Here is a 126,581-nt window from a genome sequence, read left to right on the forward strand (position 1 = left end):
ATGCATAAGTTTTCTTTTTACTAAAATGGTGGAGGAAAATTAGAAATGTAATAAGAAAAAAAATGACAATTGGTTTGTGTCGCCATATTCTCAGACATTGTAACATTTTGATTTTGAAAAAAATTTAATTTTGGTAGTTCCATTTTTTTCTCATTTCAGTATTTACTGTTTGGGATAATTATTTTTCTATTTTTGTATAGTGGACTTATACTAATGGAGTGATCCTAGTTATGCTCATTTTTATTATTATTATTAACTGGGAAGGATAAGTAATTCAAATTAAATTTTTGAATTAAAAAAAAAAAACAAAAAAACTTTTTTTATTTATTTCATTTTTTAGTCTCTTCAGAAGATTTGACCCTGAGATTTTCTGATCTCTTATAAAGGGACTGTATCACTGTATATAGCTTTAGTTACGTTTTCATATGAAATTAAGCCAGGCTGGTCTTAACATTTGGATGAAAATAAAAGATAGGACCCATATAGACATTACAACCGATAAACCCCTTGCAATTGTGTCCTGAGGGGACTAATGGGTGCTGATGCGCACAAATCGGCATTTACTTAATTTAAGTAACACTCTTAGCAATGAAACATGGATTTTTGTGAGTACTCACCGTAAAATCCTTTTCTCCGAGACGCTCATTGGGGGACACAGAGACTGTGGGTGTGTGCTACTGCCGTCTGGAGGCTGACACTAGGCATACAAAAAACAAGTTAGCTCCTCCTCCACCGCATACACCCTCGCCCCTATAGCGGGCGGAAACCAGTTTAGTGCAAAAGCAGTAGGAGGACATACAAAAATTAGCCTTAATGCAATAAATCATATGTCTGAAAAAAGGGATCACCCTGTCTTAAACAAGAAAATATGTTAAATAATAAGTATGAGCCAACCGGCTATCAGGGTGGGTGCTGTGTCCCCCAATGAGCGTCTCGGAGAAAAGGATTTTACGGTGAGTACTCACAAAAATCCATGTTTCTCCTTCGTCTCATTGGGGGACACAGAGACTGTGGGACGTCCTAAAGCAGTCCCTGGGTGGGATAACACTCACCGATCCAAGCCGCATGCTTTCCTGTTTAAAGGTGTGCCACTGCTGCTTGGAGAATTCTTCTGCCCAGGCTCGCATCTGACGAAGCCTGAGTATGCACACTGTAATGTTTACAAAAAGTGTGCAGGCTGGCCCAGGTTGCTGCCTTGCATACCTGTTCTGCCGAAGCCTGGTGCTGAAGCACCCACGAGGCACCCACTGCCCGAGTAGAGTGCGCCCTTACTACAGCTGGAACTGGCGTGCCTCTAATACGGTAAGCCTCCTGAATGGTTAGGCGAATCCATCTGGCTATGGTTGACCGTGAGGCTGCGAGGCCCTTCCTGCGCCCTTCGGGGATCACAAACAACGAATCCGTCTGGCGGAAAGGTGCTGTCCTCGACACGTATCTCCTGAGAGCTCTTACCAGATCCAATGTGTGGAGCGCCTTTTCCACCCTGTGAACTGGCGCTGGACAGAAAGAAGGCAGCACAATGTCCTCATTAATATGGAACGAGGACACCACCTTTGGTAAAAAAAGGTGGCGGAGGCCTAAGGACTACCTTGTCCTTAAAAAAGGTCAGGAAAGGGGCTCTACAAGATAACGCCCCCAACTCCGATACTCGCCTAATGGATGTTATGGCTACCAGGAACACAACCTTTCTGGATAGATATGCCAATGAAACATCCTGTAGTGGCTCAAACGGAGCCTCCTGTAGTACAGACAGGACCAGATTAAGATCCCAGGCCTCCAATGGTGCTCTGAAGGGAGGTACTAAATGAACGACCCCCTGCAGGAACGTTTTGACCTGCAAATTGGTAGCGATCTTTCGCTGAAACAGGGCCGATATCTGTCTTCTAAGGGAACTTGGCGCCAAACCTGCGTCTAGGCCAGACTGAAGGAAAGCCAGTATGTTGGGCACAGAGAAGGACAATGGCGGAACCCCGTGTTCCCGACACCACTGGAAGAAAACCTTCCAAGTGCTATAATAGATCCTTGCCGAGGCTGGCTTTCGGGCCCTTACCATTGTCGCGACTACCTCGCGCCCAAATCCCGCCTGGGTCAGCACCCAAGATTCAATGGCCACGCCGTCAAACGCAGGGCCCCTAAGTTCGGGTGGCAGATCGGTCCCTGGGACAGTAAATCTGGTCGTTCCGGTAGCCGCCATGGTACGTCTGCGATGAGCTGTACCAGATCCGCGTACCATGCCCGTCGGGGCCAATCCGGGGCCAGCAGAATTGCCGGAACCCCCTCTGTCTTGATCTTCCTGATATCCCTGGGGAGAAGTGGCAGCGGCGGGAACAAGTATGGGAGCCGAAATTGGTTCCAGGGTATCACCAATGCGTCCGCTGCGACTGCTTGCGGATCCTGAGACCGGGCGACAAACACGCCCACTTTGGCGTTCTTCCTGGAGGCCATCAAGTCCACGTCTGGTGTTCCCCAGCGCTGGCAAATCTGCTGGAACACCTCGGGATGTAGTGACCACTCCCCGGCCGTGATGTCCTGGCGGCTTAGGAAATCCGCTGCCCAATTCTCGACGCCTGGAATGTAAACCGCTGAGATCATCGAGTGGCTCCTCTCGGCCCAGCGGAGCACATGTCCCACCTCGCGCATGGCTGCCCTGCTGCTTGTGCCCCCCTGGTGATTCACGTACGCCACTGCTGTGGCGTTGTCCGACTGAATCCGAATCGGGTATCCTGCTAGCACGTGTTGGAACTGCTGCAAGGCCAACCGTATTGCTCGAATCTCCAACAGATTGATAGGGAGACGAGCTTCCTGAGGCGACCACTGCCCCTGTGCCGTGTGGTGGCGGAAGATTGCCCCCCAACCGGAGAGACTCGCATCGGTCGTGATCACTAACCAATGATCCGGAGGAAAGGGCTTTCCCTGCAGAAGCGACCGATCGCGTGTCCACCATTGAAGAGTCTGTCGGACCTGAGAGGACAACCTGCACGGGTGATCGAGTGAGAATGGGCTCCTGTCCCAAGCCGCTAACAGGGCATGCTGCAGGGGGCGGAGATGAAACTGAGCAAACGGGATTGCTTCCATCGCTGCCACCATCCTGCCCAGGACCCCCATCCCGAATCGGATAGTATGGAGGCCTGGCTGTTGAAGTCTTCGAGCTCCCTGTCGGAGTGCCCGAGCCTTGTCCTGAGGGAGAATTACCAATCCCTGGGAGGTATCGAATATCATCCCTAGGAAAACAATCCTCTGGGCCGGCGTGAGGAATGATTTCTTCCTGTTGATCATCCATCCTAGACGAGACAAGGTATCTAGTGTGATGGTGACACTCTCCTCGCACGCTGGACGGGACGGGCCCTTTACCAGAAGGTCGTCCAGGTATGGCATCACCACAATGCCCCGGGAATGAAGAGTGGCCATGGCGACCGCCATCACCTTCGTGAATATTCTGGGGGCCGTGGCCAAACCGAAAGGCAGCGCCACAAACTGGAAGTGCCGTCCCTCGACCGCAAACCGTAGGAATCTCTGATGCGGGGGGAAAAATAGGGATGTGTAAATAAGCATCCTGAACATCGATTGAGGCCAGGTATTCTCCCTTCTCCATGGAGGATATAACCGACCGGAGGGACTCCATGCAAAAATGCCTGACCCTGATGAACCTGTTTAGTAGCTTTAGGTCGAGAACCGGCCTTACGCTCCATCCTTTTTGGGCACTGCGAACAGGTTGGAATAAAACCCTTGGGTTCTTTCGCTCCTTGGCACCGGAACGATGACCCCTTTGTGCTGCAGCACTTCGATGGCCCCCCGTAATGCCTCTGCCCGAGACCTTGACTTGGGAAGCCGGGAGGGAAAAAATCGTGTTGGCGGACGTTTTATAAACTCTATCTTGTACCCGGAAGATATCAGCTCCGTCACCCATGCGTCGCGTGCCACCGCAGCCCATATGTGACAGAACCGGCGCAGACGACCGCCAATCCTGCTGTCCTCAGGTACCGCACTTCTCGAGTCATTTTGTAGAGGGCCTCTGGGACCTGGCCCCCCTTGATCTGGGCGGACGCCCTCGCATCCTACCCAGCGGGTAGGTGACCTGACGCTCTTTGTCATGGTTATAGCGCGCAGGAGCGGGGGTACTGGCCGTTGCCGTCCACGCGGGGGCGCGAAATGCCCGAAAACGCCCCTGAGGCTGACGAAATGGCGTCCTTGTTTTCTGTTGTGGGAGAAAACTACTTTTACCCCCTGTTGCGTCCGAAATGAGTCTATCCAATTCTTCCCCAAATAGTCGGTTACCCTGAAAGGGCAGGGAAGTCAAGGATTTTTTAGACACCGAATCAGCCCGCCACAGCCTTAACCACAAGGCTCTCCTAATGGCGATTGCGTTTGCTGCTGCAAGTGTTGCGCTATTAGCTGCATCCAAGGATGCATTAATTAGATAGTCACCCGCCATTGCGATCTGACTTGTTATCTCGGCCACCTCTGCTGGCAACTCCCTATCCTGCAGGATCTCATTTAAAGAGTCCGACCAGGACATCATGGCTTTGGCTACCCATGTTGCCGCAAAGGAAGGGAAGAGCGCTGATCTTGATGCTTCGTACACCGAGCGCGCTAATCCCTCTATGAGCCGATCCGTGGGGTCCTTGATGGCCGAACCACTAGGCACTGATAACAGGGATCTTGAGGCCAGGCGGGATACCGGGGGATCCACCGCTGGAGACTCTGCCCATTTTTTACAGAGCTCTGGAGCAAATGGATATCTTGATCTTAGCGTCTTCTGTCCCGAAAAACGCTTGTCTGGCCGTTCCCGGTGCCGCTGCACTATATCCTCGAACTCAGGATGAGTGCTGACCACTCTCCGCGGCTTCCGGGCCTTTTTAAAAGACACCTTATGCCCTGCGGTTAGGGTGACCTCATCATCAATACCCAGAGTCTGGTTGACAGCCTCAATGAGACTGTCCACCGTCTCCCAGCACCCTGGGGTGTCCAGGTCCAAGGATTCTTCCACATCCTCTACTGAGCTCTGCTCGCTCCCTGAAAGGGGTGACGGCGAGCATGATGCCACACTCGCAGATGTTGAAGCACCGGAGGGGCCTGGCGACACAGTATGGGTTCTCTTCCTATGTGCCTGCCTAGAGAGAGTGCGGCCCCTGCAGGCCGGCGGCTCATGTGAGGAGGCAGAACCCTCCCAACCAGGCGAGCCGTCATCTCTACCCCTATCCGGGGCCTGAAGGGTCTCAATTGCCTTGGTTAATTATACCATAGACCGAGAGAGGCATACTGCCCACTCTGGGGGTTCCGGACCCCTGGGCTCTGCTGCGGGGGAGGGCTCCTGGGCGCGTTCGGTGTCATAGGTTTCACATAATTTACTGGTCTGCGCTCGTGGGAATCTAACCCCACAGGAAACGCATGCGGCATAGAAGGATGTGTGCGCTTTACCTTTTCCAGACATACTGCTGGAAAAGGCCAGAAAAATAAATAGATAAATAGATTCTCCTATATATATATATATATATCTATATATATATATATAGATATATATATGTATCTATATCTATATATATTTTAAGGAGGGCGAATGCGGAGGAGAGGGGAGCCATATATGCCCTAGCGTGGCCTTCAGGCCGGGGGTCACACTTACCCCTCTGCAAGTCCTTTCCCAGCTCCTGCCGTGGGAGGCCCCTCCAGCTGCGTTGGTGGCGGTCTCCGGGGACTGCCGCGCTTTGTGCGGTAAGCTGTGCTTCCTGTGGCCTACCCCGGACTGCCGTCGGGGACTCCATTTTATCCGGCGCCCGCCCTGCCAGGAGGGGGGCGGCGCCGGAAGTGACGCCGACGGACGCCGCGCTGAGGGCGGGACTTCCGCCCGCGGACCAGGCCGGAGCCGAGGCCTAAATTGCGATACCCCCGCCCCGGATCCTACGCCGATACCGGGGACGGGGGGTGCCGAAGCGACGCCGCCTAAGACGCGGCCGGAGCGCTGCCGCCCACTTCCGCCCGCGGCCTAGGCCGAAGCCGCGGGCTAAATTAATGGCGCTACCCACCTGGGGTCCAAACGCCGGGCCCCAGCGACGTCCTCTCCTCCACCTCCTGTGCAGCCACTGCCCGCTCTGCCCCAGGTATTGGGGGTTTGGGGGGGGGGTTTGGGGGGGGTGACCTCTGCTGGCCTACGTCCTCTCCTCCCCCAGGGCCCTCCGCACCTGCTAGTCTCCTTCTTGGACGGTGCAGGCGCCCTAACTCCGTCTGCCCTGTAGGGCGAGGAGAGGGACCGTCCGCCGCCATGCAGCACCGCCGTCAAGCGTTGGTGGAGCAGTGGGGGCGCACAGACTAGTCTTGTGCCCGTGTGCAAGCCCATGGTTTCCATACCTAGGGGTGGACAGGGCTAAGTCTGGCATAGTGTCCCACGTCGCGGGAGAGGAGACGTGGAGGGACTCTCGCACGTAGTCGCCCGTTGCTGGTTTGGGGAAACCGGATCCTTTCTATAGGATGCGTTGCCCCTTCTCGTCTTCAAAAAATAACAAACACGAAAAATAGATGTCTGGGGAAAAGTCCCAGAGGTGTCCCTCGGTGCGGGAAAGGATACGCGGAGCGATGTTCAACGCGTGCTCGCCCGTTGATGGTTTGGGGAGATCGGACCCTTTCTATAGGGTCCGTCGCCCCTATCTCCTCTTCATAGTGAGAACCGAAAAAAGAAACCTAGTCTGGAGAAACCAGACTGCGTGTGCCTCCAAAGACACTAAGCAAAAAACTGGTTTCCGCCCGCTATAGGGGCGAGGGTGTATGCGGTGGAGGAGGAGCTAACTTGTTTTTTGTATGCCTAGTGTCAGCCTCCAGACGGCAGTAGCACACACCCACAGTCTCTGTGTCCCCCAATGAGACGAAGGAGAAATAGTAAAACTGAAGCAATCGGAGTGTTCTCCAGTCACTGCAGTTATAGGCAGGTGGCAGCTATGTAATACAGCTGGTGTTAGCCTGGTAAAATGCATGCTCAGCGCCTGAGCCCGCATTTAAAGGGAATCTGTCACCCCTTTTTTGAGATATCATACAATGATATCATTCAATTGTGTGTCACATAAGGATTCTCTTAGTACTTTTGCTTCCCCCTGACCCCGCACCTTTCATGCATAAATACCTTTTTTTATATCGGTTCAGATGTATGTAAACTGTTGCTGTCCGGTCCGCTGGGCGGGGCTTATTCAACTGCTCCTCCCTTCCCTGTCTTGCTCTACGCGTTTCTTCTTGTGTAGAGCCAGACAGGGAGGGGACAGGTGAATAAGCCCTGCCCAGCGGACCGGACAGCAACAGTTTACATACATCTGAACCGATATAAAAAAGGTATTTATGCATGAAAGGTGCGGGGTCAGGGGGAAGCAAAAGTACTAAGAGAATCCTTATGTGACACACAATTGAATGATATCATTGTATGATATCTCAAAAAAGGGGTGACAGATTCCCTTTAATGGAAAGTGTATTTCCATTATTTGTTCTCAAAGAGATTAACAAATCTTATATTATCTCAGCAGGTGCAAACGTTATGATGCCCTCTGGCATAGCAGATGTGAAAGCAGAAGACCTTGGTGATGCCAGATCCCCTATTTTACCTGTGAGAGAACTGGTTAAAATAGAAAATCCTATTGACCTTTACAGCCTTGTTATACTCATTGATATTGGAAGAGGAAGCTACGGAAAGGTAAGAATTTATACTACTCCGTGCTCCCCAATGTATTCTTCACCAGATACACAGGATGGTACAAATATTCATTACAGGATCTTCATATGTAATGATAATTGGGATACACCAGTGATCCATTACACAGATCCCTAGAATAGATGAGAGTTTGCTCTGATCTCCTGTGAATTTTCTCCAGGTCGTCTTGGCATCAGATCCAGTCAGCAACGAATTGCTAGCCCTTAAGATCATGGAAAAGAGTTGTTGTGATGAGGAAACATTCTCTACAGAGTTAAAGGTCCTAAGTATTGGCGCCGACTGCCGCTTTATAACATCTCTGCGGGGCTTTGTAGAAACACCACAAGATTATAAAATAGCTATGGAGGCAATGGCCGGAGGAGATCTGTTTAGCCAAATGTTAGAATCGATGAAGTTCGATATAGAGACCACAAGGTAAATATCTTAGGCTGAATCATAATAATCTGCTGCCCGTTCATTATGGTCCTAAAGTGTGTGTAACCACTGATCCATCCTCTACTTTCTTCTCCACAGGCGCTTTGCTGCAGAAATGGTTTGCGGAATCCAGTTCCTCCATGAACACGGCGTGATACATCGGTAATCAGTTCATCTTCATAAATCTATGTTGTCACCTTACATATCTAATGTAGAAAGTTCTTTTCATGAATTATCCTCACCATCAGTGTCTGCTCCTTTTCCCTGCAGTGACCTGAAGCCTCATAACGTCCTCATTGATGGCACTGGACACATAAAAATCTGTGACTTTGGCACTTCAGCCGTGAATGTGGGCAAGGATGACCTCTTGGAAGAACTTGTTGGCACGAAGGGTTACATCGCGCCTGAGTTAAGAACATCCCTGAGTGATTGATGCCGATAGTAGGATTGAGTACTAATCTGAGTATCCTGCTCATATCTCATCACAGACCGATCCTCATAGGCTGTGTGTGTAAATCCCCTCCCCGGTATATTCAGCTCATCTCCTATCTTATGTTCCTACAGGTATTGGATAGAGAAGGCTACAATCATCTGGCAGATTCCTTTTCATTTGGTGTCATCCTGTACATGATGATTGTGGGGACGTCTCCATTCTATAACAGTGGCGATATGGACGACTACCATGAGTCTTTGGACAACGTCCTATATTTCCCACCCTGCATCTCCATTGATGAGCTTGACATCCTAGAAGGGGTAAGTAGGATTAGGTGAGGAAGAATGATGGTAGATTATAAGGAAGGATAGAGGACATGATGCTGACAGTCCATAGACATTGTGTAATAACATATCAGTAATAATACATAATATAACGATCAATGGTCTCTCTCATCTTCCAGCTTCTCTGCAAAACTCCATCTGCTCGGTATGCCATAACATCGTTCATTAGAGAACGCCCATTCTTCCGCTCCATAAACTGGAGCGACGTGGAGTCCGGCAGAGCCGAACCACCGTTCCATTACGAAAATGTAAGTATAGCACATAGGGACATCCATAGTGTTACCTCTGCCCAGTAGCACACATACCCACCACACCTCATCATTATATCCCCCAGTATACAGTATATATGTGAGGCGCCAGTTCTAAGAAATGTACATTTGTCTTCTTAAAAAGGAGAAAAGCAGCGCTCACCTTTAAAAATCACTTTCTTAATAACATCCTTTAAGACATATCATCAGTAGAGAGAGAAGTATCAGGTGCGACTGTTCACAGAGTCCAGCCGATATGTTCTACAGGTCATTAATAAAGGAGTATTTTTATACGGCGAGTGACGCTTTTCTTCATTTTTGGCCTGTAATTGTTTCCCCAGTTTGGTGTCTATTAAACTGAGCTCCCCCGTGGTTCACGGACCCTTTTTTAAATGTGCAACCTGTGATATTGTGATCTCCGCCCAGACTTTATGATGGTGTCGAGTCGCTTCCATTTCTTTATTTTGAATATATTTCTTTTCTCACAGGAGTAATAGGCTGATATAAATCAGCCCCATTCCAGCAACATCGAGGAATGAAGCTTTAATTAATCGGATGAGACAATTACCTGGACTTTCTAATTTACCGGACTGTGACAAATACTACAGAGCTTCCACCACATTAACAGCCACGTAGATTCGAGCACCAAACATCCAGGGATGTATTCCGATCGCCATATTTGGAGTCAGGAAGGAATTTTTTTCCCCTGAGGATATTCCAACAACAAGTCCTCGGGGTTATTTTTCGCCTTCCTCTGGATCGAAATGGCAAGTAAACAAAGGCTGAAATTGAAGGACTTCTTTCAGCCGAACTTGCCATTTGGTTGACTCATTTACACTGTGGTGGTAAGGACAAGACTACTGGATATGGACAGAGAAGGCAGCGGCTGCTCCTTCTCCACCGGATATGGCCAAAAAGAAGGCAGCGGCTGCTCCTTCTCATACTTGGCCATAGGCCGGGGTCACCCTTGCGAGAAACTCGCACGAGTCTCGCGTCTCAATACCCGGCACTGCCACCGGCACTTGGACCTTAGCGCTCAGCTGCATAGAAACAAACTCCGGTCTTGAGTGACAGCGGCAATTGTGACCCCGGCCATACAGACACTACCGGGTCATGGACAGAATGAAGAAGCGGCTGCTCCTTCATCTACCTGTCCATGGCCAGACAGAAGGCCATATGGTTGATCGTGGTGCTGTAAGAATCCAAGAAAACTCCATCTACACAGATCACACGTTACACATTCCTGCTCTTCTCCTCTCCATTGTGTGTGATCCAGACCTGGATGTGCAAAAACAGCACAAGTACAACCAATGGCCCAAGGAGCGGAATCATCAACATCTGCTCCTTTCTATAGAAAGTTACTGTATCTACAGATTTTCTTATTTCTTCTTTGCATATTAGTAACCACTTTTATGCAAAAATAAATATATTGAACATCAATGCTGCTTCTAGAACAATTCTTCTGACAGAACTGCTGTTTGGTACTTTTACTAATATCCCGATGACCTAATGTAATTGTGGAAGGGGCTGAATATCTCATAAGGATTTCTGCATACAGTAAAATATTTAAGTTCTAAAAAAAGATGAGAGAATTTAATCTACTCAGACTTTACAAGTATCCTCATTTACTGCTCTCCCTGTAGCATAACTTCTGGAGAAGCAGAGGTTGAAGTCGCCCCAAGCCCCTCACTCAGACGGGCCCTCCCAAAGCTTAACTTATCGGTGAGGGCAGCCAGATGATACAGAAAGACTTGATACAGAATGGCAGGGGGGCACACTAGACGAGCCCTGGGCAGAGATAAGGGGATAGAGCGACATGATGAAGTCTGTGACTTTGAAGTATAAGGTGCTCAGTGCTCAGAGACATGGCCGAGGTGAGGAAGGCTGAACCTGACCACCACTGAGCAAGACACAGAAGTACAAGGTGTTCAGTGCTCAGAGACATGGCCGAGGTAAGGAAGGCTGAACCTTACCGAGCAAGACACAGAAGGTGAAACATCAAAACTGAACCAAGAAATATCTGAAGACAGATTTTTTAAAGGTTTTATGGACTGATGAGATTAGAGCGACTCTTGATGGACCAGTTGGCAATGGCTGAAGAAGTAATTGGTACAAACATCTATTTTGACACCAGCAAGGTGAAGGTGAGGAATAGCTATGGGTTGGGATTATTAATGATGAGCTTGATGGACCTTTTCAGGTGGCAGATGAACTTAAAATCAAGTCCCAAAACTATTACCAGGGTTTAGGAGACTCTTCCTTCATACAGTGTTACAGGAATAGATCTGTATATTTCAAGAAGATTATGATTGTTCTGCAGGACAATGCTCCATTGCAGCATCAATGTCTCCACTGCTCGGCTGCCAGTAAAGATTAAAGAATAATGATACAACCCCTTCCTCGCCGGACCTAAACCATTATGATTAATTGTGGGACCTTCTTAAATGGGAGATTTACGGTGAAGAAAAACAGACACATTTCTGTACAGTATAACACACAAAAATGAACTGTAACCTTTAATTCAAAAAAGGGGTCCAGTTCTGAGAAAAGATCCACGATAAAATTATTTTTAATAGTGATTGGCGAGCATTAAAATGCTCGTTGTTCGGGTCGAGCAAATTGTAATACTCGGGTACTCGGACAGATCAATGAGCCCAATGTAAGTCTATGGGAGACCAGAACATTTTTACCGCAATCTCCCCCGGGGGTCCTTTTAAAGTCTAAAAACTTCAAAAAATGATGGAAACACTGCTCAAATGACACGGGGACATCATGGGGATCGATCCTGACTCCTAGTTCACAGCTTTAAACAATGTTTTCAGAGTTTCATGCCATTTTTACCGATGCACCAAAAAACATACCAAAACGGATTTTGCTGGGAAATATGTTAGGGTACATCCTTTCCAGGTTAATGACTTGTATATAATGCAATATAAATAACCCTGTACCAATATGTTCCTCCCCCACTTGGGCTATGCTCAGAAGCAGCGTTTTTGAAGCTTTTTTCAACTTTAACATTGCTTTCAACCAAAAGAAATGCATTCACTGGGAAATGTCACTGTAACATTTACCAACCCCAGCTGGTCCTTTTGTGTGTGACACATAAGCAGACCCATCTTGTTTCATTTATGAAGGAGGGATTCTTAAAGTCACAGAGCCTATTTTTACAGGGGCATCAGGCAGTATTAAGCTGCTTAAAGGGCCATTATTAAACAGTGGGTCTCGTAAACTTTTATAGCCTTCTAGCTATTGAACCCGTTCTATGCCCGGGTGGTGAGCATTTTTATTGGTATATGGTCTCCCATCCTGGTATGTGCTGCCCCCCTCCTATCCTGGTATGCATGGCACCCCTCATCCCTATAATGGTATGCATGGCCCCCTCATCCCTATAACGGTATGCATGGCCTCCTCATCCCTATTCTGGTATGTATGGTCCCCTCACCCCCCCAATCCTGGTATGCATGGCACCCCATTCCTCATCCTCGTATGCATGGTTCCCTCACCCCCAATCCTGGTATGCATGGTCCTCTCATCCCCCAATCCTGGTATGCATGGCCCTCTCATCCCCCAATCCTGGTAGGCATGGTCCCCTAATCCCCAATCCTGATATGCATGGTCCCCTCACCCCCCAATCCTGATATGCATGGTCCCCTCACCCCCCAATCCTGGCATGCATGGTCCCCTCACCCCTTATCCTGGCATGCATGGTCCCCTCACCCCCCAATCCTGATATGCATGGTCCCCTCACCCCCCCAATCCTGATATGCATGGTCCCCTCACCCCCAATCCTGGTATGCATGGTCCCCTCATCCCCCAATCCTGATATGCATGGTCCCCTCACCCCCCAATCCTGGTATGCATGGTCCCCTCACCCCTCGCTATATTGCTGAAGACACACTGCAAATGTGTCTTCAGTAAAATGGCACCAAATAGCGCTATGCGCATGCGCGATTGCGACGCCGAACTCCTGCCCGGTCTCCAGCGAGAAGAGAAGCACCACGGCATCACTCCTCCCGGTCAGGTAAGTATGTAAGTATGGCGCCGGAGATCGTGGTATGCATTCAGTGTCTACGCGTACCACGATCTCCGGCGCCAGGCTCGGACTGGCCTATAGGGTAACAGGGGAATTCCCCGGTGGGCCCCTGTGCAGATCTGGGCCCCCAATCCCATTGTGTGGGCAGAACTTGGCATAATTCACTCTATACAGAAAAAAGCAGCATCTCATCATTCATTAACCAAACTACCCAGTTTATTATTATATACTGCTATAGGTAAATTTGTGAGCAAGGGTAGTGTAATATTTGTGTGCAGGTAAAAAGGGGGCCCCCCAAAGTCAATTTTACTGGTGGGCCCTTGGCACCCCAGTCCGACACTGCATAGATGATCGCTGTCGAACTTCAAATGGGCCTGGACATGTGCTGAGTGAGCAGGTGGACTTTGAGTGTCCTGCAGGATTTTAATCCATGACGGCGTAGTGTGTTACTAATGGTAATGTTTGAAACTGTAGACTCAGCTCTCTTCAGGTCATTGGTCAGGTCCTCCCGTGTAGTTCTGAACTGATTCCTTTCCTTTCTCAGAATCATCCTTATTCCCACGTTGCGAGATATTGAATGGAGCCCCAGACTGAGGAAGATTGACAGTGATCTTGTGTTTCTTCCATTTTCTAATATTTGCTCCAACAGTTGTTGCTTTCTCCACCAAGCCGCTTGCCTATTGTCTTGTAGTCCATCACAGCCTTGTGCAGGTCTACAATTTTGTCCCTGGTGTCCTGAGACAGCTCTTTGGTCTTGGCCATGGTGGAGTGGTTGGAGTGTGATTGAGTGTGTGGACAGGTGTCTTTTGCACAGGTAACGAGTACAAACAAGTGCAATTAATACAAGTAATGAGTGCAGAGTAGGAGGCTTCCTAAAGAAAAACTAACAGGTCTGTGAGAACCAGAACTCTTGCTTGTTAGTAGGTGATGAAATACTTTTTTCAAAATGCAAATTAATTATGTAAAAATCATACAATGTGATTTTCTGGATTTTATTTTTAGATTCTGCCTCTCACAGGTGAGGTGTAGGTGGGAAAACTTGCAAAATCGGTAGTGTATCAAATATTTATTTTCCCCACTGTATATAAATAGTATATATCAAAAAGATTAATTTAGACTAAAAACATTTACATAGAGTGATATTTACTTACTGAGTTTAGTGTTCACTTGTAAATCAATGGAGGAAAAGATTTCAAAGTCAATAGAATGTGCAACCTGAACACTAAAAATTAAATATAAGACGAAACATTACTAACATTTATATTTTGAAAATAATGCCAAATAAAATATATTATATTACATCTTAGACCACAGAGATATGTTCACTTTTAAACACTATTTCACAGGTTAGGTATAATCTACAGTATACAGAGCTAAAACACCACCTTGCCGTACAAATGTGGTGGTCAAGCTCAGCTCCCATTGAGATAAATGGGATCTGAGCTGCAGTACCGAGAATGGCCACTATGCAATCTACAGAGCTGCGATATTTTGGCTCCATACATTGTGCACTTTTCGTGACCACTGCACCAGGTATCAGTTGACCCGTGATGGTGTCAGGTTCTGCTCCCCATAATCTAATATTTTATATATTAAACATACTCTCTCTATCATTTCTATGTATATATTTATTTATGGAATATATTTTATAATTGTCATGTCCACTTACAACCAGGTCCCATATCCGTAGTTCAGAGTTCCTTTGAAAGATGCGCTGACGTTTTTGATCATGATCTCCACAGCGTCATCCTCCTTCAGATCTACTTCACTGCTTTCTATCGATAGATTACTGATCTGAATACTGAAGCAGAGGCACCTTAGTTAGTATCCGTATTATTAACCCTAAATGAGTGGCTACATCGGTCAGCAGGCTATGTCGCCCCGTTGCAAAGACAGCAAATTTGTGCAAAGGTACATTCTTCTAATAGCCAAAATAACGTGTGGTTTGTCCAATAGGAGCAATCAAATATACGGCGCATTGTTAGGAGTATAGTGCATTCATGAAGAGAGCGCTCCTCACACCTACTCACTGGCTACTCTTGATGCACAGAAGCCAGGAGTCCGTCACCGCAGAGTGGGGGTGAGCGCACCCCATCATTAATATATCAGGCTTATAACTACGAGATCAGACCTATCTCCATGTATAAGGCAGGTCTGCTATATTGCAAGCACTAGGATTTGTGATTTGCTAGTAGTGGACTTTTGTGACTATAAATCTGTATGGACTGTGTACTATATTTACTATTATTTTTTATTATTATTTATTATTATTATCATTATTATTATCGTGATTATTATTATGGCTATTTGTATTATTATTATTGTTGTTATTATTATTATTATTATTATTATTATTATTGTTGTCATTATTATTATTATTCAGGCCCTTGGGCAACTTAGTCGCAGTGTTCATTATCGCTTTTTGCACCTCACTTTCCTAAGTCTATAACACTTTTTTGTTTGGGTCGATATGAGCTGAATTTTTATTACTACCATATTTTGAGCTCCATGTGACTTTTATTTATCTCTTTTTTTTTTTTTTTTAACTAGCCAAAAATCAATGACTCTACCATTTCAGATAGATACTTACTAAACAGTATGAAGTGGTTATTCGGGCGGATGCCCCGATTCAAAATGTTATTTTTTTTAAATTTAATTTATGATTTGGAAAAAGGAGGGTAGATCTTAACCTGCCGTATATATATACATATAGCCTAAGAAGGTCCTACAAGTTCATGGGAGTATAAATAAATCATATAGCCAAAAAGGATACTGACTTGAATAAAAAGATACATTTTATTAACATATAATTCAGACAAAAACCATAAAAACAATTAAAAAGGGAATCTACTGCAAAAGTCAGGTCACTGGTAAATGTAAATTAATAAACTGAATTATTTATGAAGTGATCATTGGATGGTGTTTAGAACACTAATTAGCGTATGAATCTATATGAAGAAATTGTGCTCAATTTTCAAAATTTTTTTTACATGTATTAAAGAAAGTCCGTATAAATCAACAGTCCACAATGTCTCTATCTAGTGGAGTCAGTTAAAATGGAGGCATATGGGAATATAATAGCAGCCACAGAGGAATAAATATAAAGTACATTAAATTCAACCTTTAAAGAAGGGAGACACCTTCAGGTATTCAAGAGTGGAGGAACACCATAAACATTTCAGATCATGAATAAATACTTCATATTTACCAGGACTTGAACCCCCCTAACGCGTTTCGCTTTCTGCTTCTTCAGAGAAGCTTCTCGGTGTCCCTTAGTGTATTGTACCCGTTTCATAAAATTCAACAATGCGGTCATTCTTACTTTGTTAAACCATATGTGACTTTCCCCAGAAATCCGACAGCTTTTTCACCCGTGATGTTAGGAAAAGAGGCATGTCTGAAAGCGGCCTGGATAACCTCGGAAGTCTTCTCATTCACTGGAAAAGCACAAGAAGAAGTCAAACCATTTATAATGGCACACAGAAAAGTTTTAACACTTTAAGAAAAAAATGGATGGTTAGGTGGATGGATGGTAGTGGCATGATGGTGAGCGTGTGTAGGAACAGTTTGTAGGTGTATTGTGGTATTATTGGCACTATTTGGCTTTGAAAAAAGCGTGTTCTGTTCCATAGAAGTTTGGTAACATTAATCATTAATTATGTAGTGGAAAAGTCTTAGTTACTCACCGGTTAACGGTATTTTTCGGAGTCCATGACAGCACCACCTGACAGCACCACCTGAGAGAGGGGATCCGCCCTTTAGGAACAGGAAACCTACAGATACAAAAAGGGTGGCACCTCTCCCACGCATCAGTTGGATTACAGAGCACAAGAGGACTTCCAAGGTTAATGCATGATTTATGTACAGTATTCTTTATAATTATAAACTTTTATCACCAGTGAGCATACAAGAAATAGACGTGCACACCCCAATTAAATTTAAGGGAGGGAATATACGGGTGCTGTCATGGACTCCGAAAAATACCGTTAACCGGTGAGTAACTAAGACTTTATTCGGTCGTCCATGACAGCACCACCTGAGAGAATTACAGAGAGTAATCACTACTTTAGGGGGGGACTACAGCCTGCAAAACCCTGATACCGAAGGAGAGGTCTGCAGAAGCACCCAAGTCTAGCCTATAATGACTATAAAAAGTGCTCGGAGAGGACCAAGTGGCCGCCTTACAAATCTGGTCGATGGAGACTTCCGATCTCTCGGCCCACGAGGTCGCCATGGCTCTGGTGGAATGCGCCTTCAATTTCTCCGGAGCTACTCTACCTTTTGAGGTATAAGCTAACGAGATTGCTTCTCTAATCCATCTGGCTAGAGTACTTTTGGACACCCTAAGACCTTTCCTAGGGCCTTGGTAGGAGACAAAGAGGGCATTGTCCTTCTTCCAGGGATCGGTAGCCGCTAGATACTCTAAGAGGCATCTCCTAACATCTAAAGTGTGTAGCTTCTCCTCCTTCTCATTAGTTGGCTTAGGGAGGAAGGATGGGAGGACTATTTCCTGCGACCTATGAAAGCTGGAGGCTACTTTTGGTAAATACGCTGGGTCAGGTCTAAGTATTACCCTATCCTCTTTTACCTGAAGAAAAGGTGGGCGCCTAGACAATGCCTGAATGTCGCTTACCCTACGGGCTGACGTTATGGCTATCAGGAAAGCTATCTTGAGGGACAGGCTCCTAATAGAGGCTGACGAGATGGGCTCAAATGGCGCTTCTGTCATAGCTGTGAGGACTAGGTTCAAATCCCATGGTGTGAGTCTATTCTTTACTATTGGTCTGGACCTACTTGCTGCTTTGATAAACCTATTGACCCAGTAATTAGCAGCGATGTTGCAGCTAAAGAGGGCCCCTAAAGCAGATACCTGTACTTTAAGGGTACTGGTGGAGAGACCCAGGTCCAGCCCTTTTTGTAAAAATTCCAAGATCTGGCCTATAGGGACGGAATCATCATTATTTATATTTGAGCTTTGGAGGAATCTTTTCCAAATTCTGACGTAGATCTTAGTTGTCACCACTTTCCTTCTTTTTAGTAGAGTGTCAATTAGGTCTGGGGAGAAACCTTTACCCCTTAGGAGTGACCGCTCAAATTCCACGCCGTGAGATGTAGGCCAGCCACCTGCGGGTGGAAGACCGGGCCCTGGGACAGAAGGTCCGGGATGTCCGGGAGAACCCAAGGATCGTCTATCGACATGATCCTGAGGTTCGAGAACCATGCTCTCCTGGGCCAGAACGGGGCAATGACTATGACTCTTGCCTTGTCCTTCCTGATCTTCCTCAACACCAGAGGAAGTAGAGATAGGGGAGGAAAGGCATAGGCTAGCCTGAAGTCCCATTTTATCAGTAGCGCATCTACTGCCAGAGGAATCTCCCTGGGGTTTAGGGAGCAAAATTGTCTCGTTTTTGAGTTCTCTTTGGTGGCGAATAGATCCACCTCTGGTTGACCCCATCTCTGTACGATCTGAACAAAAATGGAGGTGTTTAAGGTCCACTCTCCCTGTTTTAACAGATTGCGGCTTAGGAAATCTGCCGCGACATTTTCTTTCCCTCTTATGTGAAGAGCCGTGAGAGATAAAAAATGCCGCTCCGCTAGCTGGAACAACTGTCCTGCCACATTCATCAGAGTTTTGGATCGAGTTCCGCCTTGGTGATTGATATAGGCCACGGCCACTCGATTGTCCGAGAGAACTCGTACGTGATGGCCCTGTAGATACATAAGGAGCTCTTTAGCTGCGTGTGCTACCGCTGTCAATTCTTTTAAATTAGAAGACATTTGTATTTGATCCTGTTCCCATAGGCCCTGGACCAGAATTCCCTCCATATGCGCCCCCCAACCGGAAGGACTTGCATCCGTGGTGACCACACGGGTAATGTTATACTCCCAAGGGACCCCTCTAGACAAGTTATTTCTTTCTAGCCACCATTCCAGGGACTCTATTGTGTTTCTGGATAAGGTCAGTTGACCTTCTAAGTTATCCCCAAGAATCCTCTGATACCCCAAAACTTCGCCCTGTAGAGTTCTCGAATGAACTTGGGCCCACTGGACCGTGGGAATGCAGGACGAGAGGGAACCCAACAGGGACATGGCTTTCCTGAGGGACATGGAGGGGTTGTTGAAAGCGTTCAGGACCCGGCCATGTAGGTGCAGCAGCTTCTCTGGGGGCAGACGGCATTCCTGTTTTTTAAAATCTAGGGTTAGGCCTAAAATTTGTTGAATTTTTAATGGCTGCAAACGGGATTTTTTGATATTAAGTAACCATCCCAACCGCTCTAGAGCCGCTGTTGTTTTCTGTAACTGTTCTAAACATTGCTCGGCTGAACTGCCTATTATAAGGAGGTCATCTAGATAGGGAACGACTAGAATATTTAATTCGCGCAGATGGGCCATCACCTGTGCCATCACTTTGGTGAATACTCGGGGTGCAACTGCACCCCGAAGGGTAAGGCCGCGTACTGGAAGTGCTGGATTGACCCCTCCAACTGAACCGCCAGTCTAAGGAAAGGTTGGTGAGCTAGACATATGGGTATATGGTAGTACGCGTCTTTCAGATCTAGGACCACCATGAAGCAGTTTTGAAACAGCATTTTTATTGCGGTGTTAATTGTTTCCATTTTAAATGGTCGAACTACCAGAAATTTATTGAGGGCTTTGAGATTAAATATAGCCCTAAATGAGTCATCCGGTTTACGGACCAAGAACAGGGGGGAATAGAAGCCTTTCCCCCTCTCTTCCTCTGGAACTCTCGTCAGGACTTTTTTGTCCAGTAGCTCGAGGACCTCGGTCTCCAGGGCAGCTTGTTCTAGCGGGGAAGATTTGAGCGGAGTTACCTTGAACCGGTCTTGGGGAACGCAGGAGAACTCTAGGTGCAGTCCTGTAGCTATTACCCCCAGTATCCAGCTGCTATTTGAGATTCTGGCCCAGGCCGGGTAGAAGGCAGATAATCTTCCTCCTACCGGAGCCACTAGTCATTGGGGCGGTTTCTTATTATCCCGTGATGGACCTTCTTGGCGCCCCCCTCCTCCGAACATGAAGCCCGTACCTCTGGTTTTCTTGTTGTCCCATCTGTTCTGATCTCTGGCCTGCCTCCTGCGGGAATACCCTTTCCTAGAAAAGGGACGTCTCCAGGATATAATCGGCAGACTCGGAAATTTCTTTTTCTCGTCCCCGGCTTTCTCTAACAGTTCGTCTAGGACGGGGCCGAACAAGTATTCACCCTCACAGGGGATAGAACAGAGACGGGACCTGGCTTGGATATCTCCCGGCCAGCATTTCAACCAGAGGGCTCTTCGGGCCGAATTAGACAAGCTTGCAGACCTGGCCGCCATTCTTACAGAGTCTGCCGAGGCATCTGCCAGAAAGGCAGCAGCATTTTGGATAATTGGAAGAGACTTACGGATGGAAGCTCGCGAGGTCCCATCCTTTAGCTGGGAGTCCAATTGATCCAGCCAGACCATCATGGATCTGGCTGCGCACGTGGCTGCTATTGCTGGCCTTAGGGCGCCTGCTGACATCTCCCAAGTGCCCCTTAAAAAGGAATCTGCCTTTTTATCTAGGGGGTCTTTAAGGGAGGCCATATCGTCGAAGGGTATAGATGACTTTTTGGAGGCCTTAGCTACCGCGGCATCCAGCTTGGGGGCCTTATCCCATCGACTTACTATTGGGTCCTCAAAGGGGTACCTCCGCTTGAAAGCAGGCGGCATAGAACCCCTTTTTTCCGTTTTTTTCCACTCCCTGTCTATCAGGTTCTGGACTTTTTCGTTTAACGGAAAGGTCCTTTGCTTTCTGGGGTCTAGACCCCCGAACATAATGTCCTGAGCAGACAGTTCTGTCTTTTTTTCTTCTACCCCCATGGTTGACCTTATGGTTTTAATTAATTTATCCATATGGTCCAAGGGAAAACAGAACCGGCTGGAATCTTCTTCGGAGGAAGAAGAGGAGGCCGAGGACTCTGAGGAGATATCTTCCTTCCTAGGGCCGACTGAAGAGTCTGAGCCTGAAACAGTAGCCCGTTCTCTTTTTGAAGAATCTTCTTTTGATAGGGCTTTTATTTCTGTCCTGATTAATTGCCTCAGGTCCGTAGCGAAGCTTGGAGCTTCTTCCGCTACCTGCATAAATAGGGAAGAGTGTAAGAGTCTGATACTCCACTCACGTTCTACCCCTCATCTCCGTCCCTACCGTCTGTCTCACGCAAGACTGACATAATCTCTTAGGGTGACCATCTGGTAAGGGGCAACTACAGAGGGCACATTCCTTGTGCTTCTGTTTCCCTGTGGCCTTCTTCCCCTGAGAATCAAAAAAATATAAAGGGACACTGCATCAGGGTACATTCTCGCAGATCTCTTACCCTTGCAGATGAGGATAGGTACCGGATCACGGGGGGCTGCAGGAGGATCCTTTGGCCTAGAGGAGCTACTGTGGCTCCCTTCCTTCCGCCTCTTAGGCTGGTCACTGGGGTGCTTTGCCACGGGCTGCACCTCTTGTGGGTCCATGGGGGCTTCTGTTGTGTCCATCGCTGGGCCTCCAGAAGCACCTCCGCAGCAATGCCTTCTGCATTAAGAAGGCTTCCCCTCCGGATCAGCAGGCACCGCGTCCGGTGTTCGGGCCCCCCATTGGACCGCTCTGCGATCCTCCCCCTCCCCTTCAGGCCCGCCAGGCGGCGGGCGCGCATCGGCGCGTGTCCTCAACAACCGGAAGTCGCCGGCATCCGACTTCCAGTTTCGGCGCTAGGCCCCGCCCCCTCCGCCGCGTCACTTCCGCCGAGCGACAGAGGCCGCGGTGACACGCGGCAAGGGGCTAGCACTGCGCCGCCGGCTCGGAACCGTCCGCTCCTTTGTGGGACACCGCCGGCGGCGCCCGCCCGAACGGACCGCTCCGGGGAAGGAGACACAGGGGGACCCCACTTATCACCGGTCCCATGGAGAAGGCATCCGCCGGACCCTGTCTCCACCTGCTCTTACCACTGCCGTGGAAATCCTACCCGGACCCACCGTGGCGCATCCAGGGCTCCCAGCGAGACCGAGGTAAGAGAACCCCCCGCTACCTGAGCAGGTCCGCTGGCCTGGGTCTTCAGTTATCCATGACGGACGATCTGTAGGGAGTTCTGTCCTTGTTAGGAACAGGAAACCAACTGATGCGTGGGAGAGGTGCCACCCTTTTTGTATCTGTAGGTTTCCTGTTCCTAAAGGGCGGATCCCCTCTCTCTCTCAGGTGGTGCTGTCAGGTGGTGCTGTCATGGACGACCGAATAATGGTTTTGGTTATGGTTTAGCGGTTTTATTTTGGATTAGTATAGAGGTATCATTGGAAATGATGGCTTTATACAGTGTGTTTTGTTTTGTAGTCGTATGGTAATAGTATTCATTCATTAAAAAGTGGAAATGGTTGCTACCATCGTGTAACAGTATTACTTCAGCCACGTATAGTAGTATTATTGGCAATAATTGGCTTTGCACAGTATAGGTATTTTAATACTATTCATTATGGTGTAGAAATGTTTGTGGTTATGGTGTGACGGCATCATTTAAACTGAGTATAGAAGTATTATTGTAATATTAGTTTTTGTACAGTGTAAAAGTACAGTAATAATAGTTGTTGTCTATGTGGGGATATGGCTGTGGTTATGGTGTGGCGGTATTATTTCATCCTAGTATAGAGGTATTGTTGGTAATAGTAGTCTTTGTGCAGCTTGTAATGTTTTGTAGAAGAAAGGTAATATTCATTTTATATGTAGTGGACACAGTTTTGGTTAGGGTTTGGCGGTATTAGCTTGGCCTAGTATATGGTATTATTGGTCGTTAAACTTGTGCTTTGTTCTGTAGTATTGGTAATATATATGTAGTGGGAATAGTTATGGTCACAGTGTGGCAATATTATTGAGAATGTTTTTTTTTTGTACTGTATGCGTTTGTGCTCTAGAAGTAATGGTAATATATATGTAGCGGGAATAGTTATGGTCACAGTGTGGCAATATTATTGAGAATATGTTTTTTTTTGTACTGTATGCGTTTCTGCTCTAGAAGTATTGGTAATATATATGTAGTGGGAATAGTTATGGTCACAGTGTGGCAATATTATTGAGAATGATTTTTTTTTGTACTGTATGCGTTTGTGCTCTAGAAGTATTGGTAATATATATGTAGCGGGAATAGTTATGGTCACAGTGTGGTAATATTATTGAGAATTTTTTTTTGTACTGTTTGCGTTTGTGCTCTAGAAGTATTGGTAATATATATGTAGTGGGAATAGTTATGGTCACAGTGTGGCAATATTATTGAGATTGTTTTTTTTGTACTGTATGCGTTTGTGCTCTAGAAGTATTGGTAATATATATGCAGTGGGAATAGTTATGGTCACAGTGTGGCAATATTATTGAGAATGTTTTTTTTTTGTACTGTATGCGTTTGTGCTCTAGAAGTATTGGTAATATATATGTAGTGGGAACATGTATGATCACAGTGTGGCAATATTATTGAGAATATGTTTTTTTTGTACTGTATGCGTTTGTGCTCTAGAAGTATTGGTAATATATATATGTAGCGGGAATAGTTATGGTCACAGTGTGGCAATAATATTGAGAATATGTTTTTTTTTGTACTGTATGCGTTTGTGCTCTAGAAGTATTGGTAATATATATGTAGGGGGAATAGTTATGGTCACAGTGTGGCAATATTATTGAGAATATGTTTTTTTTGTACTGTATGCGTTTGTGCTCTAGAAGTATTGGTAATATTATTTTTTCACTATGTAGTAGATATGATTGTGGTCACATTATGGCGGCATTATTTTTGCTTAGTATAATGGTATTATTGGTGATAAAAGGTTTTCTATAGTGTTTTGTCCCTTGGGGCTTGTTCCCCTGACGTAAATACATGTAAATAAAATGGAGCACACTTTCTCACGGAGGATTATGGCGCAGGGAGAGTCGTAGCCAGCAGGGTTGATGCATGAGACATATTGGATAAGCATTAAACACAATCTTATCTGTAGCTTAGTGGAAACCTCCTGTGAATGTAACAGGACCACACCGGGATGTGTGCGAGCAAATATAACCTGGTAATAGTATTATAGCAGTGACTTCAGTGTTTGTGTACATTATTGCCTATTAGTGTTGAGCATTCCGATACCGCAAGTATCGGGTATCGGCTGATACTTGCTGTATCGGAATTCCGATACCGACTTCCGATATTTTTTCAATATCGGAAGTCGGCATCGGAATCGGAAGTTCAAAGTTGATTGACAGCCTGACGTCATCATGATGCGCAGTGTGTGCGCATCATGATGCGCCGTCATTTCGGGCCTTCCGGGGGTCTCTGCCGGCCTGCCGGGGGGCTGTGTGGACTTCCCGGGGTCTGTACCGGCCTGCCGGGGGGCTGTGCCGGCCTGCCGGGGGGCTGTGTGGACTGCCCGGGGTCTGTACCGGCCTGCCGGGGGGCTGTGCCGGCCTGCCGGTGGTCTGTGCACCCTGTGGGGGTCTGTACCGGCCTGCCGGGGGGCTGTGCCGGCCTGCCGGGGGGCTGTGCTGATGTCCGGGGGTCTGTGCAAGCATCGTCCGATGGGACTATAAGTCCCATCTGGCGATGCCTGCTACCATGACAGTGATTGACACATTAGCCAATGATGGGACAGTAGTTGTCCCATCATCCGGCTAATGTGTTAAATGTTAAAAAAAAAAAAAAAAAATACTACATACATACTACATACATACTACATGCATGCTACATACATACTACATGCTACATACATACTACATATATACTACATGCATGCTACATACATACTACATGCTACATACATACTACATATATACTACATGCATGCTACATACATACTGCATGCTACATACATACTACATACATACCACTTATATACTACATACATACTACATGCATGCTACATACATACTACATACATACTACATACATACTACATGCATGCTACATACATAACACATATATACTACATGCATGCTACATACATACTACATGCTACATACATACTACATACATACTACATACATACTACATGCATGCTACATACATACTATATGCTACATACATACTACATGCATGCTACATACATACTACATGCTACATACATACTACATATATACTACATGCATGCTACATACATACTGCATGCTACATGCATGCTACATACATACTACATGCTACATACATACCACATATATACTACATACATACTACATACAATACATTCATACAATACATACATAGACATACAGTACATATAACATAGAGTAACATACTTACCAATACTTGTCACATTGTTCCCCGAAGCCATTGTCTTTTACGGAATAAATATTAACATAACAAACCACAAAAATACTCACCCACGATCCGAAGCAGTCCACGAGTGTGTCCCACGACGATCTTGGGTAGAGAACTGCAGCATCAGTATTGGTAAGTATGTTACTCTATGTTATATGTACTGTATGTCTATGTATGTATTGTATGAATGTATTGTATGTAGTATGTATGTAGTATATATGTGGTATGTATGTAGCATGTAGTATGTATGTAGCATGCATGTAGTATATATGTGGTATGTATGTAGCATGTAGTATGTATGTAGCATGCATGTAGTATGTATCTAGTATGTATGTAGCATGCATGTAGTATGTATGTAGCATGTAGTATATATGTAGCATGTAGTATGTATGTAGCATGCATGTAGTATATATGTAGTATGTATGTAGCATGTAGTATGTATGTAGCATGCATGTAGTATGTATGTAGTATGTATGTAGTATGTATGTGGTATGTATGTAGCATGTAGCATGCATGTAGTATATATGTGGTATGTATGTAGCATGTAGTATGTATGTAGCATGCAGTATGTATGTAGCATGCATGTAGTATATATGTAGTATGTATGTAGCATATATGTAGTATGTATGTAGCATGTAGTATGTATGTAGCATGCAGTATGTATGTAGCATGCATGTAGTATGTACAGTATGTAGCATGTAGTATATATGTAGTATGCATGTTGCATGCATGTAGTATATATGTAGTATGTATGTTGCATGTAGTATATATGTAGTATGAATGTAGCATGTATGTAGTATGAATGTAGCATGTATGTAGCATGTAATTTTTTTTTTTTTTTTACATTCAACACATTAGCCGGATGATGGGACTACTACTGTCCCATCATTGGCTAATGTGTCAATCACTGTCATGGTAGCAGGCATCGCCCGATGGGACTTGTAGTCCCATCGGACGATGCCTGCACAGACCCCCGAAGCCTGCACAGCCCCCCGGCAGGCCGGCACAGCCCCCCGGCAGGCCGGCACAGCCCACCGGAGCCTGCACAGACCACCGGCAGGCCGGCACAGCCCACCGGAGCCTGCACAGCCCCCCGGCAGGCCGGCACAGCCCACCGGAGCCTGCACAGCCCCCCCGGCAGGCCGGCACAGACCCCCCGGCAGGCCGGCACAGACCCCCTGGCAGGCCGGCACAGACCCCCGAAAGGCCCGTACAGACCCCAGAGAGGCTGTACAAGGCAAAAACAGGGTTTTTCTTATTCCGATACCGGAAGTCCCATAGACTTGAATGGGACTTCCGGTATCGGAATCGGCGATACCGATACTTTTTTTTAAGATCGGCCGATCCATTCTGATCCGATACTTTGAAGTATCGGACGGTATCGCTCAACTCTATTGCCTATACATTACATCATTATTATAGAACGGTTCTGTATAGCAGGACTACGTTTCTGTGAGGTAAATGTATGAGGAAATAGTATCATATGTTGGACACATGAATGCCTTTTACTATCCAGAGCAGCCAAAGCCCAGCTTATACACAGGTGAGGGAAAATGAAAGCTGCTCTGTGCTTGGTTGCTATGGGCAACGAGGCCTGTTCTGACATATGAGGCCTAATGTTGTGGAAAAAATATTGAGAAATCTTTTTTTCCCCAGCGATAAAATTCAGTGACAGAAATGTCTGCAACAAAATCTGTTTCCACAAAGCATTTATCTTGTGATTTTTTTTTTTACTCTGTGTATTTTTGATAAAATGCAAGTAACCTATCTTACTTACCGTAATAGGTGCAGAAAATCTGCAACATCAAAAGCTCATTGTGGGAACACAGCTCTAAAGGGAATCCATCAGCAGGATTTTACACCCCAAACTATTTATATGTGCAAAGACAAGTCCAGCAATACTTTTACATGGCCACTCCGTTCCCCCATTCCTGAGAAATCAGTGTTTGTGTTGATAGGCAAATGAGGACGAAGGGCTATTTGTAAATCAGAAGCCTCTGTCACTCCAGCTCTGTTCTCCACCCAGAGCGGCTTCCTCCTGCTTGACGGACAGCCTCTATGATGTGTGACAGCAGGCAAAGGAGCTGTTGGTCAAGCAGGAGGGGGAATAGAGCTGGAGTGACGGAGGATTCAGATCTACAAATAGCTCTTCAGCCTCATTTGCATATCTAGTTGCTGATTTCTCAGTAATAGAGAAACAAACTGGCCATGTAAAGGTACTTCTGAGCTTGTCGTTGACAGAGCTACATATGAATATATATAGTTTGGGGGTGAAGTCATGGTGACAGATTCCCTTTAACTGCAACTTTCTTAAAGGGGAAATCCATTTCTGAATAGAGAGAAGATAGGTGCTACCGGTGTTGATGGCTGCTTGATACTGACAGGTCCTATACATAGACAGCATGTACTGTGCACCCTCCAAATAATCCTATTTCTTAGGGCTCTCGGATGTACGATGAGCCTGTACATAGAGTGGAGTCCTGAATCATACATATACACTGAATCTGTACAGTGGCGCGTGCACAGGGCTGCCACTAGGAATTTTGGGGCCCCATACTGGCAAAATTTTTTGGTCCCCCTTGAGACTCCACCCAGGCTCCACCCCTCAAACTGTCCACAGCCCCACCGCTCTCTATTAGAAAAATTCCACTTCTCACCAATCACACATTAACAGTTCCCATCTCCAGATCACACACATAGCCAGCAGCTCTTGTTATGACCAAAAGATTTTTTAAATCTGCCACCAATAGGTAGACTCTTTTGGCTGAGCCCTATTCTACTCTAACCTATTAAACATTTGCTAAAATATTCAATACAATTTAGGTATTTTTTTTATTTATTTTTCAATTTTTAAAATGACCACTAATATCACATCCAAAGGGACAAATACCACCACACCATGCCCAGACACCATATTACCACCACATGGTGACCAATAATACCACATACAGGGAACAAATACAGCCATACCATGTCCAGGCCACATATTACCACCAGTGACAGAATAATAGCACATACAAGAGACAAATACCACCGCACCATGGCCAGACCACATATTACCAGCACATGGTGACTGAATACTACAATACTGATCATTAATAAAAAAAAACATTACTATCACCATAAGTGCCATTATACACAGATCTGTACTTAGTATGTAGTGTGTGTACAGGTAATACAGTGATCACCAGTGACATTATACACAGGAACTCTGTATATAGTGTCAGTGTACAGGTAATACAGTGATCACTGGTGACATTATGCACAGGACCTCTGTATATAGTGTCATTGTACAGGTAATACAGTGATCACTGGTGACATTGTACAAAGGCACTCTGTATATAGTGTATAGTGTCATTGTACAGGTAACACAAACTCACCAGTGATGTCTCTAGGTGAAGTCCTTCATCTTTGCTTTTCATCTTTCATCCAGCACAGATCGCCATCACGTCTTCCAGCCAGGGCTTGTCTCTGGAGGAAATAACACAGTTATCTAGAGCTCCACTTGCAGAACACATTACTTAATTTTTTTCCCAACTTCTACATTACACCAGATGAAGAAGAAAAAAAGGCGACATAGTGTCGCTCTGCACAGTAACAGAACCTCCCCCCATTTAAAACAGTATCCTCAAAAAAATAAAATACATCACTGCAGTAATAATATCCCTTAATTAGCCCCTATGGTAATAATATCCCCCATCCTGGCTCCAGCCATATTTTCTCTCATCCTGCCCTCATGAGTATCCATTCTGCCCCCACATGATCTCCAGATCCTGCCCCATCTGTCTACATCGTATCCATCCTGCCCCATGATCCTGCACCATGTGTCTCCCATCCTGTACCCTGTCTCACATTCTGCCCCCTCCTGTGTCTCACTGTCACATTCTGCCCCTCCTGTGTCTGTCACATTCTGCCCCCGTGCCTCACATTCTGTCCCCTCCTGTGTTTCACTGTCACATTCTGCACCCTCCTGTGTCTCACTGTCACATTCTGCCCCCTCTTGTGTCTTACTGTCACATTATGCCCCATGTCCATTCTGACGCCGTGTCTCGCATTCTGCCCCCTTCTGTGTCTCACTGTCATATTCTGCCCCCTCCTGTCTCACTGTAACATTCTGCCCCATGTCTCACATTCTGCCCCCTCCTGTGTCTCACTGTCACATTCTGCCCCCTCCTGTGTCTCACTGTCACATTCTGCCCCTCCTGTGTCTGTCACATTCTGCCCCATGTCTCACATTCTGCCCCCTCCTGTGTCTCACTGTCACATTCTGCCCCCTCCTGTGTCTCACTGTCACATTCTGCCCCCATGTCTCACATTCTGCCCCCTCCTGTGTCTCAATGTCCCATTCTTCCCCCCTGTGTCTTACTGTCACATTCTGCCCCCATGTCTGCATTCTGCCCTCATGTTCTGCATTCTGCCCTCATGTCTCACATTCTGCCCCATGTCCTTTCTTCCCCATGTCTCACTGTCACATTCAGCCCCCTCCTGTGTCTCACTGTCATATTCTGCCTGCCCCCATGTCTTGCATTCTGCCCCCATGTCTGCATTCTGCACCCATGTCTGCATTCTGCCATGACTTGCATTCTGCCCCCATGTCTGCATTCTGCCCCCATGTCTTGCATTCTGCCCCCAATTCTTGCATTCTGTCCCCACGTCTGCATTCTGCCCCATGTCTTGCATTTTGCCCCCATGTCTGCATTCTGCCTCCATGTCTTGCATTCTACCCCCATGTCTTGCATTTTGCCCCCGTGTCTACATATTTGGCCCTGTGTGCCTCTAATCCTGCCCCCTGTCTCCATATTTGGCCCTGTGTGCCTCTAATCCTGCCCCCTGTCTCCATATTTGGCCCTGTGTGTCTCCAATCCTGCCCCCTGTCTCCACATTTGCCCCTGTGTGTCTCCAATCCTGCCCCGTCTCCACATTTGCCCCTGTGTGACTCCAATCCTGCCCTGTCTCCATATTTGCCCCTGTGTGACTCCAATCCTGCCCCCTGTCTCCACATTTGCCCCTATGTGACTCCAATCCTGTCCCGTCTCCACATTTGCCCCTGTGTGACTTCAATCCTGCCCCGTCTCCACATTTGCCCCGTGTGACTCCAATCCTGCCCCGTCTCCATATTTGCCCGTGTGACTCCAATCCTGCCCCGTCTCCACATTTGCCCGTGTGACCAATCCTGCCCCGTCTCCACATTTACCCGTGTGACTCCAATCCTGCCCCCTGTCTCCACATTTGCCCGTGTGACTACAATCCTGCCCGTTGTCTCCATATTTGCCCCTGTGTGACTCCAATCCTGCCCCGTCTCCATACTTGCCCCTGTGTCTCCAATCCTGCCCCCTGTCTCCATATTTGCCCCTGTGTGACTACAATCCTGCCCGCTGTCTCCATATTTGCCCCTGTGTGTCTCCAATCCTGCCCCCTGTCTCCACATTTGCCCCTGTGTGTCTCCAATCCTGCCCCCTGTCTCCACATTTGCCCCTGTGTGACTTCAATCCTGCCCCGTCTCCACATTTGCCCCTGTGTGACTCCAACCCTGCCCCCTGTCTCCACATTTGCCCGTGTGACTACAATCCTGCCCCCTGTCTCCATATTTGCCCCTGTGTGACTACAATCCTGCCCGCTGTCTCCATATTTGCCCGTGTGACTCCAATCCTGCCCCGTCTCCATATTTGCCCCTGTGTCTCCAATCCTGCCCCGTCTCATATTTGCCCCTGTGTGACTACAATCCTGCCCGCTGTCTCCATATTTGCCCATGTATGTCTCCAATCCTGCCCCGTCTCCATATTTGCCCGTGTGTCTCCAATCCTGCCCCGTATCCATATTTGCCCCTGTGTGTCTCCAATCCTGCCCCGTCTCCATATTTGCCCCTGTGTGACTCCAATCCTGCCCTGTCTCCATATTTGCCCATGTGTGACTCCAATCCTGCCCCCTGTCTCCATATTTGCCCGTGTCTCCAATCCTGCCCCGTCTCCATATTTGCCCGTGTCTCCAATCCTGCCCCGTCTCTATATTTGCCCCTGTGTGACTAAATTCCTACCCGCTGTCTCCATATTTGCCCCTGTATGTCTCCAATCCTGCCCTCTGTCTCCATATTTACCCCTGTGTCTCCAATCCTGCCCCCTGTCTCCATATTTGCCCCTGTGTGACTCCAATCCTGCCCCCTGTCTCCATATTTGCCCCTGTGTCTCCAATCCTGCCCCCTGTCTCCATATTTGCCCCTGTGTCTCCAATCCTGCCCCCTGTCTCCATATTTGCCCCTGTGTGACTCCAATCCTGCCCCGTCTCCATATTTGCCCCTGTGTGTCTCCAATCCTGCCCCCGTGTCTCCATTCTGCCATGGATACATATTGCCCCTTTCAAAAATAACAACTTCTTACCTGACCTCGCTCCTGCGCTGAAGATGGAGCTGCTGCTGCGTGAGCTGAAAGGACCTGTGGTGATGTCATCGTCATGTGATCAGGGGGCGGATCTGATCAATGCTGAAGGCCTGTGATAATGATGACATCACCAGAGGTCCTTCCGCTCTTCTCTATCTTTCGGATGTCGGGCGCTGTGGCGGCTCTGCTGATGTGTGCGCTGCAGGCCCGATCGCAGCGCACACTTGGGGCCTGCCCAGCGCCCCTATGACGCACAGCACTTGGGGCCTGATGACTTGCAGCACAGGAGCGGGGCCCCTGATCTGCGGGCCCCCTTCTGTAATGATGTTCATCGGGCCCCATACAGCAGTAAGGGCTGTCAAGCCCTGATGGCGGCCCTGCCCACCATACACCTCATCATTATATCCCCCAGGCGCCAGTTCTAAGAAATGTACATTTCTCTTCTTAAAAAGGAGAAAAGCAGCGCTCACCTTTAAAAATCACTTTCTTAATAACATCCTTAAAGACATATCAGTAGAGAGAGAAGTATCAGGTGCGACTGTTCACAGAGTCCAGCCGATATGTTCTACAGGACATTAATAAAGGAGTATTTTTATACGGCGAGTGACGCTTTTCTTCATTTTTGGCCTGTAATTGTTTCCCCAGTTTGGTGTCTATTAAACTGAGCTCCCCTGTGGTCCACGGACCCTTTTTGAAATGTGCAACCTGCGATATTGTGATCTCCGCCCAGACTTTATGATGGTGTCGAGTCGCTTCCATTTCTTTATTTTGAATATATTTCTTTTCTTAAAGGAGTAATAGGCTGATATAAATCAGCCCCATTCCAGCAACATCGAGGAATGAAGCTTTAATTAATCGGATGAGACAATTACCTGGACTTTCTAATTTCCTGGACTGTAACAAATACTACAGAGCTTCCACCACATTAACAGCCACGTAGATTCGAGCACCAAACATCCAGGGATGTATTCCGATCGCCATATTTGGGGTCAGGAAGGAATTTTTTTCCCCTGAGGATATTCCAACAACAAGTCCTCGGGGTTATTTTTCGCCTTCCTCTGGATCGAAATGGCAAGTAAACAAAGGCTGAAATTGAAGGACTTCTTTCAGCCAAACTTGCCATTTGGTTGACTCATTTACACTGTGGTGGTAAGGACAAGACTACTGGATATGGACAGAGAAGGCAGCGGCTGCTCCTTCTCCACTGGATATGGCCAAAAAGAAGGCAGCGGCTGCTCCTTCTCATACTTGGCCATAGGACGGGGTCACCCTTGCGAGAAACTTGCACGAGTCTCGCGTCTCAATACCCGGCACTGCCACCGGCACTTGGACCTTAGTGCTCAGCTGCATAGAAACAAACTCCAGTCTAGAGTGACAGCGGCAATTGTGACCCCGGCCATATACAGACACCAGCGGGTCATGGACAGAATGAAGCAGCGGCTGCTCCTTCATCTACCTGTCCATGGCCAGACAGAAGGCCATATGGTTGATCGTGGTGCTGTAAGAATCCAAGAAAACTCCATCTACACAGATCACACGTTACACATTCCTGCTCTTCTCCTCTCCATCGTGTGTGATCCAGACCTGGATGTGCAAAAACAGCACAAGTAAAACCAATGGCCCAAGGAGCGGAATCATCAACATCTGCTCCTCTCTATAGAAAGTTACTGTATCTACAGACTTTCTTATTTCATCTTTGCATATTAGTAACAACTTTTATGCAAAAATAAATATATTGAACATCAATGCTGCTTCTAGAACGATTCTTCTGACAGAACTGCTGTTTGGTACTTTTACAAATATCCCGATGACCTAATGTAATTGTGGAAGGGGCTGAATATCTCTCATGAGGATTTCTGCATACAGTAAAATATTTAAGTTCTAAAAAAAATGAGAGAATTTAATCTACTCAAACTTTACAAGTATCCTCATTTACTGCTCTCCCAGTAGCATAACTTCTGGAGAAGCAGAGGTTGAAGTCGCCCCAAGCCCCTCACTCAGACGGGCCCACCCAAAGCTTAACTTATCGGTGAAGGCAGCCAGATGATACAGAAAGACTTGATACAGAATAGCAGGGGGGCACACTAGACGAGCCCTGGGCAGAGATAAGGGGGATAGAGCGACATGATGAAGTCTGTGACTCTGAAGTACAAGGCGCTCAGTGCTCAGAGACATGGCCGAGGTAAGGAAGGCTGAACCTGACCACTGAGCAAGACACAGAAGTACAAGGTGTTCAGTGCTCAGAGACATGGCCGAGGTAAGAAAGGCTGAACCTCACCGAGCAAGACACAGAAGGTGAAACATCAAGACTGAACCAATAAATATCTGAAGACAGATTTTTTAAAGGTTTTATGGACTGATGAGATTAGAGCGACTCTTGATGGACCAGTTGGCAATGGTTGAAGAAGTAATTGGTACAAACATCTATTTTGACACCAGCAAGGTGAAGGTGGGGAATAGCTATGGGTTGGGATTATTAATGATGAGCTTGATGGACCTTTTCAGGTGGCAGATGAACTTAAAATCAAGTCCCAAACCTATTACCAGTGTTTAGGAGACTCTTCCTTCATACAGTGTTACAGGAATAGATCTGTATATTTCAAGAAAATTATGATTGTTCTGCAGGACAATGCTCCATTGCAGCATCAATGTCTCCACTGCTCGGCTGCCAGTAAAGATAGAAGAATAATGATACAACCCCTTCCTCACCGGACCTAAACCATTATGAGTAATTGTGGGCCCTTCTTAAATGGGAGATTTACGGTGAAGAAAAACAGACATATTTCTGTACAGTATAACACAAAAATGAACTGTAACCTTTAATTCAAAAAAGGGGTCCAGTTCTCAGAAAAGATCCACGATAAAATTATTTTTAATAGTGAAGGGCGAGCACTAAAATGCTCGTTGTTTGGGTCGAGCAAATTGTAATACTCGGGTACTCGGACAGATCAACGAGCCCAATGTAAGTCTATAGGAGACCAGAACATTTTTACCGCAATCTCCCCCGGGGGTCCTTTTAAGGTCTAAAAACTTCAAAAAATGATGGAAACACTGCTCAAATGACACGGGGACATCATGGGGATCGCCCCTGGAAGCATTCCTGACTCCTAGTTCACAGCTTTAAACAATGTTTTCAGAGTTTCATGCCATTTTTACCGATGCACCAAAAAGCATACCAAAACGGATTTTGCTGGGAAATATGTAAGGGTACATCCTTTCCAGGTTAATGACTTGTATATAATGCCAAATAAATAACCCCGTACCAAAATGTTCCTCCCCCACTTGGGCTATGCGCAGAAGCAGCGTTTTTGAAGCTTTTTTCAACTTTAACATTGCTTTCAACCAAAACAAATGCATTCACTGGGAAATGTCACTGTAACATTTACCATCCCCAGCTGGTCCTTTTGTGTGTGACACATAAGCAGACCCATCTTGTTTCATTTATGAAGGAGGGATTCTTAAAGTCACAGAGCCTATTTTTACAGGGGCATCAGGCAGCATTAAGCTGCTTAAAGGGCCATTATTAATCAGTGGGTCTCCTAAACTGTTATAGCCTTCTAGCTATTGAACCCGTTCTATGCCCGTGTGGTGAGCATTTTTATTGGTATATGGTCTCCCAATCTGGTATGTGCTGCTCCCCTCCTGTCCTGGTATGCAAGGCACCCCCTCATCCCTATAATGGTATGCATGGCCCCCTCATCCCTTTAATGGTATGCATAGCCTCCTCATCCCTATTCTGGTATGTATGGTCCCCTCACCCCCCCAATCCTGGTATGCATGGCACCCCATTCCTCATCCTCGTATGTATGGTTCCCTCACCCCCAATCCTGGTATGCATGGTCCCCTCATCCCCCAATCCTGGTATGCATGGTCCCCTAACCCCCAATCCTGATATGCATGGTCCCCTCACCCCCCAATCCTGATATGCATGGTCCCCTCACCCCCCAATCCTGATATGCATGGTCCCCTCACCTGCCAATCCTGGCATGCATGGTCCCCTCATCCCTTATCCTGGTATGCATGCTATCTCTCACCCCCTTATCATGATATGTAAGGTCCCCCTCACCCCTATTAAACTGCACACATACAAAAAAAATATTTATACTCACCTTTATTCCCTGTGCTCCAGAACTGTCCTGTTCTGCCACAGGCCGGGGGAGGAGTGCAGCGCTGGAGTATGCGCATGCCCATACCGCGCTGTCCGGCGCCATATTGTTGAAGACACACTGCAAATGTGTCTTCAGTAAAATGGCGCCAAATAGCGCTAGGCACATGTGCGATTGCGACGCCGAACTCCTGCCCGGTCTCCAGCGAGAAGAGAAGCACCACGGCATCACTCCTTCCGGTCAGGTAAGTATGGCGCCGGAGATCGTGGTATGCATTCAGTGTCTACGCGTACCACGATCTCCGGCGCCAGGCTCGGACTGGCCCATAGGGTAACAGGGGAATTCCCCGGTGGGCCCCGTGCAGATCTGGGCCCCCAATCCCATTGTGTGGGCAGAACTTGGCATAATTCACTCTATACAGAAAAAAGCAGCATCTCATCATTCATTAACCAAACTACCCAGTTTATTATTATATACTGCTATAGGTAAATTTGTGAGCAAGGGTAGTGTAATATTTGTGTGCAGGTAAAAAGGGGGCCCCCCAAAGTCTATTTTACTGGTGGGCCCTTGGCACCCCAGTCCGACACTGCATACAGATGATCGCTGTTGAACTTCAAATGGGCCTGGACATGTGCTGAGTGAGCAGGTGGACTTTGAGTGTCCTGCAGGATTTTAATCCATGACGACGTAGTGTGTTACTAATGGTAATGTTTGAAACTGTAGTCCCAGCTCTCTTCAGGTCATTGACCAGATCCTCCTGTGTAGATCTGAACTGATTCCTTTCCTTTCTCAGAATCATCCTTATTCCCACGTTGCAAGATCTTGAATGGAGCCCCAGACTGAGGAAGATTGACAGTGATCTTGTGGTTCTCCCATTTTCTAATAATTGCTTCAACAGTTGTTGCCTTCTCCACCAAGCCGCTTGCCTATTGTCTTGTAGTCCATCACAGCCTTGTGCAGGTCTACAATTTTGTCCCTGGTGTCCTGAGACAGCTCTTTGGTCTTGGCCATGGTGGAGTGGTTGGAGTGTGATTGAGTGTGTGGACAGGTGTCTTTTGTACAGGTAACGCGTACAAACAGGTGCAATTAATACAGGTAATGAGTGCAGAGTAGGAGGCTTCCTAAAAAAAAACTAACAGGTCTGTGAGAACCAGAACTCTTGCTTGTTAGTAGGTGATGAAATGCTTTTTTCAAAATGCAAATTAATTATGTAAAAATCATACAATGTGATTTTCTGGATTTTATTTTTAGATTCTGTCTCACAGGTGAAGTGTAGGTGGGAAAACTTGCAAAATCGGTAGTGTATCAAATATTTATTTTCCCCACTGTATATAAATAGTATATATCAAAAAGATTAATTTAGACTAAAAACATTTACATAGAGTGATATTTACTTACTGAGTTTAGTGTTCACTTGTAAATCAATGGAGGAAAAGATTTCAAAGTCAATAGAATGTTCAACCTGAACACTAAAAATTAAATATAAGACGAAACATTACTAACATTTATATTTTGAAAATAATGCCAAATAAAATATATTATATTACATCTTAGACAACAGAGATATGTTCACTTTTAAACACTATTTCACAGGTTAGGTATAATCTACAGCATACAGAGCTGAAACACCGCCGTGCCGTACAAATGTGGTGGTCAAGCTCAGCTCCCATTGAGATGAATGGGATCTGAGCTGCAGTACCGAGAACGGCCACTATGCAATCTACAGAGCTGCGACATTTTGGCTCCATACATTGTGCACTTTTCGTGACCACTGCACCAGGTATCAGTTGACCCGTGATGGTGTCATGTTCTGCTCCCCATATTCTAATATTTTATATATTAAACATACTCTCGCTATCATTTCTATGTATATATTTATTTATGGAATATATTTTATAATTGTCATGTCCACTTACAATCAGGTCCCATATCCGTAGTTCAGAGTTCCTTGAAAAGATGCGCTGACGTTTTTGATCATGATCTCCACAGCGTCATCCTCCTTCAGATCCACTTCACTGCTTTCTATCGATAGATTACTGATCTGAATACTGAAGCAGAAGCACCTTAGTCAGTATCCGTATTATTAACCCTAAATGAGTGGCTACATCGGTCAGCAGGCTATGTCGCCCCGTTGCAAAGACAGCAAATTTGTGCAAAGGTACATTCTTCTAATAGCCAAAATAATGTGTGGTTTGTCCAATAGGAGCAATCAAATATACGGCGCATTGTTAGGAGTATAGTGCATTCATGAAGAGAGCGCTCCTCACACCTACTCACTGGCTACTCTTGATGCACAGAAGCCAGGAGTCCGTCACCGCAGAGTGGGGGTGAGCGCACCCCATCATTAATATATCAGGCTTATAACTACGAGATCAGACCTATCTCCATGTATAAGGCAGGTCTGCTACATTGCAAGCACTAGGATTTGTGATTTGCTAGTGGTGGACTTTTGTGACTATAAATCTTTATGGACTGTGTACTATATTTACTATTACTTTTTGTTATTATTATTATTATTATCGTGATTATATTATTGTTGTTATTATTATTATTGTTGTCATTATTATTCAGGCCCTTGGGCAACTTAGTCGCAGTCCTCATTGTCGATTTTTGCACATCACTTTCATAGGTCTATAACCCTTTTTTGTTTGGGTCGATATGAGCTGCATTTTTATTACTACCATATTTTGAGGTCCATATGACTTTTTTTAATCTCTTATATTTCGGGGGGGGGGGGGAGTTAACTAGCCAAAAATCAATGACTACCATTTCAGATTGATACTTACTAAATACCGTATATACTAGAGTATAAGCCGACCCGAGTATAAGCCGACGCCCCAAATTTTGCCACAAAAAACTGGGAAAACTTATTGACTCGTGTATAAGCCGAGGGTGCACAGTGAGTGGCCCCAGTTATGATGCACAGTGTGTGGCCCCAGTTATGATGCACAGTGTGTGGCGTGGCCCCAGTTATGATGCACAGTGTGTGGCCCCAGTTATGATGCACAGTGTGTGGCCCCAGTTATGATGCACAGTGTGTGGCCCCAGTTATGATGCACAGTGTGTGGCCCCAGTTATGATGCACAGTGTGTGGCCCCAGTTATGATGCACAGTGTGTGGCCCCAGTTATGATGCACAGTGTGTGGCCCCAGTTATGATGCACAGTGTGTGGCCCCAGTTATGATGCACAGTGTGTGGCCCCAGTTATGATGCACAGTGTGTGGCCCCAGTTATGATGCACAGTGTGTGGCCCCAGTTATCTGCACAGTGTGTGGCCCCAGTTATCTGCAGTGTGTGGCCCCAGTTATGATGCACAGTGTGTGGCCCCAGTTATGATGCACAGTGTGTGGCCCCAGTTATGATGCACAGTGTGTGGCCCCAGTTATGATGCACAGTGTGTGGCCCCAGTTATGATGCACAGTGTGTGGTCCCAGTTATGAAGCACAGTGTGTGGCCCCAGTTATGATGCGCAGTGTGTGGCCCCAGTTATGATGCGCAGTGTGTGGCCCCAGTTATGATGCACAGTGTGTGGCCCCAGTTATGATGCACAGTGTGTGGCCCCAGTTATGATGCACAGTGTGTGGCCCCAGTTATGATGCACAGTGTGTGGCCCCAGTTATGATGCACAGTGTGTGGCCCCAGTTATGATGCACAGTGTGTGGCCCCAGTTATGATGCACAGTGTGTGGCCCCAGTTATGATGCACAGTGTGTGGCCCCAGTTATGATGCACAGTGTGTGGCCCAGTTATCTGCACAGTGTGTGGCCCCAGTTATCTGCAGTGTGTGGCCCCAGTTATGATGCACAGTGTGTGGCCCCAGTTATGATGCACAGTGTGTGGCCCCAGTTATGATGCACAGTGTGTGGCCCAGTTATCTGCACAGTGTGTGGCCCCAGTTATCTGCACAGTGTGTGGCCCCAGTTATGATGCACAGTGTGTGGCCCCATCATGCTGCTGCTGCCGATGCCTCCCTTACAAAAAAACAAAACCTGTATACTCACCTCCGTCGCTGCCCCCTGCTCATCAGCGTTGCGCTCTGCAGTGACTGTGCAGGCAGAGAGCGTGATAGCGCCCTCTGACCTGAATGTCACTGCAGAGGACGCAAGACAGCAGAGCGCAGGGACAGGTGAATATGCCCCCCCCCCCCCCGTTCATACTCACCGGGTCCTGGCGCTTGTCTCTGCAGCTCCCCTGCTTGTTCCATGTTGTCGGCGCTGCTCTCTTCCTGGTTCAGCGGTCACGTGGTACCCGCTCATTAAATATGCGCATATTTAATGAGCGGGTACAATTTGACAGCTGAAGCAGGAAGAGAGCAGCGCCGACAACATGGAACATGCTGGGGAGCTGCAGATAAGGGTGAGTATGATTTGACACCCCCGCTCCCCCTACCCCGCCGATCCCCCCCCGGTATATGACTCGTGTATAAGCCGAGAGGGGGACTTTCAGCCCAAAAAAATGGGCTGAAAATCTCGGCTTATACACGAGTATATACGGCAGTATGAAGTGGTTATTCGGGCGGATGTTCCGATTCAAAATGTTATTTTTTTTAAATTGAATTTATGATCTGGAAAAAGGAGGGTAGATCTTAACCTGCCGTATATATACATATAGCCTAAGAAGGTCCTACAAGTTCATGGGAGTATAAATAAATCATATAGCCAAAAAGGATACTGACTTGAATAAAAAGATACATTTTATTAACATATAATTCAGACAAAAACCATAAAAACACAATTAAAAAGGGAATCTACTGCAAAAGTCATGTCACTGGTAAATGTAAATTAATAAACTGAATCATTTATGACGTGATCATTGGATGGTGTTTAGAACACTAATTAGAGTATGAATCTATATGAAGAAATTGTGCTCAATTTTCACAATTTTTTTTACATGTATATTAAAGAAAGTCCGTATAAATCAACAGTCTGTCTCTATCTAGTGGAGTCAGTTAAAATGGAGGCATATGGGAATATAATAGCAGCCACAGAGGAATAAATATAAAGTGCATTAAATTCAACCTTTAAAGAAGGGAGACACCTTCAGGTATTCAAGAGTGGAGGAACACCATAAACATTTCAGATCATGAATAAATACTTCATATTTACCAGGACTTGAACCCCCCTAACGCGTTTCGCTTTCTGCTTCTTCAGAGAAGCTTCTCGGTGTCCCTTAGTGTATTGTACCTGTTTCATAAAATTCAACAATGCGGTCATTCTTACTTTGTTAAACCATATGTGACTTTCCCCAGAAATCCAACAGCTTTTTCTCCCATGATGTTAGGAAAAGAGGCATGTCTGAAAGCGGCCTGGATAACTTCGGAAGTCTTCTCATTCACTGGAAAAGCACAAGAAGAAGTCAAACCATTTATAATGGCACACAGAAAAGTTTTAACACTTTAAGAAAAAAATGGTTGGTTAGGTGGATGGATGGTAGTGGCATGATGGTGAGCGTGTGTAGGAACAGTTTGTAGGTGTATTGTGGTATTATTGGCACTATTTGGCTTTGAAAAAAGCGTGTTCTGTTCCATAGAAGTTTGGTAACATTATTCATTAATTATGTAGTGGAAATAGTTTTGGTTATGGTTTAGCGGTTTTATTTTGGATTAGTATAGCGGTATCATTGGAAATGATGGCTTTATACAGTGTGTTTTGTTTTGTAGTCGTATGGTAATAGTATTCATTCATTAAAAAGTGGAAATGGTTGCTACCATCGTGTAACAGTATTACTTCAGCCACGTATAGTAGTATTATTGGCAATAATTGGCTTTGCACAGTATAGGTATTTTAATACTATTCATTATGGTGTAGAAATGTTTGTGGTTATGGTGTGGCGGCATCATTTAAACTCAGTATAGAAGTATTATTGTAATATTAGTTTTTGTACAGTGTAAAAGTACGGTAATAATATTTGATGTCTATGTGGGGATACGGCTGTGGTTATGGTGTGGCGGTATTATTTCATCCTCTTCTAGAGGTATTATTGGTAATAGTAGTCTTTGTGCAGCTTGTAATGTTTTGTAGAAGTAAGGTAATATTCATTTTATATGTTGTGGACACAGTTTTGGTTAGGGTTTGGCGGTATTAGCTTGGCCTAGTATATGGTATTATTGGTCGTTAAATTTGTGCTTTGTTCTGTAGTATTTGTAATATATATGTAGCGGGAATAGTTATGGTCACAGTGTGGCAATATTATTGAGAATATGTTTTTTTTTGTACTGTATGCGTTTGTGCTCTAGAAGTATTGGTAATATATATGTAGCGGGAATAGTTATGGTCACAGTGTGGCAATATTATTGAGAATATGTTTTTTTTTGTACTGTATGCGTTTGTGCTCTAGAAGTATTGGTAATATATATGTAGGGGGAATAGTTATGGTCACAGTGTGGCAATATTATTGAGAATATTTTTTTTTGTACTGTATGCGTTTGTGCTCTAGAAGTATTGGTAATATTATTTTTTCACTATGTAGTAGATATGATTGTGGTCACAGTATGGCGGCATTATTTTTGCTTAGTATAATGGTATTATTGGTGATAAAAGGCTTCCTATAGTGTTTTGTCCCTTGGGACTTGTTCCCCTGACGTAAATACATGTAAATAAAATGGAGCACACTTTCTCACGGAGGATTATGGCGCAGGGAGTGTCGTAGCCAGCAGGGTTCATGCATGAGACATATTGGATAAGCATTAAACACAATCTTATCTGTAGCTTAGTGGAAACCTCCTGTGAATGTAACAGGACCACACCGGGATGTGTGCGAGCAAATATAACCTGGTAATAGTATTAGAGCAGTGACTTCAGTGTTTGTGTACATTATTGCCTATACATTACATCATTATTACAGAACGGTTCTGTATATCAGGACTACGTTTCTGTGAGGTAAATGTATGAGGAAATAGTATCATATGTTGGACACATGAATGCCTTTTACTATCCAGAGCAGCCAGAGCCCAGCTTATACACAGGTGAGGGAAAATGAAAGCTGCTCTGTGCTTGGTTGCTATGGGCAACGAGGCCTGTTCTGACATATGAGGCCTAATGTTGTGGAAAAAATATTGAGAAATCTTTTTTTCCCCAGTGATAAAATTCAGTGACAGAAATGTCTGCAACAAAATCTGTTTCCACAAAGCATTTTTCGTGTGATTTTTTTTTTTTTTTTACTCTGTGTATTTTTGATAAAATGCAAGTAACCTATCTTGCTTACCGTAATAGGTGCAGAAAATCTGCAACATCAAATGCTCATTGTGGGAACACAGCTCTAAAGGGAATCCATCAGCAGGATTTTACACCCCAAACTACTTATATGTGCAAAGACAAGTCCAGCAATACTTTTACATGGCCACTCCGTTCCCCCATTCCTGAGAAATCAGTGTTTGTGTTGATAGGCAAATGAGGACGAAGGGCTATTTGTAAATCAGAAGCCTCTGTCACTCCAGCTCTGTTCTCCACCCAGAGCGGCTTCCTCCTGCTTGACGGACAGCCTCTATGATGTGTGACAGCAGGCAAAGGAGCTGTTGGTCAAGCAGGAGGGGGAATAGAGCTGGAGTGACGGAGGATTCAGATCTACAAATAGCTCTTCAGCCTCATTTGCATATCTAGTTGCTGATTTCTCAGTAATAGAGAAACAAACTGGCCATGTAAAGGTACTTCTGAGCTTGTCGTTGACAGAGCTACATATGAATATATATAGTTTGGGGGTGAAGTCATGGTGACAGATTCCCTTTAACTGCAACTTTCTTAAAGGGGAAATCCATTTCTGAATAGAGAGAAGATAGGTGCTACCGGTGTTGATGGCTGCTTGATACTGACAGCTCCTATACATAGACAGCATGTACTGTGCACCCTCCAAATAATCCTATTTCTTAGGGCTCTCGGATATACGATGAGCCTGTACATAGAGTGGAGTCCTGGATTATACATATACACTGAATCTGTACAGTGGCGCTTGCACAGGGCTGCCACTAGGAATTTTGGGGCCCCATACTGGCAAAATTTTTTGGGCCCCCTTGAGACTCCACCCAGGCTCCACCGCAGCCCTGCCCTCCACCCCTCAAACTGTCCACAGCCCCACCGCTCTCTATTAGAAAAATTCCACTTCTCACCAATCACACATTAACAGTTCCCATCTCCAGATCACACACATAGCCAGCAGCTCTTGTTATGACCAAAAGATTTTTTAAATCTGCCACCACTAGGTAGACTCTTTTGGCTGAGCCCTATTCTACTCTAACCTATTAAACATTTGCTAAAATATCCAATACAATTTAGGTATATTTTTTTATTTATTTTTCAATTTCTAAAATGACCAATAATATCACATCCAAAGGGACAAATACCACCACACCATGCCCAGACACCATATTACCACCACATGGTGACCAATAATACCACATACAGGGAACAAATACAGCCATACCATGTCCAGGCCACATATTACCACCAGTGACAGAATAATAGCACATACACGGGACAAATACCACCGCACCATGACCAGACCACATATTACCAGCACATGGTGACTGAATACTACAATACTGATTATTAATAAAAAAACATATTACTATCACCATAAGTGCCATTATACACAGGAGATCTGTACTTAGTATGTAGTGTGTGTACAGGTAATACAGTGATCACCAGTAACATTATACACAGGAACTCTGTATATAGTGTCAGTGTACAGGTAATACAGTGATCACGGGTGACATTATGCACAGGACCTCTGTATATAGTGTCAGTGTACAGGTAATACAGTGATCACTGGTGACATTGTACAAAGGCACTCTGTATATAGTGTATAGTGTCATTGTACAGGTAACACAAACTCACCAGTGATGTCTCTAGGTGAAGTCCTTCATCTTTGCTTTTCATCTTTCATCAGCACAGATCGCCATCACGTCTTCCAGCCAGGGCTTGTCTCTGGAGGAAATAACACAGTTATCTAGAGCTCCACTTGCAGAACACATTACTTAATTTTTTTCCCAACTTCTACACTACACCAGATGAAGAAGAAAAAAAGGCGACAGTGTCGCTCTGCACAGTAACAGAACTTCCCCCCATTTAAAACAGTATCCCCAAAAAAATAAAATAAATACATCACTGCAGTAATAATATCCCTTAATTAGCCCCTATGGTAATAATATCCCCCATCCTGGCTCCAGCCATATTTTCTCTCATCCTGCCCTCATGAGTATCCATTCTGCCCCCACATGATCTCCAGATCCTGCCCCATCTGTCTACATCGTATCCATCCTGCCCCATGATCCTGCACCATGTGTCTCCCATCCTGTACCCTGTGTCTCACATTCTGCCCCCTCCTGTGTCTCACTGTCACATTCTGCCCCCTCTTGTGTCTTACTGTCACATTATGCCCCCATGTCCATTCTGACCCAGTGTCTCACATTCTGCCCCATGGGCATTCTGTCCCCTTCTGTGTCTCACTGTCACATTCTGCCCCCTCCTGTGTCTCACTGTAACATTCTGCCCCATGTCTCACATTCTGCCCCCTCCTGTGTCTCACTGTCACATTCTGCCCCCTCCTGTGTCTCACTGTCACATTCTGCCCCATGTCTCACATTCTGCCCCCTCCTGTTTCACTGTCACATTCTGCACCCTCCTGTGTCTCACTGTCACATTCTGCCCCCTCTTGTGTCTTACTGTCACATTATGCCCCATGTCCATTCTGACCCAGTGTCTCACATTCTGCCCCCATGGGCATTCTGCCCCCTTCTGTGTCTCACTGTCACATTCTGCCCCCTCCTGTGTCTCACTGTAACATTCTGCCCCATGTCTCACTGTCACATTCTGCCCCCTCCTGTGTCTCACTGTCACATTCTGCCCCCATGTCTCACATTCTGCCCCCTCCTGTGTCTCAATGTCCCATTCTGCCCCCCCTGTGTCTTACTGTCACATTCTGCCCCCATGTCTGCATTCTGCCCCCATATCTTGCATTCTGCCCTAACGTTCTGCATTCTGCCCTCATGTCTCACATTCTGCCCCATGTCCTTTCTGCTCCATGTCTCACTGTCACATTCAGCCCCCTCCTGTGTCTCACTGTCATATTCTGCCTGCCCCCATGTCTTGCATTCTGCCCCCATGTCTTGCATTCTGCCCCCATGTCTTGCATTCTGCCCCCATGTCTTGCATTCTGCCCCCATGTCCTGCATTCTGCCCCCATGTCCTGCATTCTGTCCCCATGTCCTGCATTTTGCCCCCGTGTGTCTCTAATCCTGCCCCGTCTCCATATTTGCCCGTGTGTCTCCAATCCTGCCCCCTGTCTCCACATTTGCCCCTGTGTGACTCCAATCCTGCCCCGTCTCCACATTTGCCCCTGTGTGACTCCAATCCTTCCCCCGTCTCCATATTTGCCCCTGTGTGACTCCAATCCTGCCCCGTCTCCACATTTGCCCGTGTGACTCCAATCCTGCCCCCTGTCTCATTTGCCCCTGTGTGACTTCAATCCTACCCCGTCTCCACATTTGCCCGTGTGACTCCAATCCTGCCCCATCTCCACATTTGCCCCTGTGTGACTTCAATCCTGCCCCGTCTCCACATTTGCCCCTGTGTGACTCCAATCCTGCCCCGTCTCCACATTTGCCCCTTTGTGACTACAATCCTGCCCGCTGTCTCCATATTTGCCCGTGTGTCTCCAATCCTGCCCCGTCTCCATATTTGCCCGTGTGACTCCAATCCTGCCCCCTGTCTCTATATTTGCCCGTGTCTCCAATCCTGCCCCGTCTCCATATTTGCCCGTGTGACTACAATCCTGCCCGCTGTCTCCATATATGCCCGTGTGTCTCCAATCCTGCCCCGTCTCCACATTTGCCCGTGTGACTCCAATCCTGCCCCGTCTCCACATTTGCCAGTGTGACTCCAATCCTGCCCGTCTCCATATTTGCCCCTGTGTGACTACAATCCTGCCCACTGTCTCCATATTTGCCCCTGTGTGTCTCCAATCCTGCCCCGTCTCCACATTTGCCCCTGTGTGACTTCAATCCTGCCCCGTCTCCACATTTGCCCCTGTGTGACTTCAATCCTACCCCCTTTCTCCACATTTGCCCCTGTGTGACTCCAGTCCTGCCCTGCCTCCACATTTGCCCCTGTGTGACTCCAGTCCTGCCCTGTCTCCACATTTGCCCCTGTGTGACTTCAATCCTGCCCCGTCTCCACATTTGCCCGTGTGACTCCAATCCTGCCCCGTCTCCACATTTGCCCCTGTTGACTACAATCCTGCCCGCTGTCTCCATATTTGCCCGTGTGTCTCCAATCCTGCCCCGTCTCCATATTTGCCCATGTGTCTCCAATCCTGCCCCGTCTCCATATTTGCCCATGTGACTCCAATCCTGCCCCCTGTCTCTATATTTGCCCGTGTCTCCAATCCTGCCCCGTCTCCATATTTGCCCGTGTGACTACAATCCTGCCCGCTGTCTCCATATTTGCCCCTGTGTGTCTCCAATCCTGCCCCCTGTGTCCACATTTGCCCCTGTGTGACTCCAATCCTGCCCCGTCTCCACATTTGCCTCTGTGACTCCAATCCTGCCCCGTCTCCATATTTGCCCCTGTGTGACTCCAATCCTGCCCCTGTCTCCATATTTGCCCCTGTGTGACTCCAATCCTGCCGGTCTCTATATTTGCCCGTGTGACTACAATCCTGCCCACTGTCTCCATATTTGCCCCTGTGTGACTCCAATCCTGCCCCGTCTCCACATTTGCCCCTGTGTGACTCCAATCCTGCCCGCTGTCTCCATATTTGCCCCGTGTGACTCTAATCCTGCGCCGTCTCTATATTTGCCCCTGTGTGACTCCAATCCTGCCCCGTCTCCATATTTGCCCCTGTGTGACTCCAATCCTGCCCCGTCTCCATATTTGCCCCTGTGTGACTCCAATCCTGCCCCGTCTCCATATTTTCCCGTGTGACTCCAATCCTGCCGTCTCCATATTTTCCCGTGTGTCTCCAATTGTGCCCCTGTGTCTCCAATCCTGCCCCCGTGTCTCCATTCTGCCAGGGATACATATTGCCCCTTTCAAAAATAAAAACTTTCTTCTTACCTGATCTCGCTCCTGCGCTGAAGATGGAGCTGCTGCTGTGTGAGCTGAAAGGACCTGTGGTGACGTCATCGTCATGTGATCAGGGGGCGGATCTGATCAATGCTGAAGGCCTGTGATAATGATGACGTCACCACAGGTCCTTCAGCTCTTCTCTATCTTTCGGATGTCGGGCGCTGTGGCGGCTCTGCTGATGTGTGCGCTGCAGGCCCGATCGCAGCGCACACTTGGGGCCTGCCCGGCGCCCCTATCACGCACAGCACTTGGGGTCCGATGACTGGCAGCACAGGAGCGGGGCCCATGATCTGCGGGCCCCCTTCTGTACTGATGTTCATCGGGCCCCATACAGCAGTAAGGGCTGTCATGCCCTGATGGCGGCCCTGGTATGGCGTATCATACCACTGCAAATCTACCAAGACCCGGCTGTCCCTTTAAACTTTCATCTCAAACAAGGAGAAGACTGATCAAAGATGCAGCCAAGAGGCCCATGATCACTCTGGATGAACTGCAGAGATCTACAGCTGAGGTGGGACAGTCTGTCGATAGGACAACAATCAGTCATACACTGCACAAATCTGGCCTTTATGGAAGAGTGGCAAGAAGAAAGCCAATTCTCAAAGATAGCCAGAAAAAGTGTTGTTTAAAGTTTGCAACAAGCCACCTGAGAGACATACCAGCTATTCACCGTGAACACACCATCCCCACTGTCAAACATGGTGGTGGCAGCATCATGGTTTGGGGATGCTTTTCTTCAGCAGTGACAGGGAAGATGGTAACAATTGATGGGAAGATGGATGGAGCCAAATACAGGACCATTCTTGAAGAAAACCTGTTGGAGTCTGCAAAAGACCTGAGAGTGGGACGGAGATTTGTCTTCCTACAAGACAATGATCCCAAACATAAAGCTAAATCTACAATGGAATGGTTCACAAATAAACGTATCCAGGTGTTAGAATGGCCAAGTCAAAGTCCAGACCTGAATCCAATCGGGAATCTGTGGAAAGAGCTGAAAACTGCTGTTCACAAATGATCTCCATCAAACCTCACTGAGCTCGAGCTGTTTGCCAAGGAAGAATGGGCAAGAATTTCAGTCTCTCGGTGTGACTGCGCATGCCCAAGAAGATATAGTACAGCGCAGGCGCCGCATTTCAAAAGAAAACTGAGGCAGCGCCAAATACGAAATGAGTGATGGATGCGAGGCATCTGTCAGAGGGGGAAAGACCTGCCCCACTGTCAAATTTCAGGTATTTTTGAACAATTATATAAATGATTATTTCGGCGGTGGAAGGGACGCTAAGTCACGGAGCTACCTTGAAAGAATGTAGCATTAATGCTGCACAATGTGGCTCTTTACTGGGGGGTGACAGGTTCCCTTTAATAAGAGATTTGTGTGACATATCTCTCTGATTTAAGGGCATAAAAATTTAAAGTTGGAAAATGTTCACCACATTTCCATTTTTTCATAACTAAACACAAATCATGTAGAAGAAATGTTACCACTAACATGAAGTAAAATATGTCACGAAAAAACCGTCTCAGAATCAGCGGGAACCGTTAAAGCGTTCTAGAGCTATAACCTCTGTCGGGATCCCTCAGATACCTCTTTCATCTGAAGGACCGATGTTCTTGGGTGTAAGGCACCATATGTCTCTAATTGATTGCTCCGTCGAGAAGAATAACACAGACACAAGCTGTATGATACAACTCGGGATGCCTGCCAAGACGCCTCTCCCCCCAGCCAGGCTTTTCCCTTCTTTTATAGTAAAAGAATTTAGATATCTACAGACATGCGCAATAAAAAAAAAGAAAAATAGTTAAACAACTTGTCCTCCCACCACACAAATCACATAAGAAGGAAATATTCGACCTTGGTTAACAAGGGAGATGTCTGAGACATCTCCGAAAGAGAAAAGATAAAGTTCAGCATAAATTCATTTAACTCATTCAGTTCTTATCATTCCCCCCTTTGACATCTTCATTTTCCACAATCTGGAACACTGGATCCTGCAACAACAGTGGATAGTGGCTCGTTCACCAGGTACTATCCCAGGCCGACGGGTTGCCCGAGGGAGACAGGTCTTCTACCTTCTCCATCCCCCAGATACTGAAGCCACGTCCATCATTGCAAGAGTACGCTCCTTCATGCCAGAAATGAGATGTCAACCTAGGATTTAAAGGAATAATAGTTCAATTCTTGTTGTTTACAGTCAAACTTCCTTATCTATTTCTGCATCTTTTCTTGCATATAGAGATACACCAAAAAACAAGTTTCAGTAGCACATATATTACAAGGAGACAAACAGCAATACGTAATAAACTTAGTATAATCCCAGCTATCCAGCCTCCAATACCCTTAAACCAATTAGCTGGATTAAGAAAAGAGAAGGTGTCTGACCACCAACTGTCCTTAGTACGATTGTCTTTATCGTACTGATCTCTAAGTCTTTGAACATCCTCCATTTTTGATCTTAACTTTAAACTACTGTTGGGATCTATATAATGACAGCAAGCGGGTCCGATGACTTGACACATACCTCCTTGCGCTGCAGTTAAATAATCTAGTACTATGGTATGCTGATTAGTGACTATGATAAGCTGATTTTGGACAGCAACAGTGGTGTTCAATATATCCAATATTTCCCATATTTGGTCATCTAAGTAATCTGTAGCCCTGACTAATTTATCCCACATTTGAGTAATCATAGGATAAATAAAAATAGAGCTGACAATTTTATTGGCCACACTCATCTGCACTATATGTGGTCTCCCAGAGAGGCGAGGTGTATTGTCAGCAGCTCTTTTGTACAACGTGTTTAGGTATGCTCTGAGTATTCAACTGGTCATTCGGAATAACAAAGGTAGCTGGAGTCAAACGACCCAGAGTACAAGCACCTTTTACCCCTACTGGCAACCATTTATATGCATTGTCTCCACATACCCAGTACATGTCACTAGGTAGGTCCCATAGGGCTGAATGTTGTAGTACCAGTCTATGAACTAAATCTATGAACGCAGATGCATTCTGGAGCATGCACCAAGGTGAAAATTGTCCTAAAGGACTACAATAACCTGCATCAGGGTTTCCACAAGGGGAGGTTCCCTTCTTATATTCCGAGGACTCGTTACAAGGCATATTACCAGGAATATTAATACAAGTTTCGTTAGTGCCCTGGAGAAATAAATTGGAGTACTCCCATGACATATTATGTAACTTTCTTTCTAGCAACATTGGTTTGAAGGCATCAGTAGAATGAGAAGTTACATCAAAGCTAACTTGTAAACCATACGTTGGAACTTGCCCCAAGTAGGTTAACCGAGTCCTTTTCCTGGGTACCCAAGCCCCCCCTTTATATGCCAGATATTGAAGGTGTGTATTACTTCCTGAAAGGTTACCCTGCCACCAAGGGTATCCTACCCATCCCACAATAGGTATTCCAACAGTTGTGTTCCATAACTTCACATTATTTGTGGCATTATTAGCAAGTGTATCAGAACAACTGGTCCAGGCAAATAATTCCTCGGGTGGCACAGGAATAACAAGGAACGGAATACTAGTGGCTGATACTGGTGAATGTGTGCAGATCCAGCAATCTGCTGGAGACTGAGTGTCATTTGACCAATCATTCAGTAATTTTTCATGATGTTGTATAAACTTATTATTCAAGGACATTGGAGAATTTAGACTGTCCCACGCAGCTACCATTATTACAGATAATGCAACAAAACCAAACCAAAACATTATGCACTCTTATGCTTTGTTAATTCCTGTGGCTAGTTTGCAATGCGATGCGTGGATCCAGGTTGGTCGTCCTTCCAACTTAACAGAAGTAGGCGTTGTTAGGAGTACTTGGTAAGGTCCTTGATATCGGGGTTCAAGGGTCTTTCTGGAGTGTTTCTTGACATATACGTAATCACCAGGTTGTAGACAGTGAGTTCCTTCCACACTATCTGGATCTGGAATGGAAGAGAAAACTAGAGAATGCATTTGAGTTAAATGCTTTTGCAACTGGATTACATAACTTGTCAAATTATCCACATTAAGTGTTAAGACCTGTGGGTAGTACAACCCTGTGTTTGGTGGTCTTCCAAACAATATCTCGAAGGGTGACAGTTTAATTTTCCCCGTGGGTGTGTACCTTACTGAGAATAATGCTAATGGGAGACACTCTGGCCATGGTCTATGGGTCTGTTCCATGGTTTTCTGTATTTTTAATTTTAGTGTCCCGTTCATTCTTTCTACCTTCCCTGAACTCTGTGGGTGGTAGGGTGTATGAAATGCTTGTTCTACACCTATCATTTGCATTACATTTTGCATTACCTCAGCAGTAAAGTGTGTACCTCTGTCTGATTCAATTGTTTCAGGGACACCGAATCGTGGTACTAGTTCCATCACTAGTTTCTTTGCAGTGGCTCGAGCTGTAGCCGTTTTCACCGGGCAGGCCTCTGGCCATCCAGAGAACATGTCAACACACACCAGAACATATTCATATGGTCCACTTCTGGGGAGTTGAATGTAGTCGATCTGTAGTCTCTGGAAGGGATATAATGGCCTAGGACTGTGTTTCCGTGGAGTTTTCACTACCTGTCCGGGATTGTGTGCTAGGCATATGGGACAGGAGGTACAGTGTAGCTGCGCCACCTTCCCAAACCCAGGAGCAATCCAAACCTTCGTGACTAGGCGTGTCATTCCATTGGCGGACATGTGAGTTGGAAGATGAACTACTTCTGCCATCCTTGGGTACAAAACCCTAGGCAAGCAGTACTTCTGATCTTTCTTCCATATTCCGTTCGTCTTCTCAGCTCCCATCTTTTCCCAAGTTTCCTTGTCCGTCTGTGCGGAGTCTTCTTGGAACTTTTGTAAGTCTGTAAACAATTCTGATGCATCCTTGTGCACTATGTTTACTTTTTCTGGAGTCCCCAAGGCAGCTTGCTTCGCCGCCTGGTCTGCTTTTTCGTTGCCTTTTGCTTCCATGTTGTCTTTTCTGGTGTGTGCTGGCACCCTCATAACGGCCACCCCCTGTGTCTGGGTCACATTCTCGAGGATTTCTCTGATCAGTGTGGCATGTTTTATGGGTGTTCCTGCTGCTGTCATGAAACCCCTTGTGCGCCACAAAACCCCAAAATCATGTACTATCCCAAAGGCATATCTTGAGTCAGTGTAGATATTTGCTGTTTTTCCTTTGGAAAGTTTTAATGCCTCATTCAGAGCTGTCAGCTCAGCCTCTTGTGCGGACATATGGGGTGGAAGTGCCTTTGCTACAATAGTCTCATGTGGTGACACTACCGCATATCCTGTGTGGAATTTTCCACTTTCATCGGCATATCTGCTGCCATCCACAAAAAGTACAAAGTCTGGATTTGACAATGGTGTGTCTGTGACATTGGGCAAGCCAACAACTTCTTGCTTCATCAGTTCTATGCAATCATGTTCAACCTCGTGTGGGGGCTCAAAAGAAAGCGATAATGTGTTCTCATCTATATCCCCCCCTTCAGAATCTGCAATTGGCAACAATGTAGCCAGATTCAGATTCTGAGTTTTGGTAAACGTAACATTAGGAGGCATAAGCAAGGCACATTGCAATCTGAGTTGTCTTGCCATAGAAATATGTTTAGAAGAAACCTGATTCAGGATACCGTATATATCATGTGTGGTACAGACAGTTAGTGGGTTATCCAGTACAATATCAGAAACTTTGTCAAGTAGCAATGCGATTGCAGAGACTGCTCTAACACAGGATGGTGTTCCCTGTGCTACAGAGTCTAATTTGGCAGAATAGTATGCAAGGGGTCTATTCTTTTTGTCATGTTTCTGTGTCAAAATGCCAGTAGCATGCCCTCTAATTTCAGCGGCCATCAGTTGAAAGGGTATATCATAGTTAGGTATACCTAATGCTGGGGCTGACACTATGGCCTTCTTCAGATACTGAAATGAGTCTCGTGCAATGTCAGTCAGTTGGAAAGGTATTGTGTTGATGCAATCATACAGTGGCTGCATGTGTTCACTAGCATGTATGACCCATTGGCGGCAAGACGAAACTAAACCCAAAAATGCTCTCAACTGCTTATGGGTTGTCGATTCCTTCATTTGTTGTACAATTGTAATTCTGTCATTGGTTAAGTGTCGGGTACCGTGTGATAGACAATGTCCTAAGAATATAACTTTTGGTTGACAGAACTGTAATTTCTCTCTGTTGACCTTACATCCATTGTCTGATAAAAACATCAGTAGTGAAAGTGTATGGATTCTACAGTTAGCCTCATCAGGTGCACAAAGCAACAGGTCATCCACATATTGTAAGAGCACAATATCAGGTGGGTGTGGCCAGCCGGCCAACACAGACTGCAATGCTTGCGTGTACAATGTGGGTGAATGCTGCATGCCCTGTGGCAGTCTGGTCCAGGCATATTGTTTGCCCTTAAATGTAAAAGCGAACAGATGCCAACAGCTTTTATGGAGGGGCACTGAGAAAAATGCGTTTGACAAATCAATCACTGAAAAACATTTCGATTGACTAGGGATTTTTGCCAATAGCGTGTGTGGGTTAGGTACTACTGGTGTCAAAGGAACAAGGACCTTATTTATCTCTCTCAGATCATGTACCATGCGATATTTCGGGGCATCAACTGGTCCTCCTTTCTTTTTGACATGAAACAATGGCGTATTAGCTTGTGATTTAATTGACACCAATGCTCCATTGTTTACAAGATCAGTGACTTGTGCCTCAATAGCAGCCTCTTGTTGGGCACTGATAGGGTACTGCCGCAGCTGTGGCAACCTTGTGTCTGCGGGCACCTCCACCTCAACTGGGGATACGGGAAGTAAGCCAATATCCGCATTCCCTTTTGCCCATAAGGTATCAGGTAATTTGTCTAGGGCTGGGTCCCATGGTTGTGATGTGGTGTCATCAGGATTTTGTGACTCGAGAGCTTGAATTATCATGCAAGCCTCAAGAGCATCCTCATCCTCATCTGGGATAGTAAGATGTACTGTACCATCTTCAGCAAATTTGATACAGTGGGGAAAAAAAGTATTTAGTCAGTCAGCAATAGTGCAAGTTCCACCACTTAAAAAGATGAGAGGCGTCTGTAATTTACATCATAGGTAGACCTCAACTATGGGAGACAAACTTAGAAAAAAAAATCCAGAAAATCACATTGTCTGTTTTTTTTTTCATTTTATTTGCATATTATGGTGGAAAATAAGTATTTGGTCAGAAACAAAATTTCATCTCAATACTTTGTGATATATCCTTTGTTGGCAATGACAGAGGTCAAACGTTTTCTGTAAGGCCTGTTTCACACTTCCGTTTTTGTGTCCGCCAAACGGATCCGTTTCCGTTTTTTTGACGGAAACTGATGCCAACGGATCCGTTTTTTTAAAAACGGATCCGTTTTTTTGACGGATCCGCGGTAACCGTAATGGAAGTCTATGGGACAAAAAAAACGGATCCTGCAAAAAATGGCGGATCCGTTTTTTTACGGAAAACAACGGATTTTGACGGATTTGAAAAAACGGAAGTGTGAAACAGGCCTAAGTCTTCACAAGGTTGCCACACACTGTTGTTGGTATGTTGGCCCATTCCTCCATGCAGATCTCCTCTAGAGCAGTGATGTTTTTGGCTTTTCGCTTGGCAACACGGACTTTCAACTCCCTCCAAAGGTTTTCTATAGGGTTGAGATCTGGAGACTGGCTAGGCCACTCCAGGACCTTGAAATGCTTCTTACGAAGCCACTCCTTCGTTGCCCTGGCGGTGTGCTTTGGATCATTGTCATGTTGAAAGACCCAGCCACGTTTCATCTTCAATGCCCTTGCTGATGGAAGGAGGTTTGCACTCAAAATCTCACGACACATGGCCCCATTCATTCTTTCATGTACCCGGATCAGTCGTCCTGGCCCCTTTGCAGAGAAACAGCCCCAAAGCATGATGTTTCCACCACCATGCTTTACAGTAGGTATGGTGTTTGATGGATGCAACTCAGTATTCTTTTTCCTCCAAACACGACAAGTTGTGTTTCTACCAAACAGTTCCAGTTTGGTTTCATCAGACCATAGGACATTCTCCCAAAACTCCTCTGGATCATCCAAATGCTCTCTAGCAAACTTCAGACGGGCCCGGACATGTACAGGCTTAAGCAGTGGGACACGTCTGGCACTGCAGGATCTGAGTCCATGGTGGCGTAGTGTGTTACTTATGGTTGGCCTTGTTACATTGGTCCCAGCTCTCTGCAGTTCATTCACTAGGTCCCCCCGTGTGGTTCTGGGATTTTTGCTCACCGTTCTTGTGATCATTCTGACCCCACGGGGTGGGATTTTGCGTGGAGCACCAGATCTAGGGAGATTATCAGTGGTCTTGTATGTCTTCCATTTTCTAATTATTGCTCCCACAGTTGATTTCTTCACTCCAAGCTGGTTGGCTATTGCAGATTCAGTCTTCCCAGCCTGGTGCAGGGCTACAATTTTGTTTCTGGTGTCCTTTGACAGCTCTTTGGTCTTCACCATAGTGGAGTTTGGAGTCAGACTGTTTGAGGGTGTGCACAGGTGTCTTTTTATACTGATAACAAGTTTAAACAGGTGCCATTACTACAGGTAATGAGTGGAGGAAAGAGGAGACTCTTAAAGAAGAAGTTACAGGTCTGTGAGAGCCAGAAATCTTGATTGTTTGTTTCTGACCAAATACTTATTTTCCACCATAATATGCAAATAAAATGAAAAAAAAACAGACAATGTGATTTTCTGGATTTTTTTTTCTCAGTTTGTCTCCCATAGTTGAGGTCTACCTATGATGTAAATTACAGACGCCTCTCATCTTTTTAAGTGGTGGAACTTGCACTATTGCTGACTGACTAAATACTTTTTTTCCCCACTGTATCTGCCTGCAGTTTCTTTAGTACATCTACTCCCAATAGGCAAATTGGTGCTCTTTTGACAAACAAAAATTTATTCAGGAACATTTTAGGTCCTATCTTAACTGGTAAAGGTTTGCTAAAAGGAATTAGGCTAGATTGTCCACTGAATCCTGAGACAAAAGTCGAATACTCTGAAAGGAGGTCTGGAGTTATTACTTTGTCATTGACCACCGAAGAGGTTGCTCCGGTATCTAATAGAAAGGGTACCTTTTTACCATTCACCTGAATTTTAATTACTGGCTCCCTAGAATCGAGTGTCATTCTAGTGGCATTTAGTCAGTCGGTTGTGTCCTCCTTTCTAGATTGATGTTCCCTATCTGCTTTTCTCTTTCGGCAATCTCTTTGAAAGTGACCAGGTTTCTTACAGTAATGGCAAGTAAAAGTCTTTCTCCTTGGTCTCCCTACCGGGTCTTCCAAATCTAGTGTAAGAAACACTTTCCCTTTTTCTCTTTTGTTTTCCCTTAAGTCCATCTCAATTCCCATGGCTCTCTGCTTTAGACCATGGGCATTGTCTGCTGACCTCCAATCGGGAGTACAATTTTTCAACTTCAATTTCATTTCTGGCGTTAACCCATCTATGAAGGACTTAGCAAGCAGTCTCTGTACCCCCGGGTTGGTAAGGTCTAGTCCCTCATCGCTAAATCCCATCTCTAATGTCTGGTAAAAATCAGCTACTGTTTGTCCAGGTTGTTGTGAAACAGCTGTCTGTGAACCTCGCTGTCTCTGTTTGTCTCCCATGAACGTGTCAAGGACTTCTAGGAATATTCCTGCTGATGCCTGTGTGCGAGGGTTGTCTGCTGCATCCTCCGCTGGCTTTCTAATTGTCAAAGCCTGCCAGAGCTCGTGTTGGAGTGGCAGAGGTAGTTTTAATCTGAGCATTTCTTCCCCGTCATTCCAGGTACCTCTGTGTACCATCAACACCTGTCTTAAGTAAGCAGCAAATCGGGCTGGATTGATAATCGGGTCAGGGGCGTTAGACAACAAAGCCATACATTCAGTTGCAGTCCAAGGCTGGTAATGATTAGTAATTATATGTCTAGTGACGTAATCCCCCTGTGCTGTAATCTCCCTGAAGGGTCTGCTTTGTGATCTGACAGGGGCTAATAGGTTGGGCGCATGGTATCGGGGTGCACCACAGGCAAGACAATTCTCCCTCCAATTGGGGTTTTGTTGACCACAATTACTGCAGACCCATCCAGGTTCATCACTGCCACTAGGTGGCTTAACAGCTATTTGCGTCTCTGGGTACAGCTTAGCCGGTGGTGGAGGTGAACTGGGAGTTGTGGCAGGAGCCATAGGTACTGGTGGTGGCACTGACAAAGGGGTTGGATAGGGTGGAGGCTCATGCATTTTCTCCACTGGGTCATCCGTCATTCTGACCTTCTTTGTACGTATCCATTTCCCTGTCTTCTCGTTATATGCCCACTTTTCCCTCTGAGCAACTTGTGAACATTTTAAACATGCTTCAACCTGTTCTCCCCATCCCGCATCTGCAATTTTTCCTGACTTCGTGTCTTTTATTTCTTTCCATTTATCCTCATTCAAAGCCTCTTTCCCTTCTACCTTGAATTTTTTTAATACCTTTTCTAGGTCTCTTGCTGCACTTCTTCCATATCTATCCTCAATTATATCACATAACCAATTTCCCTCCTCAGGTGTCTTTCCCTGACTGTTCCCCATTTCTTTATCCTGTTTCTCTTGTTCCTTCCTGTTAATCCTCCCTTCCTTAGGTGGTGTATTGGGTAAGCTCAAGACTAGGCTCTACTATACCTCGTTACCTTCTTCCTAAGGTGCTAACAGGCTAAATGGGGTGTCTGTTCCTCGTTGTACTACGTGTTTCGTGTACTTATATGCTATGTAACATCCGAACAGAAGCACTCCCACAACACACAGGATTGTAAACAAAGTATCCATCTATCGGGGTTCTTCAGTCATATCTTGTCACAGGCTCATTTCACGGTCCTGTGCTCATTCGATCACACTCTTATCTGTCACAAGGTTTATTCGTAAAGGGTGTTGATTTAAGCTTAGGCGGTGACCTCCCCGAAAGGACGCTGTCACATAACCCAGTTAGGCAATATCACCACTCTTTGAACGAATACCTACTGTGCAGCTTATTTTTCTACTTTCCACAACCTTTCAAATCAAAGTAGCCATTCAACAACCTCCCTGATTCCTAACACGGAATCTTCTATTGTGGAGAACTTGTCCGTCGGGGCTTTGCAGCATGAACTGTTCACCCAGCCTTATATTCCGTAATGTCAGACCTCTCCCATTTCGATTTGCATCAGCTCTTTTTCTAAAAATAGCTGTGCACAGACAGAACCTACAGTAACCTCTCATTCGAGCAGAAATTACATATGCGTGTCACACCCGATTTCCTCAGAGTTCTTATATGGACCTGATCTTACGGCCCCCTCCTCTACTAGATTCCCCTTTATACGGACCTTAGTTATAATGATACATTATGAAGAGCAGAGAAGAGAAAAATTGATCTCTTACCTGGCCAGGTGTTTAGGTCTGCTGTTCACAATTTCATCAGTAACTGGAGTGGTCTGTAGATCGGGTAGTCTTGGAGAGGTGCCTATATCAGGTCCCTGTTCGGGCGCCAGGAAACTGTCGGGATCCCTCAGATACCTCTTTCATCTGAAGGACCGATGTTCTTGGGTGTAAGGCACCATATGTCTCTAATTGATTGCTCCGTCGAGAAGAATAACACAGACACAAGCTGTATGATACAACTCGGGATGCCTGCCAAGACGCCTCTCCCCCCAGCCAGGCTTTTCCCTTCTTTTATAGTAAAAGAATTTAGATATCTACAGACATGCGCAATAAAAAAAAAGAAAAATAGTTAAACAACTTGTCCTCCCACCACACAAATCACATAAGAAGGAAATATTCGACCTTGGTTAACAAGGGAGATGTCTGAGACATCTCCGAAAGAGAAAAGATAAAGTTCAGCATAAATTCATTCAACTCATTCAGTTCTTATCACCTCATAAAGGGACAGTGGTCGGAATTGTAAAAATGGCTCCGTCACTAAGGGGTTAATGACCTCACTGATGGCAGCCAAGCCCTGTAAATGCCAGGATTCCTGCAGGAGGCGCTCACTCGCTACTGAGTAAATTCATATTTTGGAAATGTTGTTACTTTGTCACCATGTGCCTCATTACTATGTCCGTCTGTCCTGTGAGCTCCAGCATTGCACCGCTTTTCCTTGGCGCTCAGTTCGGGACTGTATGGCTGTGTGCACACGCTGCGGATTAGGTGCGGATTCATCCGCGCGGATTTTGTAAAATCCGCAGGTGAAACCGCAGGTCAAAAGACCTGCGGTTTTACCTGCGGATTGCTCTGCGGTTTTGCCCTGCGGTTTTTCATCTCCTCAATGGAGGAGATGGCAAACCGCAGGAGAATCCGCAGAAAGAATTGACATGCAATTCTTTCTGCGGATTGAAAACCGCAGATAATCCGCGCGGAAAATTCCGCACCGTCTGCACTGCGGTTTTTGATTCCCATAGGGAATCATGGTACTGTACACCGCAGCAAAAACTGCTGCGGGTCGGCAGCGGCCAAAACCGCTGCGGAACCGCAGCAAAATCCGCAGCGTGTGCACACAGCCTAAGTCTCCAGCTGTATCCCACAGTCACGTTCGCGCCTTCCCTCCACAGCACAGCGCTCTACACCCGCACATGACCCGGTATATCAGCAGTGCGGAGCCGCTCACCATGTGCCGCTCACCATGACTGCTGCTCACCATGTGCACCCGCCCTACATGAGGCACTTCTCATTGTTACCGGCATCTGGTGTTTTCCCACGGCCTCTCACCCGGAAAGGGCGCGGCCCCGGTGACTCCTCGCGCGCTCCCGTGATGGCCGGGGGGCGGGAGTAACAGCCGGTGCTGACAACGGGAACATCCGCCACCAGCAGTCACAGGCGACATGGAGGCGAAGGAGACGGCCGGATTGCAGCCGGGACGGGGCACCTTCTTCTACTTCGCCTACGGGAGTAATCTACTGAAAGAGCGGATCCTGCTGGACAACCCGTCCGCCTCATTCCACTCCATAGCTATGCTGCAGGTGCGCACGGTGCTGTGTACTGGGGACAGGAGCTGTGTACAGCGCTGTGTACTGGGGAGGACGGGGAGATGTGTACAGCGCTGTGTACTGGGGAGGACGGGGAGATGTGTACTGGGGAGGACGGGGAGATGTGTACTGGGGAGGACGGGGAGATGTGTACGGTGCTGTGTACTGGGGACAGGAGCTGTGTACAGCGCTGTGTACTGGGGAGGACGGGGAGCTGTGTACTGGGGAGGACGGGGAGATGTGTACGGCGCTGTGTACTGGGGAGGACGGGGAGCTGTGCACGGCGCTGTGTACTGGGGAGGACGGGGAGCTGTGCACGGCGCTGTGTACTGGGGAGGACGGGGAGCTGTGTTCTGAGGACGGGGAGCTGTGCATGGTGCTGTGTACTGAGGAGGAAGGGGAGCTGTGTACGGCGCTGTGTACTGAGGAGGAAGGGGAGCTGTGTACGGCGCTGTGTACTGAGGAGGACGGGGAGCTGTGCACGGCGCTGTGTACGGGGAGCTGTGCACGGCGCTGTGTACGGGGAGCTGTGCACGGCGCTGTGTACGGGGAGCTGTGCACGGCGCTGTGTACGGGGAGCTGTGCACGGCGCTGTGTACTGAGGAGGAAGGGGAGCTGTGTACGGCGCTGTGTACTGAGGAGGAAGGGGAGCTGTGTACGGCGCTGTGTACTGAGGAGGAAGGGGAGCTGTGTACGGCGCTGTGTACTGAGGAGGAAGGGGAGCTGTGTACGGCGCTGTGTACTGAGGAGGACGGGGAGCTGTGCACGGCGCTGTGTACGGGGAGCTGTGTTCTGAGGACGGGGAGCTGTGCATGGTGCTGTGTACTGAGGAGGAAGGGGAGCTGTGTACGGCGCTGTGTACTGAGGAGGAAGGGGAGCTGTGTACGGCGCTGTGTACGGGGAGCTGTGCACGGCGCTGTGTACGGGGAGCTGTGCACGGCGCTGTGTACGGGGAGCTGTGCACGGCGCTGTGTACGGGGAGCTGTGCACGGCGCTGTGTACGGGGAGCTCTGTACGGGGAGCTGTGCACGGCGCTGTGTACGGGGAGCTGTGCACGGCGCTGTGTACTGAGGAGGAAGGGGAGCTGTGTACGGCGCTGTGTACTGAGGAGGACGGGGAGCTGTGCACGGCGCTGTGTACGGGGAGCTGTGTTCTGAGGACGGGGAGCTGTGCATGGTGCTGTGTACTGAGGAGGAAGGGGAGCTGTGTACGGCGCTGTGTACTGAGGAGGACGGGGCGCTGTGTACGGGGAGCTGTGCACGGCGCTGTGTACGGGGAGCTGTGCACGGCGCTGTGTACGGGGAGCTCTGTACGGGGAGCTGTGCACAGCGCTGTGTACGGGGAGCTGTGCACAGCGCTGTGTACGGGGAGCTCTGTACGGGGAGCTCTGTACGGGGAGCTGTGCACAGCGCTGTGCACAGGGAGCTGTGCACAGCGCTGTGTACGGGGAGCTGTGCACGGCGCTGTGTACGGGGAGCTCTGTACGGGGAGCTGTGCACAGCGCTGTGTACGGGGAGCTGTGCACAGCGCTGTGTACGGGGAGCTGTGCACGGCGCTGTGTACGGGGAGCTCTGTACGGGGAGCTGTGCACGGCGCTCTGTACGGGGAGCTCTGTACGGGGAGCTGTGCACGGCGCTGTGTACGGGGAGCTGTGTACGGCGCTGTGTACTGAGGAGGACGGGGAGCTGTGCACGGCGCTGTGTACGGGGAGCTGTGTACGGGGAGCTGTGCACGGCGCTGTGTACGGGGAGCTGTGCACGGCGCTGTGTACGGGGAGCTGTGCACGGCGCTGTGCACGGGGAGCTGTGTACGGGGAGCTGTGCACAGCGCTGTGTACGGGGAGCTGTGCACAGCGCTGTGTACGGGGAGCTGTGTACGGGGAGCTGTGCACGGCGCTGTGTATTCTGCAGATTTTGACTGTGGGCTTCATCCTTTGAAAAATCTAGGTGGGAGATGTGTATACAATCTCGCATAACTCAGGCATATTTTTAGTGGATTTGTGGGGATATATTTTTCTACAGAAGATAATAGATACGTTGCAGATTTTACCCTCCGAATTGCAATAGATGAAATGAGCAGTTAGAGCCAGTAGCTTTAATTGATTGCTGTGGGTCCGTTTCCACTGTGGATTTTTTCTTCAGTAAATGGATGTGATTCATTAATTTGCGTTTACTCATTTTCCATTTTCTTTCTGTCAATATTAGTTTCCTAGTTACCCCAAATTCCTATTTCATCATTTTAGGGATTTATTGTCCCTTTTCTGCCACTGGTGCCCACCTATAATTCTTGGGTGCCCAATAACAATGATGCAGTCGGGTGAGTTTTTTTTGAGTAGGATACGACCCATTGTATGGGTAGTGGATAACCTAGGAGCTTGGTGCACACCATTTATTGATAGCTTATTGTAACAATGTGATTTTGATGTAAAACATGATCATAAAGGCTAGAATATATGTGGGTATGTAACCTGCGATTAATTGGCGATTTTTGTTAGATGGGAGAAATTTCCCAAGAGATGCACTGACTCATACAATGTGTGTGACATTACATGATCTAATTACAGCAAATTTGTCTGTGACCCAATTCCATTGATGGGAGGTGATAATTACTATTGAATTGCAGAATCTTAATTTTGTGATTTAAAAACTTACCGCCCTACATTATACCTTTGGTCATGAGCAAGAAATTTTGACATTCATAACTTCTGTTTATTTCACCATCACTGAACGGGGAAATCACATTGTCATCCATATTTGTAGCCGAATTTGTTTAGGTTCAAGAATGAATGGACCGATCGGGTCCCCTATCCATCCCAAACCACAACTATAAGTACACCCAGGGGCAGATAAAGAGTGGACAGTGCCCTTGGAAGTCTAGAAGGCGTGGGCCCCCCATCACGTGATTAAAAAACAGGTGCTCTGGTGCACATCTGTAGATGCAAAACAAGAGAGACAAAGGAGTGCACACTTTTTCCTTATGTACAGCACTATACATAACGCTATATATATAATAGAGCAGGGTTGGGCAATTAATTTTACTCAGTTTCACATGTCAGACGGTAACTGTTGTGGAGGGTGAAATTATATTTCATGTTAATTCATTAGCTTAATATTGAGCAGAACGAATTATGCTGACATCCCCCTATATACCGTATGAGCGCACACTGTCCCCTATATACAGCGTGAGACCCCACATAGCTTCCCCTGGTACAGTATTAGCCCTCACATAGCCCTTTCTATACAGTATGAGCCTCCATATAGCTCTCTATATACACTGAGGCCTCACATAGCCTCCTTAGGTATGAGTCCTCACATAGCTCTGCTATATACAGCATGAGCCTCACATATCTCTGCTATATACAGTATGAGTCCTCATATAGCTCTGCTATATACAGCATGAGCCTCACATAACCTCTGCTAAACAGTATGAGCTCTCATTTTACCCCACATATACAGTATGAGTATCCACATGCCTCCCTAGATATAGTTTGAGCTCCCACATAGAATCTCTATACAGCATGAGTCCCCACATAGCCCCCAATATACTGGATCGACTCCAACTTGGCCACTATATGCTGTGTATGTCTTCACATAGCTCCAAAATACAGTATGAGCTGCTGCATATACTTCTATGTACAGGTGCACATCCTGTACATTTAAAAAAAAACACATACTTAGCTTCCCTTGGCGCTCTGCTCTGGTGCCAGGGGTACCATTTCTTTTCGCCACGACAGCACGCACTGAGAGAGGGGATCCGCCCCTAGGATCAGGAAACTTACAGAGATAAAAGGGTCGGTCCCCCTCGCTCCCTCAGTTTGTTTCCTGTTCCTAAGGGAACCTGTAGAGTGAAAAGGTGAAGAGGATACCTGGGCTGTGATGCCATCTGTGCGGTCTCTGCAGGAATGGCAGGGGCTTCAGTGCCGGAGGCAGCGTCGGGGGAGGCCTGTTTGTCAGCTCCTCCCTCGTCTGGAAAGGACAGCGTGAGGGCAGGGTCTGGGTAGGGCTGCCCTGGCTCACGTGGGGAGTGCGGTACGGCTGGACTGGCTGTCACTTGTCCGGGGGGGTGTGCAGGGTGCGGGCATCGGCCGCCCTGCTTCCCCTGCAGGTCTCGGATTGCGGCTCGCAGCCGGTGGGAAGGAGGCCGGCGTCCGCAGGAGGCCTAAAGAGCGGTCTCGCCCGGGAGACGGGAGTACTAAGCTTTACTTCCGGGGTTGCCAGGGAGACGGCGCAGTAGGAGTGGCTGGGGAGCTGCGCATGTGCCAAAGAGGGAAGTCGCCGGACCTGGAAGTGATGGGAACACTTCCGGGTGCAAGGAAAAAGAGGGGGAAAAAAAAGGCTGCATAAGAGCACTGGCCATAGGCTCACTGGTGTGCAGCGATGTCGTCAACAAATGACCCCGCAATGCACCCACGTGAAGAAGTGGTAGAGCTACCGCACAGCAGAAAAGAGTAGCAGTGGACACTCCAGGCAAAGTGGCTACACGGATAGAAGTAGTAGAGACAGAAAAGCAAGTCAAACCATGTCGCAGGCTGTGCCTCCACAACCGGTACCATGTTGACAAGCTTCACTGGGTGAGTGTTACTAACCACACCTATTAAGCTAATAGCCCCTTCTTTCTGTATATCCCTTCAGGTTAAAAAGACAGGAAAATCAAAGCATAAGGAATGTGCCTTGTGCTCCCAGCCCCTTCCTGACGATTACCCCAAAAGGCTTTGTCAGATCTGTATGGGGCATACCCTACAGGAGGAGTCCTCAGAACGGAGGACATTAAGGGGGTTTTACACATAGCAATATCGCTAAAACGTCACTGATTTTGTGACGTTATAGCGATATTGCTAGCGATATCGCTATGTGTGATACTTACCTCCGACCGGTTCCCCCGCTGTCCATCGCTGATCGCGCGGCTCCATTTCTCGTCGTCTGCTTCCTGCTGTGTGAGACGAGCGACGCTGGACGCGGGCGGGAGGACGTCTGGATCGCTGAGTGTGAAAGGTAAGTATCATGCGCTGCGTCGCTGGTGCATCGCTGTGAGATCTTTCTGTGTGAAAGCTCACTAGCGATCATTTAGCGATGCACCAGCGATCCTGACCGGGTCGTATCGCTGGTCGGATCGCTGGTGCATCGCTAAATGTAAAAGGGCCTTTAGGCTCATGATTGGGGAGGAACTCCAGGCACTTGGTTCCAGCAAGGTCAGAAAACAGAGGCGCAGGGCTGTGGAGTCCGTAAGCCAAACCTGCGACTCCGACTCCTCAGTTTCCCTTACACCGACTCCCACATATATTGCTTATATTTAAGTGAAAAATTTATTGTAGTACAATGTGAACATCAGACATTTAATCATTTCTATGATCCAATAATCAAGATATTTAGATAGAACATAATATCTATTTATTGGAATACAACTTTAGAACACAAACTGTAAATTGTAAATATGTAATACACAGTATTCATGTACATGTATACGGTACAGACCAAAGTTTGGACACACCTTCTCATTCAAAGAGTTTTCTTTATTTTCATGACTATGAAAATTGTAGATTCATTCTGAAGGCATCAAAACAATGAACACATGTGGAATTATATAATTAAAGTGTGAAACAGCTGAAAATATGTCTTATATTCTAGATTCTTCAAAGTGGCCACCTTTTGCTTTGATTACTGCTTTGCACACTCTTGACATTCTCTTGATGAGCTTCAAGTGGTAGTCACCAGAAATGGTCTTCCAACAGTCTTGAAGGAGTTCCCAGAGATGCTTAGCACTTGTTGGCCCTTTTGCCTTCACTCTGCGGTCCAGCTCACCCCAAACCATCTTGATTGGGCTCAGGTCTGGTGACTGTGGAGGCCAGGTCATCTGGCGTAGTACCCCATCACTCTCCTTCTTGGTCAAATAGCCCTTATACAGCCTGGAGATGTGTTTGAGGCCATTGTCCTGTTGAAAAATAAATGATGGTCCAACTAAACGCAAACCGGATGGAATAGCATGCCGCTGCAAGATGCTGTGGTAGCCATGCTGCTTCAGTATGCCTTCAATTTTGAATAAATCCCCAACAGTGTCACCAGCAAAGCACCCCCACACCATCACACCTCCTCCATGCTTCACGGTGGTAATCAGGCATGTAGAGTCTATCCGTTCACCTTTTCTGCGTCGCACAAAGACACGGTGGTTGGAACCAAAGATCTCAAATTTGGACTCATCAGACCAAAGCACAGATTTCCACTGGTCTAATGTCCATTCCTTGTGTTCTTTAGCCCAAACAAGTCTCTTCTGCTTGTGGCCTGTCCTTAGCAGTGGTTTCCTAGCAGCTACTTTACCATGAAGGCCTGCTGCACAAAGTCTCCTCTTAACAGTTGTTGCAGAGATGTGTCTGCTGCTAGAACTCTGTGTGGCATTGAACTGGTCTCTATTCTGAGCTGCTGTTAACCTGTGATTTCTGAGGCTGGTGACTAGGATGAACTTATCCTCCGCAGGAGAGGTGACTCTTGGTCTTCCTTTCCTGGAGCGGTCCTCATGTGAGCCAGTTTCTTTGTAGCGCTTGATGGTTTTTGCCACTGCACTTGGGGACACTTTCAAAGTTTTGCCAATTTTTTGGACTGGCTAACCTTCATTTCTTAAAGTAATGATGGCCACTCGTTTTTCTTTACTCAGCTGCTTTTTTCTTGCCATAATACAAATTCTAACAGTCTATTCAGTAGGACTATCACCTGTGTATCCACCAGACTTCTGCACAACACAACTGATGGTCCCAACCTCATTTATAAGGCAAGAAATCCCACTTATTAAACCTGACAGGGCACACCTGTGAAGTGAAAACCATTTCCGGTGACTACCTCTTGAAGCTCATCAAGAGAATGCCAAGAGTGTGCAAAGCAGAAATCAAAGCAAAAGGTGGCTACTTTGAAGAACCTAGAATATGTGACATACAGTATTTTCAGTTGTTTCACACTTTTTTGTTAATTACATAATTACACATGTGTTAATTCATAGTTTTGATGCCTTCAGAGTGAATCTACAATTTTCATAGTCATGAAAATAAAGAAAACGCTTTGATTGAGAAGGTGTGTCCAAACTTTTGGTCTGTAATGTGTGTGTGTGTGTGTGTATATGTGTGTGTGTGTGTGTGTATATATATATATATATATATATATATATATATATATATATATATATATATATATATTCAAACAATGTAAAAAACATATAGCCAGCTCACCATAAAGGAGTTCCTCTTAATGCAATAGTCGGTGTTCACCTTATATTCTGCACGGATCCAGGCAGGGAGTATGCCCCAACAAATAGAAATATAAGAGATTTGGGATCCAGCAAAAAGATGAAAGTTCACCAGAATTATAAAATCTTCTTTATTAATCCATTAAATCATATAAAACATATATGAGGAACTCCAATCAATTGGTAACATTCCAGCAAGGAACTACATGTTTCAGCACTTTGTGCCTTCTTCTTCTATTTGAACTGAGCTCCAACACTGACAATATATCCTCCTTTGTGGAACATATTCAAATGACCCTTAATTAAAAGCAGTGAAACAAACCAGTTAAAAACACCTGAGTAGATGGTTGAAACTCAGTTCAAAAATATTGCTAGAAAAATACATATATTGAATATGTTTTATACATAGACCAATGATATAAACATTTGGTAATAGATCAACAGTGATATGGAATAACTGCCACAAAAAAAAAAAAATATAAACATATATGAAAAAATACATCATGTAGTAGGCGCGATCTAAATATCAGAGACAATCACAAATATAACTCTCAAAAGGTATAATATATTGGAGTAGGTTTAAGATAGAGATATAATCTTTTAAAAACTAATATATGCACTCTCTATCTTTTTAAAAAAAAAAATAAATAAATAAATTTCTCTTATTTTCTTAATATTATGTAATAAGATCCATTCTACTGTTCAATCCATCAGGAACTCTAGTCTCTAATAAAAAGATCCACCTACTTTCTCTAGAGAGGATTTTATTTTTATAATCACCACCCCTACGTGGTTTTGTAACCATCTCTATTCCCCTAAAGGAAAAGCTTTTTAGATCACCTTTATGCACATTGGCAGTGTTTGGAAACCGCAGAGGCTCCTGCAATAGGCAAATTAACTGCATCCGACAAATGTTTTCGCATACGCTGTTTCAATGAATTAGTGGTGCAACCCACATATTGAAGTCTGCAAATATTGCAATCAATAAGATATATAATGGGATGGTCACAATACAAAGCTTCACTCAATTTCTCTGAAATAGCTCCTGTTTTTGATGAGAAATATTATTTGCAGATACAGGGAGTGAGCATGGGGGCCAAATTCTCACCGTCTTTAGCAAATTTAACTATGTCAGTATGGGAGGAGAGGTATATTTTTCATTTTAACAATCCATTTAGACATAACATTTTTTGGTTGGGACGCTTCATTGATGATTTGGTTTTTGTGTGGAGGGGGAACAAGGATTTAGCATCTTCCTTTTTTCATATTTAAATAACAATAGTTTCAATCTCAAATTTACATGCCACATGAATGAGCTGTCAATTAATTTTCTTGATTTGACCTTGAAAATAGATTCAAATCGAAAAAAAGTGTTGGTGGAACCTTATCGCAAATCTACAGCTGTGAATAGTATATTGATGGCAAACTCATGTCACGCCAACCATGTAATTAGGAATATACCCACAGGTGAACTGATTCGAACAAAAAGAAATAGTACAGAAAAAGATACCTATATGAAAGAATCTGCATTTTTGGCAAAAAGATTAAAATCCAGGGGTTACCCAAACTGGTCTCTAAAAAGAGTGAGAGGCATAGTAGATAATTTAAATAGACAGGAATTGTTGGAATATAAAAATATCAAAGAACATAATGATTTGGGTATAGATTTCAGTACTAAATTTAGTCCACAGTATCAAGAAATAGTCTCTATTATTAAAAAACATTTACCCATTTTAGAACAAAGTGGTGAATTGAAAGAAATACTAAAAAAAATTCAATTAAATTTGTTGCGAGGAGAGCTCCTACTATAGGATCCATGTTGACGGCAAGCTTATTTACTGATCCAGACAAAAAATTGAAACAAAATTGGATGAAAACTGTAGGCTGTTATGGTTGTGGTGCAAAAATTTGTAAGTGTTGCAAATATATTGTTAAAACAAAAACATTTTCTTCTATAAAAAATGGAAAAAACTTTGAGATTTTTTCTTTTATTAATTGTAATACAGAAAATGTAATATATCTTATTGATTGCAATATTTGCGGACTTCAATATGTGGGTTGCACCACTAATTCATTGAAACAGCGTATGCGAAAACATTTGTCGGATGCAGTTAATGAGCACCGACTCAGACTCCGACTCCACAGCAGCAGGGAATATAACTTCCACGTGTCCAGCTCATCCTTGGATGGTGGCGAGCTCTGCTCATATTCCTCCCAAGAGTCATCATCCTCGGAGGAAGAAGGCCACACTTGTTTCCTGATCAACATTATTGATAACTTGGTTAGATCGGTCCGAGGAACTATGGGGTTAGCTGATACCAGAGAGCCCAAGACAGCACAAGACATCATGTTCGCAGGACTCTCACAAAAGAAAAGGTGGACATTCCCTGTGATACCTGCAGTGAAAGAGCTGGTTAAGAAAGAATGGGAGAAGCAGGGACAGCGAGGATTCCTTCCTTCAGCATCCAAACGGCGGTACCCCTCTGACGATGAGGAGTTAACATCTTGGTCAAAGGCTCCCCAGGTTGATGCAGCTGTGGCGTCAACCTCATGGCGCTCGTCCTTGCCAGTAGAAGATTCAGGAACACTAACCGACCCCCTGGATCATAAGGCGGATACTTCTTAAAAGGTCCTGGGAGTCATGTACGGGGGCCTTCAAGCCAGCGATATCAGCCACTTGCACCACAAGATCTTTGCTAGTGTAGTTGGGTCAGCTGGAAGAAAACATTAAGAGTGGTTTGTCTAGAGACAAGTTACGGTCTTCTATCCCTCTTATTAGAGGAGCAACAGCCTTCCTGGGAGACGCCTCAGCCGATTCCCTGCGTCTAGCGGCTAGATCAGCAGGATTAACCAACGCAGCCCATCGTGCCTTATGGTTAAAGGGCTGGAGAGGTAACGCACAGGCTAAAGCAAAACTTGGCGCTATACCATGCCAGGGTGAGTACCTGTTTGGCACCGTGCTTGACAAGATACTCGCCAAAGCGGGCGAAAGAAAGTGATTCCCTAACACGTGTTCCGTCCTATAGGAGGGCTTTCAGAAAGCAGTCATTTGGCAGAAAGAGAACCTATAAGAACCAGAGAGGTGCTCTATTTGGCAAACCTTCCTACAAGGGTGGAGACAAGTTCCGCTAACCCAACCCCTCCGGTGGGTGGCAGCTTATCATTTTTCAGCAAGCAATGGAAGGCAATAACATCCAATCCCTGGGACATTAGCCTCATATAGTCTGACTTGAGATTAGAGTTTGCCCGGGTCCCTCCGGACTCCTTCATATTGACTTCTCTAAAGTCTCATGTTCATCAGGAGGCTTTTGGAGTTGGAAATTAGGGGTCTGTTAACCAAGAATGTGCTAGTGGAGATCCCGGCAAACCAGTGTGGGAAGGGATTTTACTCTCCCTTATTTCTGGTTTCTAAGCCAGATGGTTCCTACAGAACCATAATTAGAGAAAGTTGAACGGCTTTCTACGGTCTCATACCTTCAAGATGGAGTCCATACATTCAGCAATTAAAATTTTGTTCCCCAGATGCTTCATGGCGGTCCTGGATCTGAAGGATGCATACTGTCATCTGCCAATACATGCCATGCATCAGCAGTATTTTCGAGCGGCGGTCACTCTGGAAGGCCGTGTCCACCATCTTCAGTTTGTGGCAATGCCCTTCGGCTTATCCATGGCTCCCCGGGTTTTCACCAAGTTAATGTTAGAGGTGATGGCGTATGTACGGTTAAAGGACACTTTAATAGTCCCATACCATGATTTCCTGGAGGTAGGAAACTCCGTCTCCCAATGTGAACATCGATCAGCTGATGCAATTTCATATTTGCAGGCTTTGGGATGGCTGATCAACTGACCAATTCCAGATTTCTCCCGGTAATTCGGCAGATGTTTCTAGGCCTCCATCTGGACTCTGTAAGTCAAAAGTGTCTCCTCCCAGAAACGAAGATGTTGACAATAAAGTGCGGTCTGCAACGGACAACCCTAAGATGTCCCTGAGGGAGGCTATAACCCTTCTCGGCTCCCTTACATCTTGTATTCCTGCAGTGCAGTGGGCCCAGTTCTACACTAGACAGTTGCAGCAAGTTATCCTGCAAGAGGAAGAGCGACTGCAGGGACAGTTGGAGGGTGAGATATCCCTGTCAACTGAGGTAGTCAGATCCCTGTCATGGTGGTTGGGCCATCTCTCTAGAGGGGTTCCGTGGGTGCTGAGACCCTTGAGTGATTACTATGGATGCCAGTCCCTTCGGTTGGGGGGCTTATTTAGGTGAAAGTGTAGTCCAAGGACAATGGTCTATAGGAGTGGCCGAAGACTCTTCTAATTTGAGAGTTAAAAGCAATTGATCATGCTATACGTGAATTCCTTGCACAACTGCGAGGATCTCGTGTAGGAGTCCTATCGGACAACGCCACCTCTGTCGCATATTTAAGTCATCAAGGAGGAATACGATCAAGAACTCCGATGTCTACCACAGAGAGAATCCTACAGATAACCGAAACACATGTTTTGTCCCTATCAGCCCTCCACATCAGTGGGGTAGACAACTTCAGAGCAGACTTCCCTATGTCAGGGGGAGTGGATGCTCAGCCACCTCATCTTCAAGAAAATAACAGCCTTATGGGGTCTTCCGGAAATAGACCACGACCAAGATATACACCACGGTGTGGAGGAAATTTCTTAGCTTTTCCACAGGGGTCTTCTCTAGTGAGGTACCTATCCCTGCTATCTTGCAATTCCTGCTGAGGGGTCGAGAATTGGGGTTGTCAGTAAATACCTTGAAGGTTCAGGTATCTGCCCTGTATAGCTACGATATCGCTGGGGACAGATGGGTAGCTCTGTTTATTTCAGCATGTCAGCGAGCAGACCCAGTACATATTGCTCGAGTACTGCCCTGGGACCTGAACCTAGTTCTCGATGCGTTGACAAGGGCACCATTTGGACCCTTACACTTATCTTCAATAAAGTGTGTGTCGTTAAAGACTGCCTTGTTAGTAGCGTTAGCATCAGCGAGAAGAGTGAGTGATATCCAAGCTCTGTCAGTGGATCCCCCCTTCCTGTCAATATTCCATGATAGGATAGTGTTAAAACCAGACCCTTCTTACCTCACTAAGGTTTCTACCAAATTCCATAGATCCCAGGAGATTTTTCTGCCCTCCTTTTGATATCCCTGCAACACCTGAAGAGGAAAAATTTCACACCTTAGATGTGAGGAGAGGTGTCCTAGCCTATATAGACAGGAACCGTCCCTGGAGGCAGAGAAGGGCTCTCATTTTGTCCTTTCAGGGCTACAGGAAGGGGGTCTGGAGTCACAAAGGGCACGCTATCCTGTTGGATCAGAGATGGAAACCGTCTGGCCTACTTGGCAAAAGGTGAAAGCCCTCCGGATGGGATAAAAGCACATTCCACACGGGCTATGGCATCCTCCTGGGCTGAGAAGGCGGACGTTCCGATTGACTTCATATGTAAGGCTGCAACTTGGTCCTCGCCTTCTACAGTCACTACAGGCTTGACTTGTCTTCTTCCTCTGACTTAGTCTTCGGTAGATCGGTTCTTGGCACGGTGGCCTTCCCAGGTGATCAGCTCTGAAAATCTCTCAGTGGGTGCTGTTGTGGCGAAGAGAGAAAACTGGATTACTTACCGGTAATGCTCTTTTATAGAGTTTGCGACAGCACCCACTCACTTCCCTACCTTAGGTTATGGTTGTACATGGTTCACTCTGAGTGGTGACGGGTTAGTTATATATCTAATATATAAAGCTCAAAGTGTGTGTGTGTGTGTATGTCCAGGATAGGCATCCGCACCGTCGCAGCTACAGCTACAAAATTTGGCACAGTCACACGTTTGGACCCCGAGAGCGTCCTAAGCTATGTTGTGAGGCGAAATTTTAACCCCGCGCGTTCCAATTCACCAAACAATTTTGCCCCTATCTACATACTGGGGGAAAAAGTGTGTGCGCGTCAAGCCCCGCCCCTCATTGTGATGTCATAATGCCCCTATTTGCATACTGGGGAAGCAGTGTGTGCGTATCAAGCCCCGCCCCTCATTATGATGTCACAATGGTTGCCATGGTGACGCTGATGTCATCAAAGGTTGCAAGCCCTGCCGCCGCTCATTACGATGTCATAATGGTTGACTATGGAATGGAGGATGTGTGATGAGTATATGGGCACCGGACTATGGGATGGAGGATATGTATATGGGCACGGGACTATGGGATGGAGGATGTGTGATGGGTATATGGGCACTCGACTATGGGATGGAGAATATGTATGATGGGTATATGGGCATGGGACTATGGGATGGAGGATATGTATGATGGGTATATGGGCACGGGCCTATGGGATCGTGGATATGTATGATGGGTATATGGGCACCGGACTATGGAAAGGAGGATATGTTTGACGGGTATATGGGCACGGGTCTATGGGATGGCGGATGTGTATATGGGCACGGGACTATGGGATGGAGGATATGTATGATGGGTATATGGGCACGGGACTATGGGATGGCGGATATGTATATGGGCACGGGACTATGGGATGAAGGATGTGTGATGGGTATATGGGCACTCGACTATGGGATGGCGAATATGTATGATGGGTATATGGGCATGGGACTATGGGATGGGGAATATGTATGATGGGTATATGGGCATGGGACTATGGGATGGAGGATGTGTGATGGGTATATGGGCACTCGACTATGGGATGTAAGATATGTATGATGGGTATATGGGCACGGGCCTATGGGATCGTGGATATGTATGATGGGTATATGGGTGCGGGACTATGGGAAGGAGGATAATTATAATTTGTTATAACTGACCACAGTTAGTTACTATGCGCTGGGCTCTTCAGCTAGTCTAATATATAAAGCTCAAAGTGTGTATATGTGTATGTGTGTGTGTGTATGTGTATGTCCGGGATAGGCATCCACACCGTCGCAGCTACAGCCACAAAATTTGGCACAGTCACACGTCTGGACCCCGAGAGCGTCCTAAGCTATGTTGTGAGGCGAAATTTTAACCCCGCACGTTCCAATTCACCAAACAATTGTGCCCCTATCTACATAATGTGGAAAAAGTGTGTGCGCGTCAAGCCCCGCCCCTCATTATGATGTCACAATGGTTGCCATGGCGACGCTGATGTCACCAAGCCCCGCCGCTCAATATGATGTCATAATGGTTGACTATGGGATGGAGGATGTGTGATGGGTATATGGGCACTCGACTATGGGATGGAGGATATGTATGATGGGTATATGGGCACGGGCCTATGGGATGGAGGATGTGTGATGGGTATATGGGCACCGGACTATGGAAAGGAGGATATGTTTGACGGGTATATGGGCACGGGACTATGGGATGGAGGATGTGTGATGGGTATATGGGCACGGGCCTATGGGATGGAGGATATGTATGATGGGTATATGGGCACCGGACTATGGAAAGGAGGATATGTTTGACGGGTATATGGGCACGGGACTATGGGATGGAGGATGTGTGATGGGTATATGGGCACCGGACTATGGGATGGAGGATATGTATGATGGGTATATGGGCACCGGCCTATGGGATGGAGGATATGTATGATGGGTATATGGGCACCGGACTATGGAAAGGAGGATATGTTTGACGGGTATATGGGCACGGGACTATGGGATGGAGGATGTATGATGGGTATATGGGCACCGGCCTATGGGATGGTGGATATGTATGATGGGTATATGGGCACGGGACTATGGGATGGAGGATATGTATATGGGCACGGGACTATGGGATGGAGGATGTGTGATGGGTATATGGGCATGGGACTGAGATGAAGGATGTGTGATGGGTATATGGGCACTCGACTATGGGATGGAGAATATGTATGATGGGACTATGGGATGGAGAATATGTATGATGGGTATATGTGCATGGGACTATGGGATGGAGGATATGTATGATGGGTATATGGGCACGGGCCTATGGGATCGTGGATATGTATGATGGGTATATGGGCACCGGACTATGGAAAGGAGGATATGTTTGACGGGTATATGGGCACGGGTCTATGGGATGGCGGATATGTATATGGGCACGGGACTATGGGATGGAGGATGTGTGATGGGTATATGGGCACGGGACTATGGGATGGAGGATATGTATGATGGGTATATGGGCATGGGACTATGGGATGGCGGATATGTATGATGGGTTTATGGGCATGGGACTATGGGATGGCGGATATGTATATGGGCATGGGACTATGGGATGGCGGATATGTATGATGGGTATATGGGCATGGGACTATGGGAAGGAGGATAATTATAATTTGTTATAACTGACCACAGTTAGTTACTATGCCCGGGCAGCGCCGGGCTCTTCAGCTAGTCTAATATATAAAGCTCAAAGTGTGTGTGTGTGTATGTGTATGTCCGGGATAGGCATCCACACCGTCGCAGCTACAGCTACAAAATTTGGCACAGTCACACGTCTGGACCCCGAGAGCGTCCTAAGCTATGTTGTGAGGCGAAATTTTAACCCCGTGCGTTCCAATTCACCAAACAATTGTGCCCCTATCTACATAATGTGGAAAAAGTGTGTGTGCGTCAAGCCCCGCCCCTCATTATGATGTCACAATAGTTGCCATGGCGACGCTGATGTCATCAAGCCCCGCCGCTCAATATGATGTCATCATGGTTGACTATGGGATGGAGGATGTGTGATGGGTATATGGGCACTGGACTATGGGATGGAGGATATGTATGATGGGTATATGTGCATAGGACTATGGGATGGAGGATGTGTGATGGATATATGGGCACTCGACTATGGGATGGAGGATATGTATGATGGGTATATGGGCACGGGCCTATGGGATCGTGGATATGTATGATGGGTATATGGGCACCGGACTATGGAAAGGAGGATATGTTTGACGGGTATATGGGCACGGGACTATGGGATGGAGGATGTGTGATGGGTATATGGGCACCGGACTATGGGATGGAGGATATGTATGATGGGTATATGGGCACGGGCCTATGGGATGGTGGATATGTATGATGGGTATATGGGCACGGAACTATGGGATGGAGGATAATTATAATTTGTTGTAACTAACCACAGTTAGTTAGTATGCCCGGACAGCGCCGGGCTCTTCAGCTAGTATGTAAATATATATAGTACAAACCAAAAGTTTGGACACACCTCATTCAAAGAGTTTTCTTTATTTTCATGACTATGAAAACTGTACTCTGAAGGCATCAAAACTATGAATTAACACATGTGGAATTATATAATTAACAAAAAAGTGTGAAACAACTGAAATATGTCTTATATTCTAGGTTCTTCAAAGTAGCCACCTTTTGCTTTGATTATTGCTTTGCACACTCTTGGCATTCTCTTGATGAGCTTCAAGAGGTAGTCACCGGAAATGGTCTTCCAACAGTCTTGAAGTAGCTCCCAGAGATGCTTAGCACTTATTGGCCCTTTTGCCTTCACTCTGCGGTCCAGCTCACCCCAAACCATCTCGATTGGGTTCAGGTCTGGTGACTGGAGGCCAGGTCATCACTCTCCTTCTTGGTCAAATAGCCCTTACACAGCCTGGAGGTGTGTTTGGGGTCATTTTCCTGTTGAAAAATAAATGATGGTCCAACCAAATGCAAACCGGATGGAATAGCATGCCGCTGCAAGATGCTGTGGTTCAGTATGCCTTCAATTTTGAATAAATCCCCAACAGTGTCACCAGCATAGCACCCCCACACCATCATACCACCTCCATGCTTCACGGTGGGAGCCAGGCATGTAGAGTCCATCCGTTCACCTTTTCTGCATCGCACAAAGACATGGTGGTTGGAACCAAAGATCTCAAATTTGGACTCATCAGACCAAAGCACAGATTACCACTGGTCTAATGTCCATTCCTTGAGTTCTTTAGCCCAAACAAGTCTTCTGCTTGTTGCCTGTCCTTAGCAGTGGTTTCCTAGCAGCTATTTTACCATGAAGGCCTGCTGCACAATGTGTCCTTTTAACTGTTGTTGTAGAGATGTGTCTGCTGATAGAACTCTGTGTGGCTTTGACCTGGTCTCTAATCTGAGCTGCTGTTAACCTGCGATTTCTGAGGCTGGTGACTCGGATGAACTTATCCTCCGCAGCAGAGGTGACTCTTGGTCTTCCTTTCCTGAGGCGGTCCTCATGTGAGCCAGTTTCTTTGTAGCGCTTGATGGTTTTTGACACTGCACTTGGGGACACTTTCAAAGTTTTCCCAATTTTTCGGACTGACTGACCTTCATTTCTTAAAGTAATGATAGCCACTCATTTTTCTTTACTTAGCTGCTTTTTTCTTGCCATAATGCAAATTCCAACAGTCTTTTCAGTAGGACTATCAGCTGTGTATCCATCAGACTTCTGCACAACACAACTGATGGTCCCAACCCCATTTATAAGGCAAGAAATCCCACTTATTAAACCTGACAGGGCACACCTTTGAAGTGAAAACCATTTCCGGTGACTACCTCTTGAAGCTCATCAAGAGAATGCCAAGAGTGTGCAAAGCAGTAATCAAAGCAAAAGGTGGCTACTTTGAAGAACCTAGAATATAAGACATATTTTCAGTTGTTTCACACGTTTTTGTTAATTATATAATTCCACATGAGTTAATTCATAGTTTTGATGCCTTCAGAGTGAATCTTCAATTTTCATAGTCATGAAAATAAAGAAAACTCTTGAATGAGAAGGTGTGTCCAAACCTTTGGTCTGTACTGTGTGTGTATGTGTGTGTATATATATCTAATATATAAAGCTCAATGTGTGTGTGTGTATGTCCGGGATAGGCATCCACACCGTCGCAGCTACAAAATTTGGCACAGTCACACGTCTGGACCCCGAGAGCGTCCTAAGCTATGTTGTGAGGCGAAATTTTAACCTCGCGCGTTCCAATTCACCAAACAATTGTGCCCCTATCTACATACTGGGGGAAAAAGTGTGTGCACATCAAGCCCCGCCCCTCATTGTGATGTCATAATGCCCCTATTTGCATACTGGGGAAGCAGTGTGTGCGTATCAAGCCCCGCCCCTCATTATGATGTCACAATGGTTGTCATGGCGACGCTGATGTCATCAAAGGTTGCAAGCCCTGCCGCCGCTCATTATGATGTCATAATGGTTGACTATGGAATGGAGGATGTGTGATGAGTATATGGACACCGGACTATGGGATGGAGGATATGTATGATGGGTATATGGGAACAGGACTATGGGATGGAGGATGTGTGATGGGTAGAGTTGAGCGACTTTGGTCGGATCGGGTTTCATGAAACAAAATTTGTTTCAGATGAAACTCGTCCGACTAGGGCAAAAAAAGTCGGAGTTTCATCCGAAACCTATTCCCCATTGACTTGCATTGGGGTTGGGTTTCGGACGAAACTCCGACTTTTTTTGCCCTAGTCGGACGAGTTTCATCTGAAACAAATTTTGTTTCATGAAACCCGATCCGACCAAAGTCGCTCAACTCTAGTGATGGGTATATTTTTGCACTGGACTATGGGATGGAGGATATGTATGATGGGTTTATGGGCACGGGACTATGGGATGGCGGATATGTATATGGGCACGGGACTATGGGATGGAGGATGTGTGATGGGTATATGGGCACTGGACTATGGGATGGAGGATATGTTTGACGAGTATATGGGCACGGGACTATGGGATGGCGGATATGTATATGGGCACGGGACTATGGGATGGAGGATGTGTGATGGGTATATGGGCATGGGACTATGAGATGAAGGATGTGTGATGGGTATATGGGCACTCGACTATGGGATGGAGAATATGTATGATGGGTATATGGGCACCGGACTATGGAAAGGAGGATATGTTTGACAGGTATATGGGCACGGGACTATGGGATGGCGGATATGTATATGGGCACGGGACTATGGGATGGAGGATGTGTGATGGGTATATGGGCACGGGACTATGGGATGGAGGATATGTATGATGGGTATATGGGCATGGGACTATGGGATGGCGGATATGTATATGGGCACGGGACTATGGGATGGAGGATGTGTGATGGGTATATGGGCACGGGACTATGGGATGGAGGATATGTGTGATGGGTATATGGGCATGGGACTATGGGATGGAGGATGTGTGATGGGTATATGGGCACTCGACTATGGGATGGCGAATATGTATGATGGGTATATGGGCATGGGACGGAGAATATGTATGATGGGTATATGGGCATGGGACTATGGGATGGAGGATGTGTGATGGGTATATGGGCACTCGACTATGGGATGTAGGATATGTATAATGGGTATATGGGCACGGGCCTATGGGATCGTGGATATGTATGATGGGTATATGGGTGCGGGACTATGGGAAGGAGGATAATTTATAATTTGTTATAACTAACCACAGTTAGATACTATGCCCGGGCAGCGCCGGGATCTTCAGCTAGTATATATACTCTTCGGGATCTTCGCGGCCGGGTGTCAGCTGATTATCACAGCTGACACCCGACACAATGTGTCAGGGGCGGTCACGGACCGCCCCCGACACGTTAACCCCTTGTACACCGTGATCAAACGCAATCGCGGTGTACCGGGGGTTAAAGGGAAGCATCGGCAGGGAGGGGGCTCCCGCCGTGCTTCCCTGAGCCCCCCACGGCAGCGCAATGTGCAGCGCTGCTGCGGGGGGCTCTTTCCCTACAGGCCCCCGGATCCAAGATGGCTATGGGGACCTTCAGGGGCCTGTAGGGAGCTGACTTCCTCACTGTCTGCAAAGTGCAGGCATGAGGAAGTCTGCAGCAGTGCCTGTGACAGATCGCTGATATGATGTGACAGATCAGCGATCTGTCACAGGACAGTGATGTCCCACCTGGGACAATGTAATAAAGTTAAAAAACAAAATTAAAAAAAGTTAAAAATTTTAAAAAAATTGCTAAATAAATTATTTAAAAAAAAATAAAAAATATTCCCCAATAAATTCATTTTTTGAAAATAAAAAAAACAATAAAAGTACACATATTTGGTATCGCCGCGTCCGTAACGACCCGCCCTATAAAACTGTCCCATTAGTTAACCCCTTTAGTGAACCCCTTAAAAAAATAAAAATAAACGAAGCAAAAAATGATTTATCATACCACCGAACAAAAAGTGCAATAACACGCGATCAAAAAGACGCATATAGATATCCATGGTACCGCTGAAAACGTCAGCTTGTCCTGCAAAAAACGAGCCGCCATACAGCGTCATCCGCAAAAAAATAAAAAAGTTATATCTCGCAGAATAAAGCGATGCAAAAATAATTATTTTTTATATAAAATAGTTTTCATTGCATAAAACCGCCAAAACATGAAAAAACCTAAATGAGGTATCGCTGTAACCGTACTGACCCGAAGAATAAAACCGCTTTATCAATTTTAACGCACGCGGAACGGTGTAAACACGGGGGCCCAAACGAAATTCATGAAACACTGTTTTTTGTTCATTCTGCGTCCCAAATATCGGAATAAAAAGCGATCAAAAAATGTCACGTGCCCCGCAAAGAATAAGACCTCACGTGACTCGGGTCAAAATACGGAAAAATTATAGCTCTCACTATGTGGTGATGCAAAAACTATTTTTACAATAAAAAGGGTCTTTTAGCGTGTGACAGCTGCCAAACATAAAAACCGCCATAAATAGTAAATCAAACCCCCCCCCCCCCGTTATCACCCCCTTAGTTAAGGAAAAATAATAAAATAAAAGTATTTATTTCCTTTTTCCGGTTAGGGCTAGGGATAGGGCTGAGATTAGTGTTAGGGGTGTGTTGGGGTTAGGGTTGGAGTTATAATTGGGGGGTTTCCACTGTTTAGGCACATCAGGGGCTCTCCAAATGCAACATGGCGTCTGATCTCAATTCCAGCCGATTCTGCTTTGAAAAAGTCAAATGGTGCTCCTTCCCTTCCAAACTCTGCCATGCGCCCAAACAGTGTTTTACCCCCACATATAGGGTATCAGCACACTCAGGACAAATTGCAAAACAACTTTTGAGGTCCAATTTCTCCTGTTATCCTTAGGAAAATAAAAAATTGGGGGCAAAAATATCATTTTTGTGGAAAAAAAATGATTTTTTTATTTTCACGCCCAGGCGTTATAAACTTCTGTGAAGCACTTGGGGGTTCAAATTGCTCACCACACATCTAGATAAGTTCCGTGGGGGGTCTAGTTTCCAAAATCGGGTCACTTGTGGGGAGTTTCAATAGTTTAGGTACATCACGGGTTCTCCAAACGCACATGACACCCGCAGACCAATCCATCAAAGTCTGCATTCCAAAACGTCACTACTTCCCTTCCGAGCCCCGACGTGTCCCCATACAGTAGTTTTCTCCCACATATGAGGTATCAGGGTACTCAGGACAAATTGGACACCAACTTTTGGTGTCCAATTTCTCCTGTTACCCTTGGGAAAATAAAAAAAAATTGGTGACTAAAAGATCATGTTTGTGGAAAAAATACGATTTTTTTATTTTCACGCCCGGGCGTTATAAACTTCTGTGAAGCACTGGGGGTTCAAAGTGCTCACCACACATCTAGATAAGTTCCTTGGGGGGGTCTAGTTTCCAAAAAGGTGTCATTTGTGGGGGGTTTCCACTGTTTTGGTACATCAGGGGTTTTCCAATCGCGACATGGTGTCCGATCTCAATTCCAGCCAAAAACGTCAAATGGCGCTGCTTCCCTTCCGAGCTCTGCCATGCGCCCAAATAGTCATTTACACCCACATATGGGGTATCAGCGTACTCAGGACAAATTGCACAATAACTTTTAGGTTCCTGTTACCCTTGGAAAAATAAAAATTGGGGGTGAAAAGATCATTTTTGTGGAAAAAATATGATTTTTTTAATTGTACCGCTGTACATTATAAACTTCTATGAAGCCCTTGTGGGTTCAAAGTTCTCCCCACATTTCTAGATAAGTTCCTTGGGGGGGTCTAGTTTCCAAAATGGGGTCACTTGTGGGGGGGTTTCCACTGTTTAGGTACATCAGGGGCTCTCCAAACGCGACATGACGTCCAATCTGAATTCCAGCCAATTTTGCATTGAAAAAGTCAAACAGCGCTCCTTCCCTTCTGAGGTCTGCCATGCACCGAAACAGTGGTTCCCCCCCACATATCAGGTATCAGCGTACTCAGGACAAAATGCACAATATCATTTGTAGTCCAATTTCTCCTGTTATCCTTGGTAAAATGAAAAAAAAATTGAACCTGAAGTATTTTTTTTGTGAAAAAAAAGTTAAATGTTCATTTTTTTTAAATATTCAAAAAATTCCTGTGATGCACCTAAAGGGTTAATAAACTTCTTGAATGTGGTTTTGAGCACCTTAATGGGTGCAGTTTTTAGAATGGTGTCACTTTTGGGTATTTTCTCTCATATAGACCCCTCAAAGTGGCTTCAAATGTGATGTGGTCCGTAAAAATAAAATGGTGTTGCAAAAATGAGAAATCGCTGGTCAATTTTTAACCCTTATAACTTCCTAACAAAAAGAAAATTTGGTTCCAAAATTGTGCTGATGTAAAGTAAACATGTGGAAAATGTTATTTATTAAGTTTTTTGTGTGCCGTATCTCTGTGATTTAAGGACATAAAAATTCAAAGTTGGAAAATTGCGAAATTTTTAAAATTTTCGCCAAATTTCCGTTTTTTTCACAAACGCAAGTTATATGAAAATTTTACCACTAACATGAAGTACAATATGTCACGAGAAAACAGTGTCAGAATCACCGGGATCCATGGAAGTGTTTCAGAGTTATAACCTCATAAAGTGGCAGTGGTCAGAATTGTAAAAATTGGCCCGGTCATGAATGTGCAAACCACCCTTGGGGCTTAAGAGGTTAAAACATAAATTAACTGTGGTTTATCACATCTTTGGGAGGCTGGGTTCAAAGTCCATAGCCACACCCAGGCCTGATTACTACCACATCTGTTCTCAATCAAGAAATCACTTAAATAGGACCTATTGCAAAGGAATGGGGAGTCAAAAAAAAGCGCAATAGGGTCTTATCCACGTTACAAAGGAAGGAATATAACAAAAAACTTGCTCACCTGGTTAGGATGAGATAAGAGCATATAGTCTGGCGGCTGCTGCAGATCCACAAGTCCTCAAGGACGAGACGAAATCATGTATTCAATGGGAATTTGCAGTTAAAACTCCGCGCTGCCGCAGGGATAAATTCCAGGAGAGAGATGTCAAATATTCACAGTGGCTTTATTCAACGCGTTTCAGGGGGCGCTGAGTTTAAAAAAAAAAAAAATGAGCGCTAAGACATTGTGTCATCTGATGTCTTGGCGCTCATTTTTTTTGAAACTCAGCGTCCTCTCAGAACTACAGTATATATACTTGTGATGTCTGTACATCTGTGTGGTATTTCCTGATGAAGGGGGCATGAGACCCCTGAAGCGTGTTGAATGAAGCCACTGTGAATCTGACATCTCTCTCCTGGAATTTATCCCTGCGGCAGCGCGGAGTTTTAACTGCAAATTCCCATTGAATACATGATTAAATAGGACCTGCCTGACAAAGTGAGGAAAACCAAAGGATCCTCAAAAGCTAGACATCATGCCGCGATACAAAGACATTTTGAAACAAATGAGAAACTAATTGAGATCTATCAGTCTGGAAAAGATTATAAAGCCATTTCTAAAGCTTTGGAACTTCAGCGAACCACAGTGAGAGCCATCTACAAATGGTGAAAGCATGGAACAGTGGTGAACTTTCCCAGGAGCGACCAGCCAACCAAGATTACCCAAAGAGCGCAGCGGCGACTCATCCAAAAGATCACAAAAAACCAACAACATCCAAAGAACAAACGTGCAAAAGAATAGGTAACAGGAAGGGGGCAAAAACTTTCTCACACCTCTGTATGTGTCACACAAAAAGGTTTCTAACTTTTAAAAATATTTTATTGCGGGGTGTTGCTTTCCTAGACTAGTCCTGCCTCAGATCCTCTTGTCATGCATATGGTGGATGGGATCATTGGTACCCTTTGGACAATCAATCATTGCAGTGATAGGACCTCCCATCAGGGAAGACCCCCCCCCCCCCTCTCCCCCCACCCCTAATCATGCACAAGATCTTATGCTTTCCTACCTGTATAGAGGATGTCAATCACACACATCTGAGGAAAAAAAAAAAAGATGCATGCCAGACTGACCCATTCTAATGGAAAGTTGTTTTATGCAGACAGCACATGGCTGCCATCTGTTTTTCATTAATTTTTTCTCAATTAGAAACATGGTAGTATGAATAATGGCTATAATTTCAATAACAACGGAAAAAAATGCACACACTTTAAAGCAAAGTAGGGAAAAAAAGAAACCTCACCGAAAAACGCATTCTTTGTTGCCCATAGAAATCAGAGCGCAGTATTAATTTTATATGGAAAAACTTAATGCTGATGCGATGGAAAGCTGAGGACCGGTTTACTTTTAGGCCACATGCATATGTTGTGTATTTGATGTTTTTTTACCTGCAGTACTTATCCACATTGTGTATTTTTTCTCAGCTGTATTCAATCTGCACTGCCTCATTCCATAGCATTGGTCTTCGAGCAATCCGTTATGTTTTTTTTTTTTTTATCAGATTGCACTCATCTGACTTGTACACCAGTGTGAGTGAGCGCTAATGCCACATTCACTCTTCAGTATTTGGTCAGTATTTTACATCAGTATGTGTAAGCCAAAATCAAGAGCGGGTGATAAATGCAGAAGTATTGATGTTTCTATTATATTTTTACTCTGTTCTACTCCTGACTTTGGCTTAGAAATGCTGAACTACAACACTTGCCGATTATTCAACGTGTGAACGTGGCCTTACACAGTTTCATGAAAGGGCACCATGATGTGTTTCAGAACGCTGAAAAAGAAAAAGCATGAAGGAGCCCTCAAGAATTATTTTATCAGTAGTGTTTTACACAATTTTATTTGCACGTTCTAATTTACAGTACCAGAAAAATGAATGAGATTTCTGTAATCACATTCATGTTGCTGCTTATTTTTTCTTTAAAGGGGTTGTCCACTACTAGGACAACGACCCCTGAAGAAGCGGGGTGAAACGCGCGTTGAGGCTTGGGTACACGTAGATCTATACTAGCCTGCAGGTACAGGTATGCTATTTACTATCCCCTTATAATTATGTTTGTTTGCCATTTTGTTGAGCTTGTTATATCCTTGTTGGACACAGAGGTATACATTACTTGGTGCTTATCTTCCACCATCTTTATTCACCTGTTGGAACTAGCAATTGCTACATTAATATACCATTATGATGTACATCACAATACTTTGAGATTCGTATTTTGCACTAGCACTTTATGTACTGTCCACTTTGAATATTGATCTTCAGTTCGTCGGGTGATGTATGTTGGGTACCTTGCTTGCATTGTAGTTTTAATGTTGGACCCACTATAGTAGGATCCTTTCTGAGGTCACTTCGGACACTAGTCCCCATCCGGCCTATAACTAATGCCACAATATTGTTTTGCCTGATTTCAGACTTTGACCTATTCTCACCTCTCGTACACTATCAGTTACTATATACGGCAGTTTACTGTTTAGTATTTATTCTGTTCTTAATGTGTGCTCCACGCTGTACTTTATTGGTTTACAGATACCGCTGTGCCCTATTTTCTTAAAGGGACTTCTTTGCTTGTTTGTTTTTGTTTTTTTTTATCCTTGTAGATTTTAAGACACTTTATTGAAGTCTGTTACTTTGAAATTGTATTTGTATTGTACTTCTCTTGAATTCTATGGGAGCCAGCTATATTTGTTGTTTGGTTTCATATTTGCATGTATGCTTATTCAAATGTGTATGTAGGCTTGGTAAGCATTGGGAGTTGGCAGCAATTTTGTAATTATGTGGCACAACCATTCCCTTATGTAGATCTGTATATATTGTCCTGAATAAGCTCCTAGACAATTACTGAGTGCAGATGAGGACATTTCCTCCTATAGTTCCTGATTTGTTAAAGCCTGTGGGATTCAACCTGCCACAATATGAGGCTCCTAAATGCAGGCTTGAGCTCAGTCTGTACATGTAGGTTCCTGAAACGTGTTTCCTCACCGTACTGAACTTATGTAAGACTTTGCAGACTGCTGCCAGTATTTGAGATATACAACCAGTGCTTGGTAGAACTGTCCCACCATGACACCTGCTAATCATATGGAGCGTTGCCTTCCTGTTCCAAGGTCGGACAGAAGGATGGAGAAAGTAGAACAGGGCTGAGACCTGACAACTTTTTTTTTTTTCTGCTCCCAGATTCAGGACTTGGGGCTCATACTCACATGCGAGAAACTCTGACGAGTCTCACACATCAATACCCGGCACTGCCGCCGGCACTGGATCGGAGCGTTCAGCTGCATGTATTTCTATGCAGCTGAACGCTCCGATTTGAGTGCCAGTGGCAGTGCCGGGTATTGATGTCCTAGACTCGTCCGAGTTTCTCGCATGTGAGTATGAGCCCTTATTGATAGGTTGTCAGCTCCCAGCTCTGTTTCTATACCCACTGCGCCCAGTGCCCCCACCATAACTTGCTGCAGTGAAACTTTCCTTTAGAATTTTCGGATGTGACCATTCGTAGTGACATCCATAGTGTTTCCATAGCAAAGAAAGCTGCAATGCCCGCAATTAGAGTTTTTATTAAAATAAAATCTGTCAGCTAGTTTTAGTTCCTAATCTACAGTAAGCAGTTATCGGATCAGTAAGCTACGTTCCATATTTGAGCTTTTTACATCAGTATGTGTAAGCCAAAACCAAGAAAGGAACAACCAGAGGAAAAGTATAATAGAAACACCACCATTTCCTCATTTTTCACCCACTCCTGGTTTTGGCTTACAAATACTGACCGAATCTGATTGTGTGAACATGGCATTAAACACTGGTTCTGGACATGCTTGTATCATCTTACAGCTCACGCTCTTGCCTCCACTGCAGTCCTATGAACAGAGCGCTTACTGGCTTCTGCATGTAGTCCGCTTGTTGTTCAGCTGGTGCCATCTAGTCCTTGATATGTGGATACGGCGATCTCAACCTCCTTCTTTCCAAGACGTCACGCCATCCATTTCATCAGTCAGCCAAAAAAATCTGACTTTTACTAAGCAGGGCGTTGGGACTCATTCGGACTTCACCATTTTCACATACTAGTTCAATCACAGTTTTTCAATAACACTCCTATCTATGATAGTGTATAAGGACGTTCACATGTCCATGACTTTTTGCAGACTGAGTGGTTTGTGCAAAATTCGTGGAGACATGTCTGATAGTGATCCGAGTGTTGGATCTAACTCGGCAATGCGAGTCTATGGGTCTATGAAAAAATCTGTTGTGTTTTTTTTCACGGACTGTTAGACAAGAGCTGGTGGAGAATTTTTTATACAAGAAAAATAAGAAAATTAAAACTCCGATAACGGTGATGAAATTAAATCTGTTTTTATCGTAGGTGAAAAAAACCCCAAAAAACAACCTGACGTTTGAATGAAACCTAAGGGATTATTAACATCACTTTTTCACATAAAGTGCTATCCATTTATTTCACAGATCGCACTAGTACATATGGTCTATTGAGCTGATCAAACATCCGATATTTTTATTTTTTTTCCCTCAGACCAAGTGGTTTGTGCAAAATCGTGGAAACGTGCTTGAAACTGATACGAGTGTCGACTCGGTCAACAATTCAAGTCTGAGTCAGGGAAAAAAATCTGACAGCTGTGACCCTAAGGCTATGTTCACACGTGGCGTTTTTTTCGCGTTTTCAACCGCGCGATTTTGCTGCGAAAAATAAGCATCCCATGCATTCCTACGGGATGCCGCAATGCTGTGCTAATGCTGCGGTTTTTACCACGGCGGAATCGCTTCGCGGTAAAAAAACAGCATGCTCATTAATTTAGCGGAATCGCGGCGATCCTGCTCCCATAGGAATGCATTGTTCTGTTTACTTACCGCATGTGGCTGTGCACACCATGCGCTTAGTAAGCAGAACATTTGCGGATGGTACCCATGGTCCGGAGGAGAGGAGACTGTCCTCCGGGCTCTGGGTACCATATCCCTGTAAAAAATAGAATTTAAAATAAATATTGTTATTCTTACCTTCCGACGTCCCGCGCAGCCTTCCCGCCTCTCTCCACGCTCCTGGTCCCAGTAATCCTTTGCGACCGATGACGTCCGTTCTCGCGGGATCGCGAAGTCTCGCGGTCATTCGCGCGACGTCATCGCGAATGACCGCGAGACGTCGCGATCCCGCAAGAACGGACGTCATCGCGGTAATTCTCGCAAAGGATTACTGGGAGCGTGGAGAGAGGCGGGAAGGCTGCACGGGATGCCGGAAGGTAAGAATAACAATATTATTATTTTTTTTTATTTATTTATTTTTTTTTTGCATCCTTACATCCTATCTTTTACTATTGATGTCGCATAGGCTGCCTCAATAGTAAAAAGTTGGTCACACTCGTCGAACACTGTTTGACGAGTGTGACCAACCTGTCAATCAGTTCTCCAAGCGATGCTACAGATCGCTTGGAAAATACTAGCAATTCTGCAAGCTAATAACGCTTGCAAAATGCTAGTTTTTCCGCGGAAAAATCGTGGGAATTTAAAATGCGATTTTCCCACGGAATGGAATTTGGAATTCTCGTGGTAATTTCCGCGAGAGTTCCACGACGTGTGAACGTAGCCTAAGGCTGTGTGCACACGCTGCGGATTAGGTGCGGATTCATCCGCGCGGATTTTGTAAAATCCGCAGGTGAAACCGCAGGTCAAAATACCTGCGGTTTTACCTGCGGATTGCTCTGCGGTTTTTCCCTGCGGGTTTTTCATCTCCTCAATGGAGGAGATGGCAAACCGCAGCAGAATCTGCAGAAAGAATTGACATTTCAATTCTTTCTGCGGATTGAAAACCGCAGATAATCCGCGCGGAAAATTCCGCACCGTCTGCATTGCGGTTTTTGATTCCCATAGGGAATCATGGTACTGTACACCGCAGCAAAAACTGCTGCGGGTCCGCAGCAACCAAAACCGCTGCGGAACAGCAGCAAAATCCGCAGCGTGTGCACACAGCCTAAGTCATTTCTCACAGACAAGCCAAGAATCAGGGAAGTTAAGGAGTCCATGGTCAAGAGCCAGTCGGGTACATCCTAAACAGGGGGAGACAAAGGCATTGTCAGGTCACACACTGGGGTCAGCGTTTCGAGAAGGTAGCAGGGCAAGACGAAGGGGCTAGGCAAATTGATGGTCAAAGGCAATGTCAGGCAACAAAGATCAGAATATAACCACTCTGAGCACAGAGCAAACACACAACACTTGAGCTGAGCTACAACTGGCAATGTTCTAATCATTGCTAGCCAGCAAAACACCCAGAACGGGCGACACCTGGAGGAAACCAGCCAGGCCAGATTTGACAGCAGAGCTGTCATTCACAATATGGACAGCTCAACACGCCCCTGATCCTATAGGGCGGCTAAGCTGTCACTCACAGCGTCCTTAGGACACTAAGTGGTGGAATCGTGACAGCAGAATTCAGATGCCATCCATGTGTTGTCTGTTGATAAATAGAAAGTCTCCCACCTTCTCCTTTTTCTCATTAGTGAAAGAAAATGATGAAACTTTGACACTATAATGAATATTACTGATGAAATTCTGTCCATTTTTGCAATACGTCAAAGAGACTGACATCTAAATGAGGCCTAAGGCAGGGGTCAGAAGAGCAAATTAAAAAAAAAAAAAAATTGTCCTACTCTCGTCCAGGAAAGTGGTGCAGTCTGTTTTCTATTTTTTTTGTTACTCAGTAGTTATTAATCATTCACTGGACCATTTACAGTTTCCTATGCTACAGAATTGTAATGTATCTGTAAAAATCTGATGCCATGCTGAGGACTGGGTGTTACTGAAGCTTGTGTGACAGCAGATGTACAGTTCTTTTGCAGGCAAATTGTGGGGGACAGTGGGTCGAGATAAACAAAGGGTCAGCAGCGCTACAACTTGACTATATCTGTTTAAAGTGCTTTTTGGTGCTGACAGATTCTGTTGAACATTACTCATACGTGTCCTGTACCTGCGTCATCTACCTACATTTCTGCATTAGTATAAAAACAAACTGGATGTTCAGAAGTTTCTTTAAATTTGTCCAAAAACTCATTACTCGCAAAAGTTTCCTCATCCGTTATTAGTGTTGGAGTGTAGGAATCTTCCTGATTTTTGATAATGGCATTACATGCTTGTGACTCAGTAGAAATCATGGAACCAGAGGGGAGGTGAGTTTTCAATAGAATGTAACAGGTCTGATGTTTTGGAAACCCAAGTCTCTAGCAGCCATTAAATATCAGTCATTGCCAAACTTAAAAAAGAAAATTGGGATATCAGGAAACGTAAGGTACCACGTAGAATAAATGTAAAGTAAATTGAGGCAATTTGTAAGTATTTTATCATGGACTGCCAATGTGACAAGGGGGCACGGGGTGGTAGTCATGGCCGAGTCTATCAGTCAGTCAGTAAGCATCCCGGGCCCTTTGCACATGTAAAGACAAGTGAAGTCCCAGTCCTGTGGTACAGTCAGTTACCTTCACCGCATGCTCTCTCCATCCGCTGGGGATCAGTATTCAGGAAAATGCCACAGTTCTGTTACAACGCGAAAACTTTATTGTAAATAACACAATGCTTCCTGCTATGTCCCTGCAACTTCTGGAGGCTGCTCATTATCAATGGCTCCCATCCAGATTTGAGAACCACAACAGTCCTGGAGACGTTCCCACAGTAAAAGGGCCCGTCCACACTGCCCGACAGTCCATGGCAGCTTATATGCTCCTGACTGAGGTACCCTCTATTCCTGGACGTGGAGACAGTCTTGCCCTGGGCAAGCCTGCCGGGGCTCTTTTGCAAGAACAGGAAATCCTTTTCCTGTAAGCCTTTTGGATCGTCCCCCTTCTTAACTCCTTCTGTCCCTAAGCTAACTATGTACAAATAAAGTCACATAACATATACAGCACATTTCACATTACATAGTAATACACGGCATAACAATATAAAACATGAGGGAACCATTTGGTTGCCGCATGGGCTCGGTGTGTAGGCGAGAGGAGGCAATGGAGAGTCCCTGCCACCTTCCTTACACCGGCAAGAGTAAAGCCTTAGAATAGGGAGCCTTGTTAATATAACAGTTGCCCAACAATAGAACATGAAACGGCACTAATTTATTATGTTGTCTGGACTTGCTAACAACACTAAAAGTTTGTTTTTTTACTTCAGGACTTCAAGCTTGCGTTTGGCAACCACAATGGCTACCAGAACAAACGATGGCATGGAGGAGTGGCGACAGTAGTTGAAAGTGAAGGTGATAACGTTTGGGGAGTTGTATGGAAAATGGACACTTCCTGTCTGGATTCCTTGGACATGTAAGGGTCTATGCACATGTAATACACTATGACTTTTAAGCCCTCTGCACATAACATTTATGGCTCATGCAAATCACCATTTAAAAAAGGAAAAAAATATCGGTCCAATGTTTCACGCGTGTCATGCAATTGATATGCGATTTTTGAGAGTACAATGCAATTTTATCACCTAGCATCCGAATGCAATCCAGTTTTAACATTAGCTTTTACATAGAGTAATTCTGTGTCATTTAGGCTGGTTTTACATGTCCGTTTTTTTCCGATACAGGAAAAAAGGTACTGGAGATGGCAGTGTCTATGTGTGTAATACTTGCGGCACATGTATGGCAACCATCTCGTGCTCCAGCGCCTGACAAACAGCGGTACAGTTGGCGCTGTTCCATGGTGGCGGGTGCTGAACATAGCTCTTATCACTCTCCCTTGCTCTGATCAGTGCGATCAGGTGAGAATGATGAGTTATGGTGCACTGATAAGAGACAGCAGGCGGCGGCTGATGGGACTATTACTCCCATCACCCTCTGCCTGTTCTGTAAATAAATAGAACAGCATGGGTTCCTCTGTATTTTCTATAACGAGCCAGGCAAAACTCACAGCTAGGGACTGCAACCCTTAGCTGTCAGCTTCAGCAAGGCTGGTTATCAAGAATAAAGGGGTCCCCAACGCTGTTTTTTTTTTTTTTTTTTTTTTTTTTAAATTATTTAAATAATTTTAAGTGGGGTCCCCCCTCATTTTTGACAACCAGCCTTGCTAATGCTGACAGCTGGGGGCTGGCATTCTCAAGCTGGTAAGTCATTGAGTTCACGGCAGTTCAGTCGGTGATTTGCAGTGAACTTGCTGAGCTGAACTGTGGTGAACCCCTCTTTTATTGATAACCTGCCTTGCTGACAGCTGAGTTTTTCCTGGCTGGTTATAGAAAATACAAGGGAACCCAAACTGGATTTTTTTATTTATAGCGCAGGCGATGAATACTCCCATCAGCTGCCACCTGCTCTCGCTGGTGTTAGCAGCAACAGTAGGTATAGGCTGATGGGAATAATAGTCCCATCAGCCGCCGCTTGATCTCACTATTTTCGCTTGAATATAACTCTCATCATTCTAAACTGCTCGCCGGCAGAGCAGGGGAGAATGATGAATGCCATTTTCAACACCTGGCGCCAGGGAACAGTGCTAACTGTACCGCTGCTTCTCAGGTTTCGGTACGTGTCACATGGGATGATAGCCCTGTGTGTCAACCATGTGTGGGACGTTTTGTGGCCCGTGCTGCTGGTAAAAAAAAAAAAACGGACATATCAACGTATTTTGCTCACAGACACACTGTCCGTTGAAACACACTGACATGTGCACAGACCCATTCTCTTGAATGGGTCTACATGTGTAAGTGTCTCCGTTATGTGCTTTGCGTGTGTAGTTTACGGTACATGTATTTTGGTAATACATTTCTGAAAAAAAATGGCATTGGATACCCTGAAATTTTATTAACCAGCAGACCGCTGATGTTTATATGTCTATTAATATCAGCTCATAGCAGTATACTTGACCTTTACTGTTTTTAAAATGAGGGACACAAAAAAAAAAAGACTCGGGGTCCTCCCCTATAATTATTAACCAGCAAAGGCTAGGCAGACAGCTGCGAGTTGATATTAATAGGCTAGGAAGAGGCCATGGATATTGGCCCCCTCCCAGACTTAAAACCTCAGCTCTCAACTGCCCCAGAAAAGGCACATCCATAGGTTGTGCCAATTCTGGCACTTGGCTTTGCTTTTCCCACTTGTCCTGGTACGTTGGCTTTGTATTGGCAGCTGACATCAAGCCCAGGAGTTGGTAATGGAGAGTTGTCTATTAGACACCCCCATAACTAACCCCATAGTCATATTGTTAATAAAAAAACACCCTGAATAAAGTCCTTCATTTGAAATAAAGACACTGGCAACTTTTTTATTTTTTGTGCCCCCCACTGTAATAACCAGTAAATTCTAAGTATACAGCTTTGGGCTGATACACAGAGCTTCCTAGGCTATGAACCTCAGACCCCAGCTGTCCGCTTTTCCTCTCCTGGTTAATAAAATTTGGGGGGGCTCCAACGCCATTTCTTTTTTCAGATGTTTGTTTAGTTAGAAACTACACACACGAAATGTTGGGTTTTCACTGAAGTGTGTGTGTAAAAATTGGACAGCACACTGATCATGGGAGACTTAAAATTTAAAGGGAACTTGTCAGCATGGAAATGCTGTGCAATCTACAGGCAGCATGTTAGAAAATCAAGTTCAATAAAGGATCCCTTAATAAATAATAAATTGAATATGTGAACATATATTTCCCTATAAAACACAGATTTATTAATTTCAATTAAACAACACCAACCCAGTGAAAAAACTGGTGTGTGTATATATATAGAAAATACCATAAGATAAAAACTAACCTACATGATACCCTACAATATGGCTACACTTGATTCCTGCCTATCCGTGGAGGTTGGCACCCTAATAGGACGATTTTGGCGCCCAGAGTCCAGAGGTTTCTTGCAGCGATCAGCGATACCGGCAGGGGGGCCGCTCGCTGATCGCTGTCACACACGGCGATCTCGCTGGTGAGATCGCTGTTGTGTCACAAAAGTAGTGACTCAGCAGCGATCTCGCTAGCGAGATTGCTATGTGTGACTCCAGCTTTAGGGATATGCCCTCTTCAGGTGGTTTTATTCTTTGTCATTCCTATGTCATCTAGTTTTAGCAATCAAGGGGCCAATTCTAATCATGATTGACGACCTGTTTATACAGAGATCGCTGTCAGGCACTGATTAGAACCACCTAGATCTCTTCCCACAAATATATCTATATCATTTTAATCATTCTGCTCTCAGCTGAGGCTGCATGTTTAACCCCTCTCCAACCTTAGACATATAGTTGCGTCTAAGGTTAGCTCCCCTTCCCCCCTGTTTGCTGCTGGCTCAAACGACGAGCCCTCAACTATTCCGGCAAGTCAGCTGTTCAGAAATAAAACATTAAAAAAACAACAACACATATTTGGCTTCTCTATCCCCCATGACCGCACCACGGCGAGAGAGGATCCGCCCTTCATGGACAAGGAACCTACGGATAAAAGGGCGGTACCTCTCCCCCACATCAATTCGTTTCCTGTCCCTGACGGGTAACCTCTTTTCAGTTTCGACTGACTCCACAGAAGATCCGGGGCTGGCCAGTCCGGATACTGGGGAGGCCCTTTCCAGGGCTGATGCGGTGCCCGAAGCCACCACCGCTGAGACCGACGAGTCTTTCAGGGTGAGCGTGGGGAAGCGTGGCCTCCGCTCCAGAGAGGATGCAGGGGGTTCCGGGGTCCGGGCAGGTGCACATGCAGTTAGCGTGCACCCTGAGACTGGAGAAGGCATACGGGTGGAGCAAGATGGCCTCCGCTTCGGATATGGAATGCTCTTTCCGGGTCCTGGAGCAGGCGCATGCGCAGCTGAGACGCTCCTCAAGTGACACGGCCGCAGGAGGAGGACCGGAAGTGACGTCATACGCGTGGTAAAAAAAAAAAAGGACAACAGAGGAAACACCAACACAAGTAGAAGCCAACCGGTCCAGCAGCCACTCCACACAGCGCAGCCAGGAATCCGGCATGATGAATAAGTCACCACACCATCTCCGGAACATCCTTTGCAGGATCCTGTCCCTCCGCCAGAACGGTACCTGCGGCTGCGTCTGACTGGTGAGTGACCTTCGAGAAAGTTCACCAGTGTAATGGGTGTTATGAATGAGTCACCGTAGGAGGCAAAAACAGAAATACTAGCTAAGTCCAGAAAACCAGAGAAGTTGGCAGCTATCAGATTGCAGACCCCTGAACCTATCAACAACAACTAGCAGTAGCCGTGGGGGGTTCCTACGGTGCCCTAGACCCCTCGATCACAGCCGGAGATCTACATAGCCTAAAGACAGAAAGGGAAATCTAAACTGCCCCAGAGCAGACCCCAAAGCAATAGGCAGCCCCCAACATATGACGGTGAAGCAAGATGAAAAAACACTCACACAGATAGAAAGATAGGCTGAGCAAATGATGGGGCCCAAGCTAACTAGATAGGACAGGATAGAAAAGCTGCTGTCTGTAATCCGCCAAAACCCTATCAAAACAAGAGCCAACAGCTGATAGGGAAAAAAGCCCTGAAGACGCTAGGCTTCAAAAAGACTATATCAGTACTCGGGTATTTTCTGAAGACAGAGCAAAAAGGAATTCAGCTCACCCCAGCAGGGAATGGCAGAAATCAAGGAAAACCAATGCAAAACAAAACCAAAACACAAATGCAAAAAGTAGAGCAGAAAACTTAGCTTTTGCGGAGCAGGAATCAGACTGGTCTCCTAGAATCCCTCAGAGAGATCACCAGCAAGGCAGAAGGGCGTCGGCTGCCTTATATCCAGTCAGTAATTCCCGTCACCCAGTCATCATCATCCTGCCCAGGTGCCTGGTAATCAGCCTCACTACCTTCCTTCACCAGAAGAGGGAGTTCATCAGACCTCAATGGTGAAGGGGAAAATGAACTCACAACAAATGGGGGTGCCTTTTCTTCCTTTTTATTAGGGATTAAAGAGATTGGTAAAGACGAAAAACAAGTGCTGCCCCTTGTGCAACAGAGCCTTGCCTGTGTCCTGGAATAAAAAGCTCTGTGACTCTTGTATAGGACAAGTACTCGGTGAAGAAACCCCAGTCTTCACAGTCTTCGCCTCCGAACATAGACCTGCGATTAGATCGGAGGTCCAGAGCGCTTTTACATCCCTAAGATAGGTGATAAAGCCAAAAAGAGGGAAACAATCACATACTTCCAGTCCAATGCCTCCAGCTCTGGGGACATAGACTCAGATGGAGAAACAGTTGAGGGAGGGGGCACCCCGGAATAAGATATTGGAATCTATTCCCATGATCAGAGGTGCAGCGGCCTTTTTGGCAGACTCATCGGCTGATTCTGTCCGGTTAACCTCCAAATCCGCAGCTCTCTCAAACGCAGCCCGCAGAGCCCTATGGCTCAAATGCTGGCCGGGTGATTTACAGACAAAACTCAAGCTATGCTTGATCCCATGTGAGGGCCAGTTTTTGTTTGGGGAGACGCTGGACGATATCCTCCAAAAGCAGGGGATAAGAAAAAGGGATTCCCAAACCTGGGCCCCCCATCAATTAAACGGTCCTTTTGGAACAAAAAGTTTTTCCGCAGAAAATCCCTGAGGGAACAAAATAGATGGGATGAGGGGCGAAAGAGACAGAGGGTTCCTCTTCGGCAATTCCTTCCGGAATAAAAAATCCTCAAGTGACGGTGCCCCCAGGGTGGGGGGAAGATTAACCTTTTTCCTTCCGGCCTGGGAAAAGATCTCGAACAGCTCTTGGATCTTAAATCTAGTTAAGTCGGGCTTGCGGATAGACTTTCTCTCTGTGCCCCCACAAAACTTTGTAGTGACTCCCCTAAGATCTTCCCTGCAAGAACAAAGGGCTCTGGAATGCAAAGTCATGAACCTCGTACAAAAATCAGTCCTTCAGGAAGTCCCCCCTCAGGAAAAGGGAAAGGGAGTCTATTCCCCGCTTTTTCTAATGTCGAAACCAAATGGCACCTAGCGGACAATAATAAACTTGCGGAAACTGGCTATGTGAGAAATCAAAAATTCAAGATGGAATCAATAAAATCGACCATCAAAATATTGTTTCCAAACTGTTTTATGACCGTCTTGGATCTCAGCGACGTGTACTACCATGTCCACATTCACAAAGAGTCCCAGAAATTCCTCAGATTGGCAGTTTCCATAAAAGGGGAAATATACAGAGCCCTCCCCTTCGGAATATCAATAGCCCCTCGTATTTTCACCAAACTAGTAGCGGGAAATGATGTCTCATCTCAGGGAACAAGACGTTTTGATAATCCCCTATTTGGACGACTTTCTAATAGCAAGCGACTCGGCCCTACACTACAGAAAGCAGAGGGGCAGAGTAATGAATGCCCTAGTGAACCCTGGCTTCTACACCTAAAGAAATCAAGGCTAGAGCACAGCAAAGTACAGGAGTTCCTGAGGTTAACATTGGACTCTCGGAAACAAGAGTCCCGCCTCCCATGTGTCAAAAGCATTACAAACCCCCTCCATGACATTCAGGAAGGCGATGTCTCTATTAGGTTCCCTTTCTGCCTGTTTACCAGCAGTACAGTGAGAACGGCTACAGACAAGGGATCTCCAGTGGGACATATTAGAAAACCAGACTACACTAATGGGATACTTAGAGGGTCACATAACTCTAAATTCAGTTACTATTCATACCCTAGCCTGGTGGAAGTATGCCGACAACCTATCCAACGGGATCCTCTTGGAAACAGAAGTGTCCCACCTAGTTACCATTGATGCAAGTCCCACAGGATGGGAAGCACATCTGGGCAACAGGGTCACTCAGGGAGTATGGGGAAGCCAGGAGCTAAAAGCTTCTTCGAACCAGAATGGGCAGTGGGTCACGCTCTAAGTTCTATCAAGTTTTCTACATATTCTACAGGGTCATCATGTCCGGGTTTTCACAGACAATTGAGGAGTAGTGGCTTACATAAACCATCAGGGAGGAACCAGATCCTGAGCCCTAATGGACACCACGTCCAGGATCCTCAGTTTAGCAGAGTGCAATCTTCTATCCCTTTCTGTGTTACACATCAGAGGGGCAGAAAGCCAAAAGGCAGACTTTTTGAGCTGCACTCAACTGAGACAGGGCGAATGGGTTTAAATCAGTCCATTTTCGAAAAGACTGTGGAAATGTGGGGAACCCCGGAAATAGACTTGTTTGCCGACTTCAACAACAAAAAGGTGGAGGCATTTTGTTCTCTAGACCTCAGGGGGAATCCTCAGGCCCTAGACGCCTTTATGCCTCCTTGGTCTCAGAGTCTGGCATATGCCTTTCCCCCAACAATCCTCATTACAGCAGTCCTACGAAAGGTCAGGAAAGACAAAGCAAGACTAATATTAATAGCCCCTTTCTATCCAAAAAGAACTTGGTTCTCCTGGCCGATGTTATCGGTCACCGATCTTTGGATTCTGCCAGAACTCCCAGACCTTCTGTCTCAAGGACCGGTGTTCGACCCTCAGACAGCGAACCTCCATTTAACAGCATGGAATTTGAAGGGACACTGCTGAGGGAAAGGGGATTTTTGGAAAAATTTAATTTCTACACTATTAAAAAGTAGAAAAGCTGTCACTACAAAAGCTTATGGCAAAACCTGGAAGAAATTCCTGTCCACCTTTTGGGGTAAGGTTTCAGGATGGGGTCCCAATTACTGAAATCCTTGAATTTCTACAAAAGGGTATTATATAATCAGGATGTCGCAGGTGACCCATGGGTAGCACGGTTCATCAAAGCCTGCCACAAGGTCTAGACTGATAGTCGGAAGCTACCATCTTGGGAGTTAAATCTGGTCCTAACAGTTCCCCTATTTGAGCCTATAGATTCAACCCCTCTTAAGATCTTCTCTTTAAAGACCTTCTTCTGGTAGCTCTAACGTCAGCCCGCAGAGTAAGCGATATTCAGACCTTATCCGCAGGTCCTCCCTTTACAAAGATTCTAGATGATAGTTATCCTAAAACATGACCTGGCCTACTTACCAAAGGTAGCATCTCGGTTTCAGTAGGTAGTCTTTCCTCCATTCTGCTCAAAACCTAAGAATAGGGAAGAGGAAAGATTTCACACCCTAGACGTGAAAAGATGCCTGGTTCAGTACCTAGAGTCCACCCAGACATGTAGGAAGGATCTCTGTGTGTGTTTCCAGGGACCTATTTAAGGGACTCAAAGCTTCCAAGAGTACCCTGGCGAGATGGATAAGAGATGTGATAGCCTTGGCCTATTCTTCCAGTGGAAATGTCATCCCAGAGGGGCTGAAGATTCAACAAGAGCAATGGCGACCTCATGGTCGGAAACGTCGGAAGTATCAATAGAACAAATCTGTAATGCAGCCACCTGGTCATCACCTTCAACCTTTTTAGGCACTACCGGTTGGACCTAGCCTCTTCCTCTGACTTCACCTTCGGCAGAAGGGATCTTCAGGCTGTGGTCCCTCCCTAAGCTAACAAATCTCTAATTCTCTCCATGGTGCACCTGGAGGCCCTCCGATGCTCTGTAAACCAACTGATGTGGGGGAGAGTACCGCCCTTTTACCTGTAGGTTCCCTGTCTCTGAAGGGTGCATCCCCTCTCTCCGTGGTGCTGTCATGGGCTCTGAGAAATCCCGTTACCGGTAAGTAACTATGTCTAGGTCGCGTTAAGAATTTTATCAATATATAAAAATAATTAGATCAGTAAATGGCGTAACGAGAAATAAATGAAACTGCCAGAATTGCATGTTTTTTGGTCGCTGCAACATTGCATTAAAGGGAACCTGTCACCCCCCCGGGCGTTTTTTCAGTTAAAGAGCCACCTTCAGCAGCACTAAGGCTGCATTATATGAAGGTGGCTCTTCTTTTTCTGACCTCTAGTAACCTGTAATGTGTCCCATAAGTATGGTGTGTCCCCCTGTATCAGCTGCCTACCATCCGTCCATCATGCCTGTCCTGTGGTCTCGGCGCCGCTCACCATCTGTCCATCATGATGCCCCTGTGCGTCGCTGCATCCTCCTGTTTTGAGTGCCGGCGCCTGCGCTGTGGCAAGAGTTCTCAGGCATGCGCAGTGCGCATGCCCGAGAACTCTTGTCACAGCGCAGGCATCAGAATACAAAACAGGAGGAGGCGGCGGCGCACAGGGGCATGATTGACGGATGGCAGGCGGCGCACAGAACACAGGACAGGCATGATGGATGGATGGTAGGCGGCTGATACAGGGGGACACACCATAAGTATGGGACACATAACAGGTATGAGGACCTAGTTATAGAAGTTGATATTTCAGTGTTACTGGGGGTCAGAAAAAGAAGAACCACCTTCACAGAATGCAGCCTTAGTGCTGCTGAAGGTGGCTCTTTACCTGAAAAATGCCCTGGGGGGGTGACAGGTTCCCTTTAACCCCTTTCTGCCATAAGACGTAATATCCCATCCATGTTCCCTGGGACTTAATTCACGTGGTGAGCGCCGCTGATCGCGGCCGGGTGTCAGCTGATTATCACAGCTGACACGCGGCACAATGCGTCAGGGGCGGTCACGGACCGCCCCTGACACGTTAACCCCTTATACACCGCGATCAAACACGATCGTGATGTACCGGGGGTGAAAGGGAAGCATTGGCAGGGAGGGGGCTCCCTCCGTGCTTCCCTGAGCCCCCCACAGCAGCGCAATGTGCAGCGCTTCTTCGGGGGGGCTCTTTCCCTACAGGCCCCCGGATCCAAGATGGCGACGGGGGCCTGTAGGGAGCTGACTTCCTCACTGCCTGCAAAGCGCAGGCATGAGGAAGTCTGCAGCAGTGCCTGTGACAGATCGCTGATCTGTCACAGTGATCTGTGATGTGACAGATCAGCGATCTGTCACAGGACAGTGATGTCCCACCTGGGACAATGTAATAAAGTTAAAAAAAAAAGAAGTGTAAAAATAATTAAAAAAAAAAAAATATTCCCCAATAAATTCATTTTTTGAAAATAAAAAAAAAAAAAACAATAAAAGTACACGTATTTGGTATCGCCGCATCCGTAACGACCCGCCCTATAAAACTGTCCCATTAGTTAACCTCTTTAGCTAACCCCTTAAAAAATAAAAATAAAATACGAAGCAAAAATGATTTATTATCATACCACCGAACAAAGTGCAATAACGCGCAATCAAAAAGACGCATATAAATATCAATGGTACTGCTGAAAACGTCAGCTTGTCCCGCAAGAAACGAGCTGCCATACAGCATCATCAGTGAAAAAATAAAAAAGTTATAGCTCGCAGAATAAAGCGATGCAAAAATAATTTTTTTTATATAAAATAGTTTTCATTGCATAAAACCGCCAAAACATAAAAAAAAGACCTAAATGAGGTATCGCTGTAACCGTACTGACCCGAAGAATAAAACCGCTTTATCAATTTTAACGCACGCGGAACGGTGTAAACGCACCCCCCCAAAAGAAATTCATGAATCGCTGGTTTTTGTTCATTCTGCGTCCCAAAAATCGGAATAAAAAGCGATCAAAAAATGTCACGCGCCCGAAAATGGTACCAAAAAAAACGTCAACTCATCCCGCAAAGAATAAGACCTCACATGACTCGGTGGGTCAAAATACGGAAAAATTATAGCTCTCAATATGTGGTGATGCAAAAACTATTTTTACAATAAAAAGCGTCTTTTAGCGTGTGACAGCTGCCAAACATAAAAACCGCCATAAATAGTAAATCAAACCCCCCGTTATCACCCCCTTAGCTAGGGAAAAATAATAAAATAAAAAAAATATATTTATTTCCATTTTCCCGCTAGGGTTAGGGCTGAGATTAGGGTTAGGGGTGTGTTGGGGTTAGGGTTGGAGTTATAATTGGGGGGTTTCCACTGTTTGGGCACATCAGGGGCTCTCCAAATGCAACATGGTGTCTGATCTCAATTCCAGCCAATTCTGCGTTGAAAAAGTCAAATGGTGCTCCTTCCCTTCCAAGCTCTGCCATGCGCCCAAACAGTGTTTTACCCCCACATATAGGGTATCAGCATACTCAGGACAAATTGCAAAACAACTTTTGGGGTCCAATTTCTCCTGTTACCCTTAGGAAAATAAAAAATTGGGGTCAAAAATATCATTTTTGTGGAAAAAAAATGATTTTTTTTATTTTCATGCCCAGGCGTTATAAACTTCTGTGAAGCACTTGGGGGTTCAAAGTGCTCACCACACATCTAGATAAGTTCCGTGGGGGGTCTAGTTTCCAAAATGGGGTTACTTGTGGGGAGTTTCAATAGTTTAGGTACATCAGGGGCTCTCCAAACGCACATGACACCCGCAGACCAATCCATCAAAGTCTGCATTCCAAAACGTCACTACTTCCCTTCCGAGCCCCGACATGTGCCCATACAGTAGTTTTCTCCCACATATGAGGTATCAGGGTACTCAGGACAAATTGGACAACAACTTTTGGGGTCCAATTTCTCCTGTTACCCTTGGGAAAATAAAAAAAAATGGTGACTAAAAGATCATGTTTGTGGAAAAAAAACGATTTTTTTATTTTCACGCCCGGGCGTTATAAACTTCTGTGAAGCACTGGGGGGTTCAAAGTGCTCACCACACATCTAGATAAGTTCCTTGGGGGGTCTAGTTTCCAAAAAGGTGTCATTTGTGGGGGGCTTCTACTGTTTTGGTACATCAGGGGCTTTCCAAACGCGACATGGTGTCCGATCTCAATTCCAGCCAAAAACGTCAAATGGCGCTGCTTCCCTTCCGAGCTCTGCCATGCGCCCAAATAGTGGTTTACCCCCACATATGTGGTATCAGTGCACTCAGGACAAATTGCACAATATCTTTTAATGTCCAGGTACCCTTGGAAAAATAAAAATTGGGGGTGAAAAGATCATTTTTGTGGAAAAAATATGATTTTTTAATTGTACCGCTGTACGTTATAAACTTCTGTGAAGCCCTTGTGGGTTCAAAGTTCTCACCACATATCTAGATAAGTTCCTTGGGGGGTCTAGTTTCCAAAATGGGGTCACTTGTGGGGGGTTTCCACTGTTTAGGTACATCAGGGGCTCTCCAAACGCGACATGGCGTCCGATCTGAATTCCAGCCAATTTTGGATTGAAAAAGTCAAACAGCGCTTCTTCCCTTCTGGGGTCTGCCATGCGCCGAAACTGTGGTTTCCCCCCCACATTTCAGGTATCAGCGTACTCAGGACAAATTGCACAATAACTTTTGCTGTCCAAATTATCCTGTTACCCTTGGTAAAATAAAAAAAATTGAACCTGAAGTATTTTTTTTGTGAAAAAAAGTTAGATGTTCATTTTTTTTTTAAATATTCAAAAAATTCCTGTGATGCACCTAAAGGGTTAATAAACTTCTTGAATGTGGTTTTGAGCACCTTAAGAGGTGCAGTTTTTAGAATGGTGTGACTTTTGGGTGTTTTCTATCGTATAGACCCCTCAAAGTGGCTTCAAATGTGATGTGGTCCGTAAAAATAAAATGGTGTTGCAAAAATGAGAAATCACTGGTCAATTTTTAACCCTTATAACTTCCTAACAAAAAAAAATTTTGGTTCCAAAATTGTGCTGATGTAAAGTAAACATGTGGGAAATGTTATTTAATAAGTTTTTTGTGTGCCGTATCTCTGTGATTTAAGGGCATAAAAATTAAAAATTGGAAAATTGCAAAATTTTTGCCAAAATTCCGTTTTTTTCACAAATAAACGCAAGTTATATGAACGAAATTTTACCACTAACATGAAGTACAATATGTCACGAGAAAACAATGTCAGAATCACCGGGATCCATGGAAGCGTTTCAGAGTTATAACCTCATAAAGGGACAGTGGTCAGAATTGTAAAAATTGGCCCGGTCATGAACGTGCAAACCACCCTTGGGGCTTAAGGGGTTAAAATGCAATAACGTTAGATCAAAAGGTCATATCTACACCATAATGGTGTAAGTGAAAACGTTAGCTTGGCGTGCAAAAACTAAGCCCTCACCCAGCCCCAGATTGCGAAAAATGGAGACGCTACGTGTCTCGGAAAATGGCAACTTTTTTTTCTTTAGAAACTTTTGTATTTTTGTTCACCTCTTAAATAGGAAAGAACCTATACATGTTTGGAATGTATAGCATCAATATCCTCTAAGAATTATTGAAAAAAGGGGGTATCCAGAGTTTTTATAGCTAAAATATCAAATTTTTATTTATTCTACACAGTTAAGACACAACAGAGTATACTAAAGGATGACAAAGGGCAAAAATTGATGTATCTTATGAATAACACTATGAATTAATAGCACATATATCTTGATCACAATCAGGTGTAAATTTCATATATGACATTAACAAAGATTAATAAAGTGCACTTGTGCTACAGTAACTCAAAGCTTTAGTCTAATTATATTTATATTAAATAAAGTACAGAAAAAATTAAAGTTTTTTTTGTGCAACTAAATTTTTCTTCCTTTTACTAAGTAAAAAACACGTGGTTATGTAATTACTGAAATCACTGAAAAAGTGCATCAGTGCTATTAAGTGCCACAAAGGAGCAAGTTGTGAGCTTGTTCCAGGCACTGACAGGGCATTAGTGCCTACAAAACATTACATCGCTGAAGAAAATATATGAAAAAATATATCGGTGCTTTAAGTGCCATAAGGGAATAAGCTGTAAGCTTGTTCCAAGCACTACAAAAGTGCATTAGTGCCTACAAAACATGTAGCGTTAAGCAATATAATCCAATCAAAAAATTGCAAAGTGCTATGACATAAAAAGTGCCATCATAATGTGTAAAACTTGCATGTAATATGTGGTAACGCTGCCCTGGCCTGCCGCCCCTACGCGCATTACGCCGTAGCTTCTTCAGGAGGCGTGGCCTAATTGTGAACCGGCATTAGTATATATAGTCAGGGCAACAAATTTAAACTGTCTTTCAATAGTATGACGTGTGCGAGCTAGCGCACGCGCATTGACACCTACATAAGGACAGAATGAAGTCCACTGAATGACATCTGGAGACCATCGGCACATGCGTGGATGTGTCTGCACCTAATACAAGAAGCCATCATTCAGCACTCACAGACCGACAGAGCCGGCGGCGTTATCCCTCTCATTACTCCCCCCCTCATTACACCCTCTCATTATACCCCCTTCATTACACCCCTCTCGTTATACCCCTTTGTTACACCCCTTTCCCAGCCTCGTGATCGCAGCGGTAGCCTGGATCCCAGCGGCGATCCGAGCGGCGGGCGAGATCGCGGCGACGTTCGGTTTCGGAGCTGCGTCCTGGATCCGAGCGGCATCACTTGGGTGTTCCAAAATGGTGGAGGGCGTACTTCCAGTGCGGCGCGGTGGATTGCGGGATTCGGGGACATCCAGACGGACAATTTAAAGCAAATGCATGTATGTACAGTACAGACCAAAAGTTTGGACACACCTTCTCATTCAAAGCGTCTTCTTTATTTTCATGACTATGAAAATTGTAGCTTCACTCTGAAGGCATCAAAACTATGAATTAACACATGTGGAATTATATAATTAACAAAAAAGTGTGAAACAACTGAAAATATGTCTTATATTCTAGGTTCTTCAAAGTAGCCACCTTTTGCTTTGATTACTGCTTTGCACACTCTTGGCATTCTCTTGATGAGCTTCGAGAGGTATTCACCGGAAATGGTCTTCCAACAGTCTTGAAGGAGTTTCCAGAGATGCTTAGCACTTGTTGGCCCTTTTGCCTTCACTCTGCGGTCCAGCTCACCCCAAACCATCTTGATTGGGTTCAGGTCTGGTGACTGAGGAGGCCAGGTTATGTGGCGTAGCACCCCATCACTGTCCTTCTTGGTCAAATAGCCCTTACACAGCCTGGAGGTGTGTTTGGGGTCATTGTCCTGTTGAAAAATAAATGATGGTTAACTAAACGCAAACCGGATGGAATAGCATGCCGCTGTAAGATGCTGTGGTAGCCATGCTGGTTCAGTATGCCTTCAATTTTGAATAAATCCCCAACAATGTCACCAGCAAAGCACCATCACACCACCTCATGCTTCACGGTGGCAACCAGGCATGTAGAGTCCATCTGTTCACCTTTTCTGCATCGCACAAAGACACGGTGGTTGGAACCAAAGATCTCAAATTTGGACGCATCAGACCAAAGCACAGATTTCCACTGGTCTAATGTCCATTCCTTGTGTTCTTTAGCCTGTCCTTAGCAGTGGTTTCCTAGCAGCTATTTTTACCATGAAGGCCTGCTGCTGGTGACTCGGATGAACTTATCCTCCGCAGCAGAGGTGACTCTTGGTCTTCCTTTCCTGAGGCGGTCCTCATGTGAGCCAGTTTCTTTGTAGCGCTTGATGGTTTTTGCCACTGCACTTGGGGACACTTTCAAAGTTTTCCCAATTTTTCGGTCTGACTGACCGTCCTTTCTTAAAGTAATGATGGCCACTCGTTTTTCTTTACTTAGCTCCTTTGTTAGAATTTGTATTATGGCAAAAAAAAAAAAGTCTATTCAGTAGGACTATCAGCTGTGTATCCACCAGACTTCTGCACAACACAACTGATGGTCCCAACCCCATTTATAAGGCAAGAAATCACAGTTATTAAACCTGACAGGGCACACCTGTGAAGTGAAAACCATTTCCGGTGACTACCTCTTGAAGCTCATCAAGAGAATGCCAAGAGTGTGCAAAGCAGGGCTGTGGAGTCGGTAAGCCAAACCTGCGACTCCGACTCCTCAGTTTCCCTTACACCTACTCCAACTCCGACTCCACGACTCCGACTCCCACATATATTGCTTATATTTAAGTGAAAAATTTATTCTAGTACAATGTGAACATCAGACATTAAATCATTTTTATGATACAATAATCAAGATATTTGGATAGAATATAATATTTATTGGAATACAACTTTAGAACACAAAAAACTGTAATAAATTGTAAACATGTAATATCGGATTATATATATATATATATATATATATATATATATATATATATATATATATATATATAGTGTATGTGTATATATATATAGTGTATGTGTATGTATGTGTATATATATATATATATATATATATATATATATATATATATATATATATATATATATACACACTATTTCATAAACTATAAGTGGCAAAAAACAGTTTTCAACAAAAACATACTAAATAACATTTGTGCAGTCTATGAATTTGTTCTAAGAAATAAAATTGCCTCCATCAGATCCTCCTTCATAGATGACCTCAAATCTGACCTAATACTTTTAAGGCTAGAGAACAACCTCTCTACAGTAACTTGGGTTGGAGGCAAAGCCGTAACCACATGGGCAACATCTCTAACAATTTCCGGGTATAAAGGAATTGCCTCATGCACAGTCAGTTTTGATGAACGGTTGAATTTTTCTATTTCTTTGAGAACAAGTGAAACATTTTGCTGAAATATGGTCAATCTGCTTGCTATAGGAGACCAAGTGAAATCTTTTTCCTTGCGGCAACGCTTTGCCTGCTTCATGTCATACAAATACTTGTCAAAGTCAAACTCCTCATCTGATGAGGATGAAGATATGGCAGCAGTAGCACTGTCAGGACCCGAGTCCTCTTGAGCCTGGCAGTCCTCCTGTAGGCCACTCATCCTAACTGCTACCTCAGACAGAGCATCTTTTCCTTTAGTAAGCTGTTGATCATCAAGCAATATATGATGACTTGGGTCCACATAAACAACTGCCAGAAAAATTTTATTTTCCAATAGCTGTGTCTCTCTCCGTTTCATTGAAGCAGAAATGCCATCTGCGATTAAACAGCAAAATAGCAAGTTCTCCCGCTCCCTCATGAAAATGGCAGGAGTTAAATCCTCAGCTTGTAATTTTTTTGTCACAGTAAATGGGTGATTAAGCAATTCCTTCAATTCAGCCACCTGTGTCCATTGACCTTCATTTAGGGTTACCTGAGGGTTCGCCATATCTATAAGAAAAGGTTTTAGTTGATCAACAATTGCCCTTTTCCAGCACGTCTCTTCAAGATGGAATCAATTTTAGGGGTTCTGGCGGCAATAACCAATTTCTTCACTTTTCCAATCAGATTTCCAGCATGTCCCTCTTGCAGACTATCTCTTATTGCCAGCTGCAGCGTGTGCACAACACAGCGCATGTGATGAATAGGAAAGTGTTTTGAAGCAGCTTCAACAAGATCATCTATTTCTACAGTATAATTTTGCTGTTCTTCTGTAGTAATATCTGTTTGTTCCTCACTTACATGAACAGCACTGTGGCCTTCCATCTCATACATACTGAATCCTAAATGTTCCTCTAGCTGTTGTTCATTACTCTCATTCATCAGTGTAATTGTACTTTATGTTTGAAGCATTGTCCGTTACAATAGCAAGAACCTGTTCTTTTTTGAGTTCGTAATCTTGCAGATCTTTTTCCACTAAGGCCTGGAGAAACTGGCTGCTGTGATGAGCTTTAGTATCTATTACTGCCAGCGTGTTGGTAACAATTTTTGTTGTCACAAACATATCGAACATTGATGGCAAAATAGTTCACTCTGTGACGTGTGCAGGCATCCATTTTAAGAAACATGAAGCGTCTTTTGAGAGTCTTTTTAAGATCTTCCTTTTGTTTAAGGGCTTCTTCAATCACTAATTTTCTAATACTTTCTCTTTCCAGAGAAACACCAAGTTTGGGGGCCATTTCTCCATTAAGAGCTGTAAAAGCTGGTCGTGCAAATAATGTTAATGGTACACCGTCCTTCACAACAAGCTGTATGAGCTGTCTTTTAGACATATCTGCTGTCATTGTTACAGTAACTTTGTCACTTACAAAATATCTTGTTAATGATGTTGGAGACGCTCTTTCCTCCTCCTTTGCCTGGCAGGAAGTGTTAGTCTGTGTGCTACCCAGCTTTCATTCTCTTTGGTACAGATAAGATATGGAGACAGATATGGATAAATGGATAGAGCAGATTTCTAATCTGCTTTTGATATTGAAAACATTATCTATGAGCTCAAAAACCTTTCAGGTGATGCGTTTTTTTAAAAATCTGATCGGCTTTTGCAGCTGAAAAACGTATCCACAAAAAACGCAGCAAAAATGCTGTGTGTGAATGTAGCCTTAGATCAGGAATAGAACAGCCATTTATAGGGCATTTCATAACTTTCCCAAATTTCTATGAAAAAATATTCAGCACATTCTGCATTGAACTACTGTACCCAATTTATTATATACTAGCTGAAGAGCCCAGCGCTGTCCGGGCATAGTAACTGTGGTTAGTTATAGCAAATTATAATTATCCTTCATCCCATAGTCCTGTGCCCATATACCCATCATACATATTCACGATCCCATAGGCCCGTGCCCATATACCCATCATACATATCCTCCATCCCATAGTCGAGTGCCCATATACCCATCACACATCCTCCATCCCATAGTCCCGTGCCCATATACCCATCATACATATTCTCCATCCCATAGTCCCATGCCCATATACCCATCATACATATTCTCCATCCCATAGTCCCGTGCCCATATACCCATCATACATATCCGCCATCTCATAGTCTCGTGCCCATATACCCGTCATACATATCCTCCATCTCATAGTCCAGTGCACATATACCCATCACACATCCTCCATCCCATAGTCCCGTGCCCATGTACATATCCGCCATCCCATAGTCCCGTGCCCATATACCCATCATACATATCCTCCATCCCATAGTCGAGTGCCCATATACCCATCATGCATATTCTCCATCCCATAGTCCCATGCCCATATACCCATCATACATATTCGCCATCCCATAGTCGAGTGCCCATATACCCATCACACATCCTTCATCTCATAGTCCCATGCCCATATACCCATCATTCATATCCTCCATCCCATAGTCCTGTGCCCATATACCCATCACACATCCTCCATCCCATAGTCCGTGCCCATATACATATCCGCCATCCCATAGTCCCGTGCCCATATACCCGTCATACATATCCTTCATCCCATAGTCCAGTGCCCATATACCCATCACACATCACACTTGCAACCTATGATGACATCAGCGTCGCCATGGCAACCATTGTGACATCATAATGAGGGGCGGGGCTTGATACACACAGTTTCCCCATTATGCAAATAGGGGCATTATGATATAATGAGGGGCGGGGCTTGACACGCACACACTTTTTCCCCAGTTTGTAGATAGGAGCAAAATTGTTTGGTAAATTGGAACGCGCGGGGTTAAAATTTCGCCTCACAATATAGCTTAGGACGCTCTCGGGGTCCAGACGTGTGACTGTGCCAAATTTTGTGGCTGTAGCTGCGACGGTGTGGATGCCTATCCCGGACACGCACGCACGCACGCACGCACGCACGCACGCATGCATGCATACACACTTTGAGCTTTATATATTAAATTTTAGGAGTCGGTCCATTTTATTCCGACTCCACCAAAATGAGCACCGACTCCACTACTCCGACTCCACAGCTCTGGTGCAAAGCAGTAATCAAAGCAAAAGATGGCTACTTTGAAGAACCTAGAGTATAAGACATATTTTCAGATGTTTCACACTTTTTTGATAATTATATAATACCACATGTGTTAATTCATAGTTTTGGTGCCTTCAGAGTGAATCTACAACTTTCATAGTCATGAAAATAAAGAAAACTCTTTGAATGAGAAGGTGTGTCCAAACTTTTGGTCTGTACTGTATGTATATGTGTGTGTATGTGTGTATATATATGTGTGTGTGTGTTTTAGTCAGGAGTGCAGTACAAGGGTAGGGTATAGATAGGTTGCAATTAACGTATTATGTAGCATGTGACCACAGGGAAGCGCTGATGGATCACAGGTCCAAATCTTAGTTACAAGCTTTCCTTGTACGCCTCAGGTAACGGACTCTCCTGCCAGTAGAAAAATAAGTCAAAAATGAGGGGCTGCCTTAAATCTCCTAGGCTGCTCCCTCCCACACTCTGCTCCCACCCCTGGGCTTGTGCAGCCTCTCTCTTCCCATATCTGAGAATAATTTTCTGTCCAGAACTGTGGATGGCCCATAACTTTCCACCCGGAGCACTGAATGGGTTGGCGGCGCTGCCACTGGGTTCTGCTGGATTTTATCTGCGCATAGACTAAATATGCCTACCGTATGTAATTCCTGGTACGGGTGGCTGCTGGGCACGGGCATGTGGGGGAAGGAACCCTGATTCGGATTATGTGCTCGGCTAGTCTGAGATATTGCATTCTGTTATTATAGGTCATTTTCCAGATTCAACACCTGAGTCTTGCTGTGACCTATAGTGCTACGATGTCTCCATGTGCTTGTGTCAGACAAAAGAATCCAATTTGCCGTGAAGCTGCAGAGAGCTCACACCCTGGTGCTAATTGGTGGGGACCGACCTTCAAAGAGCTTCTTTCTGGAGTCTATTAAAGGAAAATATTGCATGGCTTTTTATGACCTGGGGGGATGCAAGGTTGGGGGCACGTTTCAGGAGTGGAGGGGAGATCTCCCTCAGTCTTTATTAAGGGAAAAAGAAATCCAAACCAACAGGGCCCTGTGAGAAAGTGATTTGCCCCTAAACCTAATAACTAGTTGAGTCCACCCTTGGCAGTAAATTGCAATCAAGCATTTGCAATAACTGGCAGTGAGTATTGTACAATGCTCTGGAGGATTTGTGGCCCACTCATCTTTGCAGAATTGTTGTAATTTAACATTGGAGGGTTTCGAAGCATGAACCACCTTTTTAAGGTCATGCCACTGCATCTGTCGGATTAAGGTCAGGACTTTGACTAGGCCACTTCAAAGTCTTTTGTTTTTCTTAAGCCATTCAGATATGGACTTGCTGGTTTGTTATTTTGCATCCTTGTCCTGCTGCATAACCCAAGTGCGCTTCAGCTTGAGTTCATGAACAGGTGGCCGGACATTCTCTTTCAGGATTTCTTGGTAGCTAACAGAATTCATGGTTATATTTACCACAGCAAGTCTTGCAGGTCATGAAGCTGGAAAAGAGCCCTAGACCATCACACTACCACCATGATATTTTACTTTTGGTATGATGTTCATTTTCTGATATGCTGTTACTTCTACACCAGATGTATGGAGACATACACCTTCCAAAAAGTTCAACTTGTGTCTCATGAGTCCACAGAGTATTCTGCCAAAAGTCTTGGGGATCATCAAGATGGTTTTTTGGCACAACTGGGATGAGCCTTTATGTTCTTATTGCTCAGCAGTGGTTTCCCCAGGACGTCCCTCATGACAGCACGACATGAGAAGGTAGTTCTGTTTATCCTCTAGGGACAGGAAACGCACAAGAGGTTAAAAGCCCCCTTCCACATCATCCCCAGTGTTTTTCCTGTCGCTAGCAGGACAGGGTGCAGCAAGAGGAGCTCAGGAGCACGATTTTATTTATCAGGGTTCAGCAGGATCGGAGGGGACTGAATTTCTTCCCTTCCTGCTGTCAAGAGGCTCCGAAGCTGAAACCTTACTGGACAAGGTTCCCTCCGCCTGTCGATGGAGCAGGACGGAGCTCCTAACTATGCCGCTTCCCTCTCTGCAGGGTTCTTGGCTCCACGCTGGCTGCTGACTTCTGGTCACGCAGATTAGTGTGGGAATCTTCAGTGGCTATTAAGACCAATATAGCAGCCACCTTGGTAGCCAGGTCTATGTAGATCTGGATCGACAAGCTGATCACCCAGATAAAATCTAACACCCCTAGAGAGATTCTCTTGGAGTCCCTCCCTATTCTGAAAACGGCAACACAGTTTATAGCAGATGCTTCTGCACAGTCTGTAAGGTTTGCGGCTAGGAGTAATGTACTCTCTAATTCGGCATGGCGGGCCATCTGACTTAAAACATGGTCAGGGGACAGCCAGTCTAACAGTAAACTCTGCTCCATCCCTTTTTCAGGTACGCACGTCTTCGGTCTGGTGCTAGATGACATTTTAGAGAGGGACGATGATGACAAAAAGGGGTTCCCGGAGTGAAAAAAAAAAAACCCCTGGAGATTCCATTCCTTTCGTAGGCCCCGTCAGTCCCGTAAGCAGGACTATATTGGGAAGGGAAAATTGGGCAGGTTGAGTTACCCCAAGGGAGGTAAGGGTAGATCCATCCAGTTCTCCTCCAGCTCACATATGTCTTAATACCAGGAAGGGAGAGGGAGACTGCAGTTTTTCCTGGGGGAATGGGGAACCATAACGGACAACCAGTGGATCCCACAAACCATAGGGGAAGGTTACAGGATGGATGTCTGCCATCTCCCACCCCAATGGTTTTTCCCCACCAAAACCCAATCCCTCTCCGCACAAAACAGACTCTGGACAGATGTCAGGAACCTCCTTAAAGTTGGAAGCAGTCGAGCCGGTCGACCTGTCTTAGGGATAGGTCATGGTCACTACTCCTCCCTTTTCATTAAAAAAACCTATCGGACCATTATAAATCTAAAGCCCCTGAATCATTGGGTCAGGTACAGGAGATTCAAAATGGAGACCATAAAATCAAACATCCAACTAATAGGGAAAGGCAACGCCATGTGCACATTAGATCTGAGAGATGCATACTATCACGTGCCAATTCCCCCAAACTACCGCCAATATCTAAGGTTCGCTTTAGATCATCAGGACTTGGGCCACCATTTCGAGTTTACTTGCTTTCCATTTGGCTTATCCTTAGCCCCTTGCATCTTTACAAAGATAATGACAGGGGTGGCACCTTTTCTGAGGAGGCGAGAGATTATTGTGGTCCCCTACCTGAGCGACATCCTGCTGGTAGCAGACAGTCTGGGCCAGTTGAGGCGGATTACAATCAACATTCTAGAGCGCCTGGGTTGGCAAGTGAACTGGGAGAAATCCAGCCTATTTCTGGGTACCCAGCAACCGGCTTCCCCAGCCGGGTATCGCTGATCGTGCAGGGATCTCCTGGGCCGTTTTTGGATCGTTGGTCTCCCGCTGCCACACGCAGCGATGCATGCTGGCCAGCGGGAGACCAATGATCAAAAAATGGCCTAGGTCATTCCTACACGATCAGCAATACCCGGCGGGGGAAGCCGGTCGCTGATGCGTGCCACAGCGAGATCGCTGGCGCGTCACAAAATCGGTGATGCATCAGCAATCTCCCTTAGTGTGAAGTACCCCTAACAGTTTAGCATTACACTGATTTGGTTGTGGAATCAGTGGCACATCCATCCACTTCTAGAAAAGTATCCCAACAGCTGTTTTTCAACACAACGTCATGCCGCATGTTGCTTGTGTTACTGTGAGCAGCCCAAGTGGCTTGAACGTGTTACTATGGCCTGCAGCGTCTCTGGAATGGTTTCCCATCAAGCACATCTGGGATGTCATTGGGGCGGTAATTGCAAAGGAAGCTGCCAAAGTGCATTCAACACAGCATAACATTGCTCACACACTTTGGCAGCTATCATTTGAGTTTTGTAATAGTTGTCTATCTCTGCGCTTTGTGCTCATATTTGATACTGAATACATCTAAATGTTCAACATTTTGCTTCATTCTTTTTATCACTGGAATACCATTACCATATCTGTTAACTGTGTGATTTTCATAATTCCATGACTTGTCCTTCATGGTGTTGCAATTTCAATGTTGAGGAATGTATGATGGATGCAGGTCCTCGCTGGGGCACTGTTGCATTCCACCCACAGTTGAGGTGGCTCTGCATGTGTGGCCACCTCCACTGACCGTGGCATGTGGCCATTCTTCAGTGTGGGGAGATCCACATACATCATAGTTTCATGGCAAACTATATGCATATACCATAAATGTACAAGATGGGATTAAACCTCATTTCATCATGTCTTAATTTAGGACTTGATAACAGCTTTTCATTCCATATTTTCCAGCCAGGAGGGTGTAGCTGTTGGCATTTATCAACCGATAGAAATCAATGTACAGACAACAGATGGTGAGCTCGTGTGCCGGTGCTATAAAATGAATAAATGTATTTATGGACTGACATCTCCTCAATACAAGCAGGTAATGTCTGTTACATTGTGGCATTGTATGTACTGGAAATGCCTTCACTTGCAGCAAGAACTTTGTCTAGAACTAGGCTATACCTTGATTGCCAACATCTCTGTATTTAGGAAAGTGATAGTCTTTATTTAACCCCTTCCTGACACCCACCTTTGATATGCAACCCTGTTGGCAAGGTCTTCCTCCAGACCACTGTGCATATAGCAATAGCAGCAGCTGTGTATTACAATATACAGTGCAATTACGGTTTTCTTCCGTTCCATACTGTCTTCTTCCAAAATATTATAACACCTTTTACACAGCACAGCTTCATGGCCATTCTAAGTGCTATCTCTGCATCCGCCAAGTACGCTTATCTAGAAGTGCCACTCAGCTGAGACATGGGATGTAATGGTCAAATATACGATGTATTGAAAAAATACTCATACCCCATGAACTTTTCACATTTTTTTCCAAGTTAATCCTCAAATTTATTTATTTTTTATTTTATTTTCTGATATAGCAATAGTTTCCAGTATTCATGAAGTGTAAATGAAATGATACATGGTTTTCCAAATATTTTAAAATTATAAATCTGAAAATTATGATGAGCATTTTTATTCACCCACTGAGCCAATAGTAGGACCACCTTTCACTGCAAATACTGCTGTAAGTCTTTTGGGGTATGTCTCTACCAATTTTGCACATTTAGAGGTGACCTTTTTGTTCACTCTTGTTTTGCACACTTGCTCAAGCTCGAAGAGATTGGATGGAGGTATCTGTGAACATGAATTTTCAAGTCTTGCTAAAGATTCTCAATGGGATTTATGTCAGGACTTTTGGGCCATTCAAATGCATGAATATGCTATGATCTAAACCATTCGATTGTAGCTCTGGCAGTATGTTTCAGGTCGTTATCCTGCTGGAAGGTGAACCTACGCCCCAGTCTCAAGTTTTTTGCAGCTTCTAACAGGGTTTCCCTCCATCCATTTTCCCATCAACTTTGACCAGCTTTCCTGTCCCTACGGAGGAATAGCGTATTTACAGCATGATGATGCTGCTGCCACCACCATGTTTGACGCTGGGGATAGCGTTTTCATGGTTATGACCAGTGTTATTTTTTTTCCGCCACACTTGGCGTTTTGCATTAGTCCAAAAAGTTCTACGTTATTTTCATATAACTAGAACATTTTCTTCCACATGCTAGCTGTGTCCCCTACTTGACTTTTGGCAAACTGCAAATTAAACTTCTTACGGCTTGGTTTCAAAAATTGCTTTCTCCTTGCCACTCTTCTATAAAGGCCAGATTTGTGGAGTATATGACCAATAGTTGTCCTGTGGATAAATTCTCCCACCTGAGCTGTGGATCATGCGATTCTGCTCTAATTGGTGCTCTCCTTGTTTAGGTGGACGGCCATGTCTTGGTAGGTTTGCAGTTGTGCAATACACTTTTGGTTTTTGCATGTGAGATTGAACTGTGATCTGTAGGATGTTCAGAGCTGGGGCTATTTTTATGACCTAACCCTGCCTTACTCTTCTCCACAACTCTATCTCTGATCTGTCTTGTGTGTTCCTTGGTTTTTGTAATGCTGTTTGACTCCTAATATTCTCAAACAAACCTGAGGAATTCACAGAACAGCTGCAATTATATTAAGAATACATTACACACAGATGGACTCAATTTAATAAGTATGTGATGTCTAGAGACAATTGGTCACTAAAGATTTTATTAAGGTTTGTCAGACAACGGGGCTCAATATAAATGCATGTCACAATATTCAAATTTATATTTTCAAAATTATTTTGAAAACCATATATTATTTTTTTCCACAATTCACAAATACTTGCTACTGTGTGTTGTATATCACATAAAATAATAAAATACATTTAAGTTTCGGTATAATGTGGAAAAAGTTCACGGGGTATGAATACTTCAAGGCACTGTAGTACAAGTATGCTTAATTTTAAAAGCACATCACGTTTTTTCACACTAAAAAAATAAATAAAAATTAAAAAGATGGTCAATTGAAAGCATATTGATGTATACTTCATCTGAACATTGAGAAAACCAAAAACAAAAAGCAAATATCCTAAAATAAAGTAAAAAATAAATTGAAAAAATTGCATGAAGGTAGTAATAATAATAAGGGTATTTAGTAAACATAATTTTGATCAAGAGAGTGTACAAGCCATCCCGCCACGTCAAGGCAACCCTTGTGAGACTGTCCTAACTCTTGACGTGGCGGGATGGCTTGTACATTCTTTTGATCAAAATTATGTTTACTAAATACCCTTATTACTACCTTCATGCAATTTTTGCAATTTATTTATCTTTTACTTTTTTATTTTAGGATATTTGTTTTTTGGTTTTCTCTGTGTAAAGGTGATGTGTTTATATGCATTTACATTTTGCATACACATTAATTTACTTTTTCTGCACAGACCTAGTTTCTCATTTAGTTTTTCATCTGAACATTGCAGATTATAGCTCTGTCAGCCTGTACATTTGGATACATTTTTGCAGTTTTCAAACATATTCACTAGTAGGATATTGAGATTGTAATAACCGTGTGTTAAAAGAATTGTAGCATTGTAGCATGCTTTTTTTTTTTTTTTTTCTTTTTTTTTTATTATACACACACAGCAGGGGCACATAAGATTATCTCAGCACAGGAACATTTTATTTAGCAAACCTAATTGTGAAAATTATTACTCCAAGATCTTCGTGGGGAAAACCCCCTTTTTATGCAATTTCTCATGCCAATGAGAATCAGAACTGTATATTTCATTGGGACATTTGATGGGACAGATGAATGGTACACACTGCACCAAGATCACCTGTTTTCCACTAAATTCATCAACTACTAGATTACCTTTTTGATTACTTCTGCTGATACCACTTTCTGTTTGATAATAGACATTGAAACGAATGCCTATAGGTCTTGTAGTTTGTTCATGGGTTTCATCTATTCATATACAGGTGATGTGTATGGGAGCAAAGCAGAACGATTTACCACTGGAATATCAGAAAATGTTGGGAGAACTACAAACCAATAACTACTCCGGACCAATTGCAATAATGGACATATTAAAAGAAGCAATACAGAAAGTGCAAGATGATAGAAGATAATTTATGTATTTTTTTTCCTATGCACTTTATCTGGCAACTTGTGTTTTTGGGAATATGCAATGGATCAAATTAGAAAACTTTTAATTATATTTCAACTTGTCTCAAGTGTCATGCAATGTTCTTAATCTAAAAAGGTTAGATAAGTAATTTGAATTGTGTATTAGCAGTAACAACCATACTTGCAAGGACCAGGATCATTAGCCCCTTGTCTCTAACTATTCTGCATTTACTAGGTAATTTATTAAAGCCACCCACCATTAAAGTGTATGGATGTCACAGAGGTTGCACCTTCGTCATTAACAGCAGTGTGTACACTGTACATTACAGCTGACACTCTTCTGCAACAAGTGGATCAGAGAGAACGTTGATTTCAGCTATTTAACACCTTTGATGCTGCAGTCAATAGTGAGACAGTAGCATTTAAGTGGATAGATGCACAAAGTAAACTTTCTTTTTCATCCTCGAAGATTGCAGGGTGCAATAATGAGGTATGCCAGCTGTAAGCCTAAGGCCCCTTTCACACGTCAGTGTCTCCGGTATGTGTGGTGACCGTTTTCTCACGTACTGGAGACACTGACACACTTAGACCCATTCAAATGAATGGGTCAGCGTGTTTTCACTGACCGTGTTTCCGTGAGCAAAACACAGACATGTCCGTTTTCACCCAGACACACAGGCCGCAAAACGTGGTCCACACTGAGAATAGTGCACACTGTCCTCCATGTGCACTAACGGCACTGGGGAAGTAGCGCTACTGTAAGCCGCTGTTCCCTTGCGGCAGGTGCTGAACGCAGCTGTCATTATTCTCCCCTGCTCTGCCGGCGATCAGAGGAGAACGAATGAATGGAAAACTGACCTGCTGTGACCTCCAGACCATAGGAGAATGCAAGTGATGAGGTCACGGCAGTTCAAGCTCTGTCACAGTGACCTCATTACTTGCATTCTCCCACGATCCGGAGGTTACAGCAGGTCAGTTTTTCATTCATTCTCCTTTGATCGTGCTGATCGTGGCAGAGCAGGGGAGAATGGATGAAAGCGCCGTGCTCCGCACCAGCCGCCGGGGAACAGCGCTTACAGTAGCGCTTCTTCCCCTGCGGGCGTCCGTGTGGTACTGATGCAGCACACGGTTGGCACACGTGTGCTGCACGTAGTACACACACGGACACTGATATCTCAGATACCGTTTTTTCCGGTACCAGAAATAGCGGGGCGTGTGAAACTGGCCTAACAATGGATCTTAGGTTAGCCATCTTTGTACACCTGTTATGACCAACCAGTGGCGCAAGGAAGACGGGCAATAATACACTGTGATACAGACATATTTCAATGTCTTTTACAAGTGTTCACATTTTTAAAAGGTTAAAATTTTTAATCTTCCATAACTACTCAAACTATAAAGCCATCAAATTACGCATATCACATGAATGCCGTAAAAGGTAAATATAAAATTTAACATAGCAATAAACATACAAATAAAGGAATACAAAGTGATCTAATGTAGTTTGTGGCTCGAAATACCACCCTATCAACAGTAAAATAAAAAAGGTACTTATGAATAGAGGTGAAAGAATGTTTCTTCATGAATTGTTTTTATTGTGCAGTTTAAAAAAAAAAAAAACCTATAGAAATACAGTATTGACATAATCTTACTGAGCTGTAAAATAGTTAATGTGTCATTCATACAACATGGTGAAAACAGTAAAAAAAAAAAAAAAAAGCTGCTTTTTATTTGTAGTGCAGAATGAGACCCCTTTTTAGAACCTGGATACTGGATGGACGGTGACTCTCAAATTGTACATATTTCCCATAAGGGATGGGGGCAGTGCTCTAGAATCACTGCGTTGAAAAACACGTGATGGTGTCTCCGCAGTGTCGGATGTTGATCTCCATGAGTTCATTCATCCTCCTTTTCATAGTCTTTTTACTAGGCATTGCTCCTACCAGCCAGTTTCCTACTCCACACTGATGAGGGGCAATACCCCGAAACAGCTGATGTGGATGGATACCATGTTTTGGCATAGATGGTTTCCTTCATTGGAGACTGCCCTTCCCGTGGTTGTTCCTTCCCGGGCAAAGACCTGGCTGGTCATTGCTTACGTTGAGAAACACGTGATGGTGTCTCTGCGGCTTCTGTTTTGCATGTTTTACATATTTCCCATAAGGGATGGGGGCAGTGCTCTAGAATCACTGCGTTGAGAAACACGTGATGGTGTCTCCGCGGCTTCTGTTTTGCATGTTTCACATAAGGACACTGTCCCCATCATGTGTCAAAGTAGGCACCATGCATTTAGAGAATTAATTTAGAATATAATTTCCACCAGAGAAGAACATTTGAGTAAAAGGAGGAACGTTTTACTGGCTGTGCCCACTGCCACAGCCTATGAGTCACAATGCCTTTACAATGCAGCTCACTCTGCTGACCAGAATGCTGCTTTGGTCACCTAACAGTTGAATACACCGCTCTTCCCAGGGAGGGCAGTCTTGCTCTCATTAAAGCGAACCTGTCAGCTGTTTTGGCCGCTAAGAGATGCGGCCACCGCCTTTCAGGGTTTACCTACAGCATTCTATAATGCTGTAGATAAACCCCCTGTCCGACCTGCAAGATAAGAAAAGTTTTATTATACTCACCCGGGTGGGCGATCCGGTCCGATGGGTGTCGCAGGTCCGGGGCCTCCCATCTTCTTGTGACGCCGCCCTTCTGCTTGCTTCCTCGCTCCTGGCATCGCACTTCTGCGCAGGCGTACTTCTCTGTCCTGTTGAGGGCAGAGCAAAGTACTGCAGTGCGCAGGCGCCGGGAAAAGTCAGGTCAGCGCTTGCGCTCTGCAGTACTTTGCTCTGCACACAGTCTTGTAAACTGGTGTATGTTCACATGGGATGCATCTGGATAGCGCTGGGCAGCCCGCCTGATCTAATTGAAGGGCGTCACTAATAGGTTGTTAACCTGGATGCTGTGCATTTCCATTGTGTGAACAATGCCACATTCAAGTCTCTTTTTGTGCAATAATATACCAAACAGCCACCCCCTCCATTGTGATGGGTAGGTCGTGAGTGGTTGCCTCATTCTGCACCTGTGTTGCTGCCATCTTAACTACATGGGTCCACTGCATCCTGCATTTATTTGGAGGCCTGGGAAGGTAAGCATCTCTGCCTTTTGCTAGTATTTTTTTAAAATTTTTGGAGGATCTATAAATCCTTTTTTTGTGCTATATATGTTAAGTGTATAGAGATCCGACAGCTGCTATTGTGCAGGCGCTGGTGGCGCCAAAATGCTGGAGAAGGAAAAAATATTTACTTCTCCAAGATGGCGCCACCTGCGTAATAGCTGCTATCGGCAAGATGGCGTCACCGAGCCTGTGCAGTAGCAGCTATCAGATCTCTATACACACTGATACCTGCTCCTGCGCAGGAGCCACTTTCAAGTTGACTTTTTTTCCCGTCTCAAGCAAAAGGGATTAAGTACACAGTAGTGATGGGTGAGCAACGAGCCCAATGTACCGTATTTTCTGGCGTTTAAGATGACCGTTTAACCCCTGAGAATCTTAAAAGTCGGGGGGTCGTCTTATATGCAGAGTGCATATGGTGGGGGGAGTGGTCCCGATGAAGAAGGGAGGGTGTAAGTGGTGTTATCCTCCTTTTACCTCATTGGTGGCAGCGGTGCGGCTGCTACTTCAGCAGTGTGGCAGCTTCTCTTTGTGCAGCGTGGAGGCGCTGTGCTGGGGGGCGGCTGAGGTGGCTCTTTGTCCAGCGTCGGGGCTCCGGCATTTCCCAAAGCCCGGAGGCCCAGGCAGCTCCATTGCTGCAATGCGGTGGCCTCCGGGAAAATGGCTGCCGGAGCCCGCACATGCTCAGATTCAGATCTCGGGAGACGAGATCTGAATCTGAGCATGCGCGAGCTCCGGCGGCCATTTTCCGCGACCCAAACAAGTGAACGGGGGGTACACTGGCCGTTAAAAGCTCAGAGCGTCCAAATCAGAAGGAGCAGTCGTGTCCGCTGTTACGGGAGGAACGGTGACCTGAGCCTCTCCCGCTGGGTTGGCAGTTTCAGGCGCCAGCCTCCCTTCAGCGTCCCCTGGGGGAAATTAAGAGTCTTCCTCGTCTTCAAAATCAACATCAGTCAATGGAGCTGCCTGTGGGGCAGCAGGTGCTTCTGGTTCTCGGTCAGGATCCCGAGGCAAACGGTTGTAACATATTTCGGTTCAGCGTGTGAGTGGGGGCACCCTCTCTTGTTTCTGGCTGGATCTCATAGACTGGGCCTTTGGCATTGACTCAACTTTTCACTATGTATGGCTCCTTCCCCCAACGGTACTCCAATTTATTATGGGGGCGCTTTTCTCTCACTAAAACTCGGTCCCTGTCCCGTAGGGCTGTCCCCCATAGAGGAGTCAAGCAAAATAGGAAGCACACTTTAGCACCATAGCATGCAAATATGAATAGTGAATTGCATTACTGCATTAGAAATATGAAAAATTGAGAAAGCTTAGTCCATAAAGCAGCCAATTTGTGTGTACCTGGAAGCCACGGTAAGGCGTTTCTCGTTTTCCAGGACCCTAACCTTGCCAATCCTCACTTAGGCTAAGGCGTTTTTTTTTTATCACAGCAGGGCCACCACCCCTCCACAGAGAGAGATTTCAGTCTAAGGAGTGTGCTTCCTATTTTGTTTGCGTGTATATGAGTTGGTGACTCTAGGTTAAGCATCTGTTCACACTTAGTTTATGCTTGGATGTAACAGTCAGTTTTTTAAATTTGTATTCATCAACCTGACTGAGCACTCCACCTCTTAGCTGCAGGCGTTTTTAATCACAGCAGGGACACCACCCCTCCACAGAGATATCGATTTCAGTCTAAGGAGAGGATTTACATAGGTTTCCATACAAATGAAGACTTTAGTCTAAGTGAGGCTTGGCAAGGTTTGGGTCCTGGAAAACGAGAAACACCTTACCGTGGCTTCCAGGTACACATAAATTGGCAATTTTATGAGCTAAGCTTTCTCAATTTTTAATATTTCTAATGCAGTAATGCAATTCATTTTTCATATTTCATGTTTTCATGCTATGGCACTACAGTGTGCTTCCTATTTTGTTTTGAGTGTATATAAGTTGGTGACTCTAGGTTAAGCATCTGTTCACACTTAGTTTATCCCCGTAGAGGAGTGACTTGAGGATCTTCCAGCTCCTGTAGTCTGGTCCGTACCAGTCGATGAAGAGTCTGTAGCTGATGATGGTGTTCTCGAACCCAGGAGTACACCCCCGTCTGTGGGTAGTCCTCCATCGGGCTCTATCTCCAATTCAGTCATCTCTTTTCCAGGCCATCCGAAGAGCAGAGAGTAGGGTGTGAAGCCGGTGGTGCTGTGCTTACGATTATTATACACCCATACCAATTCAGGGACGTATTCAGGTCATCGTGCCGCCTTCTCCTCCTCCTCCAGGGTTTGTAGCATTTTGATCAGGGTGCGGTTAAATCTCTCGCAAGTTCCGTTCCCCTGTGGATGATAAGGTGTCTGTGATTTCCCAATCTTATACAACTGGTGCAACTCCTCCATCACTCTTCCAAGAAAAAAAGGATTTTCCAGCTTCCAAAAAAATTCCAATTTATTGTAGATAAAACAACATGAAAAAATAGACAGCAGTTCACATGGTGTGAGATAAGGCTACGTGTTTCGAACAGAGAAAGCTTTGAGATAGAACAGTGTAGCCTTAATCTCACACCATGTGAACTGCTGTCTATTTTTTCATGCTTTATCTACAATAAATTAGAATTTTTTTGGAAGCTGGAAAATCCTTTTTTCTCTTCAATATTATCCATGACGAATCCATAGCTTCCATGCTTCCCCGCTCCACAGGCTATTAAGGTGAGCTGTTTTTTTTTTCTTTTTCTCGTTGGCACTCTTCCAAGAAAACAGGCTCCTTGATCGGAATGGATACAATTAGAACATCCATACACCTGGATGAAGTACTTGCAGATGGCATGTGCAGCGGACTCGGCAGTCTGATCTCGTGTTGGAGTCACAACAGCAAACTTCGTGAAGTGGTCCACCATCGCCAAGCAGTGTTCGTAGCCTTGATGTGCTGGCTCGATCATCAGATAATCTATCGTCAGCATTCTAGACGGCCGGACGACTTCACCGTCTGCGTGGGAGCCCACTGTTCGGGTGGTTTGGCCAGTTCACAGCTCCTGCACTGCTGACAGACTCTCTCCATCACACTTCTCAGACTTGGGTGATAAAACAGGCGCTGCAGCCATTGGATGGTCTTTTCAGGGCCAAAATGGGCTCCTTTCTCATGAGCCTCCGTAACCACCCGAAACACGAAGGGTGAGGGAATCACTGCAAGGTGACGCTGAGTTCTGACTGCAGAAACATCTGGTAAAGGGTGCCTTCCCGCAGCTGAAGCCTTTCCCATTGACGAAACATTCGCAACATTTCTGGTGATGCAGTACTCTCATGATGGCTGGGCATCTTTTTAGACGTGACCCACTGCCTCAACTGGGCTATTTCCTGATCCTCCTGCTGCACTCGGACCCACTCATCGCGGGGTTGTTCCATTAAACTCGCACGAGTCTCCTCCTGTTCTGTCTCCCACGTAGCTGCCCATCCTGGTAGTTCCTTTAAATTCCGGTACTTCCACAGCTTCCAGCTCTTCATCTCAATTAGGCTCTGGCCTACAATAATTTACTTGGGAGAAGGCATCAGCATGGGTATTCTCTGCTCCTCTATAATAGGTGATCTTGTACCAAAATTTCACCATCCGAGCTACCCAACGTTATTCCAGCTCCCCGAGCTTCGTTTTCTCCAGATGAGCTAATGGATTGTTATCCATGTGCACGTGAACTTCAGAGCCAGCCAGGTACTCTGCAAATTTCTCCAGCATTGCCCATACTAACGCCAACAACTCCAGCTTGAAGGAAATTTAGTTATCTGGGTTCTTCTCGGAGTCATGCAAAGACCGACTCGCATACGCTATGACGCATTCTCTCCCGTCCTATATCTGTGACAGTACTGCTCCAAGCCCCTGCAGACTCCCATCGGTATGCAAGATGAACGGTTGAGTGAAGTCAGCGTAGGCTAGCACGGGGGCCTCTGTCAAAGCTTTCTTCAAGGCTAGGAATACTTCTTCCTGGCGCTCTGCCCACTGTACGCTCCTGTTTTTAGCACAGGAGGGCACCCCTATCAGTAGCTCGAGAAGAGGATTTGCGATGCACGTAAAGTCTTTTACGAAGCGTCGGAAGTATCCTGTGAGCCCCAGGAAGGCGTGCACATCCTTCACGGTTGGGGAAGGCCACTCCTGTACCGCGGCAATCTTCTTTTGAGAAGGCCTCACTCCTTCAGCTGAGACAGTGTGTCCCAAATACTCGA

At 45.3% G+C, this 126,581-nt stretch overlaps 1 protein-coding gene across 1 annotated transcript; it reads left to right on the top strand.

Moving 5' to 3' along the window:
- The first annotated feature begins 60,637 nt into the window (after window positions 1-60,637).
- GGCT (gamma-glutamylcyclotransferase) lies at window positions 60,638-119,325 on the top strand. The gene is made up of 4 exons (XM_073569130.1): window positions 60,638-60,954; window positions 92,446-92,591; window positions 115,989-116,121; window positions 119,081-119,325. Exons 1-4 carry the CDS (start codon window positions 60,817-60,819, stop codon window positions 119,228-119,230), a joined length of 567 nt encoding a protein of 188 aa, XP_073425231.1. The 5' UTR covers window positions 60,638-60,816; the 3' UTR covers window positions 119,231-119,325.
- Window positions 119,326-126,581: the final 7,256 nt, after the last annotated feature.

Source organism: Dendrobates tinctorius, unplaced genomic scaffold (assembly GCF_039654945.1).
Source record: "Dendrobates tinctorius isolate UK_male_01 unplaced genomic scaffold, ASM3965494v1 ptg000005l, whole genome shotgun sequence".
NCBI classification, from domain to species: Eukaryota; Metazoa; Chordata; class Amphibia; order Anura; family Dendrobatidae; genus Dendrobates; species Dendrobates tinctorius.

Excerpts from the sequence above, each read along its gene's own strand:
- GGCT (XM_073569130.1), top strand. The coding sequence starts at position 60,817 with ATGGAGGCGAAGGAGACGGCCGGATTGCAGCCGGGACGGGGCACCTTC. Across the intron at positions 92,592-115,988 it reads TGTCTGGATTCCTTGGACAT|CCAGGAGGGTGTAGCTGTTG; the intron begins GTAAGGGTCTAT and ends CATATTTTCCAG. Across the intron at positions 116,122-119,080 it reads CATCTCCTCAATACAAGCAG|GTGATGTGTATGGGAGCAAA; the intron begins GTAATGTCTGTT and ends ATTCATATACAG.